General features: G+C 45.6%; 1 protein-coding gene across 1 annotated transcript; it reads left to right on the forward strand.

The window, feature by feature from the left end:
• Positions 1–39738: 39738 nt before the first annotated feature.
• LOC149346482 (beta-1,4-mannosyl-glycoprotein 4-beta-N-acetylglucosaminyltransferase-like) lies at positions 39739–120940 on the forward strand. Its single transcript, XM_089585401.1, has 3 exons — positions 39739–40521; positions 82450–82523; positions 120662–120940. The coding sequence occupies exons 1-3, from the start codon at positions 39739–39741 to the stop codon at positions 120918–120920; spliced, it is 1116 nt and encodes a 371-aa protein (XP_089441527.1). The 3' UTR covers positions 120921–120940.
• Positions 120941–144179: the final 23239 nt, after the last annotated feature.

Here is a 144179-nt window from a genome sequence, read left to right on the forward strand (position 1 = left end):
GCTTGGTGAGTATTATAATGCATCAAAAACTCCAAAAGATGTTTATTTTTTCCGCATGTCTTGAACCAGCTCACTAAGGTAATAATTTAACTCTTTGCGACAATCTACCGGCGCTGGGGTCTCTACAGGGTGCTGGCCAATGAAGTAGTCAAAAGCACCTGCAGAAAAGAAAATATGATTGGTAGTACATAATGCCCCCACCTTATCATTTAATTGCGCACTGACACACAACATTGAGCACTGTGACATGCAACTTACGGCCAATGGCTTGTAGCTTTTCAGGGGTCATTGGCTTTCTGCCCACTGTGGAGGCTTCTGACTTCAGGTACCGATGGCAAGCTTGCCCTGTAACGCCCCTTTCCAGGAGTTGTGGAGTTGTCCAAAGGCTGCGTCTTTACAGAAACGCGAATCTTTGGGTGCCACCATAACTGCTGCGCACGTTGCCGAAGGAATAAAAATTCCATTCCCGAGGTGGACCTGTATGCAATAACAAATGCATACCCCAGTAGCACAAACGGGGCTCTGAATTGCGGGCCCCCGTGGGCCCAGACAAGCCACAGACAAGCCAGGCGTCTCAAGACGCCAGGCCCTGAGCATTGGCAATGCTCAGTATCGTGAATGCACCTCCCGCCTTCCATATTTGAATCAATAATGTATTGCAAATCTGCGTCGTAACATTGTTGGTGTGTAAAGAGGTTGCTCAGACGATTGCGATGCTTGCGTGGTCATCCTCCATTATTTACGGCACATACCGCAGCATCGATGCGATGCGTGATGTTTGTTCAAGGTCTTGAGCCGCGCCCCCTCAGGACGCTTATCAATGATTGCTCTCGCACGTATACACCATGTGCCTCTGTAAAGAAATAACACAAACTATAAGACTAATTTTAGTCGTGCTATCATGAAGGACAAGAAATTTCGGTATGTAACTGAAAGAAAATTTTGCGCTATTTCGTCCCCTCTACGCTGTGCAGTCTACAAAGTTTTAGTTAAAAAGACACTGAACAGTTAGAACGTTTCTCTTGACGCCGAGCATATAACCGAGACGGAGGCAGTACTTAAAGAACAGAGTGATTTAAAATGCGTACTTACGTCCTAGCAGCACGACGTCGCCGTCATAAAATCCGCCTTCCACCGGTCAAATGTTCACCACCGGCCTCCACCGGTCAATTGTTCACCACTCACGTCTTTCGGAGCGAAGTCATTCATCACTGAGACAAGGATGATAGGGTTCCACCATATTTGCACTGGACGTACGCATGAAAGGCGATGTCATCTTTGATCATGGATTGATGAAGGCAACACGAAGAAAGGCGCAAAAAATTGTATAACACAAATTCAACGCCAACGAGCGAGTGCCAGCGTGTTTTCCCAGCTACCTTCATCGCTTGACACTCAACCCAGCCGCAGGAGAGAAGTAAAAACCTGTTCCAAACAAACGCAGGAAATGCGGGGGGGGGGGGGGGGGGGCACTTTTGCAAAAAGTCACCGCGAAGCGGCCGGGGACAGTGAACAAGCAGAATCGAAACCTCCTCGCCACTTCATGGAAGTCGCGAGGAGCGTGGTCGGGAGGGCGGCTTAAAATGTTCGGTCGTGGGTTGACAGACACAGAGGAGCCCAAGGGGAAGGAACAAAGCCCGACAGAAAAACCAGGAATGCGCAGGTTTTTTTTGTTGTGACGGACCCAGGAAAAGCAGAGAAGGCGGTGATGAGAGAAAAAAAAAAAAAAGCTTTAAAAAATTTGCGTAAAGACGGGTTACTCATGTAAGGTTTCTACAGGTGGTTTTTGTTTTTATTTTGTTCTCTCGAGCGCTGTATCTTCTAGCTAGCACGAAGCGTCGCCCTTAAGGGAACACCGCAAGCTGCCGGCTCCGTTGAATTAACCTTTTCTTGTTCGTCGATAGAAATGTTCTGGGCGATTTGTGATTAGAATGCCTTCCTGATAAAGGGAAGGGTGGTGCCGCTCCGACCCGCTCGGGATGGCATTTGGACAATTTGCGTTATCAATGGGCAATCACTTGACGAAGAAGAAGTGCAAAGAATTCCTGCACGAAAACCAAGAATTTTCTTTCTTCAGCGATGCGTCGCTACAGACTGCCGCTAGCGAACATTAAAAAAGCTGCTGCAATGAACGCGACAGTAACAAACCTTTTGGAGCCTCTGGCGCAGTCACCGGAGGCTCTCCATGTTTATCAGCCAGTCGTGAAGTTCTGCACTGTGAAATCCAGAGTAATCTGCGCAGGACTTACGAAGGCTGCTGGCGGATATATACTAGCCGTGTGCCCGCACACAGCCGCCCTGACTTTGTCAGGGTGCTGCACGGGAAGCCAATATGGCGGTTGCCCTCAAATCACCAAATCATGCACAAACTGCATGTTTTGCTACTGCGAAGCTCACGCGTAGCCCTTTTCTTTTCCTAGCCCTTTCAACAAAACCGTGTATGTGTTGATTATCGCACTTATGCGCGCGCTGCCCCCCCCCCCCTTCCCCTAAAAAATATCTGCTGGCGTACAACAGTCAATCTGCAGACCAAGCACCAAAACCGCGGCACATATCGCTCTGAATACAGGCTGGTATGTCCGGTTTGAGCTCCGTACCGGACTAGTCTGTCCGGTTTGAGCTCCGTACCGGACTGGTCTGTCCGGTTTGAGCTTCGAACCGGGAATGGACTGTCCGGTATGAGCTCCGTACCGGAGCGGTCTGTCCGGTTTGGGATCGATACCGGACCGGTATGAACCGGTATAGCCATCAAACCGGACGGGTCTCGCCGGTATGAGAGTGATACCGGACCGGTATGAAACCGATATGTTCCGGTAAAATCCGGTTTGCCGCGATACCGGATTTTTCAATAGGGTTGGTTAGGACACCACACGTTGCACACATGCATACCGCGGAACTGCTTGGCATGGACGCTTACTGACTTTCAGTACAACCTTTGCAGCAGCCTTGAATTTTGCACTGCCCTCTATATGCCGCTCGATTCGTTCTTTGGTGTTCCGGCGCCTCTTTATACGGCACACTTCGTAGCTGCAATGCTCTGTCTCGCATTATATACGCCGCTGTCAAGCTCTCTTGCCTTGCTCCTCTTCCCCTGTAACTCCTTGCTTCTCGCCGACGAACTGTGCGCCAGTCCGGGGCTTCGCTGACGATTTGGGTTCGCAGCCATAGCTCTACACGGAGGCGCGGCGACTTAGTTTATCATCAAGCGTAGTAAAATGCAGGCTAAACCACCTGGATTTGTAAACAATTTCTCTCCAAAGGAAGTAACTTTATAAAAGTGCAATGCATATGCCAGAAGCAAACAATTTTATTATGCTAGCGGCTGCCTTGAAAAAAACCATCGGCTATAGGCATTATTTGCTGTAATGGCACACAAAGAAGATGTGCTGTTTTTATTTTACTGTCGTGTATTTCAGCCCAATGGGAGGCGGTTTCTGCTAACTGCTTAATGGTGGAGGCACGGCGCTTCTGCACAGCTTGTTTCCGGGCAGTACAGGCAGATTGAGAAATAGCAGTGAAATATAAACTGTGGCTGCCTCATTGGTGACAAGTATCTTTAGTGGCATACCTAGATGGAATGCTTAGACCTACTAAGGCTACACTACGCGAAGCATAGTCAGCAGTTGAGTGTCTGAAAACATGCTCGGTTTAACATTCACGGCGGAACAGTGAAGAATGGGATGAATTATTATTTGAATTGATTCCCACTTCTTAAAGCCCAGTTTGTTTCCAATTCAGTTGAGGCGCGGGAATAACTCTGGCCACCCAGGGGTCTTTACTTGGCAATGCGGTCGCACTGTACACAGGTGTTTTTTTTTTATTTCGGCTCCATGGAAATGCTGACTCTGTCAGCAGGTAAAAAGCTGCTTTCTTCGGCCATACACGATGTGTTGTAGATTTTTTTAGTCTTTTCAGGGTTTTTAATGCGAAGGCTGTGCCATCAAATTATGATGTGTTTTTTTTAGGTTGCCCTCACAGCTTGTGCACTGGCGTACCAGTGTCTTGTTTTTTTGTTGCTATAGCATATAATTTTGCTAATAAAAATTGCAGTTGGCACTCAGCTCTCTTCTGTGTTGCTTCTTTCTTTCTGTCTTTCGTCCGGCTGCGCTGTTCTACCCAATATGCAACCATCAGTAAAACTGAGAAACACATTCGCTAGGGAGACCTCCAGGTGTCCGAAAACTACAAACCGTATGCACTAAAGCAAAAGTTTCGTGATATGAGGACCCGCTATTTCTATTACTTTCAATCCTCTTGATTTGCCTCGAAACACACTTTTTAAAGGGCGTTTCATTTTTTTCACTTGAAAACTCGCTTTCATTTCCAACGTGCCTTGTCAGCTTTCAGCCCTTCCAAGCTATCTCCCAGTTTTATGAGGGTATGAATGATTACCAACTATCAGCAAACAGTGCATGTTATTTCGCATAAAACAGCTTCCTCTCGAGTGGTGAGGATGTGCTGCCCAAGTAATTTTTATTGATGAAGCAGCGCAAACGTACAGGTCACACGTACCTCTCAGCTAATCACGAAACGCACACTGACTGCTGGGATGTTTCTTTGCAGGAAGTGAAAATGCGACCGCGGAATTCGCAAAAAAACAAAAGTGTCGCATGCCAATTAACGACGAGGAAGCACAGTGCACTGCAAAGGTTCCAAGGTATTACTACAATCCAGTCTCTCAAGAGTGCGAGCATGTGAGATGGAACGGCTGCATCTCGCAAGGCCTGTTCGAGACGCGTTTTGAGTGCGCAACGGAGTGTGGCATTCCAGGTATGTCTTGGTTTATCGATCAAACTGCGTACTGAGCATCCAACGCCCATCATACTATCGCGTAGTGGTGAACAAAGCCCAGGCCGTGAGGAAGAGAGAAAAAAAGTGCTTTTAAATGTGAACTCTTTATTGGGCTGACCTGCGCGCACAGTGGACTTACTCACTCGGCGGCAGCAGCGAAAACAACAAGCGGGCTCGGCGGTAGTCGAACAGAATGCCAACCGCTTTTCGTAGTGCTCAATTTAAAGTTGATAGCGAACTTTCAAGATGTGACGCGCAAAGTTACTACTACAGTCTTTTACGACCTAGAATCCGCTCCGCCTGGCTCCGATCTATCGAGATAAATCTGATCGCGTCTTGCACACAAACAGAACAAAAAGCCACGTGTAGATATTTTTGAAGAACGAACCATCAAATATGGTTCATGGGGGTTTAACGTCCCAAGGCAACTCAGGCTATGAGAGACGCCGTAGTGAAGGGCTCCGGAAATTTCGACCACCTGGGGTTCTTTAACGTGCACTGACATCGCACACCACATAGCGCTCTATAATTTGGCCTCCATCGAAATTCGACCGCCGCGGGCGGGATCGAAACCTCGTCTTTCGGGTCGGCAGCCGATTGCCATGACCACTCAGCCATCGCGGCGGCTGAACAAACAAACAGCACATAGATTCCAGGCAATATTCACATTTTTGTCTCCCTACAGAACGTGCTGTTTGGCACAGAAAAAGTGGAGAGTAAATAGTGCTCTTGCTCTCTTGCTCAATATTTTGAAAACTCAACCTTCATCAAGTTTTCATATTAGGGGGTGGGCTTCGCCTATGAAAATTGATGTGAAGCCCCTTTATGTAAAATTTCACTTACATATATATGTATTTAGCAGAGGAAGATGCGCGCATAGAACTGTAGTAGCCGAATATAAGGTGAACATCATAGAAAAAAACGCTCATTCGTGTGGCACAGCTTTTTTACTCGTCTTCGTCTGCTTCAGTTCCTACCCAAGAGCTTCTCTTAGGATCTGTCCTTGGTTCAAAAGGTTATGCTTATTGGTTCACATAGTTGTGGGTAGCGTAAGCGCAGAAAGGGTTTCTTTTTGGCCATCTGAATTACAATAGCATCGAAGTCAGCGTGGGGTACTGCCACCAAAGCGACACAACTTACACCCTCCGTTTTCTGTATAGACGTGGAATTTTAGGGCAGCTTATTGCGATGAAGATATTTTCTGGTGCAGAGGACAAAAATCACAACCTTAAGGCATTAGCAAACCGTTCATAATACGTGTCCGTTCCAATACAAAGGCGCTTGACACAAACAGATCACCGCTAATTGAAAATAAACTGGTCGGAAACTTTGAGCTCGGGCATAGAGGAAACTACGCATTTCCACCTACAGTAGGCACAAGCCACTTTACTTATTAACCCCACCTGAGTAACCCGATTGCAGTTCAGTTTAGCATGAGCAGCCGTGGCAGTGGCGACGCCAACGAGACTCACACGCTTCCGGGCGGTGTTGCTAACAGCTGCGCATCCTCGTCAATGGCAAGCCTTTAGTGCACTGTCTTATCTTCTCTAGCCATGCACGTCTTCGAGAAGGGATCAATGTCATCTATATGAGGCTCTAATCAAACTTTTCTTACTGGTTTGGCCATAAGGCACAACAAATACGAGGAGAAATAAAAAAAAAAGAGACCAATAAATTTTGCTTCCAAAATATTGAGCATTTTGATCGAGATGTATAAATAATTTGCAAAGCCCTTAAAAAGCAATTATATTTTCAGACGCGTCTGATTGGGTCGGAGTGATGAACGTGTGATGAAGTTTGTCCTTTCGTTAGCTTTCTATCTAGCGTCCTATGTGAACGGCATGCTAAGCATAGTGCTGATCAGAGTGACGAATTTTAAACGAGCTGAAGAAGCTTCATTGCCCTTTTACAATCTACTCACCTGGCCACCGTTATGGGCGACGCCTCCTTATCTTAAGTATAGAAAACGCAGGTGTGAAGTCAACGTACCTCATTGGCGACGGCACGGCACTCGCTAGGCTTTCAAACAAGACATCTAAGCAGGAGGATGCCTTGTTTTCTGCCATCAATCAATAACAGTTCCCTGGACTCGCTGAGGGTAAAGGAAAGACACCTTGACTCAAAAATGGTCTAAAGTACCGCTACGGTGGGGACAACAAAACACTCATTGCGTTTAGACTTTCTCAGTGGGCAAATATCGCGCTACACGAACTTCAAGCATGTCGCTGATGTGGTATACCTCTCAGACACCAAGATATGTTCAAAATAAATTGGAGACAACAGTAACTTAGTTTCGTAAAATGACACAGTGAGCATTTTTTTTAAGATGCCAGAATATCTCTTGCACGCAAACACTCTGCTCAAAAGTGCCTTTCTTGCAAACCCAACAAAACCCTTATTCGCTGGCGCAAATACTTTTCATGACACGAAGAAATAGATTCTTTTAATGTGTGATGTCGGCGTAGGTCATACAGGACCAAAAACGTACAGCAACTGCATCCGTTGTGGGAAAGCATTAATCGTACACCGAGCTTAGGCCACGAGTTCCCGAGGAAACTCTTTCACTTACAGAGTGCATTATGCAGCCGGGACCAAACGCGAAGTCGCGAGCAAAAATCGCAAACGCCTGGAATTTTTCTGAGCGAGCTCCCATGCCATTCCTCACGCATCGATCAGTACTGCGAGAAACCGCAGCGGCGATCACAAAGCCCCATGATGAAATATTCCGCGTTGAGTGTAAAGCAATGACGCCAAGCCTTTTGTGGAAGCCCGCCGTGACCAAACTCGAAACTTAAAGTTAAATATGCAGGGACGAATAGGGTGCCTAGGAGATGCGAAGATTTCTGCATCTCTTAGGCACTGGGAATTTTCGTTCTTTGTGTGAGGCTTTCTAAGCGCAAATTTAGAGAGAAAACTAGCGTCGCGTACTCTCAAATCGCTTTCGCTAAAAATCTAACAAATTTAAAATAAACTTTCGCTAACGAAAAGACCGACAAAATACGGGAATTTCCACGGCAATCTGCAATTACTCTCGTAATTCAGTTCCCACAACAGAGCGGAATTATTTCCGTAATTCAAAGGATAAAACAGAGCGAGTACGTTTTTTTTATGACTTCCTTACCCACAAGTGATATCATTGTCCTTTGAAAACGTACCGTGCGGCATATTTATGCCGTAAACATGACCGCAAGATTATAACCACCAGCCCCCAAAGTCGTTACTCTAACCCGTCACCTTGAATTCTATAACACAATGTTTTCGCTGCGGCACCGCGGAAGCTATAATATAGTATACGTGTAAACGGAAGCGATCTCGGATAGCTCACGCTAAAACGGGATGCCGGCTTTAGCCTCGAAGTCTCTCGTGTGGCTGTAAGGCAACGAGATATCATGCTTCATGGGGGCATGGTGGGGTTATAAATACCGGTAGATACTTAGCATGATAAAATACATGCTTGAAAATATAACAAAATATTCCTTACACCGCTAAACGTCGATGGCCGTAAGTACGATGCCTCTACCTTGAGAGCTATTTAAGGTTCAGGCATCGAGCTACCACGCAGCTACTCAACTTGGAATTTCTCATCTAAGCTTTCCGTCCTAGAGAAGTTAAGAAGTGTAACAATTCTCCATCGGTCTAACCAGCCACATTATCGTCAACAGCTGCAGACAACCACAATGAGATGCCAAATGGAAACTCATCGGTTTCATGAAGATCCACAGCTGCCGCCCTATTTTCGTCACATCAGCAAAAATAGCTTCACAGCCAGGAATCCATTTGTTGGTAAAAACAACCATATTAACATCGCTATACCTCTCTGCCAGCAAGTCAGACAGGAAGAAAATAATTTCTGCATACATCAGCCATACAACGATTCAAGTTTCTACTTCTTCAATAGGATGTTAGAGGCACGAAGAGAAGGACAGAAAGAAAGAAAATTTCGAGCAAATGTTATTCTCTTTCTTGGGGTCGCTGCTGAAGGAAGATCCTGTTCTTTCATTTTTGTTTTGACTGCACCTTACCCTGCCCATTTCCATTTACTCTGACTTTTTTTCACAAGCCACCTATTAGCATTAAGCCGTTCCCATTAACTGCGGAATCGCGTCCTGCTAGTACATGAGCTTTCAGTAGTACAGGTTCTCTGTCTTAGCCTGCTCCTTACAACTGGTATCTCTACACCGTAGATGTTTTAACGCAGTAGGTGATTTCTTCTGATTTTGCTAAGAAGTTATTTGAACCCATTAAATATGAAAGAGTATGAAGATGCGCGCTCGAGGAAGTTAAACCCCATAAACCAAACCAAACCAAACCAAACCTCGAGGACGCAGATAAACCTCTACAACTTTTCGCCTTTCTGAACAGCAGGCCCTGCGGCACAATGGTGCGGAAAAGCAGTGTAACTGATTGTTGCGTTGTTCAAGAGCAGAATGAAATCCACAAAATGCGAGACAAATGTACATTAATGTACATGGCGTTTTCTCGGCAGCCAAGGAGAAGAACAACATCAGCTCGGCTACGCGTCTTATAATTTGACAGAATCGCACCGCACGTTATCCGCATCTAAAAAATCGCTGCGCATGCCCAACTACTACACGGCACACATTGACGTGCCAGTAAAAAATGAGTTTGCCTCTTTGAATCTAGAGCAGTAGCTGGCTCGTGGGCGGAACATGGCGTGCTGTCAGACCACTGAGTATCATGATGGTGACGCCTTTCGAGAGTACCGCACGGACATCTTCGCAAGCGCGGAGCATTGGAAACGCCACAAAAGCCCCAATACGAGCTGATTTGCTGCCACTGGCAAGGTCTATTTTTGTTTGTTCATTGATTGCGGGTCGTTCAACCTAGAGACAATCAAAGAGCAGTACTACGAGAAAAGGTTACTTTGCGGACTGCTTGTTCAAAAAACACTTATCATTTATGGAGTCACTGGTGACATGCCCCTTGACATGGACCTTACCTTTTCAGGACTATCAATCACCACTATGAAGCAGCTGCTGCATGTGGCGCAGTGAGTTGAGTTATAAGTTAAACGCGTGAGACTTTCTTCACTTACTGGCGGAAGTGTAACATAGAGTCAAAACGAAAACGTCCACAAACCGCGGCACGTGCCCTTTTCTAGAGAACCACCAAAACAGAGTCCTAAAGCAGTATTCTTCTGTATTGTTCTGGTACGTTATGCCAGCTGCACTCGCACAACCAATGCCCATGTGACGCTTATGTGTTTTTTCTTGACAGCGTGCAGAGAGGGCAAAGAGGGACCCTCAGTTGACTAAGACGCTTCTCAACATGCATCAACAGGAGACATATTAGTGCAACGCTTGATACACGAGCAACAATATCCTGCATCGAAGAACACGTCTCAGAAAAATTATAGTTTCAGTTGCGAAAGCACACCCGCATGAGTGAGGAACAAGTTACGCTCACATTGAAGTCTCTGGGTCATGTCTGTGTAGAGCTGAAAAATTGTAACCGTTGGTAACTGTTCGAGAAGATGTAGAGCAAGGCAAGGATACTGATTTACTTGTTGGCTTGAGCACAGTGTTGGGCTTTTATAAAGCAGATCTCAAAACCATAGGCGCTTCTCAAGTTAATCAAGTCTTGTTTGAGAAAGGCAAAGCAGAAGAGTATCAGTCTCTCAGCACTGCCAGTGGTACTGATGAATCGTCGTTGATGAACTAACCCTATATGAACAAGGACTCCATTGAACGATTTTGACCATTTAAAAATGTCTTTCTTCCCCATCCCAAACGGACGTTGCCTGAATTGCAGCGGAGCAGCGTGAAGTCGGTGCTACATTTAAGAGTGATAATCTCGGTCCTGCGTACAGGTACTACTAACGAATCGACTCGAAACTGGCAATGCAGCGGATGCCCTTTTTGAGCACTCTTTTGTGAAACATACTTTCTCCCCCTACGCTGCTCCTATAATCATTGCGGAGAAGAAAGGTGGTGCTCGTACATATATGTGCATTGATTACCGCCGACTGTATGCCATCGCCATGCCTGTATACCAACCTATTGCTCACCTATACTTTGTTCATTAAAGTCTCTCAATATCTCAATATATTCCTCGCAGCGAGGGTGTTTAGGCCGCCTAGATGTTACAAGTACATCTGTACATTGGGCATCACATCATAATATTGGTACATCGAATGCAATATAATGATGTTCATAAAACAGCCCTTGTCATAACTAGCGGTACCACTATGAATGATAGTAATGACCTTAGTTGTAAGGAACGCTGTGGCGAAATTTGAGAGAGCGAGGAAGGTAGTCATTTTAAAACAGTGCCAGCGTTAAGAAAGGGGTTGAAATAAGATAGATCTATGGTAGGGAATTCGTAGAATGTAATTTTATGGCACAGGAAGGGAACAGAGTGGTTCAGGGAACAAGCACGGGTGAACTAAATAAAAGGGCTTTCGCAGGGCATGTAATTCGAGGGCAAAATAACCGACAGTAGTTAAGAGTAACGGACGGAATTTCAGGAGAACACAATCCTTGCAGGGGGCGGCAGAAAATTGGGTTGGTAAACAAGATTAATAAATTTGGAGGAAAAGGTGGCCGCAGCTATCAAAGAAGGTAGTTGGACAGATATCACAGAATCCTTCGTCCTGCGGCGGGCGTAGTCAGGCTGACGACGACGAAGGATATTGTTTTCTAACTACAAGATCAGCTTTATTTGAGAGAACTCTTAATTCAGACGCCACAATTGTAGAATAATATACGATATTGTTAAAAATATATAGAGGCGAAAGGTCTTACCTATGAATTAATAGAAAATGTTGCCTTTAAAATTATTCCTTCCTCGGACGGAGCAAACGCCATTTTTGAAAATTAAAGGGGCGCGTTTTTGGCAAAGAATTCAAGTGTAAAATATTCTAAGACATTGTTATGTATGTATTGGTGGGAATGCGGTAATCTCTCAATGAGCGGTAAACTCTCACATTTAAGTTTGTCCTCGCCGCGCACCTAGTAGTTGAGACTACAGGAAAAAAACCGTTGTTGTAGTGTTTTTGAAAATCAATAGCATACAACAACTAGCGGCCCTGAGGAGGATTGCGTATATATAGGGTTATTCGTGTTCGGGTTTTATATGTTTTCGAATTCAAGGGGTAAAAATCGGGCGTTATTTTTCGGCTTGATAATAGAGGAGAAATCGGGTTTTTCATGGAAAAACTCCGTAATTCGGGTTTTATCGGGTTAAATTTGCAAACTAATAATTTATTCGATTTGCTCTGACCGGTGCGTAACAATTAGGCTATATTTTGGGCTGTTTTCAAGAAAGTATAGTATTACAAAATTTGGCGTTCTTTTGGTAATTATTACTCGCAGTGAGAGGCAACGGTCAGTTTTGAGAAAAGAAATATTTTATTCACGAGGGCTGGTCATCGACGTTCTGCACGTCCTTATTAACATACATAATCATCTGCATGCGCAACATCTTGGTTTCCATCCCAGACCTGTCTGGTCTCTGCAGGTACCTTAGCTGAGAGAAGGTTCGCTCAACGTCCCAGCTGCCATTAGCTAGGCACAACAATGACAACGCTGCATATGCTAGCCTTGGGTAACGCACAGTTGCGCCGTTCCAATAGTCCATCACTTCAACACCTTCATTTGTGGGGCTTGCTTCCAGCAAGTACTGCTTAAGCTCCTCGCGAAGCGAGCCTACATCGTCCATCACGGAAATAAAGAGAGGTCCGTAGTCATCAAACAACTGACTCAGCAGCCGCCTCTGGAACGTATCGAGTACGGCTCCCAGTTTCCACAATGTCAACTGGTTTCTTCTTTGTCTGAGACGTTCCGTTTCAAAGTGCAGTCCCATTTTGTGGAGATTTTGGCGCAAAATTCTTCAGAACATTTTTTACTAGTATGTCACTGCTATTAGGTAGCATAGACAAAACACCTTTCACCCGATCACGTTTACCTGCAGTCAACGATTGTCTGCTTGTCGGCCGCCTTGGCCGCCTCTCACCTGCGCGCCAACTGGAGGCACAGCAATTCCGTGGGCACAATTGTTTCAGAAATGGGGCAAAATCGCGTTTTACCCGATATTTTAGGAACACGTTCGGGGTGCAAATATCGGGTAAAATCGGGTTTTACCCGAAAACGAACAACCCTACGTATATATAAGTTATTGTCATGCACTCTTATGATATGTTAAAACTTAAGGTCATTAGCAACTTCGCGCAGCTTTCCTAGAATTTAAGGGCATGTACTTGTTTCTTGCGCATTCTAACCGCTGTATTGCTACCCACAAAAATTGAATCCTGTATGAAGAAGAAGAAGAGGACGTCTCCGCAGCGCCGCACTTTGTCGTCATCGCTGGTGGTTCGGGCGCGACTCTCGTGCTGGAGCTGCTTCTTTCGGCTGGTTCTGCCGTCCTGCTACGACCCGACCGCTGCGTTCGTGGGTCGGCGTGACTTCTCAATAAATCCACTGTTCACTTGGTGGAGGGTGCAATGATCTTAACCCCCGAAGTCACCCTGGAACTCCACAGTCGCACGGTGTTCGTTCAATGGAGGAGCCAAGCCAGCAGCCCCCGACCCTCCTTGCTGCTTCCTGCGACCTGCTTCCACCTGTCACCTGTTCTGGCCCCTTACGTCAACGCGACCCTGCTATCTTTAGTGGCAGCGGCGACCAAGATATGGAGGATTGGTTGTCAGCCTACGAACGGGTGGGCTGGCATAACAAGTGGGACGACGCTCTGAAACTTAACAACGTCGTATTTTACCTTACTGACGTCACCAACCTTTGGTATCGGAACCACGAGTCGGACATCACCACCTGGTCCGCGTTCGAAGCTACGTTTGCCGAAGTATTCGACCGCCCTGCCGTTCGCAAACTTCGCGCTGAACAGCGTCTCCGTTCGCGAGAGCAGAAGAGAGGTGAAGGCTTCACCAGTTACATCGAGGACATCGTCGATTTGTGCAAACGATGAACCCGTCTATGAAGGAGGAATACAAAATTCGCCATGTCAAGAAGGGCATCGATGATGGCGCCTTCAACATGCTCGTGGCTAAGAGTCCGACCATCATCGCAGCGGTATACGAACTCTGCCAAAGCTTTGACGAGCTACGGAAGCAACGCGTGCTGGTTCGCCACCCTTCTGATGCGTCGCTCGCTGGACTTGCCGCGTACCCCGACTCCTCATGTGTCCACGCCGAAATTAAGAAATTTATCCGCGAGGAGGTTGCCCGCCAGCTGTCTCTCCTACCCTCTCTACCCGAACCATCATCTTGTTTGGCGCCACAGCTCAGAAATGAAATACAGCGACAGGTCTCGGAAGCTCTTTCTTCCGGCCATCCTCCAGCTCCTGTCGCTGCCCCGATGGCACTTTCTGAGGCTGCCCTAACTCCACCTGCCCCTAGTGCTGCGCCGCTGAGTTGTCCTGACACCTTCGAGCCGCACCCCGTTGTGGTGGCACCTTGCACCTATGCCGAAGTTGTGGCTCGCCCAGCACCTACCACGGCGTATGCGTATCCTTCGGCCATGATGCGCTCGCCCCGCACTATTCGTAGAGTTTCGCCGCCTACATCCCATTGCGCACATTGGACAACCGCCCGATATGCTTTGCTTGCGGCATTCCCGGACACGTCGCCCGCCATTGTCGACGCCGCATGTCACTACCGTTGCCTGAATATCCTGGGATGTCCTATTCGGCCCCCTACTTCTGACTTCCACCGGGGCCGCCACCTGAACCTGCTGACCACCAGGCTTCCTCGTCTCGTCGCTCACCTTCGCCCCGTCGTCGCTCCATTTCGCCCATGCGCCGCCGATTTCCCTCAGCTGAGCAGGGCAACTAACCGCCGCAGTTCCCGAGGCACGAACTGCTTATTCCACTGACCGTCAAAGTCATATTTTCCCTGCGAACGTTATAGACGTTATCGTGGAAGGTGTTTCGACTCTTGCTCTTATAGACACTGGTGCTGCCGTATCTGTTATCTGCCAAAAACTCTGCCGCTCTCTGCGCAAGGTGGCGACGCCTCTTTGCGGCTTGTTGCTACGTACCGCCACCGCACAGCACCTCCAGCCCACAGCTCTCTGCATCGCTCGAATAATAATTGTTGATTCATATTGCAGCGAAGAAGCACGAACACAAGTAGAAGGAACACGCAAAAAACACGGACGAACGCTGCACTCACAACTGGTTTACTGCGAAAAGATTTCGAGCTTAAAATGGCTCACGCATCTGCGCACTACAGAAAGAAAACCATAACAAACACGTGCCAAGAAATAACATCTTATCATAATGCCGCAAAAAGGTTGTATTCCGAAGCGTACAAAAAAACGGATGCATCACTAATGCAGCAATCTGCTTTTTCCTTTATGCGAAAGGCCTCCAGGAGTTCACGCGCCGTTTTATACTTGCTTCTGCCTAGAATTCGAACACTATCGAAACGTGGCGAACATGTCACGCATGACTGGCAGTGCCTAACCAAGTGCACATTCTCTTTGTTCTTTAAATTCCTTTGGTGCTCCCCTAGCTGGTCGTTAATACATCGCCCCGTTTGACCGATGTACACTTTTCCACATGAAAGTGGCAGCTCGTACACCACCTCAGAAGCACATTGCACATAGGGCGTAGTGTGCTTTTTACCACACCCGCTTCTCCTTGTTTCGCTTCCGGAAATACGAGGGCACAACTTGGACAGCTTCACCGGAGCCGAAAAAACGAGCGGCACCCCATACCTGTTCGCAACCTTCTTCATGTTATGCAACACCTTGTGTAGGTAGGCGGCAACTTCCGGTCGCAGGTTCATGTTCCTCTCTTTTTCTTGGAGTTCGCTGTGCGTGCCTTCACTTTTTTCAGGCAAGCTTCTGCTACAGAAGTCACGACCGACAGAAGTCACGACCGACAATTCTAGCTAGAATTTTGTCAGCGGGCTACCCCTTGTCGGTCGTGACTTCTGTAGCAGAAGCTTGCCTGAAAAAAGTGAAGGCACGCACAGCGAACTCCAAGAAGAAAGAGAGGAACATGAACCTGCGACCGGAAGTTGCCCCCTACCTACACAAGGTGTTGCATAACATGAAGAAGGTTGCGAACAAGTATGGGGTGCCGCTCGTTTTTTCGGCTCCGGTGAAGCTGTCCAAGTTGTGCCCTCGTATTTCCGGAAGCGAAACAAGGAGAAGCGGGTGTGGTAAAAAGCACACTACGCCCTATGTGCAATGTGCTTCTGAGGTGGTGTACGAGCTGCCACTTTCATGTGGAAAAGTGTACATCGGTCAAACGGGGCGATGTATTAACGACCGGCTAGGGGAGCACCAAAGGAATTTAAAGAACAAAGAGAATGTGCACTTGGTTAGGCACTGCCAGTCATGCGTGACATGTTCGCCACGTTTCGATAGTGTTCGAATTCTAGGCAGAAGCAAGTATAAAACGGCGCGTGAACTCCTGGAGGCCTTTCGCATAAAGGAAAAAGCAGATTGCTGCATTAGTGATGCATCCGTTTTTTTGTACGCTTCGGAATACAACCTTTTTGCGGCATTATGATAAGATGTTATTTCTTGGCACGTGTTTGTTATGGTTTTCTTTCTGTAGTGCGCAGATGCGTGAGCCATTTTAAGCTCGAAATCTTTTCGCAGTAAACCAGTTGTGAGTGCAGCGTTCGTCCGTGTTTTTTGCGTCTTCCTTCTACTTGTGTTCGTGCTTCTTCGCTGCAATATGAATCAAGAATGTTACCAACTTGCCCAAAAACGTGTTTTACTCTCGAATAATAATTGCGATCACCGTGTATTTTATTGAATTCATCGTCCTCACCATTTGTTCTCATGATGTCATTCTCGGCTCTGTCCCATCTTTATGCCTTGATTGACCGCGCCCACCCTCACGTCGAACTTTCCGTGCCATGCGCTCTGCCATCAGCCGCTGTGCTTGATGACGTGGGTCCTCGTGCTGTTCCGAAACTCCATGTCGCTCAGGACACTACTATCCCACCCGTTAGTGCTGTCCTCGTTCCTCTTTCTGCCGCTTCTACCGCCGACGCCAGCGTTCTCTTCTTACCATCCGACGTTTCTTTCTGCCGCCACCGTATCTCATTGCCCTTCGCCGTGCTTGACTTGCGCAATCGTGCCAGCACACTTCTGATCGCCAATACTCTTTCTTACCCCATCAAATTGCTTCGCGGAGAGTGCGTTGGCCGTTTTGAGCCTGTGGACTTACTATTTGACCTCGACGCTACCGAACATTCATCTGCTTGCGAAGTTGATGCGTTGACCCCTACTAATGTTGCTTCCGACCCGCATCAGCGTGATCTTCTCGCCTATTCTGTTGATCCTGCCCCGGAGCCACGCCACCGCGCGCAGCTTCTTGAGCTGTTGCACCATTTTCGGTCTTCATTCGACTCGCCGCAAGCCTCTTTGGGACGGACGACGGCTGTCTCCCACCACATCGACACAGGCACTCAGCCGCCTCTGCACCAGCGCCCATACCGTGTGTCCCCTACAGAGCGTCGTGTCATAGCCGAACAAGTGGATGACATGCTCCACCGCTGTGTTGTTCAAGAATGAAGTAATCCCTGGTCGCCTCCCGTTAACCTTGTCAAGAAAAAGGATGGGTCTATACGCTTCTGCTTGGATTATCGACGTCTCACCAAAATTACACGCCGGGATGTGTATCCGCTCCCGCGCATTGACGATGCATTGGACTGCTTGCAATGCGCAGAATTCTTTTCTTCGCTTGACCTACGCTCTGCATATTGGCAAGTTCCTATGGCTCCAGCTGATCGCGCAAAACCGCTTTCATCACTCCGGATGGGCTTCACGAATTCAACGTTATGCAATTCGGCCTTTGCAACGCCCCAGCAACATTTGAACGAATGATGTACAACGTGCTGCGTGGCCTCAAATGGAAGATGTGTCTGTCGTCTGGACGACATCGTGGTCTTCTACCCTGATTTTCCCACCCATCTGCATCGTCTCCGCCAGGTGCTGACCTGCCTTGCTCGTGCCGGCCTTCAACTGAACCTTAAAAGATGTCACTTCGGCGCCCGCCAACTCACCATCCTCGCCCACGTCGTGGGTAAAGATGGAGTTCTCTCCTATCATGAGAAGCTGCGCTCCGTTGCTGACTTCCCGAAACCAGCCTCTCTCAAAGGGCTGCGCAACTTCGTGGGTCTCTGTTCCTACTTTCGTCGTTTTGTACCTAATTTTGCTACAGTCATAGCCCCACTAACAAAGCTCACGAATGGACCCGCTAACTTGCCCTCTGGGACACCGGCCTGCGACGAGGCCTTCGCGAAGCTCCGCAAAGTTTTGACATCACCGCCCATACTTCGTCATTACGATCCCGATGCTCCAACGGAACTCCACACTGATGCCAGTGGTGTCGGCCTCGGTGCGGTACTCGCCCAGCGCAATCATGGTTTTTCTGAATACGTCGTCGCTTATGCCAGCCGCGCCCTCATGACAGCATAGCTAAACTACTCCGTTAAGGAAAAAGAGTGACAATCATCTGGGCGATCACCAAGTTCCGTCCTTAGCTCTGCGGACGCACGCTCGACGTTGTTACAGACCACCACGCCCTGTGTTGGCTCGCTACGCTCAGGAATCCGTCGGGCCGTCTCGGCCGCTGGGCCATGCGCCTTCGAGAATATGATATCCGGGTTGTTTACCGCTCGGGCCTCAAGCATTGTGACGCCGACGCTCTCCCTGTCGCCGGTAACCCTGCCTGCCGTTCCCACACCAGACCCTCTACTGACCGCTCTCACAATCTCAGGTATGCCTTCTGAGCAGCGCCGAGATCCTTGGATTTCTGCCCTGTTCAATGTCATCAATGCCCCTACCATGGCGTTATATCCGCGAGCTCTCCGCCGCCAAGCTTCGCATTTCTCCGTCCGGGATGGCGTCCTTTACCGCCGAAATTACAACCCTGACGGCAGAAAATGATTACTGGTTATCCCACGCCATCTCCGCTCCGACGTTTGCGCCCATCATCACACTAACCCGCAAAGTGCTCACGCTAATGTCCTCAAAACATATCACCGGCTTCGTCAGCGCTACTACTGGCGTGGAATGTATAATTTTCTCCACATCTACATTCGATCATGCGATGCCTGTCAGCAACGAAAGGATTCACATTGTCGCTCCGCCGGTCCGCTGCAACCTTTACCATGCCCCGCTCGCCCCTTTGACAGCATAGGCATCGAACTTTATGACCCACTTCCCTGCACTCCGGCCTGGTAACCGATGGGTAATCGTCGCTGTCAATCACCTGACCCGTTATGCCAAGATAGCTGCCCTTGCCACGGCGACGGCTCGTGACGTCGCTTATTATATCCTACACCATTTCGTTCTCTGTCACGGCGCACCTCGGGAGCTCCTCAGTGACAGGGGCCGTGTATTTTGTCAGAGGTAGTTCAAGAGCTCCTCTCAGCATGTCAAACCGTACACCGTGCGACTACTGCCTACCACCCGCAAACAAACGGCCTTACGGAGCGATTCAATCGCATTCTGGGCGACATGCTCGCAATGTACGTTGCGTCTGACGATTCCAACTGGAATCACGTTTGTGACTTTTGCGTATAATACCGCCCATCAAGCGACGACAGGCTTCTCCCCTTTCTTCCTCTTATACGGCCGTGAACCATCCTGTACCATCCACACCACTTTACCCTACCGGCCCTTTCCTTCTGAATACACAACTATCTCCGACAGCCCACTAGTCTGAAGATTGCCGTCAGCTGGCCCACACCTTTACTTCCGACACACATGGATACCGCAAAGACGTGTACAACAATGCCAGGCCTGCTTCGACGTTCTCCACTGACTCTCTCGTGTGGCTCTGGGTTCCTGCCGACAGCAAGTTCTCCATCAAGTACCACGGCCGTTATCGCGTCATTTAACGCACGTCTTCTGTCAACTACCTCATTGAGCCAGTTACACCTTCCTCGGACCACCACCGTCGCGGTCGCGAGGTCGTCCACATTAGCCGCCTCAAATCGCACTTCAACCCGCCTGTCGTTTCTTCGACGTAAGTTGCCAGGATGGCTATTCATCTTTGCCGGGGCTATTTTAAGAAGAGGAAGAGGACGTCTCCGCAGTGCCGCACTTCGTCGTCATCGCTGGTGGTTCGGGCGCGAGTCTCGTGCTGGAGCTGCTTCCTTCGGCTGGTTCTGCCGTCCTGCTACGACCCGACCGCTGCGTTCGTTGGTCGCCGTGACCCCTCAATAAATCCACTCTTCAATCTAACTAAAACTAACATTTAAAATGCAATAAAGCGAGAAAAATGTATTCAATTTAACATTGCATATCATGTTTCACGCATGTTAAAGCTGAATCTTAGACAGAGAAAAACTGCTAGAAAAATACATCAAACAAATTCGTGCTCTATGATTAAGTATTTGCTCGTGCACCTGGGAGCCTTATACAAACATGCGCGGAAATTTTTATGCATGATATCGGTAATGACCCTGTTTTAAAATAATTAAGGCAATCAATGGTGGTAAGTGAAAACTGCCATGCCTTATAACTTGTTTGTTTTTTTAACTTGAACTACCTACAACAATGTTTCAAGAAGTAATTTCTCTTTCTTAATTTTTGTCTGAAAGCTCGAATCTATCGGCCGCCTTAGACACCAAACATCATGCTTACATGACTAATATTTGTTCATTTTGTTTGCGTTATTTAGATATTGTGATTATTCGAGGGAGATTTCAAAATTGAAATCGGCAGCACGAATGTCGTAGCTTATTCAATGAAGAGGGCAAATACGGGCTGGTTGGTACATGTTTTAAGAATTGGAAAAACAGCGCAATCAAAGACGAGACACAAGAGAAGGACAAAACACCAGCGCTGGTGTTTTGTCCTTCTCTTGTGTCTCGTCTTTGATTGCGCTGTTTTTCCAATTCTTATTCAATGCCACGTGTTACCTACCCGACAGCGTACTGCATCTGTGCAGCGCCATTTTTATTAAATATTCACGTTGAAATCAGTTATTAAGATAACATTTATTCTGCATTTGCACCCATATGTCTTTCGCGGGAATGCATGTGATTGTGCTAGTAAATTGCTGATTTCCGCGATAGACCCGCAATCTGAGCAATGGAAGAACAGGTAACGTATAGTTAAAGCCGCAATCCCGGACACTCGGTTGCGGCGAGCATTCGGAAGGAGTGGGAACGCAGTTCACAGCGGCAGAAACACAGGTGAAGTTAAGTTTGAATGACAAATCACCAAAGGCGCGCGTCCATTCAGATTAGGTGTTCAATTGCAGCAGAAAATTATTTACTGCCATCGCAGACTCTATGACTGCTATGCCATTCCATCAAAAAGTTTATCCACTAAAGGGGACAGATAATATAGTCACCCTGAAGGATTCTCTCCGGCGGCATCATCCGGTAGAAAAGCAATATTGCGCTTTCACTATGGTACATAAACATAGTACTCAAGTTCCCGCTACTCTCGGTGCGTACAATATTTTACAGAATATTAAACGCGGAGCCTTAGAATCTTCAGATGTCAACATAGACAAATTTTCTCAGGTTGGAAAGGAAATGAAGCGCTAAGACATTCGTTGGAAGCAATGATATTAAGCAAAAGCATTTCTTTATCTTTTTTCCCCTGCTAGATGAAGAAGGGGGTTTTTGCTTACACAGGCCTCCTTATTCTACATACGAAGGTGACCCCGACAAAAGAGTGAGATATTTCTATAACCACACAACAGGAGTTTGCAAGCCATACTTTATGTACCGAACCATTGAAGGAGAGCTGACGGCTAATTCCTTTAGCTCAATGGTGCTTTGCACAATGCACTGTGGGTAAGTTTGTGCTCTGTTATCACATTGAATGCTGTTCATATGAAAAATGCTATAACAGGCTGGGCTTTAATCTTCGCTCCCCAGCTTATTACAGGGTCTGCGTAGTGCGACGTACATCACTTTTCTCAGATTCAGAAAAATTCTCTCACCTGTTCCAAAGCTGTTTGATGTTCATTTATTTCTTGCCGCAAGCCATCCGCAGACTGGTTGTCAGTGAAAGGGACGCAAGTCGGTGGCCGTATTAGCTTACATTTGAATTGCTTATGGGTAGTTTTGCCGTCCACACCACGGAATGTCGTATGTTTGTTGGCACAAACTGTCAATATCTTCGGACCCGTTCCATAACTTCAGCAGTTGACATTCAGTATTTTCTTTGGCTCAGGTAATGAGAGTTTGGAAACGTCTGCGCTCGGTCGCTAAATCCGCTAAACTCTGCAAGTTAACCGGTGCATATGCGCACTGAATAACTTTTTTTAATGCTAAGTTTCGCGTTAGGGTTAGAATTCTAAAAAGCGCCCCGTGCTAAGAGTGAAAGCGTCATCATTCCTACTTTTTAAACTATCCTTGCCAGAGTCAGTAATTGTTGAAATTATGCTTTTTCTGTGCAGAGAAAACAAGGTAGAAATATGACATAAATCTAAGGACTGCGTAAAATATATATTGTAGAAAGAACAATAGATGCAGCAAAGCTTTTATCAACACGACTTGCCTAAAGTGTTAGTCATGCGAAAGCACTATTGGCCACCTAACCTATAAATTCCGATATGTGGTGAAGCCACTGAAGCATTGTCACGCGATGCAAGAAATGGCGTGAAATAAACGAGACTTTGAATGAGACTGACCTTGACAAACCTATAAAAATGAAATAAATATATCCTCGACTGGATTTTCAACCTACAGCGGCGCGAAGAGATCAGCTGCGCTCGGCTCGGCACGACACCACTATGCGATCGCCGCTGCTGATCCCGCCTCGTATTAAACTGCGACACACTCTCGTGCTGTGCAGCTCACCTCGTTTTCGTCTTCAAAATCCATCGGCGATCAAGTAACGGAAGGAAAGTAAACGCGCTTTCAATTTCGTGTTGAAGTGCATGGTATTGCTGTCCGCCTGGAAAAAACCAGCTTTCGCATAACATTTCGGAGCTAGAAATGCTAAACCGCCAGCAAGTTTTTATTGCTGGAAGCAGTGCGAAAGTGTCCTGTGGTGAAGCGTCTTCATGTCCGAGCAAATACTATACTCGCTGAAAAACCGCCGCATACCGAGAGTCATTGCGGATCAAACACCGTAAAGCTTGCATAACATGGGAATGTTTAAACACCCGTATCACCACTGGGTTGCACGGAGGGATGAAGATATTACAAGGCTGTTCATTTGTGTACAGAAAGTCTCATACCATGTACCGAAATGGACTCAAAAATAAAAATCAGTGTCATCTTTTCTGCTACAAACATCACTGGAAGACACTTGCAGAAACCGAAAAATAGAACTTATTTTACTAAATGGCTTTCATCACTGTCATCAAACAAACCACGAAAGACATAATCTTATTTGAATAAATCTGTTTTTCCAGATTTCGCATGACAGATTCTTCGCCATTAATCGCTACGTAAATAGAACAGTGCCACCTCAAAGAAAAATCAGATCGTTCTGAGCTGAAACACGAGTGGTAATGGGAGTATAGCGCAACCAAGTGATGAAAAAGCATTCGAAAAACTTATATGCCTCTAATCTGCCTCGTCAGGATAAGAGACATACCGTCATCTTCCTCTTAACCTGCCTCGTCAGCATCATCCCCGGCATTTTTAAAACCCACAATTCTCTTCAGGCCTACGGGTTCGTGTTCGCTGAACAGGTGAAATAATCTTGCGTGGGTCGCTAGGGTACCGGCTTCACCACCGCTTATACAGCGCAGAAACTGCAGGTAATTCATCTGTCTACTAATAAACAAAGGAAAGAACACCAAAATATATTATTCCCTCAGGGCAAGAAACAAATATTTATTGAGGGTTTTTATAGGCCGCTAAAATGCGTTTAAGCGCAAACTGTGTTTAACCTCCATAAAGAGAGTACACTAGTTATCGTCCTGCGTAATGCTGAAAAGTGCTCTCTTTATATACTGTACTTCCTCTTATACTCTGGCATGGAGAGACCTATATATTGACATGGAGTGCGCGTAAGCACAGAAGGTGTAAATATTATAGTGCACTGATTGGTGTGTCTTATCTCTCAGCTCTAGCTGCTTCTTTTCATAGTAATCTTACTGGCGCTCGGATTTTGATACCACTAAAGTACAGCGTTATGTATTCTTTTTACGTTACACATCATAAACGACTTATTCGCGCCATATCTTTTGACAGTCGTCGGAAGGTAGGTTCTTTCGAAGCTTATTACATTACCAACGAGTGTTGTATATATATATATATATATATATATATATATATACTGAAATCGTTGTGGAGGCACTATTGATTATTTTTATTGATACTTCACAGAGTTCGCATCGTTTTCGTATGACCAGTCTTAGTTTGAGGCGGAAGAGAGCTTTTTGTTTGCTACTTTATTGGTCCTAGCTTGTCACAGAACTCATGGGCCTGCCATCAAGCGTCTTTGAATCTTTCATATGCTCCCTCGTCTTCACGGGACGCTATAATAGCATCTGGATTTACTACCTCAGAGACTGAAGCATATAATTATATGCTGTTGATTTGCACATTGCTTCCATTCAATATTAGGCGTTTTGCATGAGACGTGCTGCAACTTTTAAAAATAGGTTTTGTGAGCTGGAAGAGCGGGTTTTTCGGCACAGTATTCACAGCGGTGTAGCTCATTAGAATAGAGTTCAGACATGTTAATTAGTGGGGCGATAAATAAATATTGAGTACCTATATACCGTTTTAGCTTTTTGTTGTATCTTTATTCGATGAGAGGCGTGCAGTGCACTCTAAGTAATATCCATATCAGATTTTAGAATTTCTAAAACGCGTGTGCAAACAGCGTTGTTGCGTAACAGATTGGAGCATTTAAATGAGGTACGTGCACTAGAGGGGTCGCTCTGCCTACAAGCTTCTCGAAGCGCATGTATTTTGGCGTGATGTAGACAAAATTTATTTCAGCGCAGCCTCTAGAGTAACTGCGTTTTGGAAATTTCAAAAGCAAATAGGATATACCTTGCGGTGGCCTGCATGATATAGCAAAAGGTAAAAGTTAACTAGGGAGAATTAGTTAATTATCAAACGAGTAACTACCCCTCAGCTATTCTCTGATGGGCTAAATCAGTGACAATGGTATGTCGAAAAAAGCACTCATCTAAACGAAAGCCACTCTTTTAAAAAATCACCGAACATATTAGGGGAAATACCCGCTTTATCTCGATTTTGTAATTTTTTTTTTAAACAAAAAAAATTTTCTTTATGTAACAGTGTTAGGGGTTAAGGGGTGTTAGTCGCGTCTCTGAAACAAGCCCTCACCGTGGCACGGTCGTAATTTTTACTCTTTGAATAGCATCGATGGGCCTTTCCATGAGCATAGCAGCGTATGTCTTTATATTCAACAGAATTATATGCTAGTAATCTAGAGAGTTTTTAAAGCAGCTGAATTTGATGGCTTCCAGGAAAAACTACCCACAATCACAGATGCAGTCTGCAAGCCGCGCGGGAGGTGCAGATAATACTCACCCCACATCAGAGCTAATCAATATGCCCAATATGTTTCGGTAGCTGTGTGCAAACCTCTTCATTCGTAAATGAGTTTTCTCTTATGGGTTACGATTTCTAAAGCTGATTTTTTTTTATTCGCAATTTGAGTTACAAATAAAGTTTTTATTTCTTGCAGCGGGTTTAAATACCCCCGAAATCCTGATGCCGTAATAAGTAAGTGCTCTTGTATTTCGCTTTACCTCTACTCTATTTTACCACTGTGCTCTCGTCTGCGCTTATACGACCGCTTGCGATTGGATTTAAATTTTCTCCGGTTGGATTCAAAACGGATTCAAAGCGATCGCCACATACAATGCTTCCTTTATATTTTCAGGAAGTTTGAAGCAGAAAGGGAAGCTGCCAAGAATATATTGGACCTCTGAAGCGAACTAAAGGAGGAATCTGCACATATTTGAGCAACGTTTTTATCGCTAATAAAAAAATTCATTTTATTGCTAACAACCGACTTATGCGCAAATGACCGAAGATGCCCTTTTTAATTCTCAGTTGATCTCTCCTATATTCACAACTGGGATTGAACGGGGTGGAACACCTATGGCAAATTTTCTGGGATAATGAATGACAGCTTACCAATATCACTGATGAGAGAAGTATGCATCAGCTGTATTTTAACGGTGGTCACGTAGAGGGCACAAACGTGGAGGCTAACGAAAAGGGTTCAGCTTAAGTTGAGGACAACGCTGCGAGCTATGCAAAGACAAATGATAGGTGTAACACTAAGAGACCGGAAGCGGGCAGAGTTGGTGAGGGAACAAACGCTGGTTAATGACAACTTATTCGTAATGAAGAGGACGAAACCGGCTTGGGCAGGGCATGTAATGCAAAGGCAAGATAACCGGTGTTCCTTAGGAGTAACGGAGTGGGTTCCTAGAGAAGGCAGGTGTTCCTAGAGAAGGAGGGGCGGCACAAAGTTAGGTGTTCGGATGAGATGAAAAAATTGGCTGTGGCTTAGCTAAGGCTAAGCCTGGATATCTCGAAGCGAAAAGCTCTCGCTGCTTTTGAGCCAACTCCCAAGCTACCACTTCTGGATCGGTGTTTCTGCGCCGTCCGACTGTTGCTTCTTCTCCTTCCATGGCGAGTGTCTGCGCCTGTTCTATGGGCAAGCGCGCCTTATACAGGGTGTCCAGGCTAACTTTAGCCAAGGCTTTATAAATAAAATATTTGAGGTAGGCCAGGGAAACTACTTACATACATCTACCAGCCGGCTTGCACATGATATGCAATTTTTGTTTTGCCATTAATTAATTAGCATTTGAGATAATTTTTCTAAATTCGTAAATATTGACTTTAGGCGGAGAATGCGAATAGCAAAGTTTTGGAGCACCTTGAGAAACCCCCATTCTATTTGTTTGCGGTAAAGAAAACCTCACGTGTATTGTTTTTCCGTGCTCCAAAGAAAGCCCGCGAAATACAAAAAAAAAGCCACGTGACTAGCGCATTCGCGCGCCACGATTGTGCTGCTCTCAACCTTGGCTTGAGTGAACGAAATCAGCTGCTGGCAAGGCGCGACGACCTCAATGCGCCGGCAGGCCGATATGTCAACGGTGGTTGCGGCACCGGCGCGAGCCAGTCTACAAGCGTGACGGTGCAAGTTGTGAGCTATGGAATGGCCAAAGGTGACAAACACAAATGTGACCGGTTTTATTCGCCACTAAAAGGCAAAAGAAGATAGGCAAGTATTTTACTTATCTTCTTTTGCCTCTCGGTGGCGAATAAAACTGGTCGAATTTGTGTTTGTCACCTTTGGCCATCCATGTCATAGCTCACAATGCCCGGCGCATTCGCTGCAACTTGCACCGTCACGCTTGCAGACTGGCTCGCGGGGGGGGGGGGGGGGGGGGGCGCAACCACCGTTGACATATCGGCCTGCCGGCGCATTGAGGTCGTCGCGCCTTGCCAGCAGCTGATTTCTTTCACTCAAGCCAAGGTTGAGAGCAGCACAATCGTGGCGCGCGAATGCGCTAGTCACGTGATTTTTTTGTGTTTCGCGGGCTTTCTTTGGAGCACGGAAAAACGATACACGTGACGTTTTCTTTACCGCACACAAATGGAATGGGGGTTTCTGAAGATGCTCTCCAACTTTGCTATTCGCGTTTTCTGCCTAAAGTCAATATTTACGAATTTAGAAATATTATCTTAAATGCTAATTAATTATTTGCAAAACAAAAAAATTGTCTATGATGCGCAAGGTAGATGTATGTAAGTGGTTTCCCTGGCCTACCTCAAATATTTTATTTTTTAACCCTTGGGTAAAGTTAGCATGGACACCCTGTATACCCCTCTTTTCAAATGTGCACTGCGCACGGCTGCGGCGAAAGGTCAAACAGCTGCTCGTTTAGCTCTGGCGTTTTCATTCTTCCTTCGAAACCGCTCGACGTCTCCCGAAGTACAGTATTCGCTCAACTGGCCACTCTCAGTGTAAGCAGTGAAACGCCGCTATTCAACGTCCTTTTGCCGCTTTTTAGCAAGGCGTGCCTCTCGTGCTTCTGGCGTTTCAGCCGCTTGTCTAGCCTTGCACTTTTCATATGCTCGCTGCTTTTGAGCCAACTCCCTCGCTACCACTTCTGGGTCTTCTTTTCCTCCTTCCATGGCGAATGTCTGCGCCTCTTCTACGGCCGCCGCCGCCGCTCACGCGTTTTCGCAACGCCTTGCGAAAGAACCTTCTCTTCTTCGGACGGCGGCGGCGGCGATCGCGCGGCAGCGGCGAGGGGTAAGCTGTTGGCGAGAAGGAGAACTGAGGGAGTGGTGAGGAGGACGAAGAGCGCGCCACGCCGGCGCCCAGGGGTGGCCTACGCGAAGCGCGGTGTTGACGAGCAGCTTTTCGCTTCAAAATTTGGCGGTGATACGGTGGCCGCAGCTGGCAAAGGACAAGGTTAACTGGAGAGACATGGGAGACGCTTTTGCCTGGTAGTGGGAATAGTCAAGCTGATGATGATATTAACAATAAGGAAATGCAACGCTTTCGACTGATCACTCTCGCCCTTGTTGCGTTTCGGGCTAATCGACGAACGACGAGCAAGCGGCGACACCGAAGGTTGTCTGGAACGCGTTTATTCCAACTCGGCAGACGGGCAGGAAAGAGCGGCGCAGCGCTCTGCCGTGGCCTTTATATAGCATCCCCGAACGCCGGCGCGCGTCCCACTCGGCTCGTTTAGAACGCCGGCACGCGTCCCACTCGGCTGGTCCGGAACGCCGGCGCGCGTCTCACTCCGCTGGCCCAGAACGCCGGCGCGCTTCTCACTCGGCTCGCACAGAACGTAACACCCTGAAAGTGAAACTGCCAATTTAAACTGCCTGAAGCTCTAATACAACCAAGCTATCCACTATTAAATTGAGGTCGCCAGGATGGCGCCCCTTCAACCGGGATTATAGACAGAACGTTAGTGGCGCATTAAAAGCCAAATATTGTCGTGCTACAGCGGCGAGGGCGTTCATGTTTTTGAAATAGTAAACAACTATGAATATTACAACTGGCATTCAACCAGGTGTCTAAATGCAACTTTTGAAAGGTAATTATCGCAAATTAGTTAAGTGGTTAAATAGTCAACATTATTCACCCGTTTTTTATTAATGTCCAGAAAACGATAATATTATTGTGCCGCGTAATACACCTTCACACCTCGAGCAGCCAAGATATAAAAATTAGTGGCGGTATCCTTGAAAACACCAGGTGAATATTTCTTCGCGGCATTAGCAAACAATTCTAAATGACTTCCTGGATGCGAAGCTCCGCTTAAGTTAGAATCTACCCTCGCTTGGAAGGCTGTAGTTCAGTTTCCATAGCTTTGTGCTCTTTAACGAGCACCAATGACTGATTACTTGGGCGCAATCTGATTTCGCCCATGAGAAAAGTAAAATACTATGGCAGAACACCCAATTCGCGAACCATGATCACCAATTAACAGCTAGTACACCAACAGCTGATAAGACCGAAGGCAAACATTGATGGAATAGTTTTGTTTCTAGACACATAATATAATAAAACACGAACAGGCACTCATGTAGGTATGTGCTCCGCATCTTATTTGATCAAGCGTGAGAAGTCCCGTTTTGATACGTGTTACATTTGATGCTTAGGGCATCAGATCTGTCTAGGGGTCGTGGCATCCAAACCAAGGAAGGTGAATGCACGGAACACGAACACTTTGACTTGTCACAAGAACATGATCGTTTTTCAGACGTTTCTTGCACCTGACATCAGTTGGGAGATAACTGCTCTACGAGACCACGAGACTCTAAAAAAAGAAAGTTATGCTCGAATTTGGAAGAACCGTACCGAGTTCTACGCAGTTTGCAGAGTAAAGTGCGAGAGGGACCGTAGTGCACTTCAACTTATGAATGAAAATTGCATCGCCCTTGTGAACAAACTGCGCCGTTATTTTTTTACCCAATTATGAGGCTCTCTTTTGAAGGCAGGATGAGGACTAATACGCGAAATGAAGGCAAAATGAGGTAAAAGATCTGGTCTGAATCACCACTTTGATCTCTTAACATCGCAATGGCTCTCCGTCACATCCACCTTCGGCAATAGATTGCAAAACTTAACGTGTGATGTTTACAGCGCAAGCTTAAGTGTAGTTTTGTGATTGTATTAGAGCACGTGTAGGCCTTCCTGCAGCACTTGCTAAAGAAGGCTGTATTCACAACTTAAGCTTTAAATGTGTTTGGTTATTGCCGGCTATAAAAATCCAATGATAACAGGTGGCAGGCAAGAAGACACATTCTAGTCAATGTTGTTCCGTGATTTATAAGCTCAGATATTCAGAAGCTTGCACTGGCAGAAGCTGTGGATTGGTGTTAATGAAACACCCCAGTAAGCTGTGATCTGCCAGATACATCTTCCTGAGCTACACAGGTGATGAACTGAAAAACACAGTCAATGATAAGAACAGGGAGAGCAGAACTGTGAACCAAGAAATAATACGCAGTAAACCAAAATAAAGTTCATCAGACAAAGAAGGGAAGAGTACATCAAAATTTCCAGAGAGGGGCTGAAAGTTCTATGAGAATCCGTCTGCTTGGAGCAGATAGTGACCGCATATCCGGATCACGAGAGTGAAATAAGTAGCGAAATAAGAATGTGATGGAGCGCATCTGGCAGGTTTTTTCACATCATGAAAGACAATGTCCGAATATACGTAAACAAAAAAGCCTATAAATGGTTTGTTGTACCAGTCCTCACTTAGAAACGTGGGTGCTAACGAAAAGGGCTGAGCTGAAATAGAGAACAACAAAACCAGGTATTTAAATGAATACGCACGATGACACTTTATGCCACAGGAAGAAGGCATAGTAGGCCAGGGAACAAAGGTGGGTGAACTGGTTTATGGTTTAGGGGGGGTTAAACGTTCCAAAATGACTCAAATTCCGAGGGCCGCGGTAGTGAAGGGCTGCAGAGAATTCCGAACACCTGGATTTCTTTAACGTGTAGTGACATCGCACAGTACACGGGCCTCTAGAATTTCGCCCCCATTGATATTTGAGTGCCGTGGCCGGGATCGAAGCCACGTCTTTTGGGACAGCAGCCGAGTACTATAAACGCTGAGCCACCGCGGTGGGTGAAACGCGGGTGAACTATATCCTAATGTAAATAAAATACAAATGAATTGGCTTGAGTACGGCATGAAGGCCAAAAAAAAATGATGGTAGTTAAGGGTAACAGAGGGGATTCCAAGAGAAGGCAAGCGTACAGGGGGCGGCAGGAAGTTCGGTGGGTGTATGAGATTGAGAGGCTTGCAGGAGCAGGGCGGCCGCAGCTTGCAGAGGACGGGGTTAAAAGGGAATGTATTGGAATGGTCTTCGTTCTGCAGTGGGCGCCGTCCGGTCGATCATCATGATGGATATTTTTTTCTCCTAAAAAACCAGCTTTCTTTGACAGAAGGCGTCCAAAATCGGCGTTTTAAGGTTACTCCGGCGGTCACACCCAGCAGTGAGCTCTGTCTTAGATAACTAAAATTGTCAAAAATTGTCAGCCAACAGTGGAATATTCTAAAACATTGTTATTTATATATTGATGGGAATAGTCTAATCTTGCGAAGCGTAGCAAACTCCTGCGGTTAGAATTTGTCCTTTGCTCGCAACTAGTAGTTAGGACTGCCGCAGAAAACCATTGGTCACTGTTTAAACAATCAATGGCGGAAAACAACATGCGATACTGAGTGGTATATGGGTATATATTGGCCGTTGTCATGCACTCTTTAAATATGTAAAAAAAAATACCGCCATAACCAACTTCCTGTCGAAAAAATGCACATGCCAAGAATTTAGGGGCATGCACTTGTTTATTGCACGTTCTATCACGCTTTTTCCTACCCACAAAAATTTAACCGGACTAAAAATTACATTCAAGAGGTAAAAAATCAAAAAATTGTATTTAATTTAACGTTGCATGTCATAATTCATGCCTATTCAACTCAGAATCTTCGGCAGAAACAAACTGCTAGGCAAAATAAATCAAACAAATTCATTCTCGGTGATTCGGATCTCCTGGTGCGCTTGCGACGCACGCACAAATATGAATCTAAATTTTTATGCGTGATGTAACTTTTAACAATACTGCTTTAAAAATAATTAAACAGCCAGTGATGATTTCTGAGCACTTCAATGCTTTATGACTTGTTTTGCTATCTTGAATTCGCTGAAACGGTGCTCCAATAACTATTTTCTGTTTTTTAATTGCTATTTGAAAGCTCGGCTCTGTCGTACGCCTTACACACCCAACATCGTGCTTACCTGTCTGATATTTGTTCTCTTCTCTAGCGTTATTTAGATATTGAGTTAAGCCTAGGGAGATTCTAACAATCGAATACCATAGCATGAATGCAGCAGTTTATCCCATGCTACGTAGTAGCAACCCAACATCACTATTGGATGTGTGCAGCAGCATGTTTTAAATATTCATGTTGAAATCAGCGATTAACGTTTATTCTGCGTTGGCAGTAAATTGCTGAATTTAGCCACAGAACCGGAGTCTGAAAGGTAGAATAGCAGATACCCGATACTTAAAGCCGCATTCCTTACCAATAGGGGTGCAGTCGACGGCGGCAGAAATACAGGGGAAATTAAATTAGAATGGAATTCGTCAAATGCGGGTGTCCATCTATAGTAGATGTTAAGTTCCACGAGAAAAATATTTATTATTTTCGCAGACTCTATGAATGACCTCCCATTCCAAGGAAAATGGAATCAACTAAAAGGGGCACAGAATATGCCTACCCTCAAGGATTCCAGCCTGAGGAAGCATACGGCGGAAAAGATATAGTGCGCTTTCGCTACCGTATATACACCGGGCACTGAAGTTTCCATCAGTTTCAGTGGGGGTAAGATTTCACTAAATAATAAACACGGAGCCAATAAAAACATTAGCATTTTGTTCGAAGATGCCAACAAAATAAAAGGAATTGTCTCAGGCTGAGAAGGAAATGAAGTGCTAAGACACACGTTTGAAGGAATGATAATAGGCGTACGCTTTTCTTTTTCATTTTTCTACTGCCAGATCAAGAAGGAAGCTTTTACTTACATTTGCCACCTTATCATGCATACGAAGATGACCCCGACAACAAAAAGCATATTTCTACAATACACAAAAGGAACTTGCGAGCGATACCTAATGTATGAACCTATGGGAGCAGTATTAGCGGCAAATTCCTTTAGCTCAATGGCACTTTGTAAAATGCATTGTGGGTAAGTCTATGCTCTGTTACAACATTGAAAGTTGTTCATTTCAAATATTTTATAAGACTCCCAACATTAAAGGGTCTCCAGAATGATTTCGATGTGCATATTCTAGTGCAGTAAATGTGTAGAGGTGGTCTTTATGGGTATTGGAGTATGATTTGAAAGCTCCAAGAGGACCATATACTTGAGAAATAATATTTTAGAATTCCTTCTCGCAGTAGCTCGCCATGGATTAAGACGACACACCTCACCGCGCATCTCTTACCCGGCAGACCGGGTAAAGTGGGCAGACCGGGCGAGTTAGATGGCTCTTCTGCCCACTGACGTCATCGGGGTAGGGGGAACGCTATGTTGCCCGAACCGGTTGCGAGCTACTGCGAGAAGAAATTTTTAAAAATGAATTCTAAATTGTACTGTCCACGCAGAGCTTTCAAATTTGGCTTGTATACTTACTAAAACCACCTCTACAGATCTGTTGCACTAGTATATTCCCATAAAAATTATTTTGACTGCCCCTTAAGTTTTCACTCTTGAGATCATTCCTACTGCCAGGTTAACCTCCGATTAACTTCTCTGTGACCTCCAGAGAATTGCGCACAAGTGCTGCAATGCTGTCAGAGGTCCATTCATTTGCCGCAAGCCATCTGGAGACTAGTTACAAGGAAATGTGACCATGGGCGCTATGCTGGAAGGCCCGAGTTTGCTGAAACTCGGAATCTTCCCGAGCTCTAGCGACGCCCTCAGATGAGTGAACTAATGGTAGCAAGACAAAATCCCACCCTTGTCACGCCTCCAACTTCATTGGGTTATCTGGATATATTCCGTGCTTTATCATCACATCGGCGCCACCTCATGGGGCTTCTTGGGCGGTCTACAAAGAACGGGTCACGTGAGCCAACCACCGGTGCACTTTTCATTTGTGTGTCACTCCACCAAGTGCATTGCGTATGCAATTAGACAGACGAAGTTTGTTGAATTTTATAATGCAATTAGTACACATTTATAAGCATTTTATAGTGTGCAAGATTTGGATTTAAAGCGCTTTAGAGTGATTCATGCATTATTAAATTTTGCTTTGTACCGCGACGGAACGCTACCAACGCTACGGTCCCGTCATCAGCTGACTGCCAATGGCCACGAGGCACATGTGCAAAACTGTGAAGGCTACGGAAGTAGTCCGCAAACAAAATAAATAAAAAGGGGTGTATCACTCCGCGCTGTTCTGTGGCCGTGCCAGAGAACAGACATGCCGAGGCACCAAGATCGTCCAAATCTGTGTTTCGTGAACAGTGTGCTTTGGTGAGGAGTGTATATGCTGCGCGCGAAGAACCTCCAAGCTGGCTGCCGTGCCTAGATGCATGTGTGTGCCTCCCTGAATTTTGATGTTTTGATGGGGATGCAGTGTTGAGTTAGGGCTATAGCGGGCTCCTATTAAGCAGCCCGGTAACTTGAGACGCGAACCAGTCTGATTGAAATTTTCCTCCTTTCGACGGAAGTTCTTCCATGCAATAAAGAAAAAAAAAGCTGTTCTGTGGCCGTATGGTCTAACGCGTCGCTCCGGAGTGTCGACCGGCGATGGGAGTGCGTGGGTTCAAATCCCCCATGCTGGAATTTTTATTTCGCACTTTTTTTTTTCATCGCAAGTTGAATTTCGCGTGACTTGAATGAGAAAACTCGTTTTTTTCAGAATCGCTTGAATATTATGCCGTGTTCTGAAATGAACTGCATGCATCTGTTCATTTGATGCATGCCGCGTTAATGTGAGCTGTCCGAAATTCGTTGTCAATGAGCACGCACCGGCTTTTGGTCTGCAGTGGCGGTTTTCTTCCCGATTCTGCAACATTGTGACTATACTTTTTAGATGCAAGCGAGAGGTTTGTTCGAAAGATGACATTCATTCGTCGGGTTTAATTAATTAGCACAGTGGTGAGTGCTCTACAGTGGCCCGATTAACAAGTGGCCGTCTGCAACTTTCGATTTCGCCGTTGCCGAGGAGCCCACTTTTTTGTGGGCCTCTCTTAAGGTACCTGGCATGTTAGGAATTGTTCTGTGCAAACGGTTAGCGGCTGATCCAGTCTTCGCCAAAAGAGTCTGGGACCGACTTTGGCGCTGTGCTGTAGAGTAGCCCAAAGGACTTGGCGAGAACAATTACATTTTACTGATCGCAAAGTTCAGAAGCAAGATGTCTGTTAATTTAGGATGCTGGTTTATCATGCTGGAGCGCAGAAAATATGTTCTAGACTTCTTAATCGCCTATTTTCTCACTGTATATGTGTCACATTCTTGTGCATATCTGCAATTTTTTTGTTTTTGTTACTCTATCTCCGTTCTTAAGCAAAGCGCGTTTTCCTTTGTCATTGAAGAGACCTCTGTAACTTGGCTATTATATGCGGCAAAAGAGCAGTATATTTAAACTGATTGGTCAAATTATTTTTACACACACCACCTCGATATGGCCTGTTTTCCCGTGTTAAGTGTTAGATTTTGAACATAGTGTTGATTCACACAGTGACAGAAAATAGTACTGCCTCAGGAGTCAGCTTGGCTCGACTTCCCTGCTCTCCTAGAAAAGCAGAAGCTGCTCAGGCAGGATGTGCATGCAGCCAGGTAAAAAGAGTTCCAAAATACTTAAAATACTTCTAGGAAAAAATACTTCGAAAGAGCAAACAATAAATAAGACAGGACAATCAAAAATGCTGACCCCGCAGTGTTTGCGAGAAATGGTTTATTCTGGAAACAGCCAGTGGCATGGATCACAGTGAATACAAATTAAAGGACACGTGCAGTGGATGCACAGCAACACACAATCAGTCAAGTGCTCCAAAACTGAAAAAAAAAATGTTGAGCCATCGAACAACACCCTTTGATAAAACGATAACCTGACCAGTGTATTAACAAAGACATGACTCGAAACAAATTCACATTTAACTGAGCAAGAGCCAGCTTTAAATCATTCACACCTCCGAAAGATTGAGGACAAAACATAGAGCACTGGCTACCTCAACACTGGCACTGCATAACATGTCAAAATGACCAGAGATTGACAGTAATGCAAGACAACACCAAACCAGGAATTCCTTTTCAGGACATGAAGATCAGACACCCATACATACCATTCCCAACCCTCACGCACAAAATGAGGACAATGCCTAGGGGTTTGTGAATGTTCCAACTTTTCGGACAGCACATTTGAATAAATTTCTGTTCAGTTAGTCGAACGAATCAAACAGTATAATTTCAAAATTATTTTAAATGAATCCAATTTGCTCTCAAATTTTCAGATACTTTTCCAATAATTGACACAAAGCTTGATTAAGCTCCACTGTATTTTTCTGCAATTAATCTTCCAAAAACTGCATCCGGGATCGACAAACGGTGGCTGCTCGAGACCCAGTGCGATAAAGAGTTTGTAATTTCCAGCACGCAAGCACTGCGTACTTCACAACCATGCACCTTTCTCTGTTATAAGTCCGATTCCATTATTACAAACAGGATCCCTCATCTGCCCGAACGATATTATTGCGATGCCACTGCGGTATACAACGGCGATCGACGTTAGTGACAAAACCAGTACGCAAAGCCTTGAAGTGCGCGACGTAAACAAATACTACGCAGATACGCGCTACCACCTTAACAGCTTTTAGTCAGCGTCTGATGACATAGGATGAGTTGTGCCGCTGGGTAGCACGCTCTTCGCATCCGCAGTGCACTAAAGAGGCGCCACACACAACAGGTATACGTAATGAATCATTGAATACAGCCAAACAGCAATTTTTTGCTCACACCGCATCACAGACGCTCGCACGGCCAATTTCTACCAATGAGATTCGCCAATAGCGTACTAAAAGCAATAGTACTAAAAGCAATCGGGGTGCGGCAGCGGCCGTAGCAGCGGATAACTCCACCTGAGGTTACTGCAGAGAGCAGCAGTGACGCGGGGGGTGCAGTGCAGTTCAGTTTTTTGCTGTTGTGTATTATGCAAGCCAGAAGATGCATGACTATTATTTTAATATACGACACAATAAAATATATTATCGCAATGGCCGAAAAATAAGACTGATTCAGCGTGTAGTAGTTACCCAGTCTTTCCAGTCGAAGGCAGCGCTACCGGCGGCGTGTCAGCGCAGGAGCTCTCTCGTTTTCGGCACGGTAGGCTGCCGCTCTAGTTCGTATGCAAGCTACGTTGCAAGCTATGGCCTCACTATCGCCACTAGTGGCAGAATGTGTCAAATTTTTGTTAATTCCCTAAAGTTATGCTCTTCAACAACGCTTCATTCGATTCACATTTTAAAATACATTTGGAAATGAAGAAAATGTTCATCATATCTTCTGTTGCTTTTTAACGTATTCGAGAGAAGGGAAAGGGTTGATATAAGAGTGCACCTAGTGCGCACTGTTCGTCTTCGGAAATAGAGAGACAGATAGAGCATGCAAAACAAGACACGCCTTTCACGCGCCCGAAAAGGCGTGTCAAACAGCTAGCGGCGAGTGTGCAGATAGATAGCAGAGAAGTCACGATTTCGCGATTGCTGATATGGCGCTGATAACTTCAGGTAGCGCTGCGGCCTGGTATTGTGCAGTGCAGTGTGTTTTAAGTGTGAAACAGGCGCGTAGGGTGCGCTTGTATCGTGTTTAGGTGGCTTTATCTCTACATTTTAATGTCCACTGCCTGCGCACGTTCCGCGCTATCTTCGTTCACTGACTGCCGTCATCGCCAATTCGGATGAAACTCGGGCGAGCGCCAAACTCGGGCCTTCCGGCATAGCGCCCCATATTCAGTTAAACCTGAAGTACTTCTGGGTAACATTGGCGTCCTCTGCAGAAAGTCGTACATTTGTCGACAAAAAAGCCCATTTGCTTGTCTTCGAGCCCGTTCCATAGTTTTGGCAGTTTACATTCTACTTTGTTCTTGCCTCAGGCTTTGAAATTTTCGAAACGTCTGCACATGGTCACGAAATGCACTTCACTCTTCATGTGATAAGGCGCATATATGTGCTGTATGGTTTTTGCGGCTCATTTCCCTATTCAGAAAAACACTCATATGTTTTTATTAGAACGAGAGAAAACTGGTCAAACAGTTCGAAGCCTACCTAGTTTTTTATTCATCGAAGTGGTGTCAGTGTGTCATTTGCGGAAGTATATTACCCGTGAGCAGACAAAAATCAATTCTGAGCAATTAATGTACGCATTCAAAAACCGCAGTTTGCAGGGGAGCACTGAAGGTAAAATAACTAAATGATTAGAAAACATGCAAATGGGCAAACACCTGTGCCGTGGCATGATTGCTGTGAGGGTATGAATGGAGTATGAAGGTTGTTCATTTCTGCGCAGAAGGAGGCACAGATTTTGTCCCGAAAGAGGCTAAAAAAAGCATCGTGTTTTCTTCTACAAAGCGTAAAGTTCCGAGCAAGCACCCCTCTCACCCCCCTCATGCTTGTGACATTATCGGCAGAGGGGGGGGGGGGGGGGGGGGGGGGAGGTGGCATTCCGGAACGCCGCCGAAATCCAAAACGGCGACGGCAAAATTTCCCGCCAGAAAAGAAAGAGCAGCACAGATTGATTTAAAATTTCGTTTATCATTCGGAACATGAACTTTTTTCAGTCCAGAGATTTGTTGCAGGCTGTCGATCTGGCTGTTCAATTTCAAAGTATCTATTCCTGTGGATTAAAACTTCAATGCTACCTTGTCAAAATTTTATCCGGAGGCTCTCATTGTCAACTTCAAGTTCTGATTGTAAGTCATCTATCCTTTTGAACAGTTCGGCGCAGTTTAGCCTTTTTGATGGCCAAACAAAAGAGTAAATCGATAGCAAATGAACAGTGAGTCCAGCAACAGCTACAGCCGACTGCATCGGATAAATGAAAGATCATCTGTCACAAGAACTAACCTGGAAACGCAGAAAGACGCCTATAGCTGCTGATCTCTTCGCTGCCGCTGAAGCTGTGATTGACAGATATATTGTACCACCCTTGGAATTACAACTTCAGTAAAACCATTACAGCAATTACAGCGTTTTTCAGGCTAGTTGTAATTTATTCTCTTATAAATCTTTGGCAGCTTTTAAGCGTTCGAAGAACATATTTTTCACTCTTAACGACCATACTGCAAAAGAGCACTACTACTTTCAGAGCGAACGTGTTTAACTTTGTTTGCACAAAACATAAGTGCATGTAAGCTTTTGGACCAAGGCGAACGAGTGCATACAAAATCGTCCTTTTCCACTACAAGCTGGCAATTAATACGCACTGTCAGCTGACACATTCCTGCCCTTTCCTTTGCCGTTCAGCCCTCACTGTCGTAACATTGTGCTTTTTTATACTATTCTCATCCACGAGTCTGGTTACAAACAGCTGCGGAGCGATGGTCAACAGCTGTATCCGCTGTGCGCCGTGTGCGCCGCGTATGCGTTGCCACAGAACATTGAAAAAAATCTCCTGTGTGTGACTGTGTTAGGGCAATGAGATCCGCTCTAATGATCTAGTCGACGAAACTATGGAAGTTGCTGGTTTTCTTCTTCATAACTGGTTTCATTGCTGGCGCAGTTTTGTGGTGCTCAGTTCACGTGAAGATCCCGTTGCGAACAGAATGCATGCATCAAATAATCCTTATGAATGACAGCTTGGCTCCAAAGGCCATTCCGAAACATTCAGCAATCAGTGCGAACGAGAATGCTTCCAGAGAATCCCACATTCCCTGGAATTCACGGAACTATCAACCACTGCGCAAGAACAGTTCAACTCGCGTCAACTTGCCCAACTGTTTCCAAGAAGGTACGGTTCCGGGACTTGCGAAAAAGATGTGCGTCTGCCGCAAGGGTTGGAATGGCGACGAGCGTTCCGTTCCAGACCCTGTTTGGTCGACCAGGTGGTTTCAAGTGTGGTACTCGCAGGGGCTCATCAAGCGTCGCTCCAGACCACGTGTCATCATCAACGGCTTAGTTTTCAACCACGAACTGGACCTGCTAGAAATTCGAGTGAAGGAGCTGGGCGACGCTGTCGACTACTACGTGGTCTGCGAGTCCAACTTCACATTCTTCGGAACTGCCAAGACTCTGCACCTGCGGTCAAACCTGAGCGCCGGATTTCTGCCCGAACACGCGCACAAGATCTTGCCGCTGACAGTGGGCGTGTTTAATTACGGCGATGGAAATCCGTGGGCTCCCGAGAACTACTTTCGCAGATCCATCTGGCACAGAGGTCAGAGCATGCTAAAACACTTTCTGCGGGACGACGATCTTTTCATGATAGCCGATGCCGATGAAATACCCAGCCGTGACGTGCTACTCTTCTTGAAACACCATGACGGGTACGGGGAACCGGTGGCTGTGAGTCGGCGCTGGTTCCTGTACGGCTTCTTTTGGGAACAAAAAAAGCCAGTCGTCGTGGGCGGCGCTTGCATAGTGGCCTTTCTCCGCCACGTGTACGGAAACGACCCTCTGCGCCTAAGCAGAATGGACAACTATGAGAGCAGGAATCTTTCAAACACTGGAACACAGCAGCAGCGGTGGACGATTCAAGGAACGCCGCCCCGTTACGCTGGCTGGCACTGCTCCTGGTGCTTCGATACTCACGGTATACAGGTGAGTATGCTGTACTTGCTGGTGTACAGGTTGGCACCGTTCTATGCCATATTCAGCAATTGCATTTCTAAGGCGCGCTGATTTTCGTCCATTTTGCTACTTTGACGAAGCCTGACTTTCTGCCAATAAGAGAACAGCAGAAAGCTGCTTACGCGCAGGAACGAGCCTGCGGCTGATATTTTTTTTTTTGAAGAGTTCTCTCCAAAAAAGGTATGGCAAGAAAAGACCAGAAAAATACCTTCTGTGGCATTGTTTAATGCATAAGGGGACTGTAAAACGAGCGACGCACCTCCTGTTGTTACTACAGGATCTAAAAGATTTATACAGACCATTGGGTAGTTTTTAATGAAGAAACTGGAAATAAACTTAAGAGTCCACCCTAAAGGTTCAGTGAAGTAAAATACTTAGATACGTAGGTGTTTTTTTTTTCCTTTAGTGCAGCAATGCTTGATAAACCGATCTCAAGTATTATCGACATCCTATGAACTTTTTCATTCACTTCCATTGACGCTTGAAGTGCCGATCAGCAAAACTATTCGCTTCCTATATTAGAATGCTAGGTTTTTTAAAGGGCTGTCTTCTGGACGTATGATCCCCGGGGCAAATAAACCTCAATTTGAGCTCAGCTCGGCACGTCATGAACTTGTGTTAGGTTGAGTTAACGTCTGAATCACAAATGTATTGAACAATCCCCCTTCGCAAGCCATGGAACGCAGTTTTGATGAAAGGATACTTAATTTAGGGAAAGCAGGTGTATCCGGAGTCATCTTTAGTCTGGCCGGTTGATGAATTATATAGAAAAGTGAAAAATAACAAGACTGTGTATGGCTCGGTGGACGGTAAACAGAAGCAGAGACTAATACCCTGACAGCACAGGCTACCGCACAAGTTGAAGCGGATGGGTTAAGCACTCACTTCGCACAAAGTTGTGGACGCCGTGTAAGATCCGTCAAATGTCTGGGGAATACCAGTTTTTCAGCAAACACAAGACTCCTGTTGTACCCGGGAAAGCAAGCATGGTGCGTCATATAACTTTATGCTTTGGGAAATGTTACATCGATCTAAGGGACCAGTGCCTATATTACCGGCTTCGTGAGCACAAAAATTACGTTGACAACCTGCGCGAAAAGCAGTTAACTGTACAAGAAAGCGGTGAGGGGCTTGGTGGTACGATATTATAAAAACCTAAAACTCTGCAAAGAAAAACAGGACAAGAGAGCATACTAACTCACACTAACAACCGGCTTACTGCCCCACTGCCAGCTTCCTTAAAGCTGAGGCTCAGCCTGACGAACCTTTATTGGGCATAAGCGTAGGGGATTAAGGCAAGGTAGCTAGCGTGCCGCAGGCTGTGGAGACCTTTGGCGACGCCGGCCCATTGAACGGCTTTAGACTTAATGCCATAGTCATCGCTGAATTTCAGCTTATTTCACGCTTCATTGGAGGGATCAGGCGAGTTCTGGGGGAGGCTTACGAATTTGGCACGCCCAGATCATATGGTCGAAGTTATCTTTCTCACCACAAAAGCAGCACGACGGATTGATATCTTTATTAATGAATTTAGATACGTAGTTTGGGTTGGGGAGACTCCACGTCTGTAGTTGTCTCCACATGACCTGTTGTTTTCTGGTCAGTGTGCAAGCGCACCAACCGCACAAACGCTAAAAACGTAACTACGTCGCAATCCCAAGAAATTCCAACTCGTTGCGGTACAGGCGGATAGACGCCACGCTGACACTAGCCACACCAATAAATTTGTGCCTTGCAGATCGAAAGTAATCTATGAGCTTCCGCAGAGTAAAAAATATACCGGCACCGAAGTTTCTACAAACATAGTCGGGTTTATATTCAACTCAATAAAAAAATTCTTTGCCTGCTTTCGGAAAGCCTTCAGAGAACTTTTCCATGATGCCCAACAATTCAGAATAAACGTTTAGCTGCTTAAGGATAAACCAACTGAACAATTGCTTTCCATAGTTAGTCCTTCGTTTAGATTTTATAAAAACAGTTTTCCTAAATTCGTAATGCGGCTCATGCGTCATACACTTCCGTATGAATAGTTGTGGATCCCTTTCCAAACTAAAGAGGCAGTCTCTGACAAACGCCACTTATCCAAAGATTCAACGTCCAAAATTCTATTTAGCATAAATATATAGATATTGGGTCACGTACCGGTATGTTTCAATGAAGCGGACACCATTCTTTTTAAATAAATATAGGCTTTCCATGTTTGACCTACCAGTAGTGCCCCATGCAAGCAAAGAGTAATGAAGCAGCGAGTGAACGGTATTGGAGTCGAGCTCGTAAATAACGAGGTAACAGTAGACGCAACGTGTTAAACACATCAATGCACTGCGTAACATTGCGTTTAATAATGTGAACATAACATAACATAACAAGAGGAGCGAAGGTTTTCGTGAAACCGGACGCTCAAAAATTTGATATCTGAAACTCATTCTAGCGGTCGCGATTAATGTGTCACCTCATTAGTCATATAAAATGGTCTGCAAAAACAGAAATGCAAACAATGTACTTTGTTTTGCCAACATTTCACATAAGTTCATTTGCAACAAGCCAGTCAGATAGATTTCCAAGCCATAAATTTATACAGGAATTAAGGAACCTAAATTATCTGCAGAACAAAATAAACTACTATCGTCAGCAGAAAGGATAACGGCGACGAGCGTAACTAGGTACCACTGTGCCCTAAGCACATGTTACCTTAAGAGGGCCTCGGCTCTCTCCTCAGTAGTTTTCAACTGGGACGTGTGCCACCCGCTTTTTCGGCGCCCCGACACAGCCTTGCATCTTGCTGCATGGGGGATGCTCTTGAAATGTACCCTGTCGGGTCGTATTCACTAAATATCTATTCCTTTTCCATTATTATGGGTCTTCTGCTTTTTATTGAGGCTCTCTTTGACGTAGGTCGTCAAAGAACAAATCAAGTGGTCGTGACAAAAATACAAGCATGATTAAACTTGCTTATGCAATACACACCATCTTAGGAAACCGGAAAATGCGTCCCATCCACAGCAAGTTCCATAGCCCCTTCCTGCACTGAAACTATCCGCAGGAGACGTCGCACTGCCTGAAAAGAAATTTTTCTGCTGCTGCACGCGTGCTTTAATTCCTCTACATGGATAAAACCTTCCCAGCGATTTAACTCGCCGTGAGGAGGTGGCGTTGAGGAGAATCCGGGTGGGTGCGGCGGTGACGCCTGCTGTCAGGGCCTCCTGGACATCACAGACCCACCTTCTGAACTGCCCCTTCTAGCCCTCTCTGCTACACAGGCGGCGTTAGGTCACTTTATGCTAACTTGCACTCGACTTCGGAAGGCACGCAAGCGACACCTTGGCAATCACGGTTGCCACCGTGCAGACCACCTGACACTTGAATGAGGACTCATGGACCCCGATACAAGGCCATGCTGCCATTTGTAGTCGACATCGGCTTGCACATGTACATATACCTCTCTTATGCCGAAGGACATATTTGAGCAAAAAAATAACTTCTATAATATAGTATAATACTTATATAATAGATGGGCTCGAGAGCCCATGGCCGACTGGCGGACCGGAGCGAACGCCTAAAAATGGGGGAAAGGAGAAGTTTCACATGCCTAATGACCTTTATCTCCGCTTCTCTTGTCCCGGACAGAGATACTGGAAGTCACTTGTGTAAGGAATTGGGGCAGCATATAGTGCACGACTTAGCCCAACTTGGTGAGGCGGCAGGAGGCCGGCTAGCGGTGGTGCCGTTACCAGATCGGATGTGCCTGTGATTGGCCATTTGCTTTCCCACCTGATTTGCATCGTCACTTAGACGTTATGGCTGAATGAAAAAGAAAATAGCGTAGATCATTAGAGAACAGAGCCCGTTTTGCAATTTTTACCAATAAAGCCTGTTTGTGCACCTACTTTTGTCGAGCGGACGCGAAACTGCATGGCAGCGCCGCGTACGGCGCAGGACGCTGTTTAGGCCCTTTTTTTTCCTCAAAGCAAAGTTGCGGTAATACTCAGATCTGACCAAGCGCTCCACACACCGAACCTCCTGGCCCGAGTGTCAGCATAAATTAGGGGCGGCGGCAAACATAGCTTCTTTCTAGTCGAGTTGCGCCGGCCACCCACGGACATTGTTGGCAGCCGGCTTCAAAACAGACGTTGCAAATCCCAGTTGGATCGAGCTAGGGCCTAGCGCCAGCTGCGCGTCAGTGCTTACAGGCTGAGAGGGCGGGGACCGGGCTGCGAAGCGGACGCTGCGGCTATCTGACTGGAATGCTGTGTTAGCAGAGTGTGTGACAAGACTGGCGAGAAGGTAGGTAAGGTTTATCTCGGTCATAGACCGCCACGTCTCTGTTATAACAATAATTTGGAGGCGACACGACACGAACTTCGCCCATATACCCGGAATCGGAAATTCTATACTTTGCATTCATAGGTCCCTGGGAGTCTGCATAGCACTCCTGACGCAGTGGTTAAGCGATGGTTCTGCGATGGAAGGTGCTGCTGTCCATGGGGCTTGTGCCAGCCAGGTCGCTCTTCCTGGTTCAACTTCTCGCGACAAATTATAAATTTCACTGCCACCTGCCACGGTGGTTATTTTTCTCGCAATCTGGTGGGCAGGTTGTGACGGAGCCACAAGGTCCGGTGCATTAGGTTGCCCCGCCACATGTTCTGTACAACGGCAGCCTTAACGCTATAACATTAAAATGTGAATACCCTGGGTGAAGTTCTTTCCTGCCAATCACTGTCCTCCTCTTTTCTCCTCCGAACACTGCCACGCTGCCTGCATGAATCCCCAAAGCACCTGCCTACTCGTTCAATGCCCGCGGGTAACGACGCTAAAGCAGAGAAGACGGGTGGCATCAGAGGCACAGTCCTACGCAAATCTTGCCGCGCGTTGACCCTGCTTTCGAGAGGAGCAGTGCATAATTTTGCAAGGGAACAATTAGTTTTTCTTCGAAGTTACTGTCAGAAGGAAATAATTACTTTACTAATTTACTAGACCACGAAAATAACTCATTACATTACACAAACTTTAAAAGAATCAAATTACCGTGATTCAATTAAACTGATTAAATTACTTCGTTGTATGTTGGTCCCTACTTGCTAGATAACCTCTCTTTTAAGAACTAGATACTTTGTCTTTGCCTAAGGGAAACAGAAATTATCCGCGTTGACTCTGCTTAGGTATAATCTTTATGGCTGCTGGCAGATCGCTCTGCCAGCAGCTGAAAAAAATTATGATGTTTGGTCACGCTGCAAAACTAGAAACCTAAATGGCTTAAATTTTTACCACTGGTTTGTTTGCATGAGCCAAAAAAAAAGAGCACATTTTTATGACATTACTGCACGAATGTCGTAATTCTTGACCGTTATTGTGTTCCAGGTTTAAGTGTCAATTTTATTTTCAAGACTAACTGTAAAGAGCGCCTAAGTCACAAAAAGACAATAGGAGTAAGATGGGGAGAGGTCTTTGTCCTGCAGCAGGTGGACTTAGGCTGGTGGCGACAATGAAAAACAGCCTATTGTAACATTTAGTACAGATAGCATATCTGCTCTGCAGTTATTTTAATACAAGGATTCCAACACACTAACTCCCGTTATTACATAGCTGTACACAAATACATTGACCGAAATTTATTGGCCTATTCATCAACGCATCGGCCCCATCTTTTCTCTATGGGGCGTCTCGAGCCTTGCCACTTCAGTGTCCTGCACCGCGTACTACGGCATCGACAGTCCCATTGTCTCGGGATCACAAGAATTCATGCACCCATGGCTCAGGAGAACGCATTAAAAAACGAAGGCATTACTGGTTACGTTACGAGAAACGCCGGCGGCATGTCTCTCTCTCTTTCTCGCTCTCTCCCTCTATCTCTGTGTGCGTGCGTGCGTGTGTGTGTGTGTGTGTGTGTGTGTGTGTGTGTGTGTGTGTGTGTGTGTGTGTGTGTGTGTGTGTGTGTGTGTGTGTGTGTGTGTGTGTGTGTGTGTGTCAGTGTGTGTGTGTGTGTGAGGCAGTTCTCTCAGAGAAAATCCCAATAATGACAAGCAAAACCTGGTGACGTCATCAAGCGGTCGCATGACGCACACAGGTTGCTGGCCGATTTTCACGTAACAGGTTTTTCATAACAAAAATTGTAACGCAACTATTTTTAGTACAGCGTAGCGGGTGGTGTCATATGATTTCTTGTTGCGTATAGCTTGCATGCGCTAGTCAAATTGGAGGCTAGCTTGAGACAAGGATGCGAACCGACAACTTATGCACCGTCAGTTGTATGCCTTCTGACAGTTTCGTATCAAAATGTGATGCAACCCTTCGTCGTAAAACTGCTCTGGGTGTTGTAACATGTACGGGTGTGTGAGTGGGTGGTGTCACGCATCGTTCGACCGGAACGAAGCAGACGGTCGAGCTGATGCTTGCGATTTCGTACTCAGGTTTTGTTGTGGCAGGTTGAGCGCTTTCGCATTCCGATCTTTAAGCAGCCATAAGCGTCTTTTCCAGATTGTTACCTACTGTATGACTTCAGAAAAACCTATCAAAATTACTGGCTCTCATAGCCAGGCTGCGCTGATATTCGAGCGATCTAAGGCATCAGAAAAAGTGGCTAAAAAGCTGCTGTATTGGTACACGCGTTGTGTCAAAATTCGCCCAGGGCTGGCTTCTTCTAAGCGCTCTTTTTCTGGTGGCTAATGTCTTCACAGAAAGATTTGAAAGTGTTTTAAGTCCTCCATGGTTTCCTAGCTGTACTGGCCTGAATCTTCCAATAATTTGACCTACAAGCATTTCATGAAATTTATGGTCTACATCGGCGATTTTTCTTCTTTCAGGCAATTTGAGACATAAAATATTCCGAAGCGGGCACTTATATTGTGTTTCAGTAAAATTTGACACCTAAGTTGTCTCCCTTTTTCCAGATTTACAAAGATTTGAAATGTTCTACAGGATTAAATGTTTTCAAAACGAAATTTTTGGGTCTGAGTGACAGAATTTTTCATTACGGCATAAATGATCACTGTAAAAATTTCGTTTTGTATTACTGCTCGGGAAGATTTTACGATAGTTAAGGACTACTGAAGTGGCGCTGTAAAATTAGAATGCGTCTTCTTATGAATATACGAGAGCCCTAGAGACGTTCATATCAATACATTGGGAGACCAATCATTCTGCACGCATATATTTTTGGTTGTGTCAGTTTACTAGTTTAGAGGGGTTCAATTTTTTGTCGTTCTGTAATCAGACGTGCAATAACAGTTACGGATTAACTGTCATGTTAGGTAACAAAAAATGCCAGGGAGAAACATAAACGAACCATAAGTTTTCATACTCATTTAGCGCTTTCGGGAGGTATCCGGCCAGCAAAACCTTTTTGGCCACCAGCAGACTAAATTAAAAAAACCAAAACCTCTTGCTACTTTCTTTGAACTTCTTTTCTCCAAGGTGTTCATTTTGTAGTTTTTTCAATTTCTGTGGTAACAACACAATATCGCGCTAATTTACTTATGTATATTGCAAATTAGAGCTCACATTTGCGCTTCGAAGGAAATTGACTAATTACTTTCGTTTTTTCATCCTTTCGCGCTGTATGAAGCCATCGCCAAATTATTTTCGTGTCTCCTGCAGTAGAAATATGTAATTTTATCCCTTATGAAGTTTACAAAAGCCATAACTGCGGGGTCTAAAAGGAGGTGGAGATGGCGCCGCAAAGGTCGGGGCTAAGCTTCAACATCTTGTAGAAGCGTCGGGGCTTCCTTTCATCATTTCAGTATTAACGATCTCTTCTACCGCCGTTAGCTTTAAGTCATCATGGTCTGTCTTTTATGAGGTGCTGCTTTTTATGGCGCTCCACAGCGAGACGTAGTTTTCAAACGGCATAAAATAGTTGGTAAATCCCACGTGTAATCGCGTGCTACGTTTCTGTACGGCTATGAAAGTTTTCGTGTTTCTTTCTTTGCCGTCGGATGGGTTTTCTCAAGCGCACATCCTCCCTTTTAGGCAGTGCCTTTGTTGAGGGCTTTATGTAATAGAAACCAAAACCGTTCTTCGTCTAACGATCAAGCTTCTTCCTTCTGCTCATCTTTAACTTCAGAACGCAAAGAGATAGCCTGAAATGTATATGATGACTCCATTAAATCATGTTCAAAAGTATAACAGATAGAAGCTATTAGAAAAGCGTACCCTACGCACATTTTCTCGCAACTTCTAACACATAACCTTTCAAAGACTGCCTATAACTTGAAACGGTACTCTCCAGTGTCCAACATAATCCAATTTCTAAGCCTAAAAGTTGCGAAAGCGAACTCACTCCACCATCTCACAATCTCTCCACAGAGCGGCAGTCTCTCTTTAAACAAGCCATAGCTGTTGTTGCATCATAACACCAACCGAGCGTTCCTTTACATAACATTTCTATCTTCCCTGTCTTCACATTTCTGCTCGTCTGAGAATACGAAATAATACTTGAGCAAAAAAGAAATTGAAAAGTGACTGGAAGGAGCTTCAATACTCCCGTAACCTAAAGCATGTCAGTTTTAGAGCCTCAACATGCTTCCACTTAGAAACACGTCCGACTAAGTATCTTTCTTAGTTTATTTCACTCACATATCATGACAGCGTCATTCGGGGTACCTGCAGGTGAACTGATCTCGGTGTTGTACATTATCTACGAAACAAGATCAGAAAGGGCTAAAATACGTATGCACAAACTCTTGAAACAGTTAGGTCCCAACCCTGTACAAATATTACAAAAATTAGAGGTGTAATTTACGGCAGAATTGAAAGAGACTTGACCGCATTCTCACGGTTGCACCTTTATAAGCTATGAACTTGCACTCTTTATGCCGTACTCTTGGCTGCCCTCTAACCACGCAACAACTGCGATACGCAGTCTGCGAAACACCAGCTAGTGCAGTTATACAATAAGTATCCAGCTCTAATTTAGCGTTTTTTAAAAAAGTGCGTAGTAAACTTATTTGAAAGGAACATGAGGTTATTCCTTTTAAACGGCAACCAACTTTCACTATGGCACGCTGCGGACTTATACGTTGCTGGAAACGTCGTTTTAAGCATGAAATGATTTTAGCTCCCGTTGTCGGCAGTGTGGTGACGTCACACAGAGACCGAGAGTCAACATCCGTGCACTGAGTTCCACTCATCCGGGCACTGAACCGAGAACATCCGGGCACCGTACGTGATTTAACGAGACTCTCTAAGCCCTCCTACAGGACCGGCATGCGAGCGCCGGTAGTTTGCGCAGAACGGGTGGTGGGATTCCCCCCTTCCTCTACGGTGTGGTTCGGCTGTCCACCGAGATAACAGAGACTGCCCCATTTCCTTTCCTCAAAAAGCGTTGCGTTCAAAGGGCAAGACATCACACCGAACGGTAGGTGGCGTTCCACCCTTCCTTTACTGTGCGGTTCTAATGTCCACCGAGGTAACAGAGAATGCCCATTTACTTTCCTCAAAAAGCCTTGAGCTGAAAGAGCAAGCATCGCGCCGAACGGGTGGTGGCGTTCCTCCCTTCCTGTACAGTGCGGTTCAGATGTCCACCGAGATGACAGATAATTACTGTACCCTTTCTTTTCCTAAAAGCCTTGCGTTCAAAGGGCAAGGCATCGCGCCGAACGGTTGGTTGCGTTCCGTGGGCTGCCTGGCAGCGCTAAAACACGCTCCTTGATCCCCTCGAATGCCCCCATAATGACCGGTAATACTCGCCTTGGATCTTAAAGGGGCATTTGACAATGTAACACACGAGATCATACTCACTAACCTAAGCCAGACCGACTGTGGTCTCAACACATTCCGATACATCAGCCAATTTTTAATGGATCGTCTATCCTACATCCGAATACAAGATACAGAGCACGATCCCTACCTACTCGGCACCCGGGGAACCACCCAAGAGGCGGTACTTTCCCCGCTGCTCTTCAATCTGGCTATCATGCACCTGCCGGCACAGATGGGGGGTGTTTCCGGCGTGCAGCACGCCCTATACGCCGATGACATCACCCTGTGGGCCACGCAGAGTTGCACAGGGGACATTGGAACCAGCCTGCAAACAGCGGCGACGACAGTAGACCGCTACGCCCGCCGCTGCGGTCTTCAATGTTCCCCTCAAAAATCGGAATTTGTGCACCTCCGCCCCTCACAGAAGTGCACAACTAAAATTCTCTTTCTCTTGAGAGTTGTCCCATACGCGAAAGTGACGAGATACGGGTACTAGGACTCTACATCCAAAAACACAGGCGGCCGGACAATACATTGGCCAAACTCAGTAAGGTAGGGGACCAGGTGGGCCGCATAATCCGCCGGGTTTCCAACAAACGCGGGGGGTTAGGAAGTAAGGATGCCTTGCGGCTGGCAAACGCCTTTGTAACCTGTCGAATTCTCTATTCGACTCCTTATCTCCACCTACGGAAACAAGAGGAGGACGCCCTTGAGGTCATTCCTGGCAAAATTGTTAAACGTGCCCTTGAAATCCCCATCACAACTTCAAACAGCTGGCTTATGGCCCTTGGTGTGGTGAATACTTTCCGGGAGCTGCGGGAGGCGCACCTTACAAACCAGTACACGCGCTTGTCGCTAACGGAGTCGGATCGCCGCCTTCTTGCTCGACTCCATATCCAACAAACCCCTCCCATGAAAGACAGGTTTAGCATCCCAGAACTGTGCAGACGTGCCCTCCACGTGCGGCCTCTTCCAGCAAACATGTCACACGAAGACCATAATGGTCGGCGCCTGGCACGAGCGGAAGTGCTAGCCCGACATTATGGCAACAAAACAGGTGTATACTACGTGGACGCCTCCATTTGCTTTCCTCAAAAAGCGTTGTGTTCAAAGGGCAAGGCATCGCGCCGAACGGGTGGTGGCGTTCCGTGGACTCCCTGGCAGCTTTACAACACGCTGTCGCGTACCACTCCTAAAGGCGAAGCTTAAGCGTCAGTAATTAGCAGTAAAATTAGTATTCAGGAATTAATCAGTAATTAACTACTAATTAGTGATTTGTCATTACTTGGTAATTAGTATTAAATTATATGTGACGTCACCGGTGCCACAGAGGCAGTCACAGTGGTGCGGAAAACGCTTTCGCCTCTACGCACTTTAGACAGTCAAAGTGCCCCCTGATTTTTTTTTGTGTTTCTGTGCATATACAGGGCGTTTCACTTAAGATTTTAAATAATTTTTAAAATAGGCTTACTGAGTTTCAAGGATAAGAGAGAGTGAGAGAAGACCTTTCAGTGAAAAAGCTGAGAATTTATTGCCTGGAAAAGTCGCTGGCATGCTACTCTGAGTTGGGAAGGGAGTTTGTAAGATTAAGGCGAAGGAGAGCGCTGGCGGAAAAGGTAAAATAAAGGAAAGGGGAGAAGATAAAATGCGGCCATTAAATCCGTACTAGGCGCATCTGGGAGTAATGATGCTACAGAAGAAATGATGAAGTGCATATTGCATAACAATACTTATAGCTAAGGCTTACTAGCTAGCTGGTTGGTGAACTGATATTGAATAGAAAACTTTTTAGCTATTACTGTTGGGGCCATTAATTGTTGAGAGTCGTGTAGCCTACTGTAATTAATGTCCATATCTGTTTTTAGGATTTTGAAAACGCGGTTACCCTCGGTTCTGTGTTGGGCTACAGCGCCAAGGGCAACCGAGTTTTCGACATTGTAAAAACTGACTTATATGAACATTAATTATAGTGGGCTATAAGGCAATCAATAATTAGCGAGCCAGCAGCAATACTTAAAAAGTCAACTATTCATTGTTAGCTAACCCGCGTGCAGGTTAGCACGTCTTGTCCTGTTTCCGATGTACTATATTGCAGACAGTGCTATGTCTAAAATGCGATTTTCTAACTGAAAAAAAAAACGATTTTTAAGGATTGTGCAAGATTTTAAATGAAGCAACCTGTATCGTATATAGATGTGTTCAGAAAAGAACAGCAACAGAGGTCGCATGAACGTTTCTTGTTTTCAAAGATATGTTTGTATACGACCGGCAAATGTGTCAACTCAAGGGTATCATGCTTAGTTATGTAAGAAACGCTGTAGATTTCTCGGGAAAAAAATTGCCGACGATTGACTTACTTTCTAATGCGAATTTTGAGAGCAGGTCATCAGCGGTTTCAGCTTTTCGGTAGATTAAGGCAAAGAATTCGAGCAAGCCATGTATGCACAACTACCGACAACTTGTTATTTATCACACATATCACTTCTTCAAGAAACACTCCACTAACAGTTCTTGAATGCCACGAAAAAAGCTTTGTGGACGGAGAAATAGATGGATATATGCTCGACTTGCTGCACCAATGCCTGGTTCTCAAACACGAGGTCTGCACAAGCACCATCAGGCCGCACCCCCTGTCATTAACCCGACCTCATCACCCACAGACACTTCAAGCACCCCTCCTGCTTGGACCACAAACTATAAAAAATTGGACCACAAACTATAAAAGCTAGATGCCCGCGTCGAGGCCGGATTCAATCACCTTGCCACCAACCCCACCAAAAAACTTGAGCAGTGCATCGACGCTATGCTTACCAAGATGATGCAGGTCATGGAAGATAATTTTACCCATCATTTCACCCATCGCTTCACCCAACTTCCAACCCCCTCCACTCCCCCCATCCTACATCCGCAAGCACAAACCACGTTTCCTGAGCAACACTTACCAATTCACACCCGTCTTACTACCCTCCTCAATCCCCCCACTATCTAATATGGCGGGATGGAGCACTAATTATGTCCCCATTTCAACTTGGAACTGCCGCAGCTCCCGGTCCAAGCGCGCCCCTCTGCAACTTCTCCTACCCACCATCACACCGACGCCCCACATACTACTTCTACAGAAGACTGCACACCGCGCTACCCTCCACTGCTACACATCTACACACTCGGATACCACTAACACACCCAGGGCGTCCGCACCCATCCACCGCAGGTTCACTTGCAAAACTCATCACATTACGTCTGAGACGCCTTACGTGATCACTGAACTTATACATCACGCACATTCACTTCCTTCTTTATTTATAGCAAACATATACCACCCCGCGTCCCAGCCGATGGCCACGCTAGAATCACCTCTGCGAAACCTACACCATCTAGCAGAGAAACATCCCATACTCATCGGTGGGGACTTCAACAGTCAGCATACTGACTGGGGATACACAACCACGGCACATCCAGGTTGCAGACTCTGGCTGCTCCGCAAAACCTACAACTCACTGTGCACAACCCTTTCAGACGCCTACGCGCATCGCCCACAGTGTCAGCATGGACGCCAGTCCGGACGTGACGCTGAGCCGCTACATCCGCGGTGTTACCTGGAACCGAACACAACTTGCACTGGGCAATGATCATGACATTATACAAGTCACTGTCCCATATAAACCACCCCGCCCCGCTAATACAACACACAAACTCATTCACAGGGATGCCATTCGCACTGCATGCTCCGCCTTCCCAGGCACTCCGATCGCAGACATCGACGCATGGCTGCAATCACTCATGCATAACGTTCTCCACAACACGCGACACATTGAAACTACAACCGACACCCCTACCTTCGACACTCGTCTAGCCCAACTCTGGGAGGCTTATCACTGCCTCCTGGAACGCTGGAAAGGCTACAAACATAACCGGACCCATAAAAAGTGGGTCGACGCGCTGCAGACAATAATCCAACAACTGTCTGAGGAGCTCTGCCGGTCCAAATGGGGACAGATATGTGACAGCATCGCGGGAAACCTGTCCAGCAAACGAGCATGGCAACTAATCCGACACCTCATTCACCCCACGCACACCAAATCAGCAGCACAACACCACGGGACCCTCCTCACACACGAACACATTGACGATCTCGACACCACTGCTGTAGATCTGCTAATCCTCCAGGCAGAACTGTAAACCAAAACAATAATCATCAGAACATCCAATGAAACTTGTCTCCTAAGAATAAAAATTAAACATCGAACGCATTTTCTTTTATCAACACGGAGTATAGAACAGGTGCGGAAAAAATACACCTAAAATAGACAGGATAAGTACTCTAAAATCGCACATGCATGGAATAAGCTGCCTTGTAGAAAACCGCCGCGCACTTGGTAGGCAGTGACCTATATACCGCCTTTTTCATTCCTTTTTGCTTCGTCATATTCTTTTGCGAAGTGGCGCCACGAGTACTGAAAGGCGCTCTTCAGTCTCGGCGCTTGCAGGAAGCGCGTATTTTTCGTCTTCGGATGAGATTTTCGGCGCCTCCTTGTGCGCTAAAGTGAAGTGGTGTGGTCAAAGTTGTTCTTTGTATCTGAGAGGTACTGCCATGGCCCTCAAACATATTTTGACCATTGCACCACTCTCGTCAGTAAGATGCGAACGTTCGTTATAAATTTGGCCACTATATGTGCGTTCTTACTCACAAAGGCAACTGTAGCCTTGTCACGAGCGGCACCGACTACGTTGTAAAATATCGCAGTGCTTCTGCAGGAAAAAATATGCGCGTGCCGCTTAAAAGAACAACCGCGCTCAAAGCAGAGAGAGCCGTACAAAAGCTTTTAATTAACGTCTTGCGATTTGCTGCAGAGCAACAGAAGTTATTGAAGTTTTTGAAAATTCTCCACACACAAAAAAAAAGCAGAGCAGACGGGGACTTCGCTTCGAAGAAAAAGACATGCAAGCCTTTTTTCAGCAACCTTTTGTCAGCACTCCTGTGTTCCTTTTTGACATCAGTATATCCCAACAAAAATCAACCCTGACTGTTTCTTCGAATATGAAATGCTGATAACGAAGCTCCAATATACGTTGGCCTCATAAGGAAGCAGAACGCATTTCAAACGAGGCTAACGGCAGAAAAAAACAAAAGTTAAGAGAACCTATTAAAGAGAGGATTATATGAATTGCAAGTCCCTTGTAAGGAAGCGTTCAACTAGTGATTGAGTGGTGTTTTAGTGACAGTAGAAGGTAGAGGAGCTGTGTGCGTTTTTGGGCCACGCGGTCGCAAAAAGCCAGGCACGATTTCGTGAGTGAGCATCGAACAATTGATACGAAACTTTCCGAATCAGTACAAAAAGGAGAACGTACACGCTTCTTGTAGATAACAATAAACAGTCCCCAGTGTACAGCAGAAGTTATTCATCTGCGTTGACTTCAACAATAAAAAAACACATTGTTTTGCACCCCTTTAAGCACAGCTGGTACCCGGCAGACGCAGGTGGGTCTTTTGGTCAAAGCTGCGCATGGTCGTTGGGTTCACTGGACGTAGAAGTAGCCACCGCGCCAACATTTCTTTTCGGAGTGAACTGCTGGCCGAAATGACAGCACGTATACGGGGGACGAAGAAGAGTACGGCAGCATATATGCGATGGGTTCCAACATATATCAGTAAGCTTGGGTGATCCGCTGCTGATTACCGTGGACTTTCAACATTTAAAGTTTCCATGGAATGTTCGATCATGTAAGACAAGGCGGTGTAAAGTGTCCATGACGCTTCTGCGATGCAGAATCCCCCACCTCAACTTGTACTTATGCAGATGCGGGTTCGCTACGAGTAACCTTTATAACACATGCGGTGAAGTTGAAACAATTGACCATTATCTCCTCTCTTGCCGGCGGTTCGCATTTCAGAGAAAACAATAATTGGAAGACCCTCTTTCTAGATTAGGACTCCCTTTGTCTTTACCAGTTCTGCTCTCGTTTGGTGCGAGCGCCACGGCATTCTCGTTAAGCACCATTTGCGGCTACATTCATGATTACATCATTGCAACTGCGCGCTTACCCTGTTAAATCCATATAAAATTCCACTGAATGTCCAAAAGCGTATTTTATTTTGTTTCCTGATGTATCTAATTTGCTTATTATTAAACATTTCTAACAATTCATACATATTTTCTCAATTCAAACATTCTACTATTTTACTTAGCTTTTTTTTCCCGCACTCATACCTCCTTGGCATTCACCACCGTACCTTGGCCAATCCCCCCACGTGGGTATGTGCCATTTTCATATGGTGAAGAAGAAGAAGAAGAAGAAGATATGCGTGGGCGCAGCTTGCACCAACGGCACTCTTTAGAAGTGATGCCAAGAAGTGGAGTAAAGAGGGTACCTAAACGCCATCTGCTCCAATCTGCTCCCCGCAGCAACAGGAATGTACTTACTCTTCACCTTCAACAAGCAAATCAAAAAATAGAGACTTGTGCTCAGTAAAAAAATATCGGTGGTATGAGAAGGAATACAATTGTATGGCCATACAGTTGAAAAACAGGTGCGTAGACAACGTAAAAAAGCAAAATAAACGCAGTTTGTATAATATACACCGACAACATGTTTTGAGAACACTGTCAAAAAGCAAGATTAAAGACAGCGGAAAGTATAAATTCAAAAGTGAAGCAAAACACATTATAAAAAAATTTCGGGTTTGGAAAGGGAACTGCAATTTCAGACTTGTCATTCATCCCTCTTCGTTGCCGTGTTTAATGTTTTTCTACGATAGCTGAAAGGAGCGCGCCGAATCAACGAAAAAAAAGCAGCATATGCATTTGCATTCGCTTCTAACCATTCAGGGGATTTCACCTAATCATATAGGCAGAAAACCTTGACTGAAATTATCACATGGTTATATCGGTCCTCGTCAAACTTCATCTTGTCAGTAAGTGTTCTGAGACTGAACAAGCATTAAGAAAATTTAGGCAGAAGTGACGCAACCTCGAAGCGATTGAAGTATAGAGCGTCTGCGGTTCAGTGAGACATGTCCTTAACACCCAACATTATTACTGCCACAAAAAGTTCAGGGGGGGGGGGGGGGGCGGGGCATTTGTTGACCAAAAGTGCGGTGAGGCAAAAGCCTTTCGCGAGGTGTTTCTGCTTGTGTCACTTCTTTCTGGTTAACATATTAATTAAGTACTCAATTGTTAGTGAATCTTAAATGCTGAGACACTGGAGGGCGTTTGGGAGGCATCCCCCTGATTCAACGCCTTTCTGCAAACACTCTCCAGCGTCCTAGACAAGGAGAACTACATATCCGTTAGCAGCAAGTAGCGTAGCCATTAGCACGCTCGGCTGCGGAACGGAAGGAAAGTGGTTGGAGTCGCATCGTGCACTAAGATTTTTTTGTGGTCTTACTACAAAAAACGTGACACCTCTGCTGACAACCTTCTGCTGACAACCTTCTGTCGACAACGATTAGGTATTAAAGGCTTTCGCTTCAATATTGACGTTTCGGTATACATAATGGTCTCTTGCTCACCATCGAGACGCATGGCATGACGGCGTTTGTGATACGTGTGTGCAGTGTAAATTTCCTTTATTGCTGCGCTTACACGTCGACCGACATAGGGGTGTCGATTTCTATATTATAGTGTGTCAGCTATCATAAAGTACAAATAGCCTTAAGGTGCTTGCTAAGCTCCTATATTGTCAGCCGGGATACTGCCATCCGAAACTTTTGGTGCCAAAAACCACAATTTAGTCAGACGAAATACCTGCTGGACACGCGGCGTAAATGATAAAATCTTGAATAAATATCATGGGCAAGTACACTGTTTCTGCCTCAGAAACAACTTTTTCAATTTTAGAGATACCTCTGCAGTTGTCGATATTACAAAATCAACGATTACTCGTTAGTAGTGAAACCGGTTGTTTTTTAGCGTGCTACTTAGCGCAGCTGAAAACTATGCTTCTGAAGTGCAGTTCTGGAGGGGATATTTGATAGTTTTTTTCGACAGACAGGAGACAACAAAAGCCTGCCCTGAAGTCTAATGGCACAGAAGAGGTGGTATTCGCCTAGTAAATTCATGTGAACATAAAAAGATGACCAAGCAAAGGTAGTTGAAAAAGGTATATCCATTTCGGTTTCCAAACTCAAGCCTCGCTCACAGATAACGCGAATACTTCGCCGGAGAAAAGACGCCCCGCCCGACCGATCTGGTTCCCCAGTCGAAGCATTTTTTTTAAAGGGGCCTTCCCGAACGTAGGTCGCCGTGCTCAAAATCGGTTTTCTCTTCTTTATGTGTTATACGCTTTATGCGTAACATAAGAGTAATTTCGCTTGTATATGGCACATGCAGCCGTTGATATGTGACCATAAACAGCATAGCGTGGCATTAAAATCTAATAGACAAGCACAACACACTAAATGCAGCCATATTTCGGCTGTACATGCAGAGAAAAAAATGATTTCCTTTCCATGCAACAGCACTCTACATGTGCTAATCCTTGAGTCAGAACTGTAAACCATAACAAAAACAATTGAAACATTGAATAAAACTTGTCTCTTAAGAATAAAAATTAAACATCGAACGCATCTTCTTTTATCAACATGGAGTACAGAACAGGTGTGCAAAAGAATACACCTAACATAGACAGGATAAGTACTGTATAATCGCACATGGAAGGAATAAGCGACCTTGTAGAAAATCACAATGCGCTTGGCCGGCAGTGAGCTCTATGCCGCCTTTTTTCCTTCCTTTTTGGTTCGTCACATTCTCTGCGAAGTGGCGCAACGAATGCTGAGAGGCGCTCTTCAGTCTCGGGGCTTGCAGGAAGTGCGAATTTTTCGACTTCGGATGAGATTTTTGGTGCCTCCTTGTCCGCTATATTCAAGTGGTGTGGTCAAAGTTGTTCGCTATATCTGAGATGTATTTTCATGGTCCTCTTAGATATTTGACCATTTCGCCACCCTCGTTCGCAATAAGCGAACATTCGTTATACATGTGGCCGCTATATGTGGGTTGGACTTTAATCATACATTTGTTGTCCTGCACTTGAGTCCTTCATACCACCACGTTTTTGTTCAGCCATAATGACAAGACCGAAAGGGTCGTCGTCAAAGCTTTTCATGTTCTGAAATTGATTTAAAATGTCGCAGCATTCCATCTATTCCGCCTTCATGGATTGGAATCATTTTTTAGAATGCCAACCAGAACTTTGTGATGTGTTACATGTCGGATTCTTGGCTGTGACTTGGTTTTCAGGCACTAAACGTATTAATTCATTTGTTAGGTATTTATGTTCACCAACACACTTGTCCAATGTTGTTTTCATCCTGTAATGCTTGTTTTTATATAGTGGGTACCATTCTTTAATCCCACTGCCTTTATTTTCGTTTGTTGTGTCTTCTTGTCGGCCATCTACACAGTGAGCTCGAATTTTGTTATTTCCCTCACTCTTATAGATGATGATTCTTGCTATCAGTTCTTGTTTTTTTCTTTATTTGCTTTGGCATCAAGCTCCTACAGACAGAATGTCTGATCTTGTACTCGATTTACCTGGTCTCCCCCAATGACACGGTTTTTTTGTGTGTGTATTTAGGTAACCCCGCCCCCCCCCCCCCCAAAAAAAAAAAAAACGCGATTACTTTATGCTATCTTATAACGTACCTGTGCTAATGCAACATAGTGCTAGCGTGTTTCGATCCTGCGCTTACATAGCATGTGCGTTCACATGTCGATAAACATTTGAAAATCTGCACTCGTGCCCGTGGTATTGTTTTCGCTTTATAGCTCCTGTCCTGTCTTATTGTCGCTGTCCTACATTTGATCCAAAAGAATCAACTAGCCGGTAAGGGTGTTCTACTACAGTGAATTTGATGGACAATCAATGCTTGTTTATTACTGAATCAAAGCTCAACAAAACATGGTCGATCAATGCGCGTTTATTAATGGAACGAAATCAAATCAAACTTTATTTGCTACTGAAAATATTTACATTCCTGACTTCATGCAGAAGAAAGTCCCAGAGTAACAGACTGCACAAGGACCCTCGGTTAACATTATGTGCAAGGAATATAAACTAATACCAAGCAGAATTCAGCGCGTAATTACAAATGCCAACAACGCAATTATGAGGTAACATAATAACACAAACTACAAATAGAGCAAACACAAGCACAAACAAGAAAAAATATATTTGAACATGCAATCTAAAATATGCAACCAATCCTTCAGCGCTTTTTTATAACGACCACCGGTTTCCAATACGATTCTGATTTTGAAGTCGATGGCAAGAAATTGCAATATGAAATTGCTGGAAATATTGTCATTTTAGGGTGATTAGCCTGAAGTTTTGTGAGTAGAAAAGTTTTCTGGCTAGCAAACCGAGGGCAGTTATTGTTAATAATTTGCTTGGGTCAATAAACTGGTAAAAAATGCTATTATTGGAGTAGAGTGTTATCAACAAATATATTATAGAATTTATATATTTTTAAACTCAGAACATTACGAGCACCAGATGCAAGAAAGAGAATTTGTGCTGTTTAAAAGCTATACGCTGAGTTGAAAACAATCGTCAAGGTGAAGCTCGAACGCGCCCAGCCTTTATCCTAGCTCAGCTTCCGCGCTGTCCTGTCAGCTACCCCCTTCTTACTCGGAGGGTGATGCATGAAGATCATGCGTAGAAATACGGCTATCGTAAACTTCTCCACGGACAAACGCAACTATACGGCTGTCATGAAGAGCACCGACTACGATAACACAATCTGGCGGGCTAGTTGGTGGGAATCCATACGATTTCAGCAGCGCGAACACGGTTAGGAAAAAACAGAAGGCTAACAGCTCTGTCCTGTCCGCCTTCTGTCTTTTCCTAACCGTGTTCGCGCTGCTGAAATCGTATCGACTACGATGTAGAAAATAACAGGTCTTCTGCAGGAAAAAATTTGCGAGTGCCGCTTAAAATGAAAGCAGCGCTCATAACAGAGGGAGGCGTGCGAACGCTTTTAATTGACGTCTTCCGATTTGTTGCACAGCACCACAAGCTGCTAAAGTTCTTGGAAATTTTTCACAAAAAAATATAGAGTGAACGGGGATATCGCTTGGAAGAAGAAATATCGGAACATTTCTTATCTGCGACCTTTCTTCAGCGCTCCTGTTTTCGGTTTTGACATCACTCTATCCCAACAAAAATCAGCCCTGACTGTTTTTTCTAAGGCGAAATGCTAATGACAAAGCTCTATTACACGTTGCCGTTGCCCTTATAATAAAGAAGCAGGAACTATTTGAAACGACCCTGACGGTGGAAAAAGCAAAAGGTAAGATGACCTACTAAAGTAGATTATGAAGTGCGATTTGCGGGGAAAAATAAAGCTATATGCCCGCATAATCGTATTTTGTTCATATGCAGCTGCGGCAGTAAGGAGCACAACCGCGGGTACGAACACGGAAGACCAGAACGGTTAGGCGAACACTACCAACTGCATTTCTAGCGTTTGGTCAATGCCGGACAGATGAAGAAATGCGTGGGCTAAAACAACAAAGCTGACTATAAGTTCTTAGACTACACAGCATGCATATGCTCCTTGTGGTTAGCCAACTTCAAGCTGCCTATTTTCCACTGTTGCCTGTTTACAGAAACAATTCGCCGTTATTTCTTTAGGAAGCGTTTCATATCTCTCTCAGAATTGGCGAAAAATCTAGCTCGGGATTGCGCCGAAGAGAGCAAATGCTGCCGGAATGCTGCTCAGTGCTGCAGATGCTGCTCCTGTATCCGTTCTTGGCAAGGGCCTTGACGGAGTTGTCAGTCAGTGACGGCGACTCGCAAGCGCGCGCATTCGCAACAATTTGCAGAAGGGCTCCACTGCTAATTTCCGGCAGTCAAGACAGCCGACCGTTGGCGGCACTCCTGGGGCAGATTAGTTGCGTCTGCTGGCCCAACGAGGGTAAGTCTGTCCAAACTGGTCTATGCAATGCCGCATTAACGTGCCTCTCCTCATTCGATCGCAGAGGCACCGGGGGAGGACAGCTGATATGTGGTGGTGATCGTCTTGTCAGTTATCAGCGTGCTGGGTTCTGTCAGCGCCAAGAAAGTGAGCCCGCCTCCCCCCCTCCCCTTATATGATGGGATGGGCTGATATGTAGCCCACTCCTGTCAGGCTACATATGCTTTTAAAATATTGTTCAGCAGTCGCAGTGATTTTATAGACAAATTCGTTGTTTCCTGTGGGCTGGCGACGAAAGGTTCTCTTCTGCTTCACAGCGGCACGTGCAGTGAACAATGCACCACCGTGGTGGCTCAGTGGTTATGGTGCTCGGCTGCTGAACCGAAAGACGCGGTTTCGATCCCGGCCGCGGATGTTGGATTTCTTTTGAGGAGAAATTCTAGAGGCCCGTGTACTGTGCGATGTCAGTGCACGTTAAAGAACCCCACGGGGTCGAAATTTCCGGAGCCCTCCACTACGGCGTCTCTCATAGCCTTAGTCGCTTTGGGACGTTAAACCCCATAAACCAAACCAAACCAAACCAAACCTACAGTATGAACTTCGGAAGACTCCTCTATAAACGTGCCGAGTTTTGCAGCACCATCACCACCACCCCCAGATACAGCATCAGCAGCACTGTCGTCACCACTGTCTGGAGGTAGAAAAACCATTTCCCCATTTAGCTGTATTGTTTGAGATTTGGACACCTTGTTGACCTTTGTTGTAATGGAGAATTTGTAGGTTGCCAATGCAATGTCCAGTATATTTTGAAGCTTTATTTGGTATTTATTCTAGGGATCAGTTCGTCCTCATTGGGAGTCAGGTCATGTCGCCGCTCATTTTGTTGTGATGCGCCGGACGTTTTGCTGAACCTCCATGTACTGCTTTTATAGAGACGACAGTAGTAGCGTCGAAAGTGTGCTGCTAGGGCGACAACTCGCCCAGGAGCTGAGTAGAAGTGCCACAGCCAGCGAGTCAGCCTGCTAATATATAGGTTCTACACTAGACGGATTAGAAGCTGCTTGAAATTAGTATGGTTTGCAGAGAAAGTCATGTAGCCACAAAAATTTAAAACGTTGCCAGGAGGCTCTCCTGCATATCAGGCATTGGCAGCTTGTGATGCAGGTGAGATTCTAAAGGCTCGTGTAATTTGCGATGTCAGGGCAGGTTAAAGCACCTCCTATGGTTGATATTTCAGGAGCCCTTCACTACAGCATCTCTCATAGCCTAAGGCACTTTCGGACGTTAACCCCCTCTAGTCAAGCCAAGTCATTGGCAGCTTACCACCAATTCATTGGCAGCTTGCCACAGTGATGCCACCTGTTGGCTTGGCGAATGCGCTCCTAAAAAATTTTGAAACAGCGGTGCGTACGTTCGTTACGTCGCAAAATGCATCTGATTCTGTGCGGTAATATTTCTATACATTCGCCTCGAAGGTCTTCACAGACATTGTAGAAACCAGTTTGCTTATTCTAAAGCATGCTGCATTGAACGAACTACAGTTTCCCTTATGACACTCCCCCAGCAGCCACAGCCGGTGCCAGGCCAGCACTTTGGACGCCCTCCGAGGGGGAGTCACAGCGAAGAAAAGGAGGAGACAATGAATCCGCTACTCGTGGAAACTCGGCGTACCACTTACCTGATATAGGCGCGAAGCCGTCAGGATGCCGAGTTCTACCAGCGATTAATCGGCGCATTTGGAAGGCTCACTGAGAGGAACAATCAGGGGCATAGAGACAGCACGTACCACATTATGCAAAGCAGACGGTGCCACATGTAACGTACTGTATGCGCATTACTTGGGGAGTTCACGAGAAATAAGCTAATTTCCTCGAATCAATTTAGCAGCAATTTCCAAACGGCTAGAACATAACCGGTAAAGGAATGTGAACAAAAACTCGAAATGTGGGCGCTGAACACAGGTGCATGCTTGCAGAAACATTGCAGGGATTGTTAGAAACACCCCCCGCATCTGAACTCGAACACTTATGTTCAGGTTATAAGAAGTGTGAGTTCTTCCTAGTTTTGGAAGTAATACCTTGTATATCTCGTATATCTTCAGGCAGAATTCAATGAGGAGCCTGTTGGCAAGGCGTATTGGTTGTTGCTTGCTGGCGTAGCTTACCCGGCGAATATTTTGGACGTTATCTTCTAAACAAATCCGGCAACTGCATTAAAGGTTGTGCACTTAACCGCACTTCCTAGTTAGTCCTTGTTAAGAGATATGTAAAGGAATGAATTTAAGAGGGAAGAACTTTTGAAGCAGTAGGAACGTGGAGTATTCCTCGGAATACTCACCCTGCAAGCATGATACGCTGGTGTGTCATTGTTGGAAAGAAATTGTAGTCTTTGAGCGCAAAGCCTGTCATGCAATGAGCGTGACGTGTGCTTACTCTAAATATTTTCGTGTAGTCTAATATTCTTGTGCACATCAAACAGTTCCACACTGAATTTCTTTTGACCTTTTTCTTGCTCTAGCAGCTTTTCCTCGGATAGTCCCAAATTTTCGTAATTCCATTTGCTGTGGAGATAAATACCCATTTGAATACGCAGGGTGCTATACATAGTGTAAGAATTCCGTATTTGTTTATTCAGTTTATTTCTGACATTCTGCGTGGTTTTACAAAAAACCTCGGCGGGAGGGTCTTATATCGATCCAGCTCACAAAAGGCAACGTGATAAAACCAGAAAGCGATATTGCCATCTGTATTGTTCTATGTGTACTCTGCCGAGCATGGCGACACGTGCGGAGGGAACGCGCAGAAGAACACTCGTCCAGCTGGTACCGCCATGTAAAACCTAACCAGAGCCATACACTATGTAAATAGAGCGGAGGTACGCGGTGCTCGGTCTTTTTCGCCAACTGCTGTGTTATTCGCTGAAGCACCGCCGTATTTTTTAGTCCTGTTAGGATAAGGTAGGTGCGTGCACGTGTTCCCTTCCTTGTTTCTCCGATCCCATGACTAGTACGCGCGACATCTGGCTGAAATGCGGCGAAAGCTACAGCCAGTCAGTAAAAACAGACCCAACGCTGCGTGTTTCTGAACTGTTCACATCCAGTGTTACTTTGCGTTTGTTGCAGGCGGCGGCACCAGCAGCTCGCTCGTTCTTCTGTGCAGTCCCTTAGCACGTGCCGGCAGGCACAATAGGAATAACGTGAACCAGAACAGTACACATGGCAACACAATGTACGAGTTAACCAAACCAACACTGCTCTTAAAGTTCACACATTCCCTTGTCCCTCCTTGTAGCCCTGTTCTGTGACTGTTGCGGCATCTTATTCCTGTAAGCTTCCTAATCACCGCCACCCACCTGTCTGCAAACATAGAATCATACTGCATATCAGCTCTTAGAATGCATACCGCTAGCAACCGAACGTATTAAATGCATCAGCACTGTTCTGGCGTTTTTGCACCAACTTCTTCCACTCGTCTGTTGTACGCGAAAAAAATGGGTATTTCAATGTTGGTTCCACCGACTGGTTTTATGATTCTTTGTTAGATGTGTAGTAACAGGCCCTGGGAAGAGGATTGGACTCGTAAAAAACCGCAAATTTTTTGTGCGAAATTAGTTTGTCATTCTGGCGGTTTTGCCCAGCTGCAAGCCCACAATGTCATAAATTTTCACGACATTGGTTGGCGGGACAGTTAAGCAATACTTTAAAAAAATTAAGCCAAACACTTTTCATTCATAATTTCTAGTGGTGCGATGCTAAAAGAGGAAAAGATATATCTGATGATATGCGCGCAATTTAGTGGTGATTTTATAATTAAGAAGTGCGTCAATCCTTTAGTTTCAAGTTAGCTTAGATTTTGCCTGTCTCTGAAAGCTTAGCTAAGACACCTGCTGTGCATAGCCTGAATCGTGCTTATACAACAGGCTACAGCAAACATGCGTGTCTTTAAAAATAAAATATTTTCTTGAGCTTCAAATGAGACGCGTCTTCGCTAGTACCTCCGCGTTCTGCTAAATTCATCTATAATTGAGTAGGACTATCAGTTTGAAATCTCCGATGTACGCTGTAATCTGGCCGCTGCCGCCGGGTGCTCGAATGGTGGACGTGAATGCACGCGTCTGTTCCAAGTTCACGATTCTTGTACATCAATTTTAACTGCGAGATTAATGATGTAAGTCACTGCTGAGGAAATATTGAAGATAGTGGCCCATTCTTCCGTTTCCTAGCTAAATCGTCTTTTTAGAGTTTATGCACCACTCGCATCGAGGATTTGCGACTGCATAAAAAGCAGCACATAACTCTTCTGGCGACATCATAAGCTCTAATAGTGATAAAATGCAAGCCTGCCGAGCGATGATCTACGCTTATGTTGATTCTCACAGTGGAACCACAGAATACATGAGAAAAAAATCATTGTTCACAGCAACCTTTCCGTTGACAAATAAGCTTTTAAAGAACTTGTTAGTGCGCAGCAGCGTTACCAATGTTACGTTAGCTAAGGACAGAACGGTGGGTGGTTAAACGTGTCGTCACACGGCGAGGGGAGGGCGAAGGAGGGTGCAAACGTAAACGTGGCGCGAACATGGCCCAGCGCAGACTCTCAGTTTCCCTTCCTGGGAGCATAGGAAAAATAGCTTGTTTCGGAGCCTTCAAATGGTGGAATTAGCACTGAGCAGAAAGATGAGTTTACAGCTTGTTTGTTTTCAGCGCAATGAAGGAGACTAATGTTCGTCGATACCACTGTTGCCGTAGTCTTTTTTTTTTCTTCCCATATCTGTGTAATGGCCCTTTTTGTAGGAATTGCAAAAGAGAGATGAGGGAACAGTTTGCTCCTATGGAATTTGGCGGGAAAACAAATGATTGTGCGCAACGGTTCTAGATAGAGATTGGTGTTTTTTTAGTCTGTTTACGCTATTTTTGTGCATCAACTCCAAGAAGTGTACTTTCACTGCTTTTATGAACTAACTGTAATATAGTGCAATTTTTTTTTTGCTAGCAATGAATGGCATTGTTGTTCATTAATTTTGCACCATTAATGAAAATATTTATTCATTGCGCAAAGTAATTGCTCAAGTATGCCTTACATTATGACCGCTGACATGTGACGGATGTGAACGCGTTGTGTTAAATTCAGTTATAACAGGCGTGCTCATGTGAAAGGGGGATGAAGAGATCAAACCGTGGTGGTGTCCTTTGGGAGCGGACGAATTATACCTGCCAACCGGCTTGATGAGGAGCGGCGTTCACCGCGCTTTACGGAACGAAGGAATGTTTTCTTTACACAAATCTACCATTTCGATAAGAGTATAGCAAACCATTTTTCATCACATGAACCAAAAAACATTCTTCGAATTTCTTATTTGACAAGGCCACATTTTAACTCATGAAGAATTACGGCGGAGTCAGCTTTCTTTGTAAAGAAAATGGCATTAGTTTCATTTATGGTTTATGGCGGTTTAAAGTCCCAAAGCGACTCGGGCTGCCAGGGACGCCGTAGTGAAGAGCTGCGGAAGAGCTGCGGAAATGCCGTTGTGAAGAGCTGCGGGAGTCCACAGAACGTCATCGGCCGTTCGGCTATACGCCTTGCTCGTCGGTAAATTGTTTTTTGAAGAAAAGAAATGTATCTGTCTCACATATCTCGGTGGACACCTGAACCTCGCCGTAAGGGAAGGGAGGAAGATGGGAGTGAACGAAGACACCGTATTCATTACATGAGCCTTTATTCATTCCAAACCATCGAGCCGGCATGGCGGAGTGGTTAATCGTGCTCGTCTCGCACTCCGGAAACCCTGGTTCGATTGCCCAATCGACCAATCTCCTACTCGGTATATTTATTTATTTCACTTGGAACACAACTATACCATCCCTTTAATTGGTTGCATGGTTACTAGCCAAAGTACAATTGGCCTCGTCTGAAATACGCGCACTATGACGTCATGACCATGACGCGGGTTCGATCCCGGCCGCGGCGGCTAGAATTTCTTTGGAGGAGAAATTCTAGAGGCCCGTGTACTGTGCGATGTCAGTGCACGTTAAAGAACCCCAGGTGGTCGAAATTTCCGGAGCCCTCCACTACGGCGTCTCTCATAGGCTTAGTCGTTTTGGGACGTTAAACCCCATAAACCAAACCAAACGAAAAGGGTGACATTTCTCTCGATAACTCATGCTTATAACGATGAAGCATTAAAGGCTTCCGACTTAAAAATTTAAACTCGTCAGTGTATCTTTGAGGTACCCTTTGAGGTCCCCTTTGGTCTTGAGGGGCATCCAGCAGCGGTTGCGCTGCTCACTAATGTGCACTAATGTGCACGGCAGCCGGTCCTGCTGTGTCGCGTCCACGATTGTGTGCAGTTTCAACAGGAAGGGAGGGGGGCGGGGGGGGGGGCTATACACGTTTTGCTCGCTTAATCGCGGCTGACACAGCTGAAAACCACCGGACCACATCTCATGATCCTGAGAGCTACCAAGCACATGCCAGCCACTGCAGTCCTCGCTCTGAGGTAACAACGGAACGAAAATTTGCTGACACAAACAGTTGCTGCAACAACAACACCGCTGGCTAGCAACATACTGCGCCAAAGAATCGAGGACATCCGATTTAGCACCACGGTTACGAGCGAACGTTCGCCCACGCTAGAGCATGGAAACTCGGAGGCCAGATGGGACGAGCTGGTGGGTTAGTGTTCCCACCGTGAGGCCTCGCACCGCTAGCGGAGCGCCGCACCTGAACATCGTTCCCACTATGAGGCCTCACACCGCTAGCGGAGAGTGGAGCGCCGCAACTGAACATTAGCACGCGCCGAAATCCCCAGCCGCAGAGAATGTCCTTTCGTCCACGCGCAACAATCACGCTGGCCATGGAGCTCGTGTCGCTGCGATGCTGGCGCCCTCCCTTCATCGTTAATTTAACGATCAAGGGAAACGCATCGTGGGGAAGCAAACCACAGAAGACGAGCGGAGCAAGGCCTCCACAAGTGCTAACTGCCGAAAAGGTTCGGTAGCCTCGTCATCTACCAGACGACGACCGGGTGGTCTTCCAAGGGGAGCAGGGATTCAGACAACGGCGCCCTGCGAGGTTGGAACGCCTTGTGTGTCGAGCACTCAGACTGTAAGTAAGGGTTGGAGGCAACTTGGCCGGGAATTAGAATCGTAGACTAAACAGTGGCCGAAACCGCCCTTTAGTAGGTCCGTTTCTGCACTACATTTATAAAATACAGTTGTCTTCACCTCCGATAGCGCAGCTTATCCAAGCGAGGATATGAACCAGGACAGCAGCTTGGGCATGTTGGTTATTCATTCTTGATGGAACAGCGCAAAACATCGGGACAAGAGACAAGAGACAAGAGACAGCGCTTGTCTCTTGTCCCGATGTTTTGCGCTGTTCCATCAATAAAGAGTATATGAAATCGGCTACCGAGGCAGTGAATTCTGGTTCACGCACGGATTCCTGCTGCCTGTGTCATGTGGCGCATAGTACTGTCCCACAAAGTAATATGCTCGAAGAAAACGTTAACGTCGCAGGGGGGCGGCAGAAAGTTACATGGCGGAGGAGATAAAGGAGTTTAGAGGGATAAGGGGGCCAAAACTGGACAGCCATCATCATCGTCAGTGCGGCTGACGATGATGATGGCTGTCTCACAACTAGAACGCGAGAACAGCCGCATATTGCCGAGAGGTGCAATCATAGACCAAACATGGAAGGTTGGACCTCAATTTGACCCTTTATAGCCATTTCCGTCTGCTGGCAAAGGATGCGGCGAAACATGTTGATGCATCGTTATGTGGTTCCTTCTCTTTCGATACCAGGCCATCAACATCGAACTGCATTCCGCACCGACTCTTATTCTAGTGGCCATCGTTCAGCTCTCGAGAGATTCGGAGGTGTTGCCTCGCGTCATCGACCCCGTCTTCCAGGCGTTCAGCAGGAAAACAGCGAGAATGATTTCCAAACAAAATTCTTCATTTGGGATGATTTGCGCCTAGAAAGAAATGAACGACTGGGTGGTGGTGGTGAAAACATTTATTACGAATGAACAGGAGGTATGTTTGGATCAGCCCGTAAGGGACCGATCCTTACAAACATTAGGTGGAGGTCCCTAGTACGGGGCCCCAGTGGCGGTGGCCGCCGCCCGGGCGCGCCCGACTAAGGCTTGTTGGGCCTGTAAGTCCTGGCAGCCGAGCAGGGTCGCCTCCCAGTCCTCCCGGGTTGGGTTGGGGATGGGGGGAATAGCGGGGTTGGAGGGGCAGGCCCGCACCATGTGATAGGTGTCAGAAGACACTGCATAACAGTGTGGGCAGCTGCCGCTAAAGGAGGGGTCAAAATGTTTTAGCGCTGCCGGGCACAGCAATGTATTGGTGAAGAGGCGGAGAAGGAGCCGCTCATCCGCCTTCTTCAGGCCTTTACATGTAAAGGCGATGACAATTTTGATATGTTGTGATATCTTTGAACGTATAGATCGAATTGAAATCGGGTTCCTGATCAGGTGGGGAGGAGAAAACAGCCCGGTGAGAGACCGCGCGGGCGGCTGCGTCTGCTGCCTCGTTTCCTGCCAACCCCTGATGAGCAGGGGCCCATATAAGGTAACGGTGTGCGGGGTCGGTATCCCGTATGCAATTTTGGTATATTCGATAGGCTAGGAAGGGAGTGCTGCCTTGTTCGTCGTTCCGACAGGCCCCTCGCGAGTCGGTGATTATGTATTTTGAATTGGAATGTGAGGCCGCGAGAGCAATCGCGACCTCTTCTGCTTTTGTTGCACTGCGGGCTCTGAAAGTTGGGCCGTTAACTGTGTTGCTGTTGTGAACTACCGCGGCCGTGTACCATCCCCCGTGGTGAGGGCCGGAGGCGTCCACGTAGTATACACCTGTTTTGTTGCCATAATATCGGGCTAGCGCTTCCGCTCGTGCCAGGCGCCGACCATTATGGTCTTCATGTGACATGTTTGCTGGAAGAGGCCGCACGTGGAGGGCACGTCTCCACAGTTCCGGGATGCGAAAGCTGTCTTCCATTGGAGGGGTGTGTTGGATATGGAGTCGAGCAAGAAGGCGGCGACCCGACTCCGTTAGCGACAAGCGCGTGTACTGGTTTGTAAGGTGCGCCTCCCGGAGCTCCCGGAAAGTATTCACCACCCCAAGAGCCATATGCCGGCTGTTTGAAGTAGTGATGGGGAGGTCAAGGGTACGTTTAACAATTTTGCAAAGGATGACGTCAAGGGCGTCCTCCTCTTGCTTACGTACGACTCGGCGTCGTAGCAACAATCGTGCTCGGAGGTCGTCCGTCGCACTTTCCTTTTCCTCCTCTTCCCTTTCTCCTTTGTGTAGTAGCAGGCCAAGGCCATATTACCGCCGGCCGACATCTCGTCCTATCCCTCATTAAAATTGCTTTCTCTCTCTTAAGGCTGAGAGCGAACTTCCGAGATAAACCATGCAAAGTTACTATAACATTCTGAAACAACGTAGAAGCGGCTCTGCCTGGATGCAATTAATCGAGATAAATGAGTTCGCTTCTTGCATCGGAAACAAAGTGATAGAGGAGAGCGGCCTCAATGTAAAACGAAATTCGATTCATTCTAAATGTTTTAAGCGAATGCCGGAAGTAAATTTTCTTCTAAAGCGCACTGTGAAACAGCGCAATCTTCTTCTGATCTCTTATACAGTGGAAGACCGTACAGTGACGCCAGTCCGTAGTTGCTGCCTGGCCACTGACTGGTGTCACCGTTCTTGGGATGATCTGGTCGTGAATTTAGTGGGGCTGAGCTTTTTAACAGTCTGCGCGTCTTCCACGCAGGGGCAGGCTAGCTGAAGAAAGAAGGTAATCGGAAGGTAATTGAATTGGGTTTTTTTATAGAGTATATACAAAATAACAGCACAAAGGATCGGCAAATGGGCCAACAGCATTATGGTTTCTCAAAATCGGAACCTTCGAGAACTTCGAAGACCCCCTCATTGGGACCTCCGGGCTCTCTTTTATACATGCTGTGCCCTTCCATTGGGCCCCGTTTCCCGCTGAATCATAGGCGGTCTGCCGCTACAGAGGGGCGCCCGTCAGGAGGGTGACATCATCAGACTGGTCCGCGGCGGTTTGTGCCACTCCCTGTCACATGCTGGCTTGTTGTTAGCGCTGTTAGTGGAGTGACGTAAAATGCTGTTGCATCAATACGCATGGCGCCTTTATTCCGCAGATAGCCGCTTCCAGGAACTTTCGTTGCAAGTGTTCTTGCACAACAGCATGTTCAGAGTAGAGCAGGATTCTCTAGAGCGTTCCAGTGCGGTCGCTTGAGGAAAATATGCAAAATTTCAAAAAGGCAACGAGCTGGCAGGGACTGTTTTCTCCCAACCACTGGCGAATGGCACACGAGCGCAGTACCCGAAACACACCACCTGTGGTATGATTTGACTATTTTTCTCCGTGCCTACAGCTTCTGTGCTCTAGAATCCCTTGCTCACTTCTGCGGATTTGCGTAAAAAAGTGAGTTTCAGAGTGAGTACACAGGTTTGCTGCAGCCTTTGAATTGAATTATCTATTGTAATCATACTGACATCGCAATCGAAACAGCAGTGAAGTGGCACATTATCATCTTTGAAAATACAGGCTACATTAGAGGCCATTGAAAGCTCTCCTATCGATTGACCTACGTATCAGGTGCACACTTGAAAACACTTGTAGACTTACTTATAACATCTGAGAGAAGTCGCATACTGGGATGTATTGCTTTTGAAATTTTCATGGTCTGCCATGCATTTGATGCTACATCTCGTCAAGGATGATTTTTCTCGCTTCTACAGGATACCGGCAAGTAATCTCAGGTGACGAAAGGTCTGGTTAAGAAACGCCAAAGCTCGCAGACATCTAACCCCACGGACAGAGTAGAATTTACAGAGCTATGAAATCAATCAATAAGCGCAAAGTAGCACGCAGAAGGAACTTTAATGTGGAGACAATGGAGTTTGTTCTAAGTAATGGCGGTAGCCTAAGAGCAGTGACAAGGAAACTAGGTGTTAGTAAAACCGAGATGTATTTCTGCAGTGACAAAGAGGGTACTGTCATTAGCAATGGGAAAAGATAGTTAAAGCAGCCAAAGAGTTCTACAGAGACCTGTTCAGTAGAAAATGTAATCAGGATGTTAATGAGAAAGGCAGTAGCGCACAGCACTCACACATCCCACCAGTAAAGAGATGGGAAGTAAGGAAAGCTTTAGTAGCAATGAAAAGCAGGAAAGCAACTGGTGACGATCAGGTAGAAGCAGATCTGCTAAGATGATGCTGGTGATGATAGGGATGGTAGTAAATTTTTATCGCGTAAGTGCATCTGCGGCCAAAGAGCGCAATGGCGCAAGGTATTTTCGTTTCCTCAAGGTGGGATCGAAGACCCCTTTCTCAAGCATTTCACCCACGTTAAGCCGAGCATCAGGCAAGGGGAAGCATGTACTCAATGAATCGCCGATGGGTACCGGGCGGCACTGGGGATCGAAACGCAGACCTTCAGCATGCAAGAGGGACAACGCGAAGTTTTCACTAGGAAAAGCAGCTACCCTGTGTAAGAAATGCCTTATGCCTTTGAGCGTTCAAAGAGCTTGAAAAAACGGTAAAATTATTTTAATCGATAAAAAAGGCGAAGAAGGCTTTGAAAAATTAGACCGATAGGATTACTGTCGCTTATAGGAAGTTTACTCTGGTGATCGCTTATATAGCGTAGGACAACCTGGACTACAAACAAATGATCAGGCATGACACTGTCAAGGGTACTCGACGATAGAACATTTTCACACTATCATTCAGGTGATAGAGAAATGCGCAGAGTATAAACAACCCCTATATATAGCCTTTTAGATTGAGATAAAGCATTTGAACAAGTCATTGCGGAATCAGGGTGTTGAAGAGCCTTATGTAAAATAAAGGCAGATATCTACAGAATGTGCAAAGCTGTCATAGCCCTGCATATAGTCAGCAATAAAATTCCAATGAGAAAGGGTGTGAGGAAGAAAGGCATAAAATCGCCAATGCTCTCCACCGAATGTTTAGAGGCGGTATTCATAGGCCTGGATTTGCAACAGTCGAGGATAAGAGTTAATCGATAATACCTCGGTAATCTGCGATTTCCTTACAACAGTACCATGCCAAGTCGCTTTGGCGATTAAATACAAAACATAACAAGTCCGACAAGAATTTAAAAATTAAAATTCAGAAAACCAAGGTAATGATCAGCAGCCTTCGAAGGGAGCAACAGTTTACAATTCGTGGTGAGGTGCTGGAAGGAGAAACGGAATGCGCCTACTTAGGGCAGGAGAGAGAGAGAGAGAGAAAATTTTATTATAACAGGAATTCGGGGCACGCCCCAGGTCCCCGCACGACCCCACTGCACTCAAGTGTTTATGTTCCTGAGGTCCATAACACTGGCAGCCCGGCCGGTGGCGATGGTCTGCACGGCCGGGTCCTCCGAGCGCCGCAGGGTCTCCCAGTCCTCCCAGGTTTTGAGGTTCTCTAGGTCCCGCGGGGGAGGGTCCGCCGGACAGACGGAAAGGATGTGGAGGGAAGAAGCGAAGGGTTCTGGGCATAGGGCGCATGCCGGAGTAGTGAAGGATGGATGATAGTGGGCTAGGGTAAGGGGCGAGGGTAGAGTGCGTGTCTGTAATCTGCGCCAGAGTGTTGCGTGTCTGTTATCTAGGGAGGGGTGGGGCGGAGGGTGGAGCTGGCGTGAGGCTCTGTATACCTGGGTCAGTTCACTGAGGGCAGGAAGCTACCGCCGATGTACATCACAACAGTGAAATAACTGAAGGAATAAAAATCGAGTGGAGCGCTTTTGGCCCGTTCTCTGAGATCATGAATGGCAGTTTGCCAATATGCCTCAAGAGAAAAGTAAATGGGAACTGTATCTTACCGGTACTCAGCTATTGGACCGAAATGTAGATGCCAGCGAAAAGGGTTGGCCGTTGGCGTTGACAACGTTTAACCCTGAGATCATTTTAAGGAATGGAAGTGCGCATAACTGGCTCTCTGGCTCACTGGGCGCCTTAATCGCGCTTATAGGTACGTGGGGGGATGAGAGCGAGATGTGGGCTGTAGGCATTGACAACGTTGTGCTAGAAAGGCCGTCGGCGTTCATTTCGTTCGCTGGCGTTGGCGCTGACAATGTTTCACAGTCCGATCGTTTTGAGAAAAGTAACGGCACATAACTGGCTCCCTGGGTCAGCGGACGCCTGAATCGCGCTTACAGGTACGTGGGGTGATGAGAGAGGTGTGGGCTGCATGCTTTAGCGCTGACAACGATGAGCGAACTATCACGATTATCCGTTAACTGCCACCTTGGCAGGTGGCAGGGTGAGTGGGGTCTTTAATTTGTACATATAAAGACAAACAGGAATTTCTTACCACTTATGCGGGGGAACTTTACATTCCTTTTGCTCGAATTTCTCACCACTTATGCGGGGGAACTTTACATTCCTTTTGCTCGTAACCCCTCCCACAGCTGTGACACCCTCGCGAAATACTTGCATAGACCTCGTCATTGAGAAACAGGCATTCTTGCAGCAAGTCAAGCATATATCCATCTATTTCTCCGACCGGAAAGCTTCCTTCATGACAGTCAAGAACTGTTAGTGGAATGTTTCTTGAAGAAGAAAAATGTTTGAAAAAGAGCAAGTTGTCTGTAATTGTACATAAGTGTCTTGCTCGATTTATTTGCCTCAATTTATTGAAAAGCTGAAACAGCTAAGGAACTGCGCACAAATTTCGCATTAGGAAGTCGATCCAGCACGCATCAAAAAACCCCAGGTGGCGCAAATTATCCAGAACCCCCCAATAATGAGTTCCTTATAGGCTGAGTCGCTTTGGGCAGCAAAACTCCATAACCGAAACCACTTATCAGCCTTGGCGTTCGTGGTGGCACTCTCCGCTTATGATATTGAAGGGATGGTTTTCAGAATAAGATTGAGAGCCTCTAGACCTGCAGTACGCTACGACTGACTTAAAATGGCATGCATAACGGCAATGTAACAACTGTTTTACAACCGGCGTCGTTTCTTCGGAGGACGCGGTGTTGGTTGGTTGGTTGCGACTGAGAGAAGGATGAAAAGCAAAGTGCACGGGCCTGCCAACTGGCTCAAGCCGAGCCACCACCGCTGCCACGTGCAGATAGAAGAGAGTGGAAAGATAAGAGGACAGAGTGAAAGACAGAGTAAACACGCGCGTCGCAACAACCACGTCCGCCGGAACGGACGCTGGCTGAAAAATACAGATACACGGCCGCACCCCGTGTTGCGACACGCGTCTCTTTCAATCTTTCTGCCCACATCACTTTCAACTCTCCTCTGTCTGCACGTGGCAGCGATTGCGGCTCTGCTCGAGCCAGTTCGCGGGACCATGCATTTTTTTTTCATTCTACTTTCAGTCATAATAACAACATCTCAAGACACACCTGTCTGACGGAGCCAGAACGTCGACTATTGAGGGGCTCTGTTCTGTCTGTGGCTTCCCTAGATGGTGATCTACTATTTACATCTACGGGTTCTTGACCACGAGGGGAGGCCATCGTGTTCCACTCTTAAACCGTTGCTTAAGCGTTTCCCAAGCCGGTTTTTTGAAGCGAAACCTTTACTATTCTTGGTAAAGCTAGTTTCGCGGTGGGTACGAGTTTCACCTTGAAATGACCTTGATCTTTGCAAGCAAAGGAATGGTGCGTAACTGGCACCCTGGAACAGTGGACACCCTGGTCGGGCTTTAAGCTACGAAACCAAAGAAGAGCGGCAGCTTTAAAAGAAAGGCGCATAACTGGCCCTCTGTGACAGTGGACACCATATTAGAGCTTTAGCTACGAAACCGTTGAAGAGCGGTAGGTTTTGAGAGCTAAGGTGCATTCCTGGCCCCCTGGTACAGCGGACACCTCAGTCGTGCTTTTAAGCTACGTGGCGGTAGTGACAGATGCGCGCTGCATGTGTTGACACTAAGAAGATTATGATGGAAACGCGCAACTGAAGCAATAGGCTGTCAGTATTCATTGTGTTCATTCGCGTTGGCATTGACGCTTTAGATCCGAAGATTTTGAGGAAATGAAGGCATAACTGGCTCCCTGTGTGGGCGCCTCATCGCGCTCTGAGGTACGTGGCGATTGTGAGAGAGATGGTGGCTGCATGCGTTAGTTCTGACGTTGTGGCAGACATGTGGCACTGCAGAAAAAATTGCAGGCCCGCACATGTCGCTTAAGAGCAGAACTGAGAAAGCCTTTCCCTTTCCTCTCGTTCTTCTCCTATTTTCCCTTTTGTTTTCTTCGTATCTGTTATGTTTGAATTTTATTTTTTTTCTTAGTATTTTTCCCATTTTTATTCTCTTTCAAGTTTTCATATTACATATATCGTCCTTATCATATGTTCCTTATTAAAATTTTACATTTTATTTCATTTACCATACATGTTATTACCAGTTATTGCGGATAACTTCCGTCCACAACCTTACGTCTACAACTTTAGTCAACTTCTGTCTACAACATCCGTCCACGCTACTCGTGAACTTCTTTAAGGCTTAGGCCGTAAAACGACGCAGCGTTTATTGGGTGAGCAACCTGTTGCAATCAAACATTAACTGTCACCTGGCAGGGAGGGCGCTTTTTATCGGTTTGGGCACAACTGCGGAGCGGCTGAAGGTCGCACAAGGTCAAAGCGATGGAGCCGGAGAAACTTGCGGAATATTGCGTAATAAAGCTTTCGCTTTAAAAGACTCTGGTGTGCTGTGCGATGTCAGCGCGCGTTTAAGATCCCAAGGTGGTTGTAGTTATTCCAGAGACTTCCACTACGTCTCCTTTTCCTTCCTTTCTTCCCTTTCTCTCTCCTTTACTGCTTCCCTTGGGGTTTGGGTGTCTACCTATATATTGTGTGAGAGAGTAACTGCGGCATTACGTTTCCTTTAAACGAATATTTTTCTGCGTAACGTAATAAGTAACGTATTACGACGGCTATTGTACCCACTAAGTGGCTTATAAAAAAACTATTACATCGTTGGCTGTTCAAGTCTTGCGTGTGTATCTTTTGTAAACCATAATATGAAACAAGTATTTACGTTCTCTTCCGGTTCAAATGCCACTATACTGTCCGTCTCAATTTAACCACAGCCAAAAAAATAGCATTCGAGAATAGAAACACTGCTAAGTATTTGTATTTTTTCTTCAGGCTATAAAAGATTGCTGCAACTTTATCGCGTCACTTACAAACATAACTGGAACCGTGCACTGAAAACTTGAAGTTCAGAGTTTTATTGTTGGCTGAATATTAGGCCTGATAGTATATTCTTTCCTTATGGAGTGTGTACAGCCGGTCAAATCTTTAGCTGGCGTGCGCGGCGGGCGCGTTTTCCGTGCTCCTGTAGCTTGTGACGGAAGAAACTTGCGAAAACATCAAAGCTAAGCATAGGCTCACTAAGCCCGTGCGCAATACTAAGCCTTGTACAAGTTAGCCTCGTAGCAAAGCACATGAGCGCTGAAAAAGCGGCCGTCACGCACGCCAGCTAAAGATATGGCAGGGTGTACGTACTTCTATTTGAGCTACCACCTCACAGACTCGGGACAAATATTTTCTTTTATGCGTTATTTTGTTTTTTTTTGTCATTCCCCTGCACATTGAATGATTTTTGTTATTTTATTTGTGTTCTACAGTTTGGGAATTTATTTAAAGTTTTCTTCACTAGTTATTTTGGTTATTTCTGCCTTCCCGTCAGATATGTACAGCTGTATACTTAGGAAACACAACCGTATGAAACGCACAGAAGTTTTACCAGAATTGCTTTATTTGAACTGTTCCGATGACGTCGTCAAACTAACTACGTACACTGCAGGGCGAAGGCCTCTTCAAATATCTCCCATTAACCGTGGCCTGTAGCAGGTGCGGTCCCGCAGCTTCAAGTCTATAGCTACGCATACTGTGTATGAATCTAGGAAGTCGTAAAGACCTCTAAGATGGTTTTCGCCGAGTTCTGGGAAGGGCAAAAAACAGCCGGGAACTATAATCTTGATTGATTTTCCGAATAAATCAGCAAATTAAGAAAACGCGCCGAGATATGCCAAAATCAACGCTGGAGACGCTGTTGAAACCCTGGAGAAGGAAGGGAAAACTTTATTTACACTGGAGAAGTAATCTTTGAAACTTAAACAGGAGCAGCAGACATGCGTTTGCTGCCTCTGTTCCGTGAGTGGTTAAATCCTGATACCTGCCGAGATGTTCGGTCACGGCTTGTACCCATAATTTAGACCTATTTGAGGCTTATACATGTGCCGGATGCGCAATGCTTAGGCAAGAGCGCTTATATTATCTTAATTGCAATAAAAGCTGCTCCCCAGCGCTGTCGTTAAGGTAGGATGCGGTGACCGAATGGGATTACGATACCAAATATGCATATGGGATATTGCTATGCAAGGTGCTGTAACTAATAACAAATGCATCTGTGAAGTCCAGTTATGATCTGAGAGGCAGGAGCACTGAAAGTGAACATTTTTATTCAAATTGCCGCACAACGTACCTGCGGCTGTGCCCAAAAACCTTCCTTCCAACATGGAACATGATGAAAAAGATATGTCGCAGTTTGCTTATGGCTTGCTTCGCCCATTCAGGAAGGTTCTTCTAAGTTTTATCTGAAACAAAATCTTTTACATTCAATTGAAAACAGAAGCGTAAATCCTGATTTCAGATCCAATAGATATGAGTATTTAGAAATTAGTAAGGCTCGTAGCAGAGACACTGCCCAAGTAATTAACCATCACCTGCGCGACAATGATTAAAATAATGCCTTTTATCTTTGACACATTGTACGTGGTGGATTTCAGTGTGTCCCATAGTCACGTGCAATAATACATTCAGCAGTCATTTTGCTTCATTTATGGCTCATATATTGCAATACTCATTACTTTCAAGAAAGAAGAAATAAGAATAATAGCACCGGCACGTTGGAACTCATTTCTAGAACCAATGTTCAGGGATTTTAACGTGGTACATTTTCATTAATTTCGACAATAGGAGACTGTACAGTTGGTCAAGTGCATTACATGTGGAAATACAAATGAATTCTTTCATGCTTCTACCTTCAAGTGACACTAGAGATGCTAATAGCAGGATCCCCAATCTAGGCCTTGGCTACAATGTATCTGGGCGCCGAAGAATATCATTTGTGAGCGCTGAAGTGAGGAACGTCGTTCCAACCTGCAAGAGAAACCTGTAAAATTTTCTCCCGCTCTAAAGCGCCACATACTGTGAGCACAGTGCAGCTCTCCCAACTAATTAAACGTTCTTACCTTCGAGCCATAATACACTAGTCGCCGTGCTCGGCCGCTGACCGGAACATACCGATTTTTTCCCGGCCGCGGTGGTGGCATTTCGGTAGGGGCAAAATTCTAGAGGCCTGTTTACTGTGCATTTTCAGTGCATATAAATGAACTCCAGAGTACCGAAATTTTTGGAGCCCTTCACTACGGCGTCCCTTATAGCCTGAGCCACTTTGGAAAGTTATGCCTCCATAAAGCAAACCATAATTGCCTAATAATACACTCTGATTGGCTAGTTGGTGCATTGTTTTGAAAAAGAAGTTGCGCAAAACAGACAACACAGGAAGAATACTGACGAAACAAGGTCTGTCTATGTTGGTTCGTCTTTGTTCGTTCTGTGTTGTCTGTTTTGCGCATTTTCCTTTTACAAAGCATAATAAACTGGCTAGAAATGTTGAATTTTTTAATGGATCTTCAACTAGCCGTCCCGTAAGGATCTACGAATTTACACCACAGATAACTGTGTATCTTTTCTGTGCAGTTGTGAAGAAAAAAATTACAGGCAATCAGAGCCAGATTACTTTGCCTTGGAATATAAAGAGCACCCGAATGACGTGGAGGCTGCCCGTAAAACAGTGACTGCAATCGCAGAACACATTGCATAGTTGGTGCTTCTTCACCATGATGCTGTGATATCGATTACATAGTCGCTCAGACAGTGGCGCGCACCCTGTGTCGGAGCAGAGTAAATCTGCGCCACACATAGGGCAAATCAGCACAACAAAGTATGCTAAGCTATATAGGCAACCTTTTCTCAGAGTTCTTTGTTGTGAGAAAGGGTCCTGAAGGCGAGCCCTGGAGCTCAGTTGTTTTTGTTTTATTGTAGCCAAACGCCATTAGAGAATTTTTCCCGACTTACGTTATTGGGCTTGATTTTGAGAGACAATGACCCTAAAACAACTTCTTCCTCAATCTTTGTAAAAGGCGCGTTCCTGAGGCTACGAAGGCCGGAAAAGTGAACAAATTGCACCTGTTTTCAAAACGATCGTTCTAAACATGCACTCTCAACGTCTCATTGGGATATGAATGCCTATCATGGAATTCAAGATAAAACTTTCATTTTTCGCCCCAGTCTGGAACGCATAAGTAATTATGATTCCTCGAAATATCTCTAAAATTGGAGTCACAATTGAAAGATAACCGTCAAGCCCATCATCCGCGTTTAAATATATCTACTTGTTTGAATCATGCAGCCCTTCCGACGCTGCGACGAAACTTCTCGAACGACCCTTACGGGACATTCCACAAAGTGCCTGGCATTATTTTCACGAAAAAGGAATGGCGCAAAATAACCGTCCTGTGCAAGACGCACTCACGCGCACTAACCACTCTGGCACATGTCTTCTGCCATATGTTCTTCGTTCTTTGCAGGGTAAAATTCGCACGCACTTTTTAAACTTGTGTAGAGAAAGCAGAAAAAAGTAGCAGAACATGCGGGCTCGGTAATTTTTTACCTTATTAGCGATCTGATGCATATTTGCAACTGTTTCGGGTTGAACTGCAATCCGCTTCCGTTCGTGTGCTTTGCCTAGCATCTCCAGTTGTGTATTTTGACGCAAGGCATACAGAACTGATGTGATGATCGCGCAGGGTAAGATGGTAGGCAGACGCCAAATACGAGGAATACTTTACTCCCCTGCTAATATTTTGGCACTGATACTTGTGAATATCGGAAATCCAAACTTTTATTCATCTCTTTATTACCAGACATATGGAGTAAAGATTCCGCGTTTCTCTGTAGCTGCGAATGTTATACCTAGGCACTATACCCGTATGAGCTGCAAAAATTTATATGACATGCATTTCCGGCGCCGCAGGGGATTCAGGCCTGTCCAGAACGGGTTAAGGCCTTTTATTTTCCCCGCAACACACGTGTGTGTCATAGAAGCACGTCAGTATAACGAGTTTGTTCAACTCTGACGCCGGTTACTTGACGGTTTGAGCCCGTATTTAAACATGGCTCTGACACTTAAGTTACGTTTTTTTTCCAATTTACAGCGATGGCGCTTGGTCCGATGTCTCCGCTGCTACTGGTGCTGGCCGCTTCAGTTGCCTATGGAAGCTCACCGCTTGTAAGTACAGATTGCAGACAGTATCAGATGCAGGAGGGTGGTTCTCCACAGCCCCCTTACCATCAAGAAAAAGTAAAGCGATGTGCGTGATATAAAAGCACTATTATAACTCTGACTTTTTTTGGAAAGACGTTCAGCTCTGTGTCCCATCCTGAGAAGCAGGTAATAAGGGAGTAATTACTCATTGACGTCCACCCGAGCGCAGCCATACGGCCACAAAGGAAAGCTAAACAGCTTTCACAATAACTTCGTAGTTAAAGAAAAATTCGTCCTGGTCCGGGGTTCGAACCCGGGACCACCGCCACACCGGAGCAGTCGCTCTACCAATTGAGCTAACCGGGACGGCAAGCTTATGGTAGGGCGAGAGCGAATTGATCTATAACTCGAAGTGGGAACAGTGTTGACCAAATATTTTTAGGGGAATCCCCCAAGGTGGAGTAGATTTGTAATAAGGGAGTAATTACTCATTGACGTCCACCCGAGCGCAGCCATACGGCCACAAAGGAAAGCTAAACAGCTTTCACAATAACTTCGTAGTTAAAGAAAAATTCGTCCTGGTCCGGGGTTCGAACCCGGGACCACCGCCAAACCGGAGCAGTCGCTCTACCAATTGAGCTAACCGGGACGGCAAGCTTATGGTAGGGCGAGAGCGAATTGATCTATAACTCGAAGTGGGAACAGTGTTGACCAAATATTTTTAGGGGAATCCCCCAAGGTGGAGTAGATTTGTAATAAGGGAGTAATTACTCATTGACGTCCACCCGAGCGCAGCCATACGGCCACAAAGGAAAGCTATACAGCTTTCACAATAACTTCGTAGTTAAAGAAAAATTCGTCCTGGTCCGGGGTTCGAACCCGGGACCACCGCCACACCGGAGCAGTCGCTCAGGATTTAAGCCTTTTCGCTTCGCAGCGCAAAATATTTTTTCCTGTTCTCGTTTTTACTTTGATGCGCCTCTCCTTGGAGAGAGTGAGTTTTAATGGGCCTTCTGTAATTCCCAAAGCTCTGTGCACAACGACACAGCTCTTAGTGCCTAAAGTGGCATTAAGTGAAACTCCAATGAGATCCCACGGCGGCCGCAAGCAGAATTACAGCGTAGCCAATCTTATCTTCGTAACACAACGCATGACAAGTTGAGGGAGTCTAGGTAGCATAAATATATATGTCCTGGGAACCTCATTACAGGTTCAGCAACAGACACTCTCTGTGGCATATGCAATGGCGCATTTCCTGTCATCAATTTATTATTACTCAGTGGGTCAATGTACGCACCGCAAACGAACTCAGGAAGTAAATGTTCAATTTAATGTTTGTTGCAGGGGTCGTGAAACACAATTTGAGTGCATTGTTTTGCTGGTTGGTTGCGTACAGTGAGTTATATTGATGCTATTGGCATCGAACGCACCGAGTATATTCCGGTTTTAATAATTCCAATTCGTAAAAACAAATTCATGGCGCTTATGGTATCACCAAACATGTCGGTTTTTAGATGCGGATATGAAATCATTGAGTGAGAGCTTGATGACTCGACAAACAGAAAATGAACTGTATATTGTGTTAATAAATGAAGATGCGTTTTGTGATGTTGTGCATTTATTACTAGATCAACAAAGCCAACAAGTTCGACTTGCGTAAGAACACTGCAATGCAAGTAAACGAAAAAAAACAGAACCAGAGGTTTTGGCTATTCTTTTGCATCAAAGGAGTGCAGCTCTCTCTACACATCTATGACCTAGCACACAGCACACATGGCTACCCTCTTAGCACCTGAGCAAGGCTTCGCAAAACCAATCCGATCGAGCCATTGCATTTTAAAAGCGCTGGTTCGGTCCCAAGAAAGGCCGCACAGAAAACACCATTCGTTTCACGGTTACCATTGAAAATCGTAAGCTTGTGAAGGATCATCGGGCAGCGGCGCTATATTCCGCCACGCTCCCGTCAACAGCACGCGCCTTGCTCGTCGTGACCAATAAGCGCATTTGTAGTGGCGGTCCACGGTACGCGGTCCCTACGTTGCTTGCTCCGTTGCCATATCTCGCGCTCTAGTTCAGATACGTCAGGGAAGGCCATTGATGAGTGTTGAGTGTTCCCTTATTCGTCATCGACGTGAAGATGAGGCATTGCTGGGCTAGCTATGCGTCCATGTCATGGTAATCATGGAAACGACGCTTTCAGCCTTGGTCCCCGCAGGGGGGCGTCTGCAACATGCAGACGTTGGTGAGTGGCGACACCACGGGGTATCCCGAGCATCCGCAGGGACATCCCCGCAGGGGGATGATGGTGAGCAATGCGTCACCACGGACTCGAGCTTCTGCGCTTAGCCGTGCGTGGCATCGCCTTGTCCGGAGAAAAGGGGATCCTGGTGGTTGAGCCGATGCCGAGCGTTTGGACCTTTAACGCCCCTCGGCGAAGGCAACACACCACTTTGGCCCCAGCTTCCCGTAGACGGCACCTCCGGCCTGACCCGACCGGGGAAATTGGCAGTCGCCTTTTCGTGACCTCCCCTCTGTCTTTCACTTTCTTATCTCTTTCTTACAACTCTCCTGTCTCCTGTTCACTTCTTAGATTTTCCTTTTTTCCTGGCGGCGAGGGTTAACTTTGTGTGGCCAACCAACCTGTGTTACGCCATATTTGGTTATAGTTGGGGTGTACAGCTGGCGTGGGAAGACTTGCTAGCAAGTTCCTGTCGCGTCCCCTTGTTCGGCTCCATGGTGGGTGGCTGGCACCGTGGCAGAACAATACACATATCTTATGGCTCCCCCTTCCCAACAAAATGATCGCCCTCCAAAGAGAGTGCGGACCGATGTGACAACCCAGTTCCTCCAGAAATCCAAAGAAATTTTCCCGAAATTCTATGTTGTGCACTGTGAAGAGACAGACATAACTGCCAGAACAATATCCCCATTCTTGGTTGAAAAAAGCCTGACTGATGCCTTGGGCATGGGATACAAGCTGAAGAAAATGCCTAGTGGTGACCATCTGCTAGAGCTTAAAGACAATACCCAACATTCAAAGCTATCCACCATAACGTCAATTGGGGAATCCCCAGTGTCAATAACTGCGCATAGATCCCTAAACACAGTTCGAGGTGTAATCTCTGAAGCCGACTTCCTCAAACTAACTGAACAAGAAATGCTGGAAGGTCTCAAGGACCAAAATGTCATCAATGTCTTCCGCATAAAAATCAGGAAAGACAACAAAGAAATACCAACCAAGCACCTAGTCCTCACTTTCAACTCAAGCACACTCCGAGAAGCAATAGAGGTTGGCTATCTAAAAATAAACGTCCGCCACTACATCCCAAACCCGCGACGGTGTTACAACTGCCAGCGATACGGTCATGGCTCACAAAGCTGCCGTGGCCGCAAAACATGCGCGAAATTCTCCTCACATGAACACATCTCAGAGAACTGTGAAGCAGCACCGTACTGCGCAAACTGTGGAGATCACGCCGCTTACTCAAGGTCTTGCCCAACATGGAAAACCGAAAAAGAATTAATCACTCTCAAAAAAAAGGAAAACATTTCGTTCAGAGAAGCACGTCAACGGCTTTCACATACCATTGGCACATTCTCCTTCAGTGCAAAATCAACATTCGCTGATGTGGTGCGACGGGGCGGGGCACCACACCGGCCTTTGGCACCTGCCCAAGCCACGCATAGTGAGCCTGCGGCAGGGCCAACTGCGCCCCCGGCAGACGCGGCAAAAGCTGCCCTGCCATTTCTTGAAAAGGGCTTGCCGGCCCGCAAGTCGGCAGCCCCAAAGACTTCCCCCAGTCGGGGGAGGTCTGCATCTCGCACTGCTCGCCCCTGGTGGTGTATTTTTATTTTACTTGCTTTGCAGGGCTTTTATCTAAGACAAACAAATTGTTTTTGTTCATCTAATATAAAACGCAGACAGGTGACAAAATGTGTCTCTATTTATTCACACAATTTGCAGTATATTTACTGTTTGTCCGGTCATCAAGCTCGCGCCAGGTGATGTCATATCCGCTGCTAAAAACCCGCCACTGTGGCGACACCATCAGAGCCATGAAGTTGTTTTTGGGAGGACATTAAAATATTAAAAAACGGAATGTACGCGGTATTAGCGACGCTATTATAACTCACTGTATGCAATCAACAGGTAAAACAGTTAACTAAGATTGTGTTTCTGGGCCCCTTTAAAAGCCCTTTTTTAGCCAGCCTTTTTCTCCAAGTTCTTGTATTCGTCCCGTCTTCAATAAATCAATTTTGTCTCAAGAAGTTTGAAGCTGCTGCCCCAACCGGCAACGTGTCGCCGGACGAGCGTACGAAGACGTGAAGTGCTTTCTATCAGACCAACCGGCCATTCGAGACCTTTTTTTTTAACTCCACCACTCGCCCAGTGATGCAGCGCTCACGGGCACCGCATTGTTTCCTCACTTCCGATTAGTCTGAATAAAAGCGGTCCTTGCGCGTTTCAGAGTGCAGTGCATCAAGAATGCTTAAAATCGCAGCACAGAAAGGAAAGTTATTCCACTTAGAAAATTCGAAATAAAAAAGAATCAGACTAAGACTCGTTTCACTCGCCCTGTTCTGAGCCGCCGCGTTGGCTTAGTGATTATGGTGCTCGGCTGCTGACCCCAAAGACGCGGGTTCGACCCCGGCCACGACGGTCGAATTTCGATGGAGGCGAAATTCTAGAGGTCCGCGTACTGTGCGATGTCAGTGCACATAAAGAACCCAAGGTGGTCGAAATTTCCGGAGCCCTTCGCTTCGGCATCTCTCATAGCTTGAATTGCTTTGGTACGTTAAACCCGATAGATCATAAACCAAACCAACTTGCCCTGTTCTGAAAGGGCGCTACGAATCATAACCGCGCCTTGCACACACGCGAAAGAAGATTGGTAGCCCACAGGCGAACATTTTGACGGCGTCGTCCCTCCGTGTAAGCGCTGTAGACAGGGCAGGGGTGAATAACTGAACAGAGGAAGCTCCCTGGTGTTTCTTTGTTGGTAGAAATGAAAGGCTAACACCGGTGCCCCCTGGTTTTTTAGTAGACTCCTGTCTACTGTCTCTCTTTTCGCTGCTTATTTGCGGGCAAAGCGCATCGGCTGGCTTTTGCTTTTTCGCAGCTTTCTTGAAGCGGTTCAAACAACAGTGCTCGCCTGAAAGAAGGTTTGAAGCGAAATATAAAGTGTCGTCCGTAGCGTTGTTCTTGTTAGTTTTTGTTCGCTTTCACTGCTTCTCTTCAGTTTTTGTGGCATGCCAAAAGCTTACAGCGCTAGAGACATAATATTTTGATCTGCTTCCGATTAGGTTCAAACTGGAACCGCAACCAATCAGAAAAGCAGCGCATAATGTCGATGCCACCTCATTTCCGCTGCCGAAATCCTGGCTGAATTGGGCCACCACCCGCTAGAAACGAGCATTTCTGGACAAGATTAAAATAACAAATATTACGATTTCGGCGATCTCTACTGGCGGTCGGCCATCAATGCGTCCCTTACTTTTCACACAAAGAATAAACGCCACATGCTTGATTAACGTCGCACGACCCGTTTAACATGCGCAACTGCCCTGGCAGTGCTGTTTCAAAAACAGGTTGCTCTTCCCGAGCTCGACGAAGGAGCTCATGCGCAGTAGCGCTGTGCGCAGGCGGAAATTGCCCTAAAATTAATTTGCCTAAACTTTATTGCCGCCTGCCGTAGGTGAGAGGTGGATCATCTGCATTTTTCGCGACACAGACGGACTCCGGCTTTTCTCGAGAACGGGGCCTCTGGTGCTAAAAATATCTAAAAGGGAAAGGTCTTCGAGGCATGATCAAAAGTCGCTACTGCTTCTCGCTCCTTCCTTTTCATGTCCCTGCTAACAAACCCTACAGCAGACAAAGCGAGGTTCGGTCGCCAGGGGACAGGGTCGAATCAGAAGCGGGGAGTACCCATCAGGCCGTTCGGGAGGAAAGCATTTAGGTTCAAAAGCGCCTCTCGTATGCTCAGGACTCCTAGTGTTTGCCCACAGCAAGCCACTTTCCGGACACCGTGGACCGTACACCATTCTCGGCCCCTTTCCATCAAAAGCAGCTCGACACCCATACACCTCAGCCTTTAATGCGGATCTGCATACAGCTAATATTTCAATGCGGCTGTTTCATCAAAGCAGGGAATGCCTGAAGAGCACTCTTCGCAGACGCGATTTGATTGCCACGCCGCCTGTTGCCATTTCTGCGAAACAAGGTGAAGCGAGGAAGGCGGCTGGTGCGGACAGAGGGAGCGCTTTTGATTCTTCTGGTTACTTGTGATTACGTCGTGACGTTATCTATCGGATGCTTCAGGAGGCGGAGCACTATTGGCGTGTCCTTACCCGCAGCGTTGACACCCATGTCTATTACACTGCGTGTATGGCACAGTCCTCAGAGGAGCAGTGTGAGTAAAAATGAGCGCATCCTTGTGAGAGGGGTGGGTATCGCAACATTTTTATTCGTGCTTGCCTCATCGAAGCGCGAAATAAAGGAAGTTTTTTTTTAATGTCTATCGGGAGTGGTTGCAGGGTGGAGTAACTGCTGGGATGCAAAGTAGAAGGTAATACTTACTGGCGTGGTTCCTCATCTGTGGGAAAAGAGGGCAAGGCGAAAATTACACTCAAAATCTTCGCGTAGTGGAATAAATCCGACGTCCATTACTCAGAGTTCTGAAAATACATGAAATAATACTGGTGAATATTCATCTACTTTTTTTCAGTTAATCCTAAGCAGCTATTATTTGACTTACACGCTAACGAATAGAACATTATTAGATGTAGCCTGATTTATCCAATGTATGTTCCCTTTGGTCGCTAAGCTTTTGGGAAAATCGGGAGGCGAAGCATTGGAGACTAGTGAGTGTTTGGTGACTGAACTGAAAGAGCGTGCTCTACAGAAAGGGCACGAGCCCAAAGACATTCTGCTCGTGAAAATCAAATGTCGTTTCAGAAGCCTCTTTACTTATATGTTTCCACCATATCTGGCTTTAAAAAGTTTTAGATGTCTGCTATCGGGAAGACAGAGCGGGTAGATCTTACAATAAGCTGCTGGTATCTGGCAAAATATATCGAAAGACCAATCGCGCTACGATCGAAGAAAAATTTCCGACGAGTTATTTCCCCCGGTGTACGCCAGTGCAATATTCGGGCTTATCTCTTGCGGTTAATATTTTGCGATGAATACACCGGTGCTCCAGAGCTTTTGCGAGGGGCGCTGCGCGATGCTAGTGCCATCCGTCAGCTATTACATGCTTCCAACTAGTACTTCTTATATCAGGGGAAGCTGACCGCTTTCTAAGTACCTCATGTTCTATGGGACGCACAAATGAGACAGCGAAATTCATTTCCACTCTTTACAGTAACGATTTCGTGATTTTGTCCCCTTGAGCATTATCAGCTCCAAATGTTTAACGGTGGTGCGATGAGTTTTAGAGTAAGAAGCAAATTACACGTGTCCGTAGCGATAGTTGACTTAATGGAATTTTCCGCATAGGCGCGAAGTACTAGTTTGTCGAGAATGGAATACTGCTGTAATTCACTGTTAATATCAGTTAGTACGGAATGTCCATTCTTGCAGGAAAACATCTGTTGCATGACGCATGGGGCGAGGCTAACATCGGTACTGACTGCCCCCTTTCGCAACCTTGCCGCAATCACTAGTCGAATAAATGCGTAGCTCATCATAGGGATTCGCACCGACGACCTTTGGTTCCTCAAACTCTGATTTCTCAAAACTTTAAACGTCCATTACGACGAAACTAATTGACGTAGGACATTATAAATAGTATCAAAGAATTTGTCTTCTGGCGCTGTGTACGTTGGCATAGAAAAATAGATATCCGGATGTAACAAAAATTTGTACCGGACATAGCGAAGACGGCTAATGACGCCATATTCGTTCGATATTGCTAGCGCTCGATACCCATACGCTGCCTCAGCGTTTTGCTCTTTTTTTCGCTCATTAAATCTGCCCCCGCCGCGGTGGCTTAGTGGTTATCCCAGGCAGCACAACAACATTGGCCGAACGTCGCGCAAGTGTTGGCAAAACTTGGCACGAACATCGGTCCTACACTTGCATTTGGGCCGAGCGCTACCACTTTACACATTGGCCTTACTTTCATGCCAGTTTTGGGCCAACGCTCGGCCGATCAAGCGGCCAACGCAGTCCCGATGTTCGTTCTGCAGCATGGACCAGCAAAGGTCTCATACTGGCATCCAACTTTCAAACATTGGTAGCCAACTTTCAAACATTGGTAGCCAGCTTTCGAATAATGGTTTCCAGCTTTCGAATATTGGCATCCAGCTTTCGAATAATGGTTTCCAGCTTTCGAATAATGGCATCCAGCTTTCGAACGCTGGCACATGCAATTAACCCACTCGCCAATGACCGGCACTGTGGATAGATGTACATACATAACACTCTACCTAGCAAATATTCATAAATGAGGGTGCGAAAGAATTCCAGAAAAAAGACCCGTTTATTGCTTTGAGTTACAAGAATCACGCTTCTAGCGCACACAGGATGTGTTGCGCTACCACCAGCCACCCTGGGGAGTAAAGAAAAGGGGCCCAAGAGCATGGTGGCAGAGGCTGTGGGAAAACAATTTATTTTCAAGTTTGGTGAGTGCCGATCAGGTTGGACAAAGCATCTCGGCAAGCTGCTGCGGCACGGCTAAGGCATCCATAAAGCGCTCAACGGAGCTGTCCTCCAGTGAACTGATCAGTCATATCCGAAGTAATCGTTGCACTCCACTTGCAAGGGGGCTGCTGGACTGCATTCCTCGTCCAGTTCTTGCACGATGGCCTCACGAAGTGCCAAGCCTGCAAAGGGATGCATGATGTCATGGTAAGTTGAAGTATGGCCATCACAGAACAAAAACAAACATACCATAACAAACATAACAAAAATAACACCGAATTTTGTGAAACACAGTCATCGTGAAGACACTAGCAACATATTTTACAGGATAATTTTTAATTTATTCTTTAGAACCAGCCCCACATTAGTTGCACAAAGTGGAATTTATTTTACTAAACTTCCCTTATACCAAATGGTTTAATTTAGTTTAATGCGTAGTGTCGCACTCCCAGTAAATATATTCAATGCGAGATAAGCAAATTAATGTGATATTGAAAACAGATTAATGTATTATTTTGTTTTAATATCATAACTCGTATCTCTAAATTGCGAGGTAATCTTTTATTCCAGTAAATATGAACAGGTTGTAGCGTCTCTTCCACATGGACGTCAAAACAACATTTTTGATTAGTTTTATTTAATGGGGTCAAAAATGCGGCTTGCGACTTTTGACGAAATACGCTGAACGCAAGGAACTCAGGGCATCTTTGTTTTACCTTAGTTGCTTCGCATGCATGCTATAGTTGGATTCGAAACTGCAACTTGAAAACCACACAAAAATACTAGTCTGATAGTCCAGAGTAATGCCCTTTTTCATTGCGAGAGAACTTGGGCAAAAGCTTTAACCAGTAATTGCGGATTTTCTATTGAGTCTGCAAGAGTAGAAGGCAAAAAGAAACACTACGGAAGTATTACACATATCCTTACCAACTAGTCTGCAGTGGAAAATTAATTAAGCGGTTCTGATTTCCGCCGTGCATAAGCGGTAAAGGACATATTCCCGAATGCATCCTATCTCAATTCGTATGAGTTCAAACCCACTGTTAGCCAAAGTAGTGAATCTTTAGTGACTTCATCTCACCAAAGACGAAAAATTAAATTCTCACCATTCGGCCACAATTCCACTGCGCACGACGTCAAGCAAGCCATTTCGCAATGAGAGTGGGTACACAGAAGTCGTCCTCGTGCTTTTTGGCCCTCTCTCTTCTCCTGCCGAAAAAATAAAGGCGCATGTAGTCAAAGCAACATTTACTACAAAAACCACTTTAACTTCCAGACGTATATCAAGATAAAAGAGTTTTAGTACTTACAAAAGATCTTGCAGGCGGTACGAACAGCGTGGGAGCTCTCCTAATATATGAGTGTGGCTTTTCGCGTGCGCAGACTATGAACGGTGCTAGCTCGAGTGTGCATGCATTTTCGTCGCGTTGGTTTGCACGTGGTTGAGCTCCGCCGTGCAGTCAAGAATGTCTTTTTGTGATGAGTCGCGCGGTTCCAAGACGAGCAGTGGAGACGATGGTGTAGTGGGGGGGGGGGGGGGGGTTGGCTGGAGGGGAGAGAGTAATTTTCCTTTACACAGGTTTTGTGGTTCCGAGAAAAGTCCTCGAGCTGGAAGGTATAGACAGGGAGGTGGAGGAACAGCGAAGCGCGTATCTGCGCGCGAGGGAAAACAGGTTTGAGAAAGTGACAACCAAAAAGAAAAAATAGCGCTTCGCGGGGTGGGGGGTTAGCCCGCTACCTGGAAAAGGGCACGGCCGGGAGAACAGGTGGGGTGATATTGGACTTGAAGACTTGAAAGAGAGAGGGAAAGAGACCAAAACACGTGAAAAGGGTTTGGAATTTTTGGAGAATGAGTCACATGGCCAGAGGCAGTACAGAAAGCAATATCTACAAGAGAGAAGTGGATGGGAAACACGGAAGCGTCAAAGTATTGCTACAAAGTTGCAGCAAAAGCCTGAAAATTTTGAAGTGAAAAACTTGGAGCTTCAAGATGCATTTCGCCAAAACGACTTGAGACACTCGCGTATTTTGTGGGGCCGTATGATGTGGCTTCTGTTAGTTCAAGATAGCTTAAAATGTTACCACATAATAACAAAAATATAAAGCAAAAAAAATATCCAAGCAGAATGCGCGCTCTTTCATAGTTTCATGTACCGTACATGCGCCAAACAAGCTAGGTTAACATGCGTCTAACGCCAGTTGTCAGTCCATTTATTCAGTGGTCGTCGAAGAATCCTCAAATTGTTTGTTGGTGTGGAAGTTTCGCGCAAAAAATGCAAAAACAAACAAAGGCATGTTGAATTGTGGTTCGCAACTACTTTCGACGGTTTTCATCAATAAAGGTCATGTTCGAAAGAAAAAAAAAACTTGCGAGTAAATATGCAAGGACGTGAGCAAGAGCTATATTGCCCCCAATGCAAATTACGCAACAGAAGTATAAAATGGTCAAAAACAACAATTTCCAACACAACGATTTGCAGAAAAGGAAGAAAATAGCAAATCAGAAAACACGGGAAAGGCGCGATCACAGGGCACGACGTAGGGAAGCGTAGGAATCGCTTAGCACGTGTCCGCGTGCGTTTATGAAGCACCCGCCTAATATTTCACGAGCGCAACGCATAATTCGAAATTACGAGGCGACTGCTCCGTTTCTGGACGTTGCCAAAACTGAGCACAATTTCGGTTTAGCGAATGCACTTGCGCTAATCTATTACGTTTGTATCGCGATCTCCCTGAAGCAGACACCAGCTACGCACTGCGGCAGTGAATTCCTAGAGCGAATAAAAAAAAGTGATTTTTTTATTCCAAAAATTTAATCAAATCAAACTTATTTGATTTTTGTTGAAGGCACCTGTTCACAATTTTTGTTGAAGGCGTCTCGGGTGTAATCAGAACGTTAATTCTGATCAACAGGACTTCGATCGCAATTCTAAACGTATTATTGCTGCTCACTGCGCAACCAGAGTGCAGTTTTTCCAACGGAATCATGGGTAGCTTTGCTCACAAACTGCAAAAGTGTTCGGTTAAAATATAATACTAAATAAAACCAAATCTTTGAACTCGCATGTTTTAGCGCGTTCGAAAATTATGAACTGCCGATATGGTACTCGACAATAAAATTAATTTTGAACCCATTTTAATGGATGACACAATGTTTACCAACGTTTGCCAGTATACTTTGAACACTGGATAAGCGGTGGTAATCCTAGGCCAATATAGCCAGCTGGCGGAAATGGCATAGCCAATTCTGGCAAAGAGTGGAACAACAATGGCTAACATGGCCCATGATAGCCATGATTCAATGATGGCACAGCCAGCAATGGCAAACAGGGGGGCAATCCTGGCTAACCTGGCCCATGATAGCCAGGATCTAATGAGGGCTCAGCCAATACTGGTAAAGCGACGGACAACCAGGGCCATTGTTGGATGTGCTAAGGAGTGGCACAACCAATATCGGATGCTCACTGGCAACTCTGGGCCTAGTTAGGGCCACGCTTTGCCAGTGGATTTTCAATATTGGCCCGCCGTCGTGTGCTACCTGGGATGCCGCTCGGCTGCTGACGCGAAAGACGCGGGTTCGATGCCGCCCGCGGCGGCAGAATTTCGGTGGAGGCGATGTTCTAAAGGCCGGTGTACTGTGTGGTGTCAGTGCACGTTAAGGAACCCCAGGTTGTCGAAGTTTCCTCAGCCCTTCGCTACGGCGTCCCTCATACCCTGAGTCGCTTTGGGACGTTAAACCCCATTAAACCAGCCAATCGTTATATCTGCGTGGTAGAACTAAACGTGGTATTATTCCCTAAATGTGCACAGTAGCTGTCAGCACGGAGAATGAATCCTGCTGAGATGTCAAGATGTCGTCAGTCAGCTCCTCCCACAAAACTGCCTTTTCTAAAGTCGGCTTCGGTTTGAAGACTTGTGTCATGAAGTGCGACAGGAGTTCGACTACTTAAAATGCAAAACGATGCTCGTGCAAAAAATACACGCGTGCAGAGAATGAAACTATTTACGACTAGCAGCCTAGCATTTACTTCATGGCCCTTGTAAATTTGAGACCGTTCTTATTTAAGAAGCATCAGAATCGGGAGGAAAAAAACGATCAAGACGGTGCTCGGAACTCTCTGTTACTGAGAGAGAAGCCCACTAAAGGACATGTACGCGGGCAGTGGAACTGAGCAACTTCTTATGTAAGAGGAAGTTGGTTTTCATCACGAGCGAATTAGAAATGGAGAGGACTGGAGGAAAAATCACGTGGGCGGGGGTACCACCGTGTGCGGACACCAAAAGACACACACACACAAACTGACTCACCACCGAGCTCACTCTTATCCTCCTGATCGACGACGGTGTCTTCATCTGAAACGAAGTGAAAGAGTGTTAAACTAGGGTCTTATGCGTCCTTAGTGTCAGACACGGAGAGTGTTAAAGTAGGGTCTGATGCGTCCTTAGTGTCAGACACAGAAAGTGTTTAAGTAGGGTCTTATGTGTCTTTAGTGTAAGACACAAAGAGTGTTAAAGTAGGGTCTTATGCGTCCTTAGTGTCAGACACGGAGAGTGTTAAAGTAGTGTCTTATACGTCCTTAGTGTCAGACAGAGAGAGTGTTAAAGTAGGGTCTTATGCGTCCTTAGTCTCAGACAGAGAGAGTGTTAAAGTAGGGTCTTATGCGTCCTTAGTGTCAGACAGAGAGAGTGTTAAAGTAGGATCTTATGCGTCCTTAGTGCCAGAGACAGCTTTCCCCAGCAAAATACAGGCTCATGGACGAAGGACGCAGGAACAGTATACGCTACAAGCGCTGTGTCCTGTGTGCTTCATCTGTGTGCTCTGTATAATTAAAAAAAAAAGTTCTCCAGCATCGTTTGGAATCAAACGAAAAAGGGGGTATTGACTGATATATGCCAGGCAAGAAAAGACAAAGCCACGTAAAGACAAGGGAATTCAACACAGTGCACATTTTGCATCGTTTCCGATCTATCACGCAAACTGCCCGCGTTTTGGCAATTTTGCTTTCTCTAAAACAGTGTCACATAATTTTAGCAACGCTTCAACATCACAGCTACGTACCCTGGAGGCATACAAGTGTCTCAGATTTCCCGTCACGCGAACCTTGCGAGTAAACACAGCACGAAGCAGCTGCAGAATATGCCTGAACGTCCAAGGTGATGCGCCTTTAGCACGATGGCCTAGACGACGCATTCGAAGGCCGACACAAACGCATAGATGATCTTGCTAGCCTGCGCTGTGCCTTAACTGCTCGTTGTCTTGTAAAGAAGTACTCGCAAGTTAGTTTTTGTGGCAGTGCTTTGTTTGCACTTGGAAAATAACTAGCAATCATGAAGTTCCGTCTCCCCTTTTTGTCAACATTAGCAGCCTTGAAGGCCCATTTAATTTCTCCTTTAAAACACACTGCCATCGTTTCAACTGCAGCCTGATAGGTTACGATCTCAGCAGCGCTTTCTCTCATGCCTTCCGCCACCATCATGGCGCCAACTGAAGTGGTTCACCTGGACCATGAGGAAACGCAACACGTTTTCTGAAGGGCGCCCATGTCTCATGTGGTTGAAAGCCCCTGAGGTAACTGTCTAAGCGCAAGAAGTGAATGCGGGAGTTTTCCGTCATGGCTTACCACATAGTAGGTGATGATAGTTTTTCTTATGGCGCAGGGGCATCTTTTGCCATTGAGCGCCATGCCGTAAGTTTTTAGCGGCTATACAAGGTGGGATCAAAGGCCCATTTTCAAACCATTTCACCCGAAATAAGTCCAGCACGAGAAAAGGGGAAAACTTCTACCAACTATTACCGCCGAGTGCCCGGCAGCACTGGGAAGCGAACCCGGCACCTACCGCATGGGAAGCGGAGGCTCAAACCAATAGGCCACAGGTGCGGTAGGGCTAGCAGCCTAACACAGCATGGAATACACTGGACGCACATTACTGCTCGCCTTCTGGAGATGTCGATAATTGTGCGCTCCAGTTCACCACTGCTAAGACAGCGAAGGGGCTGGACACAAGGCGGTCAACTCCTCTGCCTGTACTTAGCAGACTGAGCAATGGCTACTCCTCACAGCTGCACTCTTTCCTTCAGCGCTGTCTTGCACTGCTCCTCGCTACTCCACATTTCCAGATAATGAAGCCATTCTCAGCTTACCCATGGCACAGAAGATCCGGGGAGGCACTCTAAGCACCGACAACTGACTTCGTCCTCTTTTCGATTTCTCCTTCTTCGGCCCCCTCAAGCCGAACGCGCGCGCCATACCTCTGCGGAGGAGCTTCCTTCTTCTTTAGCGCTTTTTGTGGTCAGATAACTCTGCCCAAATATACCTCTCTCTTTTAGCAGACCTGGAATCCAAACAATTCAGGAAATTAGCAATTAGAGAGGTCATCGGCTTTCCACTTTTGAAGCAAGCTGAGGCCACCATCGGTTCAAACCACTGAGCTCTCGGAAAAACTCATAGGAGCTGTAAAAACTATATGAACCTCGTTTAATTAATTACTCGCTGTATTGGTTATGATGTTCTGTTGTCCGTTTCCACAACATGGATCATCATTTTAGACCACAGGAAGAACACCTCTGAGCAGTAGAAATATATTAACCTCGTCTGCATTTAGCCGATAGTATAGTTGGCCTCTTCCCTCTTCCGATGCCTAACACAATCTGGCGGGCTAGTTGGTGGGAATCCATACGATTTCAGCAGCGCGAACACGGTTAGGAAAAAACAGACAGAAAGGGGGACAGGACAGAGCGCTGAACTATCAACTTTGAACTATGGCTTTCAAAGTTGATAGTTCAGCGCTCTGTCCTGTCCCCCTTTCTGTCTGTTTTTTCCTAATCGTGTTCGCGCTGCTGAAATCGTATGGATTCCGATGCCTACCGCGCTTGCACCAATATGACTATTAGATTCCTTAGGAAAACACGTGAGAGTGATCAAAGCATGAAGATCTTATGCTAATTATGCGCGGACAGAAAATATTGCCTTGCTAAGTCACTCGGGGGATGAATTGGCAAGTATGATCATTGAGTTAGACTGGGAAGCGAAACGGTGGGTCTAAAAGTTAATAATAATAAAACTAAAGTAAGGCTTAATAAGCGCGTTTATATTTGGGACGAAGAAAAAAACTAGCAGAGTTCCTATGCAAAAAAAGGACGCAGAATTCAGCCCTCGAATGACTCGTCAGAAAACTCAGTCAAAGACTTGTACATCATAAATATAAATGCAAGAAGCGTAGTGAACAAAACACAGTCACTAGAAAGCCTCTTACTTTGTCATGAACCAGACGTAATTGGTATCACCGAAACATGGCTTATTCAAATCACGAAATCGCTCCACCGAACTATTCTGTCATCAGAAAAGACCGTGGTTCACGAGGGGGGGGGGGGGGGGGGGCTTAGCAATACTGATTAAGAAGCAGCTACCTTTCGTTATTCTCCTTGAAGTTCCTTGCGCGAAAGCTGTTTTCTGCAAGATAATTTGTAAAGATACAGACATAGTTAGCGGCCGCATTTACAGAAGTCCTTCTACCGGACATGAAGCCATCACTACAATTCAGGAATTCCTTCAGAACCATGCCTGAAATTCACGGATTATTATCATGGGTGATTTCAACCTGCCCGACATAAACTGGACAACAATGCACTATATACATCAAGAGCATCAGAGGCCCTCATCGATTTAATGTTCAATTTTAATCTTCATCAAATCGTTTCAACACCAACACGTACCCACGGAACAATTGGTAATATCTTAGATTTGATACTAATCAGTGATCACTTTCCTGAAAACCGTGCTCAGGTAGACGTCATAGAAGGCATTTCGGACCACAGTATACCTACCTGCCGATTACCATTACAGAGGAGTATAGTATATCAGAAAAGCATGCAGATCGTAACTAATTTTGCTAAAGCAGACGACACTAGCATTGTAACACATCTTGCGCACGAATTCCAATCATTTTTCGACATTGGTTCGCGTGAGACCACTGGTGTGAACACCTTGTGGGAACAGTTTAGAAATACGGTAAGTTATTGTGCAGGTGCATTCGTTCGCGAAAAATAAAACGTCCTAAGAGAAACAACCCGTGGATCACAAGGGACGTAATTCACGCACAACGGCAAGTCAAGCGGCTCCGTAGATCAATTAAAGAAAAGGGGCGAAATGCTAGCAAATCATTAAAGCTAACCAGTGCAGTCGCAAGGCTAAAAGAAATATCAAAGCATGCATAGGAAGTGTACTTTAACGTGACCTTCCCTACACTTGTTAGGAATAATCCCCATAGATTCTGGAAATATTTTCGCAAAGACAATACAGCCACATCCAACCTGTCCATGGAGGAAAAACAGACGAAAGGTAACATGCACAACGATTTCTTTAAATCTGTTTTTACAAAAGATAACGGCATTCTCCCTAACCGTTTCTGCACATCTACGCCATGTATCGGTTCTCTCCACATAACAGATGATGGTGTTCTTAACTTGCTGCTAAACCTAGACATAAAGAAAACAAGTGGTCCAGACGACATCCCAAATCAGTAACATAAACGATATGCAGAATGGTGCAGTAAATATCTCGGTATCATTTTTCGTAAGTCTTTACCAACTTCGAAGCTACCCGACGACTGGAAAAAAGCAAAGGTTCTACCCATTCATAAATCCGGAGATACAAACTCACCCTCCAACTATCGACCCATTTCACTTACCAGTACGTCGTGAAAAATCATGGAGCACATTGTAGCAAAACACTTAAAGCACTTTCTGAAGACCGAAAACTTATTATCACCTCATCAACATGGCTTTCGTCGTGGCTTAACAACAGTCACCCAACTAACAGAGGTTCTACATCACCTAGCCTTTAGTATTGACGACTACAGTCACACAGACATAATACTACTAGACTTCCCTAAAGCAGTTGACAGTGTCAGCCACAACAAACTAATATCAAAACTACGTATGATAATTGGAGATGGCCAAGTGTTACACTGGATCACGGATTTTTTGACGAACCGCTCACAGTTTGTATTTTTCGAACAAGTTCAATCAAGACCAGTTCCCGTTACATCAGGAGCCCCGCAGGGATCTGTTCTAGGACCAGGGTTGTTTTTAGTTTTCATCAACGATATTACCAACAATATTGACTGTAACATAAAAATTTTCGCTGGTGATTGTATTCTGTACAAAACGATAAAAAATCCTGAAGACTACCTCATGCTGAGCACCTCGCTTAACAAAATTCTTGAATGGTGTAACACCTGGCAGATGACGTTGAACAATAAAAAATCCGTTTGCATGACAGTCACCAGGAAAAAACAGCCATATAACTATGACTACAGTATCAATGATTCAACGCTTTCAAGGGTCTCTGAACATAAATACCTAGGGTTACCCCGCCGCGGTGGCTCAGTGGTTACGGCGCTCGGCTGCTGACCCGAAAGACGCGGGTTCGATCCCGGCCGCGGCGGCAGAATTTCTATGAAGGCGAAATTCTAGAGGCCCGTGTGCTGTGCGATGTCAGTGAACGTTAAAGATCCCCAGGTGGTCCAAATTTCCGGAGTCCTTCACTACGGCGTCCCTCATAGCCTGAGTTGCTTTGGGACGTTAAACCCCAATAAACCAAACTAAACCACACCAAATACCTACGGTTAATTTTAACTTCTGACCTAGGATGGGACGCGCATATCGCCAATGTTACCTCTGGTGCCTTGCGAAAGCTGTTCTTCCTTAGAAGATGCTTACGTTTGGTCCCTAAAAATACCAAGCTTTTTGCCTACACAACCCTCGTAAAGGCCAATCTTAGAATACGCAAGCACTGTTTCGTTCCCGCATTCTATCACTATCACTCGTCTTGAGAGAATACAACGAAAAGCTATAAGATTCATTCATAACAAATACAAACCCTCTGACTCCCCTACCGATCTTGCCGCATCATCTGGCCTTCCGTCACTATTACCTAGGGCAAAAGAATCCCGCCTGAAGTTTTTATATCAATTATTAGACAACACCTACAGTACAGATGTGTCTAAATATGCATCCTTCTCACAGTCACGGCAACCCCGGCACAAGGATGCACACACGCTGACTGAATACTCATGCCGAACGAACACTCTCAAGCATTCTTTCTTTCCTTTAGCCATCAACGAATGAAATCAGCTCGATCCATCGATTACCATGTCAGACTCACTATCTTCCTTCACCTCAAGATTAGTAGAATGTAACAAGAATCAGTACCAATAGTCCTACATTTTACCAGATGACTGCCCAACAGTTACTTATTGACATTTCTTGACATGATTGCATGCCTATTGCCACCCGTTAACTTCTTTTTCGCTTCTTCTAGTTCCTATTGTAAAATACTTCAAATACTAGCATGTTTGCTGGAATGAATGACTCCTGCTGTACTTGTTTTACTTTTGTTTCAGTTCTGAATCTTCAAGGTATTCTTTGCTAACCTGCCTACTAGTAGTTATGTAACAGTTATGTAAGAATTCTCATTTTTGTTCTGCTTGTAATTTATCTGTATTACACTGAACTCTATATTGTACTGATTTCCCACCTGCTGCGGTCTCTTACTGAGACTGGCAGTATTGTAAATAAATAAATAAATAAATAAATAAATAAATAAATAAATAAATAAATAGTCCAGGAGGGGAACAGCGGTTTACGATTGGTAGCGAGGCGCTGAGAGCGGCGAGGGAATACGACTACTTACAGCACGTAGTGACCACAGATCCGGATCAAGACAGCGAAATAACTAGAAAAATGAGAACGGGGTGCAGCGCATCTGGTACACACTCTCACATAATGAATCAAAGTTTACCGATAACCCTCAAGAGAAAAGTGTACAACAGCTGTATCCTACCGGTACCGGCAGATACGTGGAGGCTAACGAAAAGGGTTCAGCTTGAGTTAAGGAGAACGCAGCGAGCTATGCAAAGGAAAATGATTTGTGTAATGCCAAGGGACAGGACGAAGGCAGAGTGGGTGAGGAAGCAAGCGCGGATTTATGACAACCTAGTCAAAATCAAGAAGAAATTGGCTTGGGCAGGTTATGTAAAGCGAAGGCAAGATAATAATTGTCATTAAGGGTAGCGGAGTGGAGTCCAAGTCAAGGCAAGCATATCACGGGTGGCAACAGGGGGTCGAACCAGAACCGAACCTGAGCCCGGATCCAGAACCGAAACGGTATTTTTGCCTGGAACCGAAATCGAACCGAACCTAAATCGAACCGAACCAAAATAAAAACCTGAATAAAAAATATCTTTCGTAACTTAGGAGGGTAGCTGTGTAGGCCAGTTGGTGAGACATGAAGGCGCTTCCTTTGAATCGTTCCGAACCGGAACGATTCAAAGGAACCGTTCCGAACCGGTTCATGACTCTGTTTAGCCGGATATTTTTTTTCCTACACGGCATACTTTTTTTTTTACACCAAGCGACATCTGCCAGGGCGTAGGTTTACCTACCGAAAGCTGCCTGCGCCAGGCAGTGCGAAAATGGCATCCATTCTATGCGACATCAAAACTGAAGGAAGTCTGGTGTCTAGGACGAAAACTAATTGGCGGTTCTGCAATGTGCTTTCGGTAATTCTAAAGCATTGTACGTCAGATTGATGCGAAATATTGGGTTTATAGTATCCCACTTTGACATGCTTAGATACAGTTTTAATGGATATGCTGGCACTACTCCAATTTATAAAGCATGAGTGAGAATGGCCGCCCTTTCTTCCTGTCGTGTACAATAAATGTACGAAATATGGCGCAACGACCCAACCAAGCTCTTGCAACGTTTACTTTCGAGAAGCATTCCTCGCCACAGGCAGCAGATATTGAATCAGGCACCTCACGATGGCTCAGTGGCTGTGGTACTCGACTGCTGATGCGAAGGCCGCGGGTTCAATACCCGTAGCCAAGCCGCATTTCGATTACGGCGGAATGCAAAAAAAGCGCGTGTGCTGTGCGATGTGAGCGTACTTTGAGGAACGGCAGCTGGTCTACGTTAACGTGGAGTCCTCCAATATAGCCTTTCTGACAAACTCCTCGTCGGTTTCACACGTTAATACATATTTATTAATACTAATACCACAAAATAAAGGAAGTAATGGTTGGTGTTTTTTTTACCGAATCGGAACATTCTTTGCTGAATGCGACGGAAGCATGCGAGGAAAACCTTATAGCAGTGGTTGAGATACTGAGAAAAAAATTAATGTACAGCGGTTACACAAAGGGGCAACAGCTGGCATGCGATATTGATTACGTCCAGAAAGATGCTACCCCAATGAAATCGAACTACAATGAAATTATTGTGCGTTATGCCGAGGCACTGAAACTTTTCTGCTGTAAAAAAAAAGAATTCCAATCGCTAGCGGGCAGCTCTGTCACGATGTTTTCCGACTGCTGGATCTTGAATTCTCTGACGGGCTGCTTGTGTCTGCCTCTCGAAGAAAACTTGAAGGAAGCCAACATTCATTGGAACCAAGGTACATGGGAAGTGTATTTTTTTAAATATTTCTTGTATTCATCAATGCGACCTTAATAGGGTAATTATTTTCAAAGATAATTAATTAGAGTGAAGAAAAAGCGAACACATGACACCAGTGGGATCCTAACCCACAACCTCCGCATTCTGCATCCGTTGCTCTACCAACTGAGCTACGGTGACAGCTATCGAATATTCTCCTTTCGGCGGTGTGTAGGTGTGAATTGTAGCCGAACCTTGAGAGTGTTCGCCGGCCCCACCCTCGTCCTCAGCGGAGGACGTAGCACGTCCTGCATCACCGCCCGCCCTTCCACCCTCACCGTGTGATCACGTAGGAAGTTAAAACTGAAGGCATAGGACAGTCCTGCCCTTCGTGCGCTGTGCCTTCAGTTTTAACAATGTACCGACTGGCCAAAACAAATACCTTAGTGCAATATACAGGAAGTGTTCGCACGCTGTGGGCAGAAGCTGTGCGAGAACGGCGAGAACACTAAAAAAGTCAAAATATTTCGCATTCGGCAAATTTTCCAGTCTTTATTTTACATGATGACGTCATAAAGAAAAGTAAACAACATAATAGGTTGATTAAAAACCACCTACGTTAAGTATTTGCATGGTCTGAACCCGTTTGAACCGGTGCGATTCAATTTGAATAGGTAAAAACGGCTTCAGACCATGAAAATTCTTAACGAGGATGGTTTTTAATCAACTTTATTATAATATTTGCTTTTCTTAATCTGGACCGGCTCGAACGGGAACGGAATGTTGCACCAGAGCCGAACCCAACAGGATCCGGGCGAAGAGAGATGCGGAGACACCGGAGCAGAAAGAAGAGCGCACACGTCAAGCGCAGACTCCAGGACGTGGAGTGGAATCAGCGGCGTGCCCTGGCCCTACTGCAGGACCGAGGCGAGATGGATACGACCGAAGACGTAGAGGCCGTGAAGGAACGGCGCGTGACTGACCACGTGATGTCTCGTGTTTAGTGTCTAACAGGTAGCCATGACGATAAGCAAAACAACAAGTCGCAACCAGGGATATACCGTACCTCTCGCTCCGTATATCCTGGAATAGTTGAGCTAAACCACTGACAATTTTTTTTTACATTTCCACTCCATCGAAACGGTCGTGCCTCTTTCTCTCTTCTTTCACTCCCACCTTTCTCCGTTCCCATACGCCGCGGTTCCGGTGCCCACCGATATATGTAGCAAATTATTGCACCATTAACTTTCACGAAAGTTTTGAAGGACTCTTAAACTTCATCTTTAAGAGTGGAACGCGACAGCATGTTGCAGCGCTGCCAGGGAGTTCAGGGAACGCCTTCGCCCGCACAGCGCGATGACTTGCCTGTTGGACAAATCGCTCGGAGTCTTTTCCTATCGTATCCTACCCAGTGGCGGTCCTAAGGGGGGGGGGGGGGGGGGGGGGGGGGGGGAGGGTTGGCGGAGGGGGGGGGGTGCCCTCCCCCCACAAAAGCCTTTGCACATTTTCCCGAACGTTCTTTTCCGGGCTCTCATTGGGCGAAAAGTGACTTTTGACGTAGAAATGGAAAGCTTTTTCATCTGTGATGCTTCAAATAGTCCCCTACTTTGTACATTCACCGTGTTCGCTGCCTTATTTCCCTCAATTCTACGCTCTACAGATTTATTGATTTCTTTATTTTAGTACCTCGATGACCGCAGACAAGGGGCATTACCTGAGGGGTCGGTTTTACAGAAATGTTAACAAAAAACGAACATATTCTGTACAATGCCAACATCAAGGTTCAAAATACAAATTAGACAGGCAAACAGCTCAGTAAATAGAAATGCACAACGCTCAAATGCTTTCGAATACAAAAGAAAAAAACAAAACAAGAATAAAAAAACAGGAAGAAGCGCTGAACGGTGGGTAAGAATTCAATAACAGATTACAAAACAGTAAAAACCGCATAGTCAAACAAAGTGCAGTAGGTCAGCGTTAGAGGGGAAACACTGTCATCTTTTTTTTTCTTTTTACGGTTGTTCCACTTGTTTTATATGCGCGCATGTTACTGCCTTTTTAATGCGAGTTCTCTTGTCGTTTGTTTTTATTGTATGCTGTTGCTTTTTGTTGTTGTTTTCATTCTGCGATTTGCGCTGCTAATTTTTTACTTGTTTTGACGTAACCTGTTTGTTCGTTTTCTTTTCTGTGGGCTTCATTTATGTCTAATTATTAAGTATATTTACAGCTGTATTTTTTGTTTCACTTTGTTGTGTAATCCACTCCCCTCTGTAATGCCCTCTGGCCCTGAGGGTAATGAAATAAATAAATAAATAAATAAATAAAAGGTACACGAAAACCTAAAATGTGTCTAATTATTTAAGCTTATCTTTGTATTCAAACGTTTCTTCTATTATTACGGCGGCATTGGGAAGGCCGTAGCAATCTTTTACTGTTCGGATGAAGAAATACTGCGCCTATGTTCCGTTTTTTGGGCAAGGGTATGACACCTGTTGACTGTTTCTGTGATGAGCTGAAAACAGGGAAGCTTAAAAGGGAGTTCAACAAAAATGAATAGTAGAAACGATGAAAAAGGGCTGAACTGGCTAGTTTTCGACGGTGCTTTAATAATGGTCAGCTGAATTGGTCCTAAGATCGGTTACACTTGTCTAGGATGAATAATCGGCATGAACAAGTCTAATGGCGAGATTATGATAGCTTCTATGCTCCCACAAAGGAATTCCTCATGTAGGTTCCAAATTATGGCTGCATAATCTAATTTTGGGCGCATTAATGGGGTGTAGGCTAGTAATTTTACATGTGCTGGGGCAAACTTCATTGAGCGTTGAAGATAGCCAAGGGATCGGCTGGATGCTGCAGCGATGTGGTTGATGTGCGTTGACTGCTTAAGATCGTCATACAGGTGCAATCCAATGTATGCTTTAGTAGCATGTAAACGACAACCCCAGATAAAGCAGCTATGTGGTATTAAGTTGGAGCGTCTATGGAAACGCATCACCTTACACTTAACAATATTTAAAGGCATTTGCCATTTTTCACATCAGTTTCCTACTGCTGTAGTAAGTCATGCAAGCTAATACTCTCTTACAACATTATTAGTTATATAACAGGTTGGTAGTTACACGATTTCAATTCCTACGTGACTGTCGAGGTATCGTGGTCCTGCCGTGACCTCACAGTTACATTTGCGCTTCATGACTGGCACTATCATTCAAATTGAAATATTGTGAAGTAAAGATATCTGTTTTTTTGTGTGATTTATAGGGGTTTAACGTCCCAAAGCGACTCAAGCTATGAGGGACGCCGTAACGAAGGGTTCCGGCAATTTCGATCAGCTGGAGTTCGTTAACGTGCACTGACATCGCACGGCACGCGGGCCGCTAGAATTTTTCCTAAATCGAAATTCGACCGCCGCGTACATATATATGAATTATATAAGTTAATGTTTACGTCAGCAATATTCATACATATACCATAAATAGATATGAATTACATACGAATATTGTTCACGTAACCGTTAGCATTCAAAGCTTGAGTTATGGTATAACGTCTTTTTGTTCGCCATTTATTTTTTAACAACAAAGTGCACATAAATTGTTCTACAAATAGTGTGCAAATAAAAATAGTTTTTTCTACTTTTTTCTTTTTTTTGTATGCAAAAGTCAGTCCGCCCCCCCCTAGAACAAATTGCTGGGACCGCCACTGATTCCACCTAGGAGGCCTCTCAAAATGCCCCATCCGTCTCCCGAAGAGATCACGAACGGGCTGCAGTGAAGCTGCTCCTGCGTCTCCGTTGTAAATGTGTGTTTCGAGCAAAGGAAAGACGCAGTAACCGTCTCGCATATCGATGGATTCCTCCACCGCGCTAAGAGGGAAGGGACGAAGTTTTGTAGTGGAAGAGAATGCAAAAAGAGAGGCCATAATGGAGGTCTGGGTCTCTGCTGGCTTCGCACTCCTTGACCGCAAGAGCACACAGACGCGTATGTCACAGGCGCTCGGGCGGTACGGGTTCCAAGACTTCGCTATGAACGAGACCCGTACACAACATTACGCACACAGGTCCGGGCACCGCTGCCGCCCGCGGGGGCGAAACAACCGGGCTCCGCGTTCGCACCAGTTGACGTCATCAAAGGTTTCGTCTGCCGGTCCTCCAAATTCAAATCCACTACACCTGTGCGAGGTCAGTGCCGTTAAAGAACCCGAAGTCGCCGAAGTTACCAGTCCTCCACTACGGCGTCCCACATAGCCTGAGTCGCTTTGGAACGCAGAACTCCATAAACCCAAACCCAACTAGAGTCGCTGGAAAATTTTCTAGTGACTTTAAACCGAACACGTTTATAACACCGCCTATAGTAACTCTGCACAAGCTGCCACCGCGGTGGCTCAGTGGTTGTGGTGCTCGGCTGCTGACACGAAAGACACGGGTTTGATCGCGGCCGCGGCGGTTGAATTTGTTTGGAGGAGAAATTCTAGACGCTCGTGTAATGTGCGATGTCAGTGCACGTTAAAGAACCCCAGGTGGTCGAACTTTCCGGAGCCCTTCACTACGGCGTCTCTCATAGCCTGAGTCGCTTTAGGACGTTAAACCCCATAAACCAACCAACCAAACAAACAAATTTAACTGCCAAAGGCGTTTTATTGGGTGTCCCATTCATTCCTTCTTTCAGTTTTATATGAAGTTAATCTTGCTTCGATTCTTTCTACTTGTTAAAAAATTTGATTCCGCGAGCTTGATTGTTAATGTCTGTCTCTGACAACCGGTCTCAATTCATTCCACTGTGAAGCAGGGTTGCTCGCTGTCCCCGCTCCTGTTCGCACGATACTCGGGGCTACTTAGTCTGAGTGTTACAAACAGTTCAGCTGTGGGTGGTCTTCGTATTATGGGTCACGATTTGAAGGCATGCAGAAGACCTCGCGTTCCATGGAACACCATGGAAGAAACTGCCACGGGTGACGTCGCTTTTTTTGAAGAGGCGTCATTTTCTTTGTATTTAAATGAAAGAGCCGAAACAGCTCCGTGATGCAAAAAAAACTAACCCTATAAAAAAATATTTGTTACTTTTCTACTGCATGAGAGGACGTAGCTTCCGAAATACCAGTTGCACCGTAGTGCACTGCCACCAATTTGTGTGGGCCTCCAATTCTTGCGGGCACCTGTTTATACATGCCAAATGCCCATCGACTTGAGCCGCTCTGGAGCAAATTCAAATTTCTTTCCGTAGGAAAACAATACTTTTCTGAATCTTGTACGTACAGAAACAAAAAACAAATACAACAGTTGGGGGCATCCCGGGCAGTCTCCAAAATGTGTGTTGCTCTGTGTTTCCATGAGAGCAACAATCATTATCAAACTTAGCACTTCATCTAAAAAGGGATCAATCATCATTCGCGCACCTTTGCACTGAGCATGCACAGAACTTGAGAAACACTTCAGGTGGAAGAAGCTCTCGCGATCGATGTTGAAATTTTGGGGTCACGGTGTCAAACAACACATGTCACGGCGACAAGCCGCGTGCCCTTTCTTGTCCATTCGGAGACACCCAGCGCTCAGATGTACATGGATAGCTCTAAATATATTGAACAGGACTAAAATTGCTTAAATTATGGGCTGCCCACGTAGTAACACTATGGCTTAGAAAGCCGAGGAGAGGCATGCTACTGTTCTTGTTAAAGGAAGGTAACAATTCAGCTTTGTGCAACTTACGTGACCAGATTTGCGTTCGCAGGATATACGCGCTCTCAACGCCTGTAGGCACGTCGTGGGTGAAACAGCGATATTAAAAAAAAGAAGTATCAACGAGGCTGCCCCTGCTCGAGCATTTCAGGTTATGGGTCTGGCAAACATTCTCTGGAAGTCTTTCATCGCCGTTAACATGTTCGCTCAAATCCCGCCTACGGTAGCTGATATCGACTCAGTGTTTTTTAGAGTCATGGCTGCGTCAAACTTCAGCTCGTTTCAATCGATCATAATGTACTCTACCCCGGATAGGCAAAGGCTCTTCGCACGAGTAAAAGAATTTCCGATTGCCGTAAAATTTTTCGGTTTAGACGGGCCAGGAATGGAGTGCGAATTTCCTTTGTTCGATTTGAAGTGCGATGCACGGAACCTTCCTTTTTTAGGGGAGCAAAAAGTGGTGTTTGTACCCTACTTCTCAAGTATGAGCATGCCGCATAAGAAACGGATCAGTGAATTATCTTTGGAACCAAAGTATCGCTTTTACATTGCTTCTGAGTCGCGGCACGAAGAAACCCTGCGCGGTTTCTCCTCAGAGCTTTGTCAGGTTGTGAGCCTGAGTTCTATGGACATTAATGCTCCAAGAGACCGTTTCCGGAATTGCGGGACCCGGGAGATTGTTCAGGCATCCAAGCTTTTCACTCACGATCGGGGCTCCGAACAGGTTTTTCCTCAAGGCCACAGGTACAAGGCATCGGTCCACCCCTCGCCATATGCGAGCTCTAACAACGCGCACCTCAACCAAGCACCCGAGGGTTTAGCGCTGCTGGATGCCTATAGAGCCTTGAACAATACACTTGAATTCCACGAAGCGGAAGGCCTTGGAGGAGTGATAACTAAGTCTATAGATTTTTGTCATTGTGCCGATTGGCAGCAACCTTCTGAAAGTTGGACACTTTTTCGAATATGCGCACTATTCGCCCTCTCGCTTGTGTTTCTTCACAAGCCGCCGAACAGCTGTTAAGTTAGCGTTCATGGACTCGTGGCAGTCGCTCGGGTGGTTCTTGTTCTCTTTGCTCGCATCTGGAACTGTGGTGGCCGTTGTCTTGCGCATTCGCAGCCGCTTCCTGTTCAGGAGAAGTACCCACGCACTGCAGCCTGCGATTTTATTTTTGGTGTGCACGTTTCTGGGCAGAAGCCCTGCCATATCCTCCCGCACTGCTTCTACCTACCGAAGCCTGGCCACAGCCTTCTGGTGTCTGTCTATGATGTGCCTGGGGAGCTACGTGCAGACGAGCATCACCGCCGTTCGCTCCGTACCGAGTGCCTCACGCCGCGTCAAGAGTTTTGGGGAACTTGAGAAATACATGAAGAAATGTGCGATTGTTCCCTGTATTACTACGGACTGGTCATTTGTTTCACTTTTTAAGGATTCAGACGGAGAGGTCCTGAACTACTTTCGCTCGATTGGAGATGCTGTTGGACGTTGCCCAACAGCCTCCATTTTGAATGAACAAGAGGCTTACTGCCTCGAAAGAGCACGGGAAGGGACCCACGTGGCTTTCTCTGCGACTTGCACCGACGAAGAGGTGGCCTCAGCCGCGCAGTGGGATCTCGCTGCCAGCGATAATCTCTGTAGCATCACGCAAGTGGCTCCAATTCATATTTTACACCCGCTGAGGTGCGTATGTATTTATTCCATTCGTAAATCCAGTGTAGATGTCTTGTTCTATTTTTCGGGCTCGTCCGTGTTGTTGTAATTTTAACGTCAAGTGGCTTGAAAGCACAGTAACCACACGAGAAAATCAGTATGAACGAAAAGTGGAGAAAAACTTCAGAGTACAACTAGCGGTATTTATTTTTATGCAGTTGGAAATTTGCTGAGCTAACCCAGATCTCCCATAGGCCGTAATTTTAACGGGCGTCCTATTTTCCACAGTTATTGTTCACTAATAAACCTTCCTTTCCAGACTTCAGAGCAGTCTGGCCTCATCACACATCTTGCTACTTCTTCAAACTTAACCTCATTGTATGATGAAACAGCTTATGAGAGCCCAGCTCGTTATAAAAGTTACCTTCTAGCTGGTGCTTATGTAAAGGTTTCAGACTTTTAGCTTATTTACAACGAAGCAGGTGTGAAACATAAAAAACGCGATTTATTTCACTGAAACGATTCGCTGTGACACGGCGAAACAGAATATGCCGATGAACCAACGTATGGGCGGGTAACCCTGGGGCTGCTCCTTTGAACTTGGATGTATCAAATATGGAGAGGATGTCCTCATTTGAAATAGACCGATGCTTTCTTAAATAATACAGCCTACGTCTTTCTATCAATGTACTTTTTATGACTGTATTTTGGGTGCAGGGTAAGTGTTCCACCAATTGTTCTTGAAGGCGCCTAGTGTGCGCCATTACCATTCCCGTTCTGGGTAAAGACGGGGACATGTTTTGTACACAAAACGCCAGCAGTCACCGAAACGACGAACAAAAAAATTTGTATTTTTAATTTGTGCACTTGATGTTCCATGTATGAAACGGTGAATGTCAACATCACTTACTGGTCAATAGTTTAATGAGGGCCGCGGATCTGGAAGTCTCTTGCAATAGGCAAATAATAAGGTTCTCGCACAGCGGCTGGTCCGATTGTTCAATCATGCTCCGCGTTGCGCATGCGCTGTTCTACTTTACGTCCTGTGTAGAACGCTATGCTGCGAATAATCTCCCGAAAATATGAAGTAAGACAGCCGCCGCATTAGCTGAATTTTTAGAGCACCACACGCGGCACACGGAGGTAGTGCGTGTGGATGCAAGTTGTGAATGCCTGGCCGTGTGGTTGCTTTTTCTTCTACTTTCTAATGAACATATTAGTTCGCCATCTCTTTTTTCATATTTGGAGTGGGATGTTTTAGGTAACCCGTTCGGAAGTGATCACCTGCCTGCTAGTATCAGCCCATCATCCTCACCATCAGTTATCGCGACCAAACCTCACCGTTCGAAGTTCTATTTACCCTACTGCGCACTTTTCAGAGATACAGCGAGTCTGCGGGAAATTTTCTGAGATGATCATGGTACAGACGAACTGAATGAAATGTTCGCAACTTTTGTAATCACTGTCGCACAGATGTATATTCTTTATTCCTCAGGAGTGCTGCGACAGAATCATAAAAGTTTGCTATACACAGTAATGACTCGGTTTATGGGGTTTAACGTCTTAAACCGATTCAGGCTATGAGGGACGCCATTAGTGAAGGGCTCCAGAAATTTCGACCATCTGGGATTCTTTAACTTGCACAGACATCGCATAGTACACGGACCTGTAGAATTTCGCCTCCAGCGAAATTCCACCGCCGCGGCCGGAATCGAACCCGCGTCTTTCGGGTGAGCAGCCGAGCACCATAACCACTGATCTTCCGCGGCGGCCGTATGCACACTAATGCCGAGAAGCGGAAAAAGACACAAAACAAAGCCTGGGGAAATTTCTGTACATACTGAAGACATGAAAACCTTATAAATTTCAAAAACGTTGAGAGCCACAGCTAGGCATATCCGTAGGTGCGCTAAGAAAAAAGCATGGCAAAACTATATATCTCCTAGAAAAAGTTCAATCACAGCGAAGAAAATGTGGAAGCCGGTGCGTAAACTGAGTGGCAGGTACTCCCCTTCACGCCCTTTTTCTCACGGCTACAGGTACACAAACAGGTAGTGATGAGAAGGCAGACATACTAGCAGAGCATTTTCGGCAGTCTCCAGTTCCTCACACTGTACACATTGATATCTAAAGTCCAAAAACACTGGTAAAAAACAAATCCTCCTCTCAAGTGACACTTCAAATTAGCCTTACAACAACTTAATTACACTTTAAGCAATACACAGACAGCACCTCGCCCCGATAAGATACACTACGAAACGCTGGCCCACCTCTCCGAAGCTGCCGTAGAGGCCCTCTTGAATTTTTTGAAAAAGTATCAAAATCAGGAAAATTACCGCAAGCATGGAGTAAAGCTCTTTTCGTGCCACTCCTGAAACCTGGAAAGCCGTCAACCTCTCCTGGTAGTTATAGAAGGATAGCGCACACGAGCTGTCTGGAAAAATCTTTTCATAGTGTCGTGAATACTCGGTCAATGTTTGTCCTCGATTCCCGTGAACTTTCGGATATCCACTAATGTGGACTCAGGAAAGCATACTCAGCAACTAAAACACAGTGCGAGAAGCGGTCATACAAAAACGACAGTCCGGCAGAATTTTTCGACTTGGAAAAGGCGTATGTTACAACCTGGAGGCTTGGGATTCTTCGGGGCCTAGCGGACATAGGTATCCGAGGCAGAATGCTTAACTGTTTAGAAGACTCTCCTTCGGACAGTTCATTTCAGGTACGGCTCGACGAAATTCATTCTGGAAAATGGGGTAGTGCAGGGGTGTATTGTAAGTACCACGCTCTTTTTAGTAAAAATCAATTCTATAGCAAAATTAATTCCAAAGTCCATCGTGTATTCCGTGCATATGTTGATGACCTCCAAATAGCATCCACATCCTCCAGCCTGTCAACCTGCTGAAAAGAGATATAATTGAATTTATGCAGACTTGCGGTTCGGGCAGAGAGAATTGGGTTCAAGTTCTCTCCGCAAAAAGCAGCTGTAGTTCTGTTCTCTCTCAAATGAAGTTTGCAGATTGATCCCGCCCTCCACCCAAATGAAAATATACTTCCAGTATATCTCCAGTATTCCAGTAAATATACTTCCAGTTTAGGCATAACATTCGACAGAAAACTCACATTCCTACCGCATATAAACACTCTGAAAAAGAAAGCCTCACAGTCTCATATTGAACGTACTGACAGTGCTCTCAAGGAAGCATTGGGGGAGTGATATAGCATGCCTCCCGCACAGTTATCGTTCTTTGTTACGGTCATCCTTAGATTATGGATCTATTGGGTACGGTTCAGCAATACCGTCATAAAAAAAGTAGATTCAGTGCATAACTTAGGCCTCCGCCTCTCGTGCGTCGTATACAGAATATCTCCCATAGTCAGCCTCTATGCAGAAGCAAATGAACCTCCACTTGAAGTTAGAAAGGCTCTGACCTATGCATATAACTTTTAAATGAGGTCCCTCTAATTAGGTCAGATAAGATCTACTATGCAGTTGTAACGAAATGTCCACTACTGCTGCGATTTGAAGATATGTGCCAGGATCTCGACGTACTCGACGCATTACCTGGTGTTGCACAAAAACAAGATCCACTACCTCCATGGTACCATTTTCCTGCAATATGTGATGTCACTCTTAAACAGTCCCACAAAAACAACTCCACAAAAACGTATCCTACAGGAATTCCTTGCACTCGAGGAGAAATACCAAGGCTTCACGTATTTTTATACAGATGGTTCGAAAAGAAATGTTTACGTCGGAAGCGCAGTGACGACAAGAAATTGGGAGGAAATAGCACGACTTCCGCAGTATGTATCCATCTCCACTACGGAATGTTACGCAATCTCCGAGGCCGCAGAAAAATACTTAAATGATAACCTCATAAACAACATTATTTACGCAGATTCGCTAAGCGTACTTACATCTCTTCTTTCTAGAAATGCAATCACCCCGCTGCTTGGTGACATAATAAACAACACAACAACAGCCGTAACTCAAGGAAAAGTCTTAACGCTCTGCTGGCACCAGTCATGTTGGAATTAAAGGCAACGTGAGAGCAGATTTGTGTGCTGCTCAAGGTGGTGTCAGCAGATAAAAAACGAAAATCTACCCTCTAACGACTCCATGAAATTAGTACAACGGGAATTAGGAAAAAAATGGCAGTTGGCTTGGAAAAAAACGTAAGCAACAAACAACACTTGGTAGAGCCAGTTTTAGGTGAGTGGAAGTCATGTTTGCACCAGGAGCGTTTCATTGAAGTTATTTTATGTCGTCTCCATATCGGCCACGCACTCCTTACACACAACTTTCTATTGACAAGAGAAGACAAACCTGTTTGTGAATAATGTGGGTATGAACTAACAGTTAATCACATTTTATACTCAGGCCCTAAACATGGAAAAATTAGGAAAAAATATTTTACTCTTTATAATGAACACATCCCTTTAAAACCATTGTTGCTCTTGGGGGAAGGTACAATTGTTGACACGCCTTGTGTTCAAATCTTTTTAAGAGATGCAGGTTTTCTCTGCAAAACTCTAAATTTCGGCCAAAAGCTTCGCTCCATTCCTTCATAAACCTCAGCCACTTTCTCACTCCTGCCAAGAAGGCTGAGGCTTTTTCTTTCGGTTGGGAGCCTGGAGATCCTTGTCCAGCCAAGGATCGCTGCTGAGGTTTCCCGACCCTCTTGAAAGCTCTTCTTAGCAGGCATTTCTTAAATATCTTTTGTTTGTCATCGCTAGGTAGTACTAACATTTTAGGTGCTGCACCACCAATGAATAATCACATTTCTAAAGAACTCTGCAGGAAACTTTTCTTAAACCTTGAGTTGGTGCATGATTTACTTAGTTGCCTATGTGCCATAAAACCCAACAAAACATTAACACTCAACACCGTAACATATCTTTTAGGTATAAAATCTTTCCGCTACTGACTTTTAATTCATCAACACCACAAATTGTAAAAACTAAGGGCGGTGACCAGGGCGCAACGCGAAAGTTAGCGACAGCTGTTGAAGCTCTTTCATTCGCCGATATATTGAGGTAATTGGAGAGGGAGCGTCATGCATACGTGTACTGTGCGCTATTTCATTATTTTACTGAGCAACATGCAGTAGTCCTTTATTCCTCCCTTTTTTTGGATCTTTTAAATCTTCCCTCTGAAAAATAAAGTGGTCACCTTTCATTAGCGTAAGGATGATGGAATCAGTTGCCTGTTTAATTACAGACTAGCCAGAGCGTCATTTTTACTACCCTTGAACTACCGCAGGACAACTGTTTACAATTTTTAGACCTAAAACTGTTTTTTACTAATGACAAACACCTTTGTTGGGCTTACATGCCGCGTTCGAAAAAAGCTTTGTTACCATTTGACCCATCTCATTCTAAGCTCGTAAAACGTGGCATTGCATGTTCTTGTCTAAGATCAGCCCTTTCGAAATCATGCACGCACAGTGTCAAATCCAGTTTTGACCACCAGGTTGAACTTTTGGAGCGAGCTGGATTCCCGAGTTTAGTATTAGTTTCTGTAACCGAGTCATTGCTTAGACAATTTAGAAGGCTTGAGAGGGCCGTCGATGTTTCTCACCTCACGCTGCCAAGAAAAAGAAGGCCTTTTCAAGTCTTCCCATATGTGTCCAAGCTATCGTTGATGTTGTTTTTACAGCTCCTTTGAAATTGTCCCGCCTGTGCGCCATGACCAGCAGGTGCCAGGGTAAGAGAACATTGAAGAACAAATGTGTCACGAAACACCAAACACAGTTTGTGCCCTGTACTGTTTGAGTGGTGTATAAGGTTCCACTCAGCCGTGGGTCTGTGTGCATAGGCCAGACAGGGCGCTGTCTCAAAGACAGGCTCAGAGAGCATGCCAATTCCTATTGCTCAAATGCAGGCTCGAACCTGTCATTGCGTTGCCTTAAATGCAAACACTACATAGACAAGAATAAGAAGAAAAAACAGCAGTGCCGCCCTCTCCTCCGTTCTACGGTGGTTATCGGCAGAGCTTCCGGTAGGGTGGCCCGGGAAATTGTGGAGGCCCTCGTGATATCTAGTACGGCAGGCTGCGTGAGTAAGGCATCGGTAGCCCTTCTCAAAAAAGAACTTGATTTTCTTCGCGACCGATGACCCGCTTTCGTGTTCCTGCTTTCTGGGCATTTCCGCTGAATTTGAATTGTCATGTGCCTATCACTGATGCTATATTTGCTGTACCAATGTGCTCAAACACGTGTTGCACTGGCTATCGTACGCTTGCGCCCTTTCTGCTTTTAAGGCGATGTATCGTTTCCGAAAATACGGTTGCAAGTTTGTGATCGTGTGTATGTAGGTGTTTCTCCCTCCGTCTTGTGTCATTCTAGCAGAATTTTTTGCTGCGCTAGTTGGTCCATTCTGACATGAGTGAAAACAGCGCGAAAGAAGAAGCCCGAAGGCGAAACGAAGAAGGGACAGGAAAGAGCGCTGACTGACAACTGAATTTATTGAGCGAAACTCGCGCAATATATAGGAAGGCAGTGGCAAAGATAGTCAGATGCAGTCAACGTCACATGGTGCAAAGAGCCATAAAAGCGATAAAACAAAACAGGGTGATAAAGCTAACAGAATCTCAAAAATGATGGTAACAAAATGAAAAGTACACTCGATGACTGTAAACAGTTAATGTCACATGGTGTAAACAGCCATAAAAGCGATAAAAACATAACAGGGTGAAAATAATAAAAGTCAACAGAATCTCAAAAAGGACGGTAACAAAAAAATACACATGATGACATAAACAGTTAATGTCACAAGGTGTAAAGAGCCATTACAACCGATAAAACATCCATAGCAGGTAACAAGGGTAAAACCGATAAAAACCGACGAAATAGAATTGTGGAAAGAATAAAACCTAGCTGAATGTGACAACGTATGGCTGAAAACCAATATGCAGATACCTTAACAAAAAATCGAAGAAACAGTGACACTCAAAGACTGAAACACGCATAGTCATCAATAAAAATGTAGCAATGTTGTTCCAAAAAGGCAAGTTCACTCCCGTACAATGATTTCGACGCGTCACTGACACATTCCAAGCCCTTTCTTTTGATAAAAAGGCTTCCTTCAAATCCCGGGCTACGCTGTCTCTACTCCTATCAAGAACGACAGTTTCGCGTAAACGAGGGATGCATTTACACTCTTTGCAATGAAGCGCTAGATTAGAGCCAGTGCCATTTTCAAGTGAGCGCTCGTATTCCCTTAAACGTTCGTTCAAGCACCTTCCCGTTTGTCCAATATAAACTTTGTCGCATGTAAGCGGAATCTGGTAAACCACCCCTTCCCTACACCTGGCGAACATGCTAGCATGCTTTACGCCACAGGTTTGCTGTCTTGACTTTTCGTTATTTATCCTGTGAAACAACGTAGCTAGCTTGCAAGGGGCAGAAAAGACTAAGGGAATCTCATATTAATTTGCAACCTTTTCCAAATTATGTGCTACCCGGTGGGAATACGGGATAACGGCCGGTCTCACCCTCCTATTTCTTTCCTGAGTAACGTTCCTCTTCTTGCCTTTAACTTTCTAAAGCAGAGCCTCAGTCACTGCCGAAATCACCGTCTGCGGAAAACCTGCCTGTAGTAACCGTGCGGTCTGCAGCTGGAAGCTCTCTTGCAAGCAATGCTCGCATGATTTCGTTAGTGCAGATCCTAATCCTGATGTGGCTATGGCGCGTTTAACTGTTTTTGAGTGAGCTGACTCGTAGGACAACAGGTCTTTTTGACTTCGAGGCTTGTACATCTAACAGAATCTATCTCGTTCCAAGGAGAGTTCCAAGTCCAAAAACTAACTTTTTGTTTTGTGGAAATTCACAAGTGTATTCCAAACCAGGCTCAGTTCTTTAAACGCATTTAGAATTTCAATTACAGGGGCTCTGTAAGCTGGCGCATCTTGCTTGGTTAACACAACTAAAAAATCGTCGACATACCTGAAAACATTTAAGACTTTGCTCTTGTCGAACCTATCGTCGAGATTTTTGTCAACTGCTGCGAGAAAAATATTACTTAACACTGGCGCTACACAGGACCCTATGCAAATTCCTTTCTTCTGTATGTACACCCGATTGTGAAACTCGACCACAGCACTAAGGTAGAATTCCAACAACAGGTATGTCGACGATTTTTTAGTTGTGTTAACCTAGCAAGACGCACCAGCTTACAGAGCCACTGTAAATGAAATTCTAGATGCGTTTAAAGAACTGAGGCATGGTTTGGAATACACTTGTGAATGTCCACAAAACAACCAATTACAGTTTTTGGACTTGGAACTCTCCTTGGAACGAGATAGATCCTGTTGGATCTACAAGCCTCGAAGTCAAAAAGAGCTGTTGTCCTACGAGTCAGCTCGTAACGAGCCATAGCCACATCAGAATTAGGATCTGCACTAATGAAATCATGCGAGAATTGCATGCAAGAGAGCTTCCAACTGCAGACCGCGCGGTTACAACAGGCAGGTTTTCCGCAGACTGTGATTTCTGCAGTGCCTGAGGCTCTGCTTCAGAAAGTTAAAGGCTAGAAGAGGAACGTTACTCAAGAAAGAAATAGGAGGGTGAGACCAGCCGTTATCCCGCATCCCCACCGGGTAGCACATAATTTGAAAAAGGTTGCAAATAAATATGAGATTCCCGTAGTCTTTTCTGCCCCTTGCAAGCTAGCTGCGTTGTTTTACAGGATAAATAACAAAAAGTCAAGACAGCAAACCTGCGGCGTAAAGCATTCCAACATGTTCGTCAGGTTTAGGGAAGGGGTGATTTACCAGATTCCGCTTACATGCGAAAAAGTTTATATTGGACAAGCGGGAAGGTGCTTGAACGAACATTTAAGGGAACACGAGCGCTCACTTGAAAATGACACTGGTTCTAATCTAGGGCTTCATTGCAAAGAGTGTAAATGCATCCCTCGTTTACGCGAAGCTGTCGTTCTTGATAAGAGTAGAGACAGCGTAGCCCGGGATTTGAAGGAAGCCTTTTTATCAAAAGAAAGGGCTTAGAATGTGTTAGTGACGCGTCGAAATCATTGTACGGGAGTGAACTTGCCTTTTTGGAACAACACTGCTAAATTTTTATTGATGACTATGCGTGTTTCACTCTTTGAGTTGAACTGTTTCTTCGATTTTTTGTTAAGGCATCTGCATATTTGTTTTCAGCCATACGTTGTCACATTCAGCCAGGTTTTATTCTTTCCACAATTCCATTTCGTCGGTTTTTATCGGTTTTACCCTTGTTACCTGCTATGAATGTTTTATCGGTTGTAATGGCTCTTTACACCTTGTGAGATTAACTGTTTGTCATCATGTGTATTTTTTTTGTTACTATCCTTTTTGAGATTCTGTTGACTTTTAGTACTTTCACCCTGTTATGTTTTTAACGCTTCTATGGCTCTTTACACCATGTGACATTAACTGTTTATAGTCATCGAGTGTACTTTTCATTTTGTTACCATCACTTTTGAGATTCAGTTCACTGCTAGCTTTATCACACTGTTTTGTTTTTATCGCTTTTATGGCTCTTTGCACCATGTGACGTTGACTGCATCTGACAATCTTTGCCACTGCCTTCCTATATATTGCGCGAGTTTCGCTCAATAAATTCAGTTGTCGGTCAGCCCTCTTTCCTGTCCCTTCTTCGTTTCGCCTTCGGGCTTCTTCTTTCGCGCTGTCTTCACTCATGTCATTGTGTCATTTTCACTCATGTCATGTGTGAAAGTTTTCTTGAATACGTCGTTTTTGATGCAGGTACGAACACCGGCGACTTCTGCTGACCATCGCGGAGCATGGCCTTACTGCGCACTACCGTCAGCGAATAGCAAGTGGCCATTTCAGCGTGGCCTACAACGAGGGAAGCGAGCAATTTCAGTTGTACTACGCCATATACCTCGTGGGCTGCGCCCTATCGTGTGCGGCTCTGGGAGGGGAGCTCCTCATACAGATGTGCTCTTTCTCGCATCGGTGTCTGGAAATATGCGGTCGAGTACATCGTGAAGGCAAGACTTGAAATGAGATAAGAAGCTTGAAAAGAGATATGAAGCAACGTTACTGGAGTTAAGAATTAGCGGACACTTAAGCGTTCTATGCCGCACTAAAAGCATTGGCTAATCGCTATAAGGCGTACTGAATAATGAACTTTAACTTACATATACTGCTGGCGGCGTGGCTGTTTCAGTGGTGAGGAGTGATTTGAAAACAGTACTATGATCGCTCCCAAATACTGCACAAAAAGTAAAAAGTTCACCGCAAACTATAAAATCAGGTGTCATGGAACGTAATCTATTGGGACTATATATAATATTTATTTCAAGGTAACATTAGTAGTTGATTGATCACTTTGAATTGGTACTCCCTTTGGGTCACTGAAAAAGAAAATAGAAATACGAAACAACGTTTTGTCAGAAGAAAGGTCGCCAGTCTGAAGTGCCGGAGGGTGCCTAGTAGAGTCCGTAGCTTATATTTTCGAGCATGCAAATGCGGCCTAAATCAGCTTTCCGAAGAAGACATTTCTGTTCTAAAGGCTATGCGAAAGGCACATGTAGAAGTCGCCATCATGCAATCAGACAGCAAGCGTTATGCTGATTTTAAGGACGTGTCAAGCAGCTCTTACAAAACGAGTTTCTAATCTGCAGTCTAGATTTTTTGCATTAATTTTTTTGCTCCGCGGTATATCTTTGCCGAAAACCATTAGCCTTAACACAGCTTGCATTACCCTTGGCGTACTTGCAGTATTTTGTCGCCTGTCCCTTTTTTCTTGTGCTGCTAGTGAGCAAGTAAAGGGAGCAAATATAACGCTGTGAACTAGACAGATCAACTAGCACCCTATGGCACTAAACTATAATTTTCTTGTGCGTGCATGAAAGCAGTCCGATAGCGTAGGAAATGTTGTAGCAGCTACAGTACTTCATTTTCACTGCAGTACATATAAATACCCCTAAGCCTTTTTTTGCACGCACAACCACAAGTACAGAGTACGTTTCTGAGCACATGTTTCTGACCACATCGAACATCTTAAAGAAGCATCATTGTCTCAATATGGCTTATTAAAATGTGATATTTGCCATTGAATTCACAATTTTAGATGTTCATGCGGTGGTCTCAACACTGCAGACGACAGCAATCATCAATCTAAGAGTGAAACCTTTACGGACACAGATTTCTTGCACTCTGTTATTGGGGCACGCGAGAAGAGGGGGTTGCCTTAAGGTGCACTTGCACCACTTTGTGGCCATCAAACCGCGATCTAACTAGTTATCGCGCCTGTCCTACCTCGTCCCCAACCCTTAGCGTCACTATTGACGAACATCCCGTCCCTTCTCTCCCCTGCCTCCGTATTCTCTGTCTCTGTGTCCAAATAAACGGCAAACACACTACCCTCATTTCCCGCCTTATAACGCCGTCCACCAGACCGTCCGACTTATCCGCCGTGTCGCTAACCGGCCCCACGGCATGCGCGAGCCGCCCTGTTCACTCCCTCCACAATCTCTTTCTCTCTCGTGCCGAGGTTGACAAGGTGAACTGCCTCATCCGCCAATCCTACGAGTCGGCTCTCGCACTCTCTACATCCACCCCAACTTCTCGGCTGCTGTCGATGGGCGTTCACATTACTCTTTCAGAACTTGTGGAGGCCCATGGCGTGACACAACTCGACTGCCTCTCTCGTACACCCCTGGAAGAGCCTCGCAAACTCAAATCCTCGGTGGGCGGAGACACAGGAGAGGCGGAAGTATGAAGTTATGCCCTATGTTCACAGGGTCTCGCACGGCCTGAAGAGGGTCGCCGGAAAATTCGGCGTTGAGGTCACTTTTTCTGCACCTTGCAAGTTGTCGCGTTTATGCAATCTGGCGAGAAAAGATAAGCAAAAGAAGGTTGTGTGTGGCATTAACCACTGGAATATGTTTGTTCAGTGTATATGCAACGTAATTTATCAGATTCTTCTGAGTTGTGGTACGGTGTACATCGGGCAAACTGGCCGCTGCGTCAAGATTAGATTATTAGAGCATGGCAATTCATTAGATGATTCAAGGGGGCAGCATCTGTCTAAGCACTGTAACACTTGCAAGCATGCTGACAAAGATTGTAATCCGCTTTTAGACAGGACTAAGGTTATCGGACGCTCGAGGGATAAGAAAGAACGGGAAATTATCGAAGCCTTAGAAATCGCGAGATTAGGGCCTGACAGATGTGTTAGCGATGCTTCAGTACACCTGTACCGCGAGGAGTTGGAGTTCCTTTATTTCACGAGATGATTGTGGCTTTTGTTTTTGTTGTTGGTGCGCATGCGCTTTGCTGTTGAAGGAAAGTGGAGTTGGTGGAATAAATCAGTTGTTAGTCTGCGTTTGTCCCGTGTGGTTCTCTTTCTCTTGTCCCGTCATTTTTGCGCAGTTATTATTTGTCTTCATGATGTCGTACCAACTAGCCCCTCACCGCACTCTTCTAGATATATCTGTAAGATGCCTTGTGACAACGAACGGTGAAATAAGTCGATCTATTCTGCATGATTTCTGCATGATCGTAGTCAAGCACGTGGAATCGTGGAAAGTTGTTGGCATTCTTGGCGATAAATTTGGCTACGATCTCTGTGCGCCATCTTTTCAGAGGGCAATCAGCGGCAACAAATAAAAAAGCAGGCTTAAAATGTATGTGCTGCTTGGACATTATGCCAGCCCCCCAGGAAGGAGCCCAACAAGGGGACGGGACCGGAACACGTAAACAAGCCCTGCCCACGCACGCTGTACATCCTAACTATAACCCTATTAGCCGTAAGTTCGTAACGCATGGTAGTTAGCCACACAAAGTTAACCGTAGGAAAAAAGGAAAAACCATAAAGAGAGTAGGAGGTAAGACAGTTGTGAGAAAGGAGATAGGGTGGTAAACAATGGAGGGTAGGACAGGAAAAGGCGACTGCTGGCTTCCCCTGAGCGGGGCAGTCCGAAGGTGCCACATGCAGGAAGCGGGGGCCGAAGTGGTGTGTTGCCTTCGTCGAAAGGCCTTAAAGGTCCAAACACTGGACATTGGCTCAACCACGAGATTGCCCCTTCCTCCGGATACGGCGCTGCCACGGACGGCTAAGCGCGGGTAGTCGGGGTCTGTTGCGTCGCACAGTACACACAAACATCTGCTTTAAACGATGCTCCCTGCGGGGGCAACTCGATTTGAGAATGTGCAAGGTGGCGGAAATGGGAAGGTGACTTTTACTGCAGCAGTACCCGTTTGAGGTTCTACCATTGACAATTACAGCAAGCGCATTCTGTGAAAGGGAAACAAAACAGTCCAGCTGAGCACCACAATGCCTGGTGCAATACAAAACGGGCAGCCGTTGTTAGAGTATCAAGAATATGTCAGTCAACCCTTAATCCGGCCTCTGAGGGACACATTTTATGAAACACATCGCTATTTTTTCAGCGCTGCTATCAACTGGGACAAACGGTGGCGTCTCCTGAAGTAACGCAGATTATTTTCCGCATATAAACAGAATGCAACCCTACTAGATGGTAGACAGTTTTTAATGAACAGGAGGCAGTGTCACCGACCCTTTTTTTGGACAGTGTCGTATAACCATATTGGCTTGCTTTGACACTTAATTCAGGTTCTCGTGTTCTGCGCACGTTTTTTCTGACATTATCTAGGCGTTGCGTTTAATAACAAGGATAAGCACGGTGCTGAAACAGCGTAGCAGCGGGTGTTTCTTTGCGCGGATATTTTCTGGTCATCTCCTTTTTTTCTGGTCAACTTGCACAGGGCTGTTTTCAGGAAGACAAGTAAAGTATCGTAGTTCCTCAAAAAGCAGTCGCGCACCTTCACGACATCATCTCCCGTTGCACGGAGCATTGCTCTTTGAGCGTGGCGCATGCTGCGACAGCCTGTGGTTGCTCGGTACCTCGCGGGCAGAACTCATTAGAACAACTTTTCGAACACTGCAGCGACCGCACATGGATACCAAGTCGAGACCCTCGATCGGTTCCAAGCCAGTCACTTTGCTGCTCGCAGTGCACAATGCGGAGCATCTTATAGGTGCAAAACACAGATCAATCATAACCGCTGCGACGTTGTCACTTGGTTTACGGCTTTAACCGTTGACATTTAGTTTCCGGTGATTAAGTTTTTATTCCTTGGCTGCTTTCTTTTCTTCGACCATTTACCATTACGACTGCAGACATTGGTCACGTAATATGTAAGATTTTTTTTAATACTTATTACTTACCTCATGATTTCAGGCCACTCCTAATGCTACCAAGTGCATTTGATTTTATGATACCATTGATTATCTTGTTTACGGTGTGTACTGTATGCTTTGCTTGCGAGACAATATTTTATTAGCACTCAACCAACGCACCGAGAAATAAATAGTCCGTGCACCACTTGTTCTCAAACTCCACAACTGCGCTGGTGGTGGTATTGCAGATGCGTCTCGAGGACGTGCCATTTCCCAGCTCATGCGATATTCTGCGCACCTGTGGGCTTGTTGCTGGAGTTGATCGTAGACGTTTTCGTCGGCCGTCGGTGGAAGTACAGCGTGTCTAGCACCCTTCGGGGGGTTACCGCTCGGATCCTCCAAAAGGCGGCTGCTATAAAGGGACGTGGGGCTAACGCTAAGAGGCGAGTGCATGTCGAGAGCGGAGGAATCCGGCACACCACGGCGGCGGCGGCTACTCCTAAACGCGATGCCCGAGGAAACTCTCGGTTGTGGCAGCGACGCCAGCTTCGACAGCGGAGTGGGCAAGAGCGAGAGAAGATGATCGAATAAGCGCGGAAAACGACTTGCGTATAGGTGCTTGCATGCGCCCGTCTCTGAAGTTTTTCGCCTCAACTTGTTGGTTGGTTGGTTTATGGGGTTTAACGTCCCAAAGCGACTAAGGCTATGAGAGACGCCGTAGTGGAGGGCTCCGGAAATTTCGACCACCTGGGGTCCTTTAACGTGCACTGACATCGCACAGTACACGGGCCTCTAGAATTTCTCCTCCAAAGAAATTCTAGCCGCCGCGGCCGGGATCGAGCCCGCGTCTTTCGGGCCAGCAGCCGAGCACCATAGCCACTGAGCCACCGCGGCGGCGCCTCAACTTGTAGCAAAATGAAAATACCTCAGCAGCTGCACCCAAAATTCGTATTACTTAGTAGCGTATTTCTTCAGTGAATTTCTTTCCTTACATGCATTGGCGGCCGATGCTGACAACTTATACCTGTACGAATATGGCTCTTTTCCCGAAAACTGACTGGTTCAAAATCCTCCACTTTGCGTACAGTTTTTCTTCCTTGTTCACAATCGCATTTCCCTGCCTGTAAGATTTTTTTTTGCCATTATTAGTCAATCAGAAACCTATACTGATGTTTTAATTGTAGGCGGTATTTAAAATAAAAAAGTGGCCTATGCTTAGTGGGTAGGGAAACGGCGTTCTTCAATAAAAAAACTTTCGTTACATAGCTTGTGCATTGTAACTATACTTCGTCTCACAAGATGTTTGCAGCACTACGGAAGGTAGAGCTGTCTCGTCCAATCAGGGCTGCAGAAACGCAGAAAATAGTCCCTCGAATATTTGAGGAGTGTATGACTATTAATCAAAACAATAAGCATTGCAACTAAAAACATGATTTGGACAGGTATATTTAAATGGTAGGGAGTGTTTCAATCACTGGTGAAATTACCAGACAAAGCCCGTACGGACTCAGCTCTGCGGAGGCCTGCTGCGAGGTAGTGATGCGTCGCCACTTTCCAACATGGCGTCGGTCGAGTCTGTTGTGTTTCCTGTGTGCTCTACACCGACAGTGCGCTGTTTCCCCAAGCTGGCGAAGCAGGTGGCTTTAAATGTTCTTGAAGCGCTTCGCGTCGAGTGCGGGGGCAGTTGGAGTACAAATGCGCTCATCAAGAGGACGGCAAAACTCACGCAGGTGAGCAAGCGAACGCTTTACAAGTGGACAACGGAGACGTTGAACGGGGGCCGAGTGTTGTTGAACGCGGGCCGTTTAACGTGCGTTGGCTCTCGCGCAGCACATGGGTTTGTTTTGCATTTCGCCACCATCGACACTCGGCTGCCTCGGCACGCTGGAGTAAATAAATTTACATGCACATGACACGATTACTGAAATTTACTGGGACGCGACAACGGAGGAACTGATGAGAACAGGTTGCGACAAAAACAAAAAGTGGGGCTAGTCCCTTTGGAACGGGCGTCCGCCTGTCCAAAAACAAACCAAAAAAAGAATAAAAAGGCATCAAGCGCCACCTGCTATAGGTAGAAAGAAGCCACCTGGACATCAGGTGGATCGAACCACAGGCGCGTAGGAACACACTAATGTAGTGCGCGCCATCCTGATTGGACGAGAGAGCTGTACCTTTCGTAGTGCTGCAAACAGCTTGTGAGACGGATTATAGAGTCGATTGGCTTATTAAATAGTGCGGCGCTGCTTCCGCTGGCAAAGATTGCCGTTCTGTTTGGCGTAGTGGGCCACAGTTTCCTGAATTTGTTTTACAGCCCGTATTAGTTACGCACTAAAATATATAAAAAATTTTAATTATCATTATGAAGGTAATCGTGCTTTGTTCAGTTATTGCGGGCCGAAGAAACAGCCGATGCGGTCGTAGCTACTTACCTTCGTTTTTCTTCCAGCGTTTAAATGTAGGGCCAGAAATGTAAAAAATAACTAAGTTGCAGAGCTCATTGGCTGCCGTACTTTTGCACCCACCGCCCAGTTTTAAACGAAGCAAGCATGTACACTAGCCGTCAAAAGTAAATGAAAGGCGACTTTGTCAAAAAAAAAATAATTTCTTTAAATATAAACCATAATGGTCCATGTTTGTAGGTGCACACTTCAAATCGCACGATCACAATTTGGCTGCTCATATGTATTCAACGATGCATGAATTGGGGGGCATTGATTAATTTTTTCGTTAATATTGCCTTCCATTCACTTCTGATGGCACTGTGCATTGGCTGCCATCAATAAATGAACTGCGCTGCAGCGGTAAAAAATATTCGGACGTGCGTTTTACCTCGCGAAGGTAATAGATGTTGCGCACAGTCAGGAAATATTTTAATTTCCACCAGGCCGTGTGAAAAAGGAGTTCGAACAAGGAAGCGGATTCAATCTTTTCTCTCCGTGACAGTACACTGTATGTAGCAAAATTGCCTTTCACCGCTCTCTTCAAAGAGTTGAGCAATGACAGAAAAAATAAAGACAAGAAACCGCTACCTTGTTATTTATACATTTCCTGGCTGCTTTGCTCTTACATTGTTGCTTTTGTCCATCTGACGACGGAATAAAAGCCTCGCCTGAATTATCATTCGGTGACCTGCGTAAAATTTTCGCCAATCACAGCGCGCGTTTTCCGTGTTCCTGGCCAATGTGCTTACACATTCTCAGACCAATGCTAACGGCGGCATCAGCTTCGAATTCGACATGGTTAGCGTGCATGCTGCTTTTGTTCAAATCAAGGTTTGAGGCGGTAAAATACAATTGCTGAGCAAAGTAGCGTGGCTGTATGATATTTCTCGGGATTGCTTTATTTGGTGTGAGAAGCCTACAGAGAAAAAGTGTTACTGTACAAAAGCGACTGTCCCAAGGTGAGAGAGAGGAGGAACGACTTAAGTAAGTCGGGACTTATATTTGGCAAAATGTGGCTTCGATACGAAATTCGTTTTCTAGAAACCTTTCTTTATACTGAACAAGGGTGACAATCTGTATGCTGATTCCATGTGTAAGAAACAAATGTTCGACCCAGAAATGAAAATATAATTAAAATTTGCATAGCAACATGAACACGATGAGGTAAAAAAATGTTTTGGAACACAGCTACTTTCGCGAAATTTCCCTCTAGTTGGGACAAGCGTCTTACGCCAAATCGACCGCGAGTGGTGCTCCCCGAGAGCATCTCTTGGATACTTTCTGGTGAGCTCTCCAGCTGCAGTTCCACCCGAAACTGTGTTCCCTTGCTAGGATACACATTCATTAAAATTGTCAACAAATGACCGGAGGACCCTCCAGATCTCCAGATAACTTAAACTGCCGAGGAATGCCTGGAAAGATATTTATAATGTGACTCAATTTGTAAAATGAAAATTATGCCGCCTTAAGAGACAACAATGATGATGGGGAACGTTAAGCGAGAAACGATCGATCTGCCTCGCTCAAATTAGATCCATGCGCTTCAAAGCCAGAGCGGCAGTGACAGCCCCTCAGTAAGACACCGGGACAGCGCATCACTCGATCTACTCTGCGTCTACCATGTCTCAACTCCCAGCCTAAGCAGCGTAATGAAGACTTAGTGAAGTATTCAAAACCCAAATATAGCACATATATACTGTAGCAAATACAGCAAAATATAACAAATATAGCAAATATATAGCTGTGTACACTAGATAAAAATTGTCAGTAGCTGTTGCTTATCTGGACAAAAGTACACATCCTGAAGGGCGCTGTGAGAGATTGATTTGATTGATTGATTCAATTTTTATTTCTCAACATTCATACAAGGCATGCTTGTTAAAACATCTGGATCCCTAGCTGGAGGCTAGTTGGGATCCATGCAATTCAGTTTCAAAGAAAATTGCAGCCATAACAAAAATTAATTACATTCATATAAAAGCTCATGAAATTAGAAAGACATAAATGGGTACATAAAGCAACAATATTCAGAGCACCAAGCCTCTTTTACAAACAGATACAAACACACAAAAATACATGAAAAGAAAAAAAAAGCGGTGGCTTCACTCATTGTTTATAATATTTCTTCAGTGACACAGGAAAAGTTTTACAATGTTTGAGTTCACTTGGAAGCTTGTTCCACAGCTTAATACCAACACGGGCTATCCTTCTTTCTCCATAGACATTTTTTGTTTTCGGAAGAAGGAAATTTCTGAGTGGCATTGCGAGTGCATAGTGGTGGGATACAGAATAGCGATGAGTGTAACGGGTAATTGTCTGTAAGGCATGTGTGTATTGTCAAGACAGTCCTGTATTCAAGTAATGATTGTAGTGGCAGTATATCCATCTGTTTAAAAAGAGGAGCAGTGTGGGCGTTGTATCCTGAATGTGAAATGAATCGAATTGCCCTTTTTTGCAAGACCCTAAGTGGTTCCAAATAAGATTGGTAGGTGTGGCCCCATGATTCAATGCAATATGATAACTGGCTTTGAAAAATTGAGAAATAAATAGTTCTGAGTATGTCTTTACCAAAATAATCTCGGCATTTGTAGAGTGCAAAGCATGCTGCAGCTAACTTTTTACAAAGCGCCTGAATGTATGGCTTCCAGTGCAGGTTCTCATCTAGAATTATTCCAAGATAAGTGATGTTATTGACAAGTGCAATAGGTGTTCCCAGCCATTGCACGGAAGGCAGGTTTTCATGTATTGTTTTTCTGGAGCCCCTAAATATTATGCATTTTGTCTTATTAACATTTACAACAAGTTTATTTGAAATAAACCAGCTACACAAAGTTTCCAATTCTCGGTTTGCGGTGCTAATAAGATCCGTTGTAGATTCATGAGCACATAGAAGAGCAGTGTCGTCAGCATACCTAAAAACAGAGAAGTGTTGTGTGAAATGCGGCAGGTCATTAATATACAAGGTAAAAAAAATCGGACCAAGGACTGAACCCTGAGGCACACCAACCGTAACTGTTTCAAAGTCAGATTTTACACCACTAAGTTGGATCATTTGCCGCCGATTATTGAGATAACTTCTGAAGAATTCTAAACTAATACCTCTAAACCCGTAATGCACCAGCTTTTTCAGTAAAATGTCCTGATCAACAGTGTCAAATGCTTTTTTAATGTCCAAAAAAATTTCTAAGACTATTTTATTATCATTTAGGAAAGTGTTGATCGTGTTTGTTAGCAATATGACGGCCGTACCAGTTGATCGAACACAGATGCTACTTGCGTTCGCAGGTTCTAGGAAATTGTCGGAAAAGGAAAAATTTGGGCCCTCTAGAAATGTATGGATAAAATAGAGAAAACAGGCTTGATTCTGTTCTTTTCAAGCACCTTGCGGAAACACCGTGTTAGGCTGTAGGAGAGACCAGTAATTAGGCATTCGCCATCGTCTTGAGTATACACGTGGTAAAATTTGCCTAGCAGGATCTGATCACATTCCACATACCCTATAAGCTGCCAGCAAATTACTCACTTCCTCTGAAAATGCTGCTAAGGAGCCGGCGAGTTTGCACTAAACTTTCACTTGAAGTGATCGTTTGGAAAAGCATATTTTGGCAGTTTTGGCTGACTGCTCATGTCTTGCTCACTTCTTCTGTACTCTCCCCGATCTTCATTGAACAATATCCGACGATGCTGAATTCCATGGCAGCGTCAAACTGATTCTGGTCTCTACCAATCGTGTTATACTCTGCTGAATAGCTAGAATGGCTTCACGCACACGTGAATGAGTTGCCCATTCCCCTTAAGTTCCTGGCTTTGAAATACCGCAGAATAGAGTGTCAGATTTACTTGCATTACGGTGAGAGGTGCTACACATCAGTAATCAAAAAGCTTGCTTTTATGACCCCGCTGAGGCTAGTATAGGTAACGTACTTTTCTAAAACACGCAAAGAACGCCAGCAGCTGATTATAAAATTGTCTAAACACCCAGGCATGTACTTCTTTATTTCTTCTGTCTCGCGATGAAGAAACTCTGCGTCAGTTTTCAACTGGTCTATGTCAACTTCTTAGCGTTGGACCTCGGAAGGTCAGTGCGCCCCTAGACCAGTTCCAAAGATTCATGTTCTGGAATGTTTTTCTAGCCTTGAGGCTTTCGCCCGCGATCGGACCACAGAAAAGATATTGCCAAAAGGGCAGACGTACCGAACATCAATCACTCTCTTGGAAAGACAGGCCGTAAACCACAATCAGTGTACAAAAAGCCCTCATGCGTTGGCGTTGATTGATGCTTATAGAACTTGAACAATACAATTGATTTCACTGAACCTGGGTCCTTAGATGCAGTGCACTCGAAGACTTTGGATGTTATAGTTCTTCCGGTGGCAAGCACTGTCTTACACTACGGGTTCATTTTTCAATACACATACTATTCTCACGCAGGTTTTTGTTTTTTTACACGCCACCACACAGCCATAGAAATCAAATTTCTTGACTGCTGGGAATCCCTGCTCTGGCACTTCCTGTCTCGCTTGGCCTCTGTGACAATGATGGTCCTCTTTTTGCACTCTCGGTGGCACTTGCTGCTTAGCCGAAAGACCCATCCACACCACCCAGGACTGCTCTTGTTCCTTCTATGCTCGCTTCTGGGCAGGGCATCAGCGATTTTTCCCTCCAATGCCATTGCTTACCGAAGTGTCGCTGTAGCGTTCTGGGCCCTCGGTATGATATATCTATTCAATTACCTACATACAAGCATCACCGACATTCGCGCTGTACCTACCGTATCCTACATTGCTAAGACTTTCCCTGAACTGAAGCTCTATATGAGGAACTGCATCCTGGAGCCATGTTTGATAGAAGACTGTTCTAATGCCATACTTTCACAGAGTCCGAAGGGGAGCTGTCAAGATATCCCGACTCAATATTAAAGGCTTTCGCAAGTTGCCATTGAATAGCCCCTGTTTCCAAAGACTAAGAGCATTCCAAAAAGCTAAAAGAGGGACACAGGTTGTATTTTCTACTTCGTGCACTGAAGAACAGATGTGCCTCAAAATGGGATACCGTCTTAGCACCTCTTTTTCGGCTAGTTGGTGCGTACTTGAATTACAGAAAAAAACTAGCGAAAAACCATGCGCACCACAAGAAAAGAACGAGGACGAGACACAAGCACTTGTGTGTCCCCCTTGTTCTTTTTTTGTGGTGTGCATAGTTTGGCGCTAGTTTTTTTCAGTACTCCAAATTGGACCTCGTATCAAGCGACAACCTCTACAGCATCGCTCAAGTGGCCGTCATTCACATTTTACATCCACATAGGTGCATACTTTCTTTTCACTTATTAGCAGTGTTACTGCTTTCAGTCATGCAAATTGGTCATGCTTGCCGATGTCATTGCATTACCAGAGTAGCCGAGTGATAGACTGGGGAATTTGCTCAGGAAAAAGTTGATAAGTGAAGAGGGCAGATCAACATGAAAGAAAACACGTCTATTTTTGTTACGCATCTGGCATTTTCCATTCGAAACTGCGCATGGGTTGCCACAGCCGACGATCTAGAGTGGCTTCGTTCGCATAGCGTAGATTCCAAGCCTGCGAGGGATAAAGTCGCGGGAGAAATTTTGGGAGGAGATAATCACAAAGCGTTTTAATTTGGAGCTGAAAGATGCAGTGAAGGCGGAAGGGTTGAACGCCAGCTCCGCATGGCAGAGGACCCTGACTCGAATTCCAAGTAGCGGAATTCTCCACCGGAAAGAAAAATGCGTTTGTAGATGCCACTGACAATGCAGGCCTTCGATGAAGTCTCTCACTCAGGCGACCACAGCCGACAACGCATTCCCTCAAAATCAGCATCCGGCCTCCCTGGTGTAGCACTTGGGAGACATCTCCTACGCGAGTACGCTGATTAAAATGCGGGCCTCTGTCACCAGCGGCTGCGAGAAACTGATCAATGCGGCCATCAGCTCTGTGCCGCAGGGAACAGCGCTAAAGCTCTGGCTCAAGGCAGGCCGTCTTTCAAATCGGAAGCTCGAAACATTTAACGCTAGAAGGCGACTCACAGAGGCGATCGAGCAGTACTTTTCGAGGAAATAGCGGTGTATAATGTTAGACGTCATGGCATTTAATGAAGCCAGGAGAGATAAAGCATATACAGTGCTGACTGCCACGTCTGATGCTATTGTGGTGTAGAGGAAATACGAGTTAGGTGTGGGTTTCTTGATAGAAAAAAATACAGCTGGACACAAAGATTAATTTATTTCATTTTAGAGAAGAAGTCATTTGTCGTAGTTAAGCCTAATTAGAGGTGCAAATTTAAGATGCTACGGAGCTACGCTCCTACATAAAGCGATGATGGACAGATTGACCAACTCTTACTTGAAGGTTTTGTATGGGAAGTGAGTAAAAGCAAAAATACGCTCTGCACCACTGATGCGGACTTCAGTAACAAGTTAGGCAAAAACAGACTGGAGACAGGGCAGTTGGTGACTATATGACATAGGTTGTAGGAATAGCAGGCGGCAGTTATTACCTTTTGCTTCCCAGTGGCCCAAAACGTGAACACTGCTTTCGTTGTATACACATCCTTAAATGCTTGTTTTCTTATACAGTATTATGACTGTGGAAAAAAATTACGAGGACCTTTATCGGCTAAAGTGGTGAAAGGCGAAAGCCTGAGTGCTGCATTCTGCTACGAGATTGTTCACTGCACATTTTGTTGGTGTATTAATTAACTGCCAATTAATGACGCTCAAGCTTCACCTTAAGGAGTGGAACGCGACAGCGTGTGTTAGCGCTGCCACGGAGTTCAAGGAACGCCACCACCCGTTCGGCGCGATGCGTTGCCCTTTGAACGCAACGCTTTTTGAGGAAAGGAAATGGGGCTGTGATTCTCTGTCATCTCGGTGGACACCCGAACCGCACCGTACAGGAAGGGAGCAAGTGTGTGAGGGAAAGAAGGGCCGTAATGAAGAATATGAAGATTGTATTTGAGGAATGGAAATTACGCATTAACTGTCTCACATATCTCAGTAGACACTAGTCGAAAATTGTATTTGACGAAAAAAAGTTGCGCATTAACTGTGGCACATATTTCGGTGGACACCCGTCAAAATTCGCGCGCGGTGACGTCACGACAGTTTGGACCAATCTGAAACGCGGACAAATACGCCTTGCTCGACGGTAAATTGCTTTTTGAGGAAAGGAAATGTATCTGTCTCTCATATCTCGGTGGACACCTAAACCTCGCCGTAACGGGAAGAGAGGGAGATGGGAGTGAACGAAGACACCGTATTCACTAGACGCACCTTTGTTCATTCCAAACCATCGTGCTGGCATGGCGACTTCAATTGTGTTCTTAATGCGCGCGATAGGTCAGGCATCCGGGGGTTTCGAGACAGGAGCACTGAAGTGTTGATGAGAATGATCGAGAACGGAAACCTTGATGATGTGGCTGAACTTATTGAGGGTGCGCGTACAGTGCAGTTCACTCATTTCCAGGGCTCAAGCCATGCAAGGATGGACCGCATTTACGCATCAGTCGACCTTGCCCGTGATTGCAACCATTATGAAGTTGTGGGAGTCTCCTTTTCAGACCACTGTTTAGTTGAGTGCTGCCTGGGAAGTGTGAACCGAAGCAGGGCATTTTCGTGGGAAATGTGGAAGCTAAGCTACACGCTTCTTCACGACGAAATCTACTGCAGAGCAGTAAAGGATAAAATAGGGAAAATAAACCCGCGCAAGAACCTGAAGATTTGGCAACAGTGGGAGCTAAGTAAAGAATCCTTAAAAATCAAAGCAATAGAAAGGGCGACATGTATCCGTTATAAGGAAAAACAAGACGAAGCTGAGCTCAGAGCACTGCTTCAAACGCTGATGAAGCAGGAGTGCAAATAGTCTGGGAAATGGATAGAAGATGTCAGGAAAACAAAACAAAAGATAGAGCTTATGGAAGAACGGCGTTATCGCGGAGCACTAGTGAGGGCAAGGGCGAAAGACACAGCTGCTGGCGAAGCGCCATCGAAACGTGCTCTTGGTCTAGAAAAAGCGCGCGCTGAAAGAAATCACATCGATAAAATAGAATGGGGGGGTATCTTATCGGCAGACACTGACCACATCAAAGAAGCCTTTAATAAATACTACCAGAGGCTTTTTTCATCGACTCCTGTAGACGCAGTAGCCTTTACGCATCAGTTTCTTGGTGCAATGCCACGGCTTGACGAAGAAAGCAAAAAGAAAATGGAACTAGCAATAACTCACAGCGAGGTAGAGCACGCGATAGATCAGTTAAACCTAGGAAAATCACCAGGACCAGATGGATTCAGTGCGGCAATTTATAAAGAATTTAAGCACGAAATTGCCCCAGTGCTGTGTACAATGTTCAATGAAGCCTATGAAATAAACGTATTGCCTCCATCTTTTGGGATCTCCCATACAGTGCTCATACCTAAAACGGATGATATAGAGAAATTACAATTGGTTACAGCGTATCGACCCATAGCACTCACTAATGTGGACTACAAAATTTTTATAAAGGTATTGGCGCGAAGACTGGAGACAGTGATATCGGATATTGTTGGACCCCACCAGACATGTGGAATCAAAGGGCGCTCAATTTTTTCCAACATTCACAAAGCGCGCAGTGTGCTTGAAAGCTGTGACGACATCAATGGGCGAGTAGCGATGCTTCAGATTGACCTTGAAAAGGCATTTGATTGTGTTTCTCATGAAATTTTGTTTACCGTTTTAGACCATGTGAACGTCGGTTCAGTTATCCGTAAGGGTGTAGCCCTGGCGTATCGAAGCTGCACGACGAGACTGATTGTTAACAAGAGTTTGGGGGCCCCCATTAGCGTGCAGCGTTCGGTGCGTCAGGGCTGCCCCCTCAGCCCTCTCTTGTTTTGTATTTACATCGAAACGCTGTGCATGAAAATCATAGAAAACAATAGTATTAATGGCTTTAGGTTACAAGCAGCTGAAGTTAAGCTGCTGGCCTATGCAGATGACGTTGCAGTATTTACGGTTGATCAGGGGAGCGTAAGTGAAGCTGTCGGGTGTGTACGCGCGTTCAGCGAAGTCACAGGTAGCGGGGTTAACTGGTCCAAGTGCCTTGGCCTCTGGCATGGATGGTGGCCATCCCACCCGGACCATTTCGGCAACGTACCGTGGGCGACGACCCCGGGCAAGTATTTGGGCGTTCCGCTCGATGCTTATCGCGATAGCGAGGACTATTGGAAAGAGCAAACTAAAGACGCACGTGACCGAGCTGGGAAATGGAAAGGCACCAGCCTTTCAATTTTCGCCAGAGCTACAGTCTGCAATCTTTTTTTTATTAGCAAACTCTGGTATGTGATGCAGGTTTTGCATTGCTCGCGTGTGAACGTTCAGAAGCTACACAGGATTTTTGCAGTTTTCATATGGGCGTCCGAATGGGAACGTTGTAGCAGAACGAACCTGTTCCGGAGGTTAAAAGAAGGGGGGCTAGGGCTAGGGCACCTCTTTTTACTCCGCCATGCAGATCGATGGTTTGGAATGAACAAAGGCGCGTCTAGTGAATACGGTGTCTTCACTCACTCTCATCCTCCTCCATTCCCTTCCGGCGAGGTTTAGATGTCCACCGACAAATGAGAGACAGATACATTTCCTTTCCTCAAAAACCAATTTACCGACGAGCGAGGCGTAGAACCGAATGGGCGATGGCGTTCTATGGACTCCTTGGCAGCGTTGCAAGACGCTGTCGCGTTCCACTCTTAGGGGCGAAGCTTAACATCTTAACCACACATCAGTGACCCCACTTTAGGTCAAAAAAGTGCCCCCCCTGAATTTTGTGAGACAGTTACTGAGTAATTTCCTTTCCTCAAATACAATTTTCATTTTCTTCATTACGGCTCCTCTTTATCTATCTTCTTTCACTCCCACTTCCTCCCTTCCTCTACGGTGCGGTTCAGGTGTCCACCGAGATGACGGAGAATTACTGCGCCATTTCCTTTCCTCAAAAAGCGTTGCGTTCAAAGGGCAAGGCATCGCGCCGAACGGGTGGTGGCGTTCCGTGGACTCCCTGGCAGCGCTACAACGCGCTGTCGCGTTCCACTCCTAAAGGCGAAGCTTAAGCGTCATTAATTAGCAGTTAATTAGTATTCAGGCATTAATCAGTAATTAACCATTGATTAGTGATTTGTCATCACTTAGTAATTAGTACTCAATTATATGTGACGCCACCAGTGCCACAGAAACAGCGAAGGTGGTGCGGAAAACGCTTCCGCCTCTACCCACTTTAGACAGTCAAAGTGCCCCCTGAATTTTTTTCTCCCCTTATATCTTAGAACCTAAATCATGACCCCCAGTGCCTGTGTAACTGAATCCTCCCATCAGTATAGTCCTCTGGGTTTTCCACTGCGTATAGTCTACTGCATTCGTCCCACATTTCTTGTCTTCATAAAATATTATGACTTTCTAGTCACCCTGAATGGGGGCTGATGCATAGGTCTGCGTAACCTGCCGTTTGTAGCTCATATTTAGCTAAATTTTCATAGCTGACAGAACCTCGTCAATGCTGTAGTATTCTTTTTTGTTAGTAATCAAGTTTTTTTGCTTATATACATAAGCGCCTAAATATTTTAAACCAAATATTCACCTCTTGAAGCGTAGATCTAGGAAGAACGATTAGTAAGCGCTGTAAGAATAGCTTTGCAAATGAAGCCGCTGGTGAGGAAAGCGGACACATTCACTTTCTGTTCGTGCAAACAGTTATTAGAAAGAAGCCATGCAGAAAGTTTTCTCCGCCACGCTGTATTTTCGCTTCATACTCCAGCTCCCTGAATATTTCGTTCAGGAACTGTAGGTTCCGCAAGTTCAATGCCCCATGTTTAAAAAAGTACGAGTATTGACAGCAGTCACAAGGACATGCGAATTCGATATTGGCATTGCATTCTTTTAAAACTATTCACTGCATTGGCAAAAAAGGCCACATATTTCCATTTCAGAAGCTTTTAGTGTGCTTTCAGGAGTTACAAGCTTCAAATAAAACTCAAGCATTGGCGCGCACACAACGCTCAAAAGCCGCCGCAATCCGTTCTAACAGGTATTATGGTTGCCATTGAGTAAATGTTGTTAGGACATTTCTTTCCTTCAAGGCTTTCGAGAAGAATTTTTATATCCATCATAAACTACCTGGATTTAGTATACCACACTCAATCCAAAAAGACGGCGGAGAGCAGGATAGCAGCCAGTTTGAGCGCAGCGCAGATCATTTCGTGGCAACGAATAATGATTAGAGACTGAAATGTTCAAAAAATTCTGAACTCATGAGCGCCTGTTTGGAGGCATATCTGCAAGATTTAGTGGTTGCTGCTTCATCAAATCACTGTCGTCATTTGAGCCACGTCTTTTCCACGACAAGAAAATCAGTGGACTAAAATGTCACAGCATCGTGCCCATGTGTCAACATAGGCAATATAAGTCAAATGAGATTCAATTTGACTTAATTTGTTATGCTAGGTTTCGTGGCACCCTAATGACACAGCAGGCTGCATGGCCGCAAAGAACAGGATGCTTCTCTCTACTCCGCCACATTCTTTGGTGCTGCAGCTGTGTAATCCTACTAAACATTCATTAGACATTAATTATATGTTCTCTCCTGCTTCCGCCAGAAGTTGACGCGGCTCAGCGATTCCCTTGTATAAAATCAAAGTTGCAGGTGAAAGGGAAGGAGGAGAGGAAGTTTTTTAATTGGTTGCGAGTAGTGCAGCATCGTTATAGTACGAAATAAATTGCAGAAAGGGTGAAGCGGGTTCTTCAGCGTGCTAGATACGTTTCAGCAGTTGGACTTCTTTCGTTTAGACTTTTCGTCTTAGAAGAGTACGAGGCCACTCATTGAAACGTTCCTAGCGGAGAGAGGCCACCGCCCCCTTTTCAATATATTTTCTGATGTTATGAATCCTATCTTTCTACCTTCTATGTGGAATTGTGCTAGCGTTAGAGCTTCTTAGGCTTCGATATAGCAACAAAAATGCTTGGATGGCCGTTTTATGCTTAATAACAAGCATATAGTACTAGTGCTTGAATACATGTGCTCAACATCATTAAATACACTCAAATGTGCTTTTTAGTTGAAGAATCTTTCAAGCACCTTTTATTAAATCGATAAATGGTGTCAAAAGTGACAGAGTGCCGTTTAATGATGAGGAATGCGAAGTGCTCTGTGCGATCCCCAGGCGTGCCGAAAGGAAACCTTTGCGCACAAAAGCCGTTTAGGATTTTTGGGCCTGACGAAGGGAACAAAGACACACTAGGCGCTACCCAGACAAATTTAGTCGACAAAGGTGGTGAGACTTCTGTTCAAAATTGGATGTACGAAAACCGGCTGCCAGAATTTGGCGGACTGTTCCAAGTAAACGCACGCCTCTCAACCAGACCTACAGATTCATCCCTTTGCCGCATTATCTCTGCATGAGCGGAAATATGTAAAAGAAACTACGCAAGAACACTGTAGGCGTCTATCAGCAGGTTCACAGCCTTCGACACCAAATATAAATTGTCAATCGTACTTCCCTCAGGTGTTCGTATCTACGATGGACCAAGTGTTCACAATTATATAAATAAACACCGCTAACCATGAGCCAAACAAGACAATGTCTCTGGGCAATGATAAGGTGAGCTATAAAGCTCTACCAAAGTTATCTTAAAACAGCCCGCTTCGCCTGCTAGAATATTAAAACTCTTCCTGGCTTCCTGGCGAGGCGCATGGGGAGTGGTAGCTGGCTAAAATTATTGCCATTTTGAAACCCGCAAACCAGCCAACTAACTACTCATCTTGCCGGCACATTGCCCTACTCAGTAGTTCAAATATACTCATGGAGCGTATGATCCAAAAGCTCATAACATGCTTTCTCGAAAGCCACGAATAGTACCAAGAAATGAACGGATTCAACAGGAAAATGGCGCAAAAGACGTGGACAAAAGAGACAAACACGACCGGACTAGCGCCAAAGGCGTGTTTGTCTCTTTTGTCCACGTCTTTTGCGCCATTTTCCTGTTGAATCATGAACCAACTAGCCCAAACTAGAGTTCTTTTTAAATGAACGGATTTCGTCAGCACACATCTGAAATTGAGTGTCATTTTCTTCACATCACTTGTAGAAAACCTACATGCTGGGCGCATCCCGATCGCTGTTTTTCTCGACGTCAAGGTCGTTTTTAATTCTGCTTTTCACCATGCCATTCTCGCAGCCTTGGCCAGTCTTTGACTTGAGGCAAGCTGTACAAGTGGATAGAAAAGTATATAAAAGAGTGACAAATTTTATGAGTGTCCCGGATGACCCAACATTGTCTCACATAGGAGAGAAGGTCGTACCACAGGGTGCTGTGCTGAGCCCCCTGTTGTTTAAAATCCCCCTAATATTAATAACACGAAACATACCACAAGGAGTACACATCACGCTTTTTGCAGATGATATCTGCATGTGGAGTGAATCCAAATCGTGCCATCTCACGCAGAGGCGTCTTCAGAAAGCATTACTAAACATTACCACGAGGATTTCATCTTTCTCCGGAAGAAAAGTGTTGCCATTGCAGTCACAGGAGAAAATGAGCAAATATCCGCTCCTTCTTAGTGGGAAGCTGCTACCCTAAGTATGAACCCAATAATTCCTGGGTATTGTCACTGACGAAAACCTCTCTTGGACACCCCTCCTAAAATACTCAGTGCGAGAATAGCAGCTGCATCACAAATGTTCAAATTTATGACAGGAAAACGTTGGAGCTGCAATTGTGGCTCTATTTTTCTCCTTCATAATGCATATGTTGGTGGTCTTTTGCGATATAGTTTACCAGTTTTGCAGAAAATGCCTGCAACAAATAGGACGCTGGAGGCAGCACGGAACACTTCCCTGCGAATCTGCTTCGGCCTCCCTAACAGGTTCTCCACCTCGGGAAGAGCGGCGGAAGCATGATGTCTACCGCTGAAAGTCATCACTGCAAAGGTAACGATTCTAACCCATCTACGTCATGTACTTCAAGGGAATAAACACTTCCTCAACCAATCCAGCCTACACTATCCCCGAGTGCTTCTTTCAATACCTGGCATCGGGAAAATGATGGAGTTTTCGCCGATTGAGGTAAAGCAAGTCTCTCTTGAATATTTCCATGAGCACTATGCAAACCGGGTGCACGTCTACACCAACCGCTCAGTGAACGCTATAAGTTATTCGACCTCCGTGGTCATCCCCGCAAAGACTAAAGAAATTAGAGTTTGGATAACTCACTAGACTTCTTGGACGGGTGCCGAACTCACCGCCCTTCGTGTCGCCTTTGAACACATCAATCAGCAGCGCTCTCAGCGGTGATCTACTTGCACCGATTGCGAAGCTGCCCTCGAAGGCTTGCAACCTGCTCTTAGCTGTGGAGCCCGTGAACAACTGATCACGGAAATTCGACAACTGCATCACTCTGCCATCAATACAGGACATGGCATTATCAACCAATGACTACCGGGGCACATCGGCATAACAGGTAATCACCGCGCGGATGAGATCGCGCGTACTCACCAGGACATCGATTTAGTGTCAACCCCCTTTTCGAGATCAGACCCAGCGAGCAGGCTTCGCGCACTTGCGCAGGACGTCACAATTGACGCGTGTAATTCGGGCCAAATTTCCAATTCACGTTTAAAATCCTTGGACCCGGATGTGAAGCTCCGGCTTCCATCACGCCTACCACGACGTGAAGAAACTTTGCTGTGTCGCCTGTGGCTTGGTGTAGCTTTCACCAAGCATTACTCTTTCTTAATCGATATGGCTGGTAGCCCTGCATGCGCCATCTGCGGGTATGACGAGACTCTATCCCACATTGTCAGTGCCCTGCCTACAGCGCCGGGCTGCAATCTCTCAGCCGTGCGCTGGAGCGTCTAGATCCACGCCAGCTAATAGAAATGAAGATTCTGGTCTACTATCCGCAGCGATTGCCGGCGTGAAGGCCACCAAAGCACCTGTCCGTTTAATGCGAACTTATGGCCTGCATGATAGGCTGTGACTTAACGAACGCTAACTTTCCATGCGACTTCAATTTTCTCTTACTTTCCTTTCTTTTCCATTTTTTTTATCGCCTCAGCCCTTTCCCTCCGTGTAGGATAAAAAACAATTATTGTTCCAGTTAACCTCCCTGCTTTCCACTTTTTCTTCCTCCTACTCGTTCTCCTGGCTTCGGTCAGGCTGTGCAGCTATTGCACCTTCCTGCCATCAGTCAGCCAAGTAAGCTACTTCTCCAACTTTTGCACCTTGGCCACTCTCACCTGTCACGCAGTTCATACCGGTTGTCACTGCGAAGAACGGCATGCCGCAGGCTGCGCTGCTAAAAGCTGCTCTGACCTCCTTAGCAGAGCAGTGTTCACAAGACACACACAATTTCACTGATGGCTCAACTTCTCACGACTTCTCATCGTGCGGCCTACGTGTGCCCTCATCAGGCCAAATGCTTTCATGGCACCTACAGCGTAGGACATGCTCCACCGAGTCAGAGCTATACGGAATAAAATATACGTCTCATATATCTTCCTCCATTGCCCAGGACGCTGGGTAATCTTCACGGACTCGCAAGGAGAGCTACAAACCTTGTCCAGCCTACTGAAGAGAACAAAAACCACCAGCCAAGCTCTGATGATGTTGGATACCTGCACCACTTGCTTGTTGCTGAAGGCCGCGGTAAAATTTCTTAATGAATTCCAGCTCACTGCGGCGTCCTGGACAGCGAAAGAGCACACGAAGCGACCCGCGCAGGTGTAAAGAGTCGTAACGATAAGCGTATCTGCTTCACGAAATCATATGCGTCCCAACTCGATAAACGATATATCCAAGATGGAAACAACCGCCTCTGGAGCTTGCCAAAGTCATCTTTACCCATTTTTCCATTCCATCGACGAACAGCTGAAATCCAGACTACCACTCTGGCTTCTGCACTATCTAGAAGCAATCTATCATTGCCTCCGTCAATGTGGCATTTGCGAACAGTCTACGATACTGTTTCAAGCAAGCAGACAGTCCGTACAGCGAGAACTTCGGCTCAATCGGACTGTACTTCTTATTTTTATGCGAAGCATATTACTAGAGGTACACTACAGCCCTTCGCCGTGGTAACGCGCCGTGCACACCACGTGGTACAGTGACGTCCCACCACGTGGCATACCACGTGACACATGACGTCACGACAGAGGAAGACGGAGGTAGACTACAGCCCTTCGCCGTGGTTATGCGCCGTGCACACCACGTGGTACAGTGACATCACACCACGTGACATACCACGTGACACATGACGTCACGACAGAGGAAGATGAGGGTCCACCTCGCGCCGTCGCTGTGGTTGCACGCCGTGCAGACCACGTGGTACAGTGACGACACACCACGTGACATACCACGTGACACATGACGTCACGACAGATCGCCGTCACGCGCTGGGAGAGGGAGAACGATGCCATCGCACAGACACCGGAATGTCCTCGAGTGGCATTCCCGCGCATTTCGAACGCGCGTACACACTCGGTGTAGGTGAAACGCTCGCTTCACCGGGCAGGTGGACGCGGCTTCCGTGGCAATCCAGGCGCCCACCCAACGCGCGTCTCGGGGTTAGTCGGCGTTCCGCTGTAGCCATGCCGTTGTCTTCCCCCACGACGAAGGCTTCTAGTGGTTGTATTAAAA

Source organism: Amblyomma mixtum, chromosome 4 (genome assembly GCF_055824585.1).
Source record: "Amblyomma mixtum isolate Tamu chromosome 4, ASM5582458v1, whole genome shotgun sequence".
NCBI classification, from domain to species: Eukaryota; Metazoa; Arthropoda; class Arachnida; order Ixodida; family Ixodidae; genus Amblyomma; species Amblyomma mixtum.

Bases quoted from the DNA above. Each gene is read 5' to 3' on its own strand.
- LOC149346482 (XM_089585401.1), top strand. From the start codon at position 39,739: ATGTGCGTCTGCCGCAAGGGTTGGAATGGCGACGAGCGTTCCGTTCCA. The intron at 40,522-82,449 runs GTGAGTATGCTG...TCCAATTTACAG, and splicing joins TCGATACTCACGGTATACAG to CGATGGCGCTTGGTCCGATG. The intron at 82,524-120,661 runs GTAAGTACAGAT...TTTTTGATGCAG, and splicing joins CCTATGGAAGCTCACCGCTT to GTACGAACACCGGCGACTTC.